The 144,179-nt window shown below is 46.5% G+C and overlaps 1 protein-coding gene across 7 annotated transcripts; it reads right to left on the minus strand.

The window, feature by feature from the left end:
• Positions 1–13,727: 13,727 nt before the first annotated feature.
• On the minus strand, positions 13,728–86,297 carry pcdh7b (protocadherin 7b). Of its 7 annotated transcripts, none has more exons than XM_037263162.1 (4): positions 82,568–86,297; positions 48,342–48,537; positions 17,429–17,447; positions 16,344–16,481 (listed from the first exon to the last, which is right to left on the minus strand). In XM_037263162.1, exons 1-3 carry the CDS (start codon positions 85,637–85,639, stop codon positions 17,431–17,433), a joined length of 3,285 nt encoding a protein of 1,094 aa, XP_037119057.1. In that variant the 5' UTR covers positions 85,640–86,297; the 3' UTR covers positions 16,344–16,481; positions 17,429–17,430. The 7 variants fall into 7 exon arrangements, with proteins under 7 accessions (XP_037119054.1, XP_037119053.1, XP_037119052.1 ...); XM_037263161.1 differs by having other exon boundaries at positions 48,318–48,537; XM_037263159.1 differs by lacking the exon at positions 48,342–48,537 and having other exon boundaries at positions 13,728–16,481.
• Positions 86,298–144,179: the final 57,882 nt, after the last annotated feature.

Here is a 144,179-nt window from a genome sequence, read left to right on the forward strand (position 1 = left end):
ACTGTGTGATGTTGGCTCTGGACCAAAGCGCTTCTTTGGGTGATGTTAGATGTGGGAGGAGGTTGACAACAAAGCTATCAAAGCAATTGGTTGTCTGGACCCAGTCCAAAGTCCAAAGGAAGGACAGCGGGATTTTTTTCGTAGCGTAGGTGTGGATAGCCGTCAGAATTTACCTGTCTGCCTCTCAATTTTGTCCTCGTCATTAGACACGGAGGCCACGCGTACCTTTAAGTACGCTGCGGTGCGTCCGGGCCTCGCAAAGGTCGTTGCGGATAACACTTGTCGGGTGCCGTCTCAATTATGCCATTGAAATTATGAAGAGTAGCAGAACTATTTTCTCTCGCCACTCTGCTGGTCCACTTCACCTGGCCAAATGGATGTCGAGTCGCCGGACGTCACATGACCTTCACTGACTTTTTTTTCCCCCATCTAGAAAATAACATGTAAACAACCTCTCAGCTGACAAGCAAAATATGTGAGGAAAACGTCAACTTGGTTAATTTTCTATTCAAACTAAAGACAAACGTGTAAGTCCGCTAGCTCAATGCAAACGCTAGCACTTAATTGGAATTTACATCGAAAGCTAACAAATAGCATCAATGTAGCAGTCAGTCAATTCTTTACATTTAATTTTTTTTAAATTTATTTATCTATCTATCTATCTATCTATCTATCTATCTATCTATCTATCTATCTATCTATCTATCTATCTATCTATCTATCTATCTATCTATCTGACATGTTTTTGAAATAAACTACAATATTACAGAGAGCTAATTAAAATCCACGCGATAAATGGCATTTCCATTGGCCTGTTGACATTCTAAGTCGGCGACGACCAAATGAGGCAAAACTCCACACAAGCCGGACGTTTGCCTTGACAAAACTCCAGCGAGCGAATGACACAACTTGCCGACTGTGAGCCCAACCTCGGAGATGAAGCATATTGTTGGTGAACATTTCAAACAGAGGCCAGCCTGCCCACACAAGTCACTTGAGCGCTTTACAAACGTGAATCATATCGTACAGCGATCTGTTTTTGAAGAGCGGTGGTCACATGTGCCACCTTCACCTTCCATCTTCTGCTCCTTCTGTTTGTCCTTCTGCCAGTCTGGCACGGAATGAATTCCCGTTCAGCAGTGCTGCCTTCCTTTGATTTTCTCCGCTTTCTTGGCTGCTAAAGACTCTCCTGGTAGCTACACGCCACCGTTTTGCTGGATGGACTTACGTTTTTCTGCTCGAATCGCAATCGCCCAGCTAGGGCCAAGCTCGAAAATCTATTTTTTGAACCCTCTCGAGGGTAGGGAGGGGGGCGATGAAGGCAAAGTGAGACAGAGGGAGCAGATCGACACCACAGCTTGGCGACCAGCGTGGGGCCACTCGCGCTTGTTGCGCTTCCTTCCCGGCATCCTTTCCATCGCGGCCGCTTACCACACCTGCGGGCCACGGCCGGGTGACAACCGCGAGCCTCAGCGCCTCTTTAGCGGCCAAGCAATCTGCTCGCTGAGATCCGCCCGCTCTGGGGGGGACCAAGATCACCTACGGTGAAACATGGTGGCCCACCAGCAAAGGTAGTCAGAGCAAACCCATGGCGGTTTGGTCCTTGGGAACAATTGGCAATCGTTGGCTAACTAGCTGCTGAAGCTAGCTGCTAAAGCTAGCCCCCTGACTTTTAGTTTGTCGACTGCAGCTCTAGTATCCATCTGCCCGGGAGGATCCGGAGACGCTCACGTCTACTGGCCGTTACACATCAAAAAATGCTCAAGGCGCATAGCGTGGAGATGAACAGCTGTTTGAATCAAATCTGCAAGAGTGAGCCAAGGCGAGGGCAGTTCTATCGAAGCAATGCCGACGAGCAGATTGACGGCGAGCCCGCATTGGGTTCTCCTATCCGGGATTTTTTTTTCGGTTCGAGCGGCTCGAATGAAATGAAAACTCGAAGTGGAAACCATCTGTCGTTCAATATATATATATTTTTTAGCAAATTCTGATACAGAGGAGAGCCTGGATGGACGGACGGACGGACGGATACTTTATTGATCCCCTTTGGGAAATTCAGTAATGAAATTATTGCTACACTGGCACGAACGATTCTCAATTTCAATTCTCACCAACAAAGTAGGCTTTATTTTTGGACAAATTGGTTGTACTTTTGCAAATGTAGAAAAGAATGATTTTGCGGTTGCTCATCGAGTCTAAAAAGCACAGCTTCCAAGCGTGCAAGATGTTTGCACTGCTTTGTTCTGGTAGCATCTGCGCCATTGCATAAAAGCAAGTGTGTGCGCGTGCGTGTGTGTTTGTGTACCGCTTGTGCCTTGCCAACACTTTTTTTTTTTTTTCTTTTTCCCAAAGTGACTGTGGCAGTTTGGATTACAGTTATAACCTGTTCGCTTCGCCTTCAGATGGCGAGGGCTCGTGTGACGCGGTGTCAGGGGCCAGCTTATAATTAAGTCGCCTGCCTGCCAAATGCTATTATATATTATCAAGGTCCTGACAAAGTCTAAGGAAGTGGCAGCGCTCTTGTCACTTGCCTAATAAGGTCACCATATGGCATGCTAAATAACAGTTATTTCCACCATTCAAACACAACATTTAGTTGCGCTGTCATCTTGTACCGCGTGGGACGATGTCGTTTATTGAGAACATACACACACGGACAAACCTGGAAAATAAAAAAAAGACACAAATAACAAAAAATTATTTCGATGGTCCAAAAGATTGATTAAAAAAAGCAATAGAATACTTGCATGGGATTTCAGGTAGAAATCCTCCTCAGACTGCAAACAGTCCAAATATTTTGCTTGTGACTCGCGAATGACTTGAAATATTATGATATAATATAATAATACAAAAAAAAATACCGTAATTTTCGGACTACAAGTCGCGGTTTTTTTTCATAGTTTGGGTGGGGGGGCGACTTATACTCAGGAGCGATTTATATACATATATATGGGGTTTTTTCACTTTTTTGGGCATTTTATGGCTGGTGCGACTTATACTCCGGTGCGACTTATAGTCCGAAAATTACGGTAGTTATAATGTAAAAAATACGTATAGCATAAAAAAAAAAATATAATATAATATAATCTTCACACGGGCAACTTGTTTTGCTCAAAGAAGGTCTTGGCAATCTTGATGTTGCATTGCACAGACAACAGTCAGGGAAAAAGAAATCCTCTATCAGGTTCAACTTTTTAGGAACTGCAGCATAACCGTTTTTTTGAGCTTTCTTCGACCGATAGTCTGCAACAAAAAGCGGCCATCTCCGCAAGCATCTTGGAGATTTCGCCTAAGCTCTCCCTCGACGGTTTCAATATTTTAAGCGTGTCGCACGGTCATAAACACATTAGCGAGCGCTACGTCTACAAAGTCACATTGACGGCGCTCCCGAAGGACGCCCTCGACAACATGAATCGCTTTGCTTGTGTGCGTGTGTGTGTGTGTGTGTGTGTGTGTGTGTGTGCGCAGCCTTTGATTTCATCCAGATGGACACTTTATTCCATACGGAGCTCTTAACTTGCACTAATCTTGGAAATTTGGATATTATACGTAATCGAGCTGGAAATTGCATTCTTCTAATATTACCTTAAAGGACTGCTTAGCACCGGGAGCTCATTGAATGTCACCTCCACGCGTCTGTGACGTTGTGGCCCTCACTCAACCAATTTGATATTCAAGTTCGAACGATTTGGACACACTCAATGGGTCGTCTCGGTAAATTGCGAGAGGAAACGGAGGCGTTATTTCCCGCACGCTTTTGTGCCATCCGTTGCACGTGCACCGTCATTATTCTCTTGCACAATTACCACTTCTGAATATTTTGCTCGGCCGGTAAATGATGAAAGTGATTTAAAAAAAAAAAAAAAAAATTAGAGAGAGAGAGGTTCTTTTGTGCACGCTATTTTGTTGTGCTTGATTAGCCGGTGTAATTATACTTTCCCCCTGCAAGCTTCCCCTCCTCAATTTACATAAGCGCCCTATAGAATGCCTTCCACTTTGCAATATAATCACAACGTCTGTTGAAAGGGCTTTCTTTTCTTTTGTTTTGGGCACAGGCCATTTGGTTAAGTGCAAATTTCTTCCTCCTTATCATGATTATAATAGTAACAAAAATAAATTGCATTGCTCAACAGAGACGTTTTCATTCCGAGTCCTTGCACCGCTAGTTACGTCATTTGGTTTATTGTTTTTAGCCAAGTACGCAAGACTTTTGTTTCGGAGGTGGGAAAGAATACTATGAGAAAAAAATATCTAAAGTCTAACTTTAGATAATGGTGTAAAAAAAGAGTATTGATTTTACTCATTGTAAAAGTCATTCAGTGGCTGGGCTGGCTGACTCCAAAACGGAATGAAATAAGATGAATCGAATAAAAATCAAATACACAAGGAAAAAAAAACCCTGAAAAATAATCTTCAATAAATACTCAAAACTAAAATAAAATGAATCAAATGAAAATCATAATGAAAGTCATTTAGTGGCTGGGCTGGCTGACTCCAAAACGGAATGAAATAAGATGAATCGAATAAAAATCAAATACACAAGGAAAAAAAACCCTGAAAAATAATCTTCAATAAATACTAAAAACTAAAATAAGATCAATCAAATGAAAATCATAATAAAAGTCATTTAGTGGGTGGGCTGGCTGACTCCAAAATGGAATAAGATGAATCAAGTAGAAATCAAATACTCAAGGAAAAAAAGCCCTGAATAATATTAACAATGATAATAATAATAAATACTTAATAATAAAATCAGATGAATCAAATAAAAATCAAATACGAGTCAAGGAAAAAAAATCCCGGGAAAATAATCTTAAAAAAATGAACAGTCTTTGTATGATGTTACTTCCCACCTCCGCTTTCAAATGACTCTACAATGTCCTAATGAATCCCAGCGTGGGACCGACCCCCTCACCCCTTCGAAAAGCAGAACATAGTGATTAGAAGCTTGCGCAAACACAGCAAAAGACGCAAATAGTGATTAGTGCCTATTGGCAACTCTCAAAAGAAAGACGATGCCGATTTAAAAGCTCAGCGTGTCACTTGTTGGAACGTTTGACCCTTCTGATGAAATTATAAACAACAAATTACTTTCCCATGACAATATCCTGCTATTAAATGCTGTTACGATCAAAGACACGCAAATAAAAATAAAATATGCACCATTGGGGTTCACTCTCGGATTCTATTTGGATCGGGGTGGGCAATGTTTGGCACGTTTTAGATCGTCACCACCTCCAGCAGGAAAACTGCCCATTTCCCGGCGGGCTCCTAATGAGAACTTCCTGTGAGGATCATTAGGGAATTTCATCTGAAGGAGATTCCCTTACAAGCGGAGAAAAGACGCCGTCTGCATGTACAAGCAGCCGCTGCCGCCGCTCAGCGGGATTAGGGGCCAATTTGCTGAGTACGAAGAAGTTACCAGCCCTCCAAATCCTCCCAATCATCACCCACTTGCGTCTTGGGGTCTTCATTTTCCTTTGACTTGACTTGTTTTTTTTTTAATTTGACACAAGTACAAAAAGTGAGTACCAGAATTGCTGTCGGTTGAAATTGTGAGTCACTTACTTTTGTCACCTCTGGCTAAGATGACTCGGACGTCCCTCGAGTCCAACTTTTTTTCTGTAGTCGTTAGCTTGCTGGTTTCCCCGCCGTCTTCCATCACGACCCCTCAGGGGACCTCGGATAGCGGCCACTCGGTGGGGAGGTGTCATTTTGGAGAAGGCCACCCACGACGGTAATACAATTAGGCAAATGGCTCTCTTTGCCGCCAGAGGGGAAGGTTAAGGCCCCCGGATTAATCCAAGCCTTAACTTGACTCGTAAACATGACAGTGGATCGACACGGAAGTGAGATAAAGATCAGACCTCCGATTTTAGACATGTAAAATGATATCAAATGTACAATCCGCATAGCAGCAAAAGCTATTATAAAATAAAATAGATTACCGTTTTTTTCCGTGTATAATACGCAAAATGTAACTAATTTATTGTCCTAAAATCTGGGGTGCGCATTATACATGGGTACAAATTTTTTTTAATTTGTTTTTTTTTAAATTTTTTTTTTGTTTTTTTTTAAGAAAATCATGGTACAACAAAACCAACAACAGGACTGACCGACAAAGACGTGGAACAAAAAGACAGGGTGACATTACCAAAGACAGGAACAGAAACCAAACAGACATCATGACAGTAACACATGCAATGATCCGACGGTGAGCGAGGGGCAGACAGGACTTAAATACAAAACACGTTACAAGAACAATAGTGTGTTTGTACTGTGCTCTGGTCATTTCGTCAAAGAAGGGATAATAGTCCTCTTCTCTTCTTGACTGACAATGAATGTGATAGTTTAATACAATCAGCAAATAACAAAATGCGTATTACAGGTAATATTTTATTTCACAACACTTTGCCTTGTTCCTTTCGTCTCTGCTGTTCACTTCAAACACGCTCCATACGAACGCAATGCTCTCGTATCAGACGCTTGCCCGATCACCTGCTCGTTTGCTGTCACAATGTACCCTACACAAATCCGAAACATTTGTTGCGGCTCCGAGTCACGACGAGGGGCAAGTTTTGGTTTCCAAGGGTGTTTTTATTCCTCTTCAACGTCTCTCCCATACAGAGCCGCCTTTTTCACATGTCCGCACGTCACTTTCCTCTCTTTTCATCTGATCGCGGTGGTGCCTTTACGGGCAGTCGGAGAAATCAACGCCAACAAAAAAAAATACATCCAGCCTAGTTAAGACCATACCAAAGACTATAAAAATGGGACCCATTGCCTCCCTGCGTGTGTGACGATCATTGGGACTTAAAAAAATAAATAAATAAATAAATAAATAAATAAAAAATTGGGTGCGTATTATACATGGGTACATGCTTTTTTCCAGCATCAACATGCCATTTTTAGGGTGCGTATTATACATGGGGGCGCATTATACACGGAAAAAAACGGTAAATTAAATTCAATTGAATTAGTAAGAGTTGGACGGTGCTTTGAGGAAAAACACACACACATGAAAAACAAATTTGTTAGCCGGAGACGTACAGGGAAAAACAGCATGGGAAGAACAGCCATGGAATGGTCTAGCTCTGGTCCAAAAAGGCTGCGCACTGCAACACGTGTGTCTTTGGGAACCAGACTCAAACGATTCCAACGGTTCCATGAACCAGAGGAGTTTGTGGAGGAATGCTCTCATACTTGAGCGTCTTGATATCCTTTGAGTTTGTAATTGGGCAGCGCTCCAGACGGAAAAACAAAGCCATCGGCTCGTGATGAGTCCCCGCAAGGCTTTGTTGCGTACAAGGCTTCTTTCACTTTTCATTTTCTTTAATCCAGCTTAACACGTTTAGGTAAACACAGTTCAGTTGCATCAGGTGGAAAAATAATGTTCAAGACAATAAATTCAAATAAATTGATAACAAACACAAACAAATAAATCAAAATTATAATATAATAATAATAATAATAATAACAACAATAACAATAATAAATATAATCTACCGTTTTTTTCCGTGTATAATGCGCAAAATTTAACTAATTTATTGTCCTAAAATCTGGGGTGCGCATTATACATGGGTACAAATTTTTTTTAATTTTTTTTTTTAAAAATCTTTTTTTTTTTTTTTTTTTTTTTTTTTAAGAAAATCATGGTACAACAAAACCAACAACAGGACTGACCGACAATAGTGTGTTTGTACTGTGCTCTGGTCATTTCGTCAAAGAAGGGATAATAGTCCTCTTCTCTTCTTGACTGACAATGAATGTGATAGTTTAATACAATCAGCAAATAACAAAATGCGTATTACAGGTAATATTTTATTTCACAACACTTTGCCATGTTCCTTTCGTCTCTGCTGTTCACTTCAAACACGCTCCATACGAACGCAATGCTCTCGTATCAGACGCTTGCTCGATCACCTGCTCGTTTGCTGTCACAATGTACCCTACACAAATCCGAAACATTTGTTGCGGCTCCGAGTCACGACGAGGGGCAAGTTTTGGTTTCCAAGGGTGTTTTTATTCCTCTTCAACGTCTCTCCCATACAGAGCCGCCTTTTTCACATGTCCGCACGTCACTTTCCTCTCTTTTCATCTGATCGCGGTGGTGCCTTTACGGGCAGTCGGAGAAATCAACGCCAACAAAAAAAAAATACATCCAGCCTAGTTAAGACCATACCAAAGACTATAAAAATGGGACCCATTGCCTCCCTGCGTGTGTGACGATCATTGGGACTTAAAAAGAAAAAAAAAAAAAAAATTGGGTGCGTATTATACATGGGTACAGGCTTTTTTCCAGCATCAACATGCCATTTTTAGGGTGCGTATTATACATGGGGGCGCATTATACACGGAAAAAAACGGTAATAATAATAAATAAATAAATAATCATGAACACGCATTCCACTGTTCGAAAGACTTTTGAAGACAGCTCGAGCAGCGTCGAACGTTTGATCAGCGAATCCTCGGGAGGCAAGTCGAAGCGTACCAGGGGGAGGAGAGAACAAACCCAAGCAGTAGCTGTTTAACTCCATCCGGAACTTGTCGGCTGCTTCCCTTCCAAGCCGGCCCGCCTGGTTGTGTGGTGAGAAGAAGAGCGCCATAACGTTCTCGCAAAGTCAAATCTGCCTTTTGTGAAATGCCAAGCCAATTAGCACCTTTGCATCGTGTTCCCAAATTTTGAGGCTTTTGCATCTTCTGGCGCCTTTCAGAGCCCATGCAAGGGGGTTCCACCCTCCCGTGAGACCCGCCAAGCAAGGTGGCTCTGAAACGGAATCCAACAGGGCTTGACAGACAGATTTTCCTGGGACGGTAATGTCCACTTCTGGGATCCAACGTGCAATTTTTTTTTTTTTGTTATGCTACGCAGAATCCATTGTCTTGTGTAAAATCCAACTACTCTTGATCATCTTTTACTTTTGAAAACCTCAACTGGCTTTTCTTGATCTCCCTTTGGGTTACTTTTCTTGCCAGGACATTTTACTCATGTCAATATCAGTTCCTCTGCCGGTTTCTTGCCAAACCTGCGCTCGGAGAATCTCGCCAGAAACGTTCAAACATTTCTCCCTTTGACAATTATTTTTGATGTGGCTTTTTTTTTCTTCTTTTTTCATTCTGGATGATTTATCTAAAGAGCGCATTGCGCGAGTGTGCGCGCTCTGTGGCGGCCCGCAGCTATTTTCCACACGGGCAACCGTGAAGTCATATTGACACTCAACATATGGTCGGCCCCGTTTGGAGATACACTCGGAGCCTCCCCACGTTTCACTTGTCTTCATGAATAATACCGCGGTGGGTTAAGGCATCTGGAATCTGGAAAATGTTTCACCGGCACCAACAATGCCTTCACGCCTGAATTTGCATGTTACCAAAAATATGTTCTCTTCATTTTATAGCATTTCTCAAGGCTTTGCTGCTTTCAGTATGCGAGATTTTTGAATAATACGCATCGTCACAAGAGCCGCTATTTATTGCGCTTTCACAACCACCGAACTGCTTCTCAAGTTTGAAGACGTTCATAAAATGCACAGTGTAACGTAAAATTGGGCAGACACGTCTATGAAAGCTGAGAGGACGTACATTTGAGCAAAGTATTATTTTATATTATATTACATGATATAGAATTATGACAAAAATCAAACCCCGCTAACTGCTAAGCTAATGTTTTGAAACAAATTCTTCCCAATGCTAAGTGAGGCTTCCAAGGCGTCAAATTGCCTTGCCCTCCAAAAGTCAAACGTGACTTCAGGATGCCGCGCTCGCCATATGCTCGTCGCCGACTGGTCATTTAGGAACCCGTCGACCTGATGACATCGACAATAAGTCCGTCTCGATGCGTACGTCTGCTGATCAATGGCGGGAAGCGAGAGTTGTGCCCGGGAAACTTTGGATGGACGTGAAGGTGTGGCAAGCCAGATGGTCTGAAGCCAAAGTCACTTTCCTTCCTTGGAGTTTTGTCACCTTCCACTTAAGTGCTGAATAGGCAGACTTGCCAGAGGGTCACCTTGCACTGGGATTTGGTGTGAGCGGGATTTATTTTTGCCTGCACTAAGTTTAACATTGGATATTGAAATGGCAGCAAACACGGAGACTCAAAGGTCATATTTGCACTCAAGTGTTCCCTGTCATGTATTTGATTTGTTGGCTCTGAGTCAGAAAGATTCATGCCCCCCCCACCCCGTATTAGCCTTCCTATCAGCTCAGGTTTCCAGAAATATACTCTTGCAGATTCTCTCCATCCTGACATTTCTCTCCACTATATTTTGATTGACAGATTGGGAGTGTGTTTTTGGAGTTAAGCTCAATTTGATAATAGTTTGTCGAGAGATAACAACTTGGATGCTCTGTTGTCCTTCACACTTGCCAATAATGTAAACGTTTGAATAGTCACCAATCAGGACATTTGTGATCATGATGTGAAATAAAACAGCCAGTCAAGAAAATGAGCAAATAGATATTAATGACAGTCGGGTGTAATTAATGCCCGGGTTCTACAAGAAGGACGTTGACAGTAACATGGGTCATTTATCACCAGCGGGCTGGCTCATTCTCCAGCCATTGCAGGAGCGGGCCGGCCGTGCAGAATCTTAATTGCCGGCTCAACCCGGCGTGCCTGGAGACGAGACCGGAAAGCCAAACAGTCAGGCCGGGGCTCCTCTTTCTATTCCATTTTCGCCACTGTACATGTGTAATGCTGGTGGGGGGGTGAGATAAGTGAGCCAATGTGGCGTTCGGGTAGTCCGTCTCATCCGCTGCGAGACTCGGGAGTAGATTACAGAGCTCCCGAGGAAATATTTCCTCTCCTCGGAAGAAGATTGAGTAGCCCAAGACAAACAGACTCCGCCTTCTGCACACAACGTTATGTCCGTCAAAAAAAAAACGCCGATTCAGCCAAAAGGAGAGTCAACGCAAAGATGTAAGGGATTTTCAAGAAACACGTTTCAACGTTGTAATACCGTCTTTTCTATATTTTTTATATCCTTTTTTTTTTTCTTTACATTTTTCTTTTATTTAGCGCTCAGATTTCCATGTAGTGTACAACGACGATTCGGATTCTGATGTGTCCTGGAGGTCGTCTGTCTAAAGTCTCGGAGAGAACTCGTAGCGCAACGTGACATCGCCGCGCCGGCGTATCTTGCCACTTACAAGTTGCGCAATTATGTCGGACATGGTAAAAGACTGCCACGTTACTGCTTTGACCAGCAAAGCGGACATGTGTTAGATGGACTTGGCATCCAGTGCAGTCCCAAACTTTCTCCCCCTCCAGGCCACGTCTGTGTGTGTCACCCGCACTCCGGTCGCCGGCGACAGTTGCGAGATTGGCCCCGGCTTTGCACGCAAATTGGCGGGTGGGCTGCCACGCACGGCCTGCGTGGAGCCGATCGGCGTGGCAGCGGCGGCGGCAGACGCTAATCTCTTGTGCCAGGTTGGAGGTCTCTCACGGGCTGCCGTCGCTTCCGCGGATAAACCCGCTTCTTTCTGGAGCTGACGCGAGTCAGCATTTGTTAAGCGCTCGCCAAAGTTCCGTCGCAAAAATCACACGGGGGATCAATATAAACTTCAGTTTAACATGTCTGGAGGAGAAAAAGATTCTGGCAAAAGTACCTCTGGAAATGTACTGAGCAATTTTTTCTGAACAACTTCCAGGGACCTGATGAAAATCGAAGTCGAGTAACAAAGTATTTGATTTGCTTGGTAACATGACGCAGCTGAAAGGTGTTTTGTTGCGTGAAGACAGGCTGCCCGCTGGGATTGGGAACAGTTCGGCGTGCCCAATCCCTGCGGGCTCCTCGCGCGTACGTTAGCGCATCAGCGCCGTCGCGCGCCCGTGTTTGTGTGCGAGGCGCTCATTAGCGCGACGCACTTCCTCACCGAGGGAGGAAGGCAATCCGCCGCGGAGGTTTTCGCGGAGGGTCAGGAAGCGCCGCCGTTTGCCGGATGCAAGTAAACAACTCTGCTGTACTTTTCACCCTTCGAGTGTACGACGGGATGAAAGGCGATGGATCCAACGATAGACTGAGACGATGACGTGATTCGGTCACATGCAGTACGCGCGATTTCTTGCCCTACAATTTGTCACTAATGCTAATTTTGAGGTTGTGGTGTGCGGCGCTAACCCCAAGTTCCCTCACACGGAACTTTCTGTCTCTGTGCCTCATGCAAAATAGCCGTTGATGAATGTTTCATGAGCAAAGAGTCACCTGCGGTGTAGGGTTGCCTTGCAAATTCAGTGGCCGCATGTGCTCGGTTTGAAAGATCACAGAAGGATCAATAGCCGCACAGTGTGGATGGAACGCGGCTATTTGTTTATGCATGAACACATGTTCATGACAGATACGCCGGCGTAAGGCCCGATACGTGAAATCACGGCGGAGGCACCGCGTCCATTCAGATCGGTTCCCTGACACGTTAAAGACGTGATTGACTGAAAAGACGTTTAAAATTGCGGTTGGTCTGTATTGCAGAAATGGGATTGTCGTTCAAACACGGACGATTTTTGCGAAGAAATCTTTGATTTATTGATGCTTTCGACATTTGGTTTTGATTTGTTTTTCCTAGAATAGGTTTTCTTCGTAAAATTCGTGACGTCATCAAACACCTTTGCCGCCCCAAACCATGGCTCAGGTGAAGTGAATTCACGAGGAGACCGCAGGAAAGGAATAATAGTGGAAGAGTTAGCGCAGGTTTGCAAATGATAGGCGAGACAAGATGCTCAAGGTGACCCAGGTTGAACAGCTTTCAGCCTCGGCATTTGATGCAACTTGGTTATTTATCTGAGCTCTCAGTTTTGGACCTCTCTGGTGCGCCCCCTACAGTTGATTAGTGTCATTACAGTTGGCCGACATCATGTATTATGCAGTTTTTCTGCGACTGACGAGCTTTTTCTTGCATTTTAATTGTGTTTATCTGATTCAGTCACTGTTTAATTCATTATGAAAACAAAATTTGTATTCATTGCCCCAAAATTAATACCATTCAAATTCATTGTAATTTGCCTTAATTCCCCCCCTATTTGTCTGCTTGAAAATCCGCTACCCCGCCGCTTATTTTGGCGATTCACAATGCTTCACAAGACAGGAAAATGAGCGACATTTGCATAACAACAACAGATTTCTTTGAAGTTGCGTCTTGACTCGGCAAATGGTTAAAAATGGTCTTGAACAGAATTCTCTCTTAGGTTTGGAAAGCCTCAGCGGGTGTGTGCGGAGCAAACTTATTGTTGAAGCAATTTCCGCAAACAAATTTTCAGGATTTTTATCAATTAATTAGAACATTTCTCCATACTCTCCACATTTTTCAGTCATTATTTAAACACTTTGCGGATAGGTAAAGCTCCCTGCAGCAATTATTATATATTATATTATATTATATTATATTATATTATATTATATTAGGGTTATATTATATTATCATTACCCTGATGAATTATTCTGAAAAGGGTCATCCAACTCAAATCAAATCAAAGCAAAATGGCTGACTTTCTGTTTGGCGTTTTCATGGCTCCATCAGACTTTTTTTCTTGTAATAGAGCCCGGCGGGCCAGCCAATTTGGGCTCCAGCCATGAGACTTTTCCATGTGTCCTGTTAAGACAGACAGGTCCACCAAAATTGGTGAAATTATTTCGGGAGCAGTTTTTTTTCTCCTGAAGTAGCCCATAATGTGTGTTTTAGCCTAAAAAAATTCCAATGACAGAAAGATAACATGGACAGAGGCGTGGACACGGTCAAGATTTACCATGTTATATTTTAATTTTTGCAGGGACAAAATTGACAAGCGATTTATTTACACAAAGCTGTACAAAAGCAAATTAACTTACATAAAATATCTCATAAATAGAAGTGGACTTGCGTTCAATACACGTTGCCATGTTCAGCTAAATTGCGTGCATAGTGATTTATATTTAACGATGATAAGTCAGGTTTCCTCGATTTCTATATCAACATCTAAGTCGCAGGACAAATAGCAATGGTTAATATTACAAATCTGGATACACGTGGTGGATAGTGGAGGACGCACCTCAGGCAGCGCTGGAGTGGAATCCGCACGTTCAGCGTTTTCATCTGGAGGACCCCCCTCACATGTAAGCAGTTGAATGTCTCCAGGCATTTGTTGGGGGCGGGGCAAACTACAACTTGAACATTCTACGCCTCCATATTCAACCCTAGAGCTCGTTTCATGCAAAAAAACCTCTGATGTCTTACTTGTCCATTTATCTGGAGGCAGCACAGATTCCAACGAGAATCTCAACCGTCTCATCCCCGATCGACGGGATTGATCACTTTCACAAATATATTTCGAGATGCGGCTGATAAATTGCCGAGCGGACGAATGATCATCGTTCCGCTCGATACCGACAAGCAAGTCTTGGACCGTACCGGGAAATGCACCGCACTTGGAATGGATCGTTGAAGCCCAGTTCAAGTTTGGCTCGCTGACACCCGACCGGCCGATTCTCCAGGAAGCAAGAAACGTGTGCCCCATGTCGACTCTTACCGATTGGTAGAAAAAGGCACAATTGCAATTTTGCATTCACTCTCAGCATTTGTGTGTGTGTGTATAGGTGTGTGTGTGTGTGTCTTTGTTCAGAAGCACTGAAGATACAAAGTGGCACCAGAAAAAAGAACAGCAGTTCAAATAGCGAGTACAATTTCATGATCATCTCTACAATTTCAGCTGTCGTTAACAAAGTGATGACGATGACGTAGATCCCTTGTTAAAAATTTGCCATACCCGAATGAGGAACCGGCGTACCGAGTCGGAGTACACGGCTAACGTTTTCATTAGTTATAAAGTAAGCAAGCAACAAGGTGGAATCCAATGTTACAATAGGGGATTTGTCTACATTATAATTTTTCTTCTTCCTTCTCACTAAACCAAGTAAGTTCCATAAAGCGTGCAGTAGAAAAGTAAATATTCACGTACACACTTGCTAAGTATAGGAGCAATGTCGTACACACTCGAGAGAGAGCCGGAATGGCGAAAATTGCAACTCCGTTCCAAACGTAGCGAACAGAAACACAGCAACAAAGAAAAACAGATGATCCCCTTTTGATTGACAATCGAAAAAACACGGCGTGGAATGTTTCAAGTTCAGCGTCTGGCGTGAAACACAAAGGATCCAAATCTAAAGTCTGCGTTTGATTGTTTTTGCGTTTGCTCGAGCTGATTTCTACATTCGTGCTCAAAGGATGCCGCGGCGACATCTCGTGCCCTTCCTTCCTTGTGCGTCGCTTTTCGATGCTTTGAGGGGGAATCGTTCCAAAATCGTAACGACGGATGATTGATGGCAAATGTTTACTCGATGATTTTTATTGCTCAGTCTGTCCCACGATGAAGTCAAAGCTGTTTTTTAAAAAAAAACAAAAAAACAGGACGCTGTTTTCAGGGCGGCGCGCCGTCATGAACCGTTGATACGCTAGCTAGCTAGGCTAGCTATAGCGCATCCTGTACACTTGTACCGAGTGTCTCTGTACAATTTTTCCATGTCGCCGGTGACATCACCGGTGCCAAAGAGTCTTGGCAGAAGAATATTTGAAATCATTGCCGACATCTCCTTGTTTTCGGTATTTGAGTCCACGGATGCTCGAAATGTTGCGGACCGATAGCCGCTATGTTGCAGTACCCAGTTCCAGACAAAACGTTGAAGTTGGCCACTCTTTTAAAATAAGTCTTTTTTTTTTTGTTTTGTTTTTTTCGTTTTTCTCAATGTGTATGTGACGGATGTGGATGCATGCATGTCGTGTCGCATCAGTGTGTCAAATACGTTGCTTAATCTACAGGCGGACTCTCGGGCAGCAGAGCACGTTGCAAGAGCCCAAGTCGCCAGATTGACATCTCAGTGGTAGCGCTTATTTTTCTTCTTCTTTTTTTTTTTTTTTTTAAAAAGGCCACCTTCTTGACATTTTGAGTCTTTGGAGTCCGACCTCATTGAATGCAAGGGGGGGTTTGGGGATATTAACGTAGTGGGCTTTTCCTTCCCGCGCGTAGTCTTACAGGTAGACCTCCCGTCGAGTTAGGGTGCCGCAGGAGGTGGGCTTGTACTCCCCGGTGGCCACCATGGGGATCTCCTCGGTGGGGTGGCTCAGCGTCTCCTCCCCGCCCCCGGGCGAGCCGTAAGACGGCGAGCCAAAGGCCTCGTAGGAGGACGAGGAAGAAGCCATTTTCTTACTAAGGAGGTTGCGGTTGCGGTCGCCCAGCACGTGGCCGGCGGCGGGGTCTCCGTTAGCCATGGCGGCCATGGCGAGGGTCTCTTGGCTGCCGGACTGCTCTTGGCTGCTGCTGCTGCCGCCGTTGTTGCCGCCGCCGCCGCCGCTCATGAAAGTGGAAAGCTTTGGTTGTTGGGGGGTGGTGGTGGACCTGGATAGCCGCCGCTCGGGCGGGGTGCGGACGGGCATCCAGCAGGAGTCCGAGTGGCCGTACTCGTCGCATTCCCGGGTGCACTTGCCGGTCATGGCTACGTCAGGCAAAGGCCGTGAATCTGCGGGGGGGGGGGGGGAGGAGAAGACAAATGCGTCAGCGCCTTCTGTTTTTTTTCCACCAACTTTGGAGATTCATTGATGAGTGGCTCGTGTTGATATCTAACACTTGATTGTGTGAAGTGTTGGCAGATGGCAGAATTTGCGGTTGCGCTACTCGTGTCGACTTGCGCAGTGATTGGCAGCGCGGCACGTGACGTCCATCAGTGACCAGTCGACTTGCCTTTCACCAAATTACTGTCATTAAAAAAATAAAAGGAAACTATCCAACTCCGTCGAGCTGTGTCGCTAAATGTAACCTGTGAAGGTCGCTACTGACTTTTTTTTTTTTTCTCGCAGCACTAAACGGGCATAAGTAAAAGCAATGTTTTGTTTTCATGCATGCCACCACAGCGAGTGGAACAAGACAATGAAAAACTGCGGCTTGCCGGCTCGGACGGACGGCACAACTCCGACTCGAGACAGGTGGAGGCGTGAAGAAGCCTTTGAAATCATGTCATGCTTCAAAAACGTGTTTGTGCTGAGGCGGCGGCGAGCAACAATGAGCAACTCGAGAATCAATTGCTTGCTTATCTGTCGATTGACAGCCGGCAATCACGTCCCCCTGACCTAAGTAGCTTTTCAGATTTGGATGGCTCAAGCGTCCTGCTAGTCTCTTTAATCCACAAATTAGGCCTTGAAGCAATTACCTGTTTTTAGCCACGGCCGCAGATTAGCGATTGTATTACGAGACGCTTCAAAAGGACTTGCCGGTGTCACTGAAAATGCGTCGCTGGACAAGTAAGAGACGTTGTTGTTGTTTTTTCTCCGGAGATGTTTGATGTAGTTTGGACATGAAAGGATGCATGGGAAATCAAAACCAAGCAGCGACGGGGAGTGCAAACCAAGCCAAGCATGCCTTTGCCCATAAAAAAACAACAAGAACAAAAGAGTTGGTATGGCGCCTTACTTTTAATGCTCTTTTTCTCCTGTAAAAGAAAGAAGACAGAACAGAAATCATTTGTTCTGTTTGTCACATTGAATACACGGACGGCGGGCATTTTCGAAACAAAGGAAGGAGGCGGGGCATGGGAAAAGCTAAAGAGTGCCATTCATAATCCGTTTCCGATGGAATGGAGGCGAGGCTCGAGTGTCAAGCCCTCGGGGAACCGCTTTCACTTTTATCATTAGCCGATCCGACGCAGCTCTTAATGAATTCTAAGTAGCCGAGTGATGGAAAGGAAAGGCGAGAGAAGTTGACAAAATTGGGAGATGTAATGCGATGACATGATGGATGGTGGCGTGAGCTCTCACATACACACACAACTTCAGAAAGAGAGACAAGCGGGCACTGATTGTCCCGCCCACAACGCCAGGCGGGATTCTTGAGAGCACTGATTGCTCCTTCAATTGACTCTTCGAAACAACTGAGGTTCCGATTTTTGTTGTTGTCAGCTCCCCCTGGAGATGACATTTCGGTTTCCCGAATTGTAAGAATACAGATGTGAGGCACTTTTGGGCTATGGGAATTAATTTGAGTTGTTTTAGCTCAGTGGTCTCAAACATGCGGCTCGCGGGCCAATTGCGGCCCGTGGGATGATAGTTTGTGGCCCTCTCCTTAATATGAAAGCTTGTTAGCGTAGCCTGTGATTTTGATATGAATGGTCGTGTTCGAATGTGTCTTTTTGGGAGCACATAGTACTTGTGCGAAAAGCTCTTTTCTACCTTGAACTTCAATAAGTCCAAGTATAGGTCTGGACTTCCTGATGAGCAACATAAAATTTAGATTTTCTGACAACTTCTGGATGTTGCAGGCCATTTGTAACCTCGGATTTGATCACGAACGTTGCTTCCATTCCATAATCAGGACGTGGCAAAGAAAAGTTGTCAAGTTTCCGAGTGGGGTTGCAAGCCTCGATGCACCTCTAAGTGGCCCGGCAAAGGAGGCCTTTCTTTCGCAGGTTTTGCCCCCGGGGCGGCGGAGACCTTATTGGCTAGCCAGAGACGGTCTGTATCGCTCGGGGGAGAAGCGCTTTCAGCCGCGGGAAGGTTGTAAATTCATAATGACCCACAACACAGCCCATTTGCCCTCCTTGAGTTCAGAAATAGGAAGCGGGAGGGGTCGATGTCACTAGAGTGACAATGTTTCGCCGTCTTTCGGCCGCAGCCAAGCGAAGTTTGTGAATGATCCAATTGAATTCATACGAAAGCTTTGCTCGTGCTGAGCGTCTGGCATCGCGTCAGTTCAGGGTACGTAAGAAACAGAGGGCGACACTGCGAGGACAGAGCCGAGGAGAATTAAAGGAGAGTGACAATGCTCCGAGTGTAGCGGGGGTCAAAGCCCGGGCGAGGCGAAGCGAAGCAGTCCGTCAGATTGAACAGAGAAGACAGCACGGCCGCCTCTGGGCCGTCATCGGCCAAACACACTGCCAAAAGACGGCGAGTGGTCCAGACGGGATTCCTGGAGGATGCATCCTGGAGGAAGCACTTTGACAGGAACTGGCACTCTGCGTCCAGTACATCTTCTCAGACGTGATCTTATGACATGATCCCGTTTGCTCCTCGTCGACAGCTTGAGCTTTCGCTTTATGACAAACACTGCCATTTTGATGGTGAATCCATTGCAGAACCAAATCATTTAAAAAGTCTGAGAACAAACAGAAAGCTCTGTTTTTTTTTTTTAAATTAATTATTATTTTTGGTTTAATCAATTGTAATACTTTTTTTAAATATTTTTTCAATTATTTGTAATATTTCGAATATTCGGAATTAGAAAATAAAACAAAAAAAGAAGCGACTTTACAACGCTGAATATTGCTTCCTTCAAAAGGCGCACACAGAAGCGTGACGATCGGACTTTTTCAGATCAGATTAGATTCCACAGAAAAACCCGGGTAAGTGTCTTTGGGACTAACGCTCAATCCCTCACTCAGTGCCGTGTTTTGGGCCGGATCATTCGATTGACTCCCACTCCACCCAATTCCCAAGGAAGTTTAGAAACACTTGAACCTCCAAATGTATTTACTCCCCTTGCACACGTTTTGGATTTCAGGGCAAAGAGTCATAACGGGCCGGGTGGAGCGGAAAAGTCACAAGAGGCGGGCGGCCTTGTAGAGAACAAAGCTCGGGAAATGGGCTGGCAATTGCCTCCAACCCCTCATCAAAAGGTGCTCAGATGGAGGCGGCGGACGGAGCAATCCCGGATGACAGTGTACATTGCCGCCTGTCGTACAGATTACTTCAAGCCGCCGGCAGAGCCCGATGAAATATTTATCCGGCAAAAAAAAAACAACTGCCACAAATCGGAGGGAGCGTCGCGAGAGATAGGAGGAGACGGGCGACGCTTCATCTTCACACTCACGTCCAAAAGTGGCTAAAGTACTCTGCAAATGACAAAAGCCATCCAAAATCCCACACGATAATACAGACGGAAAATTTTGAGAAATAGAATGTGAGTCCTGAGGGTGGTGTGTCTTCCCTGTTCCAGTGAGCAAAGAGAAGAGAAAGGAAAAAAAAAAAGTGGCTTCTAATTTCATAATCGCATGACAGCGGGTTGACACAATCCGCAAAATTTGTCTTCCCCCACGCCGAGACGTTTGCCAGACAATTAAAGGAGTGACGGTGGCCGGGCGGCGGGACGGCAACGGCGCTGCGGGGAGACGTGAACTAAAAGCCAATCTCGGGGAGTGCTGACCTTTTTGAAAGCGCACCCCGAGCAACGGTATTAATTGACGGCGTTAACGTCGGCGTAGGTGAATATTGTCGTCTATTTGATGGCGGAATGTTGTCCTACTCCCCGGGAGGAGCGGGTGCTTGCATACCGAGTTAACATCTTAACTCAGACCTCACACAGCGTGAGGAAGAAAAGAAAAGAATGCCGAGATGAGAGCTGACTGCCGCGGTACCAAAACCGACCCGTGAGAGGCAGCCTGGTGCCACAGAGCCTCCAGACTGCCAGAAATTAAAAGTGAAGAAGAGGAAGTAATCAGCGAAGAAGAAATCCAAGGCTATAAGCTAACTTTTAGCGTGCCTGGTAACTACACTGAGGTTGCAAACTGAATACACTGAAGAGAAAGTAATCAGCAAAGAAGAAATTGAAGGCTATAAGCTAACCTATATGGTCTGCTAACTACACTGAAGAAATCCAAGGCTATAAGCTAACCTTGGGCGTGTTTGCTAACTGAGGTTGCAAACTGCAGTTGTGCCAGAAAATACAAAGAAGAAGAGAAAATAATTAGCTAATAAGAAATCCAAGGCTATAAGCTAACCTTTTGCGTGTCTGCTAACTACACTGAGATTTCAAACTGGAGTTTTAAGGATGTGCCATTGTTTCAGAGACACCTCGGTTGACCTTGCAGTGTGAAGGCTCAGATCTGGCTAATTGTTGCTATGCTGAGCTCATATGAGATTAGCATTGGCTAACTGGTTCTTTGCTTCAAGATGGCAAACTTGAATGCTTTTTTGTTTGTTTGTTTTTGCCAGCCCAGATAACAAGACACACTCTGATTTGAGAAGACAAACACAATAGGCATCCATTCATAAAGAGGACGTTGATTCTTTTTAAACCTGGTAAATGGCGCAGAGGTGGCCATAAACTGGTGCGCTTTACCCCTCAAATTGTTTTGGAGGGTAAAAATCGGTCGGGAAATGCGTCGAAGCTCGCTGCTTTTCTGTTTTGCTCGTTTGAGCTCAAACGGCTCGTCTGTCGAGATATTGTAATGAGATGACACTTGCCTCGGGTAACCTAAAAAATGATCACACAGGCTCCCTCAAGGACTGACGCCAACGGAGGAAGTTGAAAATCTAGCGCGGCGCTGATAAAAACGCTAAAGCGACGTGTCACTCAGCAAATAGGTTCGTCTTGAACGTGTCTTTGAGTCTGACCTAGGCGCCCTTGTTGTTTCAAGCCCGACAAAGGCTTCTGGGAAAAGGCTTCCCAAAGTCATCTGATCATCAGTTCAATTTGAAAACATGTCAAATATCAGCGCAGACCGGGCCGCGTGTAAAAATTGCACTCGCTGGAAACGGACGGAAGATCTTTGATTTCTCAAGAGCCTTAAAACATTATCCGGGCGTTCTCGCTGGCTGAGCGATGGGGGCTCGATAACGCCAAGGTGTCCTGGATTAAGGATAGATAGGCTCGCCAAAGTTTGTCCCCTCCAGGTACGCCGCATTACATTTCACCTTTGCTGTTCACTGGCTGTCTTTGAGACTTGCCGTGTAACTTTGACTCGACTCAATTTTTCAATCCACCCGAGACGAGAGGCAGAGGCTCCTCGGCTACAATCGGTCTTTGTGCTTCCTTTTCACCGCGGCGTATTGCCTTTTGTCTGTAGCGGTACCTTTATTTCCTTTCTTGCATTGGCTGAATATTTTAGTGACTCCTTGAGAATTGATACTTGTAGTTTCTACAACTTACTTTAGCAAAATGAATTCATTTCCTTCCAGCTTTGTATGATGATAACAATGTAAATAGGGAGAGAAGGACAATCGAGGTTTAGATCTTGATTGAATAAGGCAGGAAACGAAGCTAGCGCTAGTTAGCTAGCGAAACTGCTATTCTATTTTGACGGTAAAAAAATAATAACTCAAGTACTTTTTTTTAGCTGCTTACCAGTGATTCTGCTTAAGTATACTTTTGCTAGTTAGCAAAACTGCTACTCTTATTTAGTTGATGATAAAAAAAAATAACTCAAGTACTTTTTTTTAGCTGCTTATCAGTGATTCTGCTTAATTACACTTTTGCTAGCCAGCGCTAGCTAGCTAGCGAAACTGCAATTCTATTTCATTGACGGTAAAAAAATAATAATAATTCCAGTACTTTTTTTTTTTATTATCAGTGATTCTGCTTAAGTATACTTTTGCTTCTTCTTTGGAATATACTCTTCATTGGTTCCACTCCGGGCAAGTTATCCAGGCAATATCCAAGCCATGCCAGATCCATACTCAGTGTGTGCGGAGGCCCAATTTGTCACTCTGGTGGGCCCATCACGGGCGAATCTCCTTTGTGAAATGTATTTTCCACACCGTCTGTCGGTGAGATCAAAGCGGCAGCCGCCCGGCGAGTCCTCCCGTCTTTGTCTCTTTCCCCGAGCTGAGCTGATCCCCACTGACAAAAGCAGTCAATTCAAACTGAGCAGATCTGCTTTTGAAACAACAACAAAAAAGGGGAGCTTGGGAAATAGATTGGAAGAGGTGAATCTCACGGCTGGGTAAGCTCTGGACAGGTAGATGCGTCGTCACTAAAGAATCTTCTTCAATTTGTTGACTGTCCAAGATGTTCCAAATGTTATGATATGAATGATATGTCATTTAGCCTTTTCAGCAAATGCCTACTTTATTATTTATCCACTCTCGCCCCTTTTGAGCACCAATTGATTTTTTTTTTTTCCCCCTTTCTTGTGTCTACCCCACCCCAATCCAGCCTGGCTTTGATTCGAGTACTTCTGCCTTGTGAGTGTTTTTTTTTTCTTTCCCCCCCATTGATCCAACGATGGCGTTGGAAGTCAAACTGTTTTCAGAATATCTGCCATTGACGTTCAAGACCAGACGGTCGATGAGTAGAAATTGGGTAGCTCAGCTGGGCTAGTTCTTTGCCACCTTAGGACAACTTTTTTTTTCAAGCTGCCCGTCTCAAGTTGAAGCTGAAAAAAAGCGAGGCTTTTCAAGTTTATAGACAATGGGACTCCAGAAGTAATCGAAAGCCGGGCCAAATTTTGGCCTTTGTTGTCCCAGACAATTACACAACAGAGCTCTGCTTTGACTTTGACTTTGACATTTTTTTTGTTTCTTTGCAGTTCTTCTACTTGCTTCCTTTTCAAATTCATAAGAGCAGTAAGCACAAATGCCAATTTTTGCCCATATGAATTAAGTTGTCAAAACAGTATCTACGTATATGTGTACCCCGGACACAAACGTAGATTCCAAAAACTGACACGAGCCGTACGATCCATCGACAGTCAGCTAGTGACAAAATGTCTGCCCCCAAATTAGTAAACGGCTAATCCTCATGAATACCCGCACTCGCTGACTCAAGCGTTCCTTTCATATTTTCAACATTTAAAACAACTCGGAAACGATGACGGGCAATGTCTGAGAAATGCTTCGTCTTCTCCCCAAAAAAAAAAAAAAAAAAAGATATGAGAGAAGGCGAGCTGAGCTCCAGTTGAATGTGCTGCTACCAAATTAAGAGAGCGAGAGAGAGAAACATAATCAGCGAGCGTTTGAGCGGTTAGTCATATGCTTGGGAAATTGAATAAGGCTCAGCGCTCCTCAATAATATCAGCCGCTTCACAGAGTCCTCTGGGACACATGAACTGTACCGATAAGGGATGATGCTGTCCTCTGACAAACCAGAGCTAGCGCACATGCTAATGCGCTTCGTCGCACACTTTGGTCTCAACTTGTAGGGCTTTGCTGTTACAGATGACGGCAAAGAAGTTGCGATTGGAATCGATCGAAACGTTGACGTGGCTTTTTTGATGCCGTCCTTTGGCAGATGCTAACGCGCGCCTATCAAACAGAGACAAACAAAGCTAGCGCACACGCTAATGCGCTTCGTAGCACACTTGGGTCTGTACTTTAGGGTATCGCTGTTACAGATGACGGCAAATAGGTTGAGATTGAAATCGATCGAAACGTTGACATGGCTTTTTTGACTAGTATCAGTCAAAAACGAGTTTCGTGCTGTCACCGTGATAGCTTGTTCTGCATTTGCCCTGTGATTAACTAGGCTAAAAGCTGCCAGATAACCTTGACCAAACACTAAATGGGTCAGGAGCAGACATTTCCAGCCGGCTGCTTTTTTCTTGTGGGCAGCAGAGCTCCAGTTAGCAAGCCTGGCTCACATTTCTGACGTTCTCATCTACATTTCGTATTTTCTTCCTGGTTCAGCCCAAAAGAATGTTAGGTCCAAGAAGGTCTATATATTTCTACTCCGGAGATCCACTTCAGCCATCAGGACAAGAACCGTCCAGGTAGTCAAGTTCTTCCTCCTTCGCCCTACTTCGGGACTTTTAATAGTCTTAGCCTGAACCTGGTCTCCTTCAATTGACATACATCAGAAGTGTGCGTGTTCCCGCTGACAGCGACACAGCTGAGGAATGCACCTGGCCCGCAATGTCCTGTCAAAGCAACAGAGACAGGCAGCCTCTCGCTCCGTTGACTTCCATGACATTTACATACCACACTGCCTGCTAGTGTAGAAATCACCCTCGGGCTGTACCAGACCTCAAATTTAGGACAGGCTCCCCAATCAATCTCCCTTGTCGCTACCTTACCGGGATTCGCTCACCCTTGACTAAAAAAAAAAAAACCCAAACATGTACCTTGCTTCGCTGCAGCCAAGACGCGCCGTCGGCTTTCAGAAGCATAGCGTGAAAGGCAAAAAAGAAAAAAACATTGTCCATTTCTCCCCCCCCCCCCTCTCCCTGACTCGCTCGGCTCTTTTTTATCGAAGATGACATTGATGTTGGCGTTCCCTGGTTCTGTCTATCAAAGCTCACCTGCTCTTTTGTCTCCCCTAATCCGTCCTGGTGCTCGCTCAGCTCCCTTTGAAAATGTTCTCCTCACTCCGCACGCCCGTTTCTCTCATTATCCGCGTGTGTCTCTGCTGATCGGCCAACGACTCCCCATTGGCAAATTCATGAGATTGATCTTTTTTTTTTTTTTTTTTTACACGGGTGGGCGGGTGTACTAAAAGTGTCCCTCTCCGCTTTTCTCTGCTACCGGTGTGCTTATTTGGCTCCGGAAAGCCCCCGCCCGGCGTCGAGACTCCCGAAGGCCGAGCGCTTAACATGCACCGGGTTCAACCCCCCTCCCAAAGGAGGCTCCCGTGGTGAAAGGAAAACGAAAGGCGAGTCGTAGGCAGAATACTAATCAAGAGTGGCACTCCAGGAAAAAGCATTTCTGGAATTACATCTTAATTTGCCGCAGCACTCCAGCCTCTCCACTTGCTTTTATGTTGGTACTGTACGTCATTACATGCTGATATGGCTGCCGTTGCGCCCTTCCATCACAGCTATTACATCTTGCGTTGTTACTTATATTGCATGTTAGACTTTCTTATGTATTTATATGTACATATACATCTAAATATTTTCTTTCTTATGTATTGGCCTGCCTTGGGACACCAGCTATAATTAATATTAATTAGTTAATATTAGTTGTATGTGCCTTTTTATTTTGACTTTCTGTATCGTTTACTTGAATGTGTAATATGTCTTGTCACCGTGGGATAGTAGGAAATGAAATTTCGATCTCTTTGTATGTCTTGGCATGTGAAGAAATTGACAATCAAGCAGACTTTGACTTAATTAATATTAAAAGTCAAGTTTTCATACTGTTCATCAATGTGCATTGTCCCTAAATAAATTAAATAAATAAATAAATAAATAAATAAATGTCAGTGATGAGTTTGATAGCCTTTCAACAGTGTAAATTAATAAATAAATAAATAGATCAATGTATATCAGTGACGAGTTCGAGAGCATTTCAATAGCGGAAATAAATAAATGAAGAAATATACAAATAAATAAATAAAAATAAATGAATGTGGTGATGAGGTTGAAAGCGTTTAAATAGTGGAAATAAAGGAATGTCGGCGATGAGTTTGAGAGTGTTTCAATAGTGTGTGAAAAAGTTACAGGAGTGAAGTGTGAGAGGTAATTTGGAATGATGTCCTCTAATAAAAAAATAAAAAAGACCCTTTTGTTTTATTATTCCACTGGCGGCATTTGATGCCATGTGTGCTCAGGCAGAGGCGGCAGGAAAGTGGCCACCATTAGCGTGATCACAAGGACAGTCACAAACGGCCGCGATGTTTGCATTCTATCGGCCACGCGTATCAAGACGTTCGCCTCTCGAGGCCGGATCATCCCAAAGACTTTCCTCCACGGCCTGTTGTTGTTTTGTGGTTTTCCGAGCGTCGGCGCCGTCTGACTAGCCATCAAATTTTAATGGGCTCATGCTCGGTTCGGGTGCTCGGCTGCACACCGCAACCTTTCAGCGGCAGGCATTTATTGGTTCTGGTCACCGATGACCCAGTAATTGTCCATTTTTCCACCTGATGTGAGCATAAGAGCGGGAAAAATAAATTAATAAAAAAAATGTTGCATCGCTGGACGAAGGCGGTTCTATTTTTGCCAGCGTTCATTAATATTAGAGGCAGAGAAAGGCTTCTGCTTTCTTTTAGCGGACATTATTTTTGACATCTTTTGCAGCCCGTGCGCGGCAGGTGCTCTCGGCCGGACTAAGCGCCGGGCCGGCTTCCCGGGATGCGTTTGAAAAAGCGCAATGCTAGCACAACGTGTCAAGGTTGCTTTCAACCTTTTAATTTGACATCTTGTTGTGGCAGAGTGTCGCTTCTCATAGACAGCAAACGCAATGTGATGGGAAGGGCGAGGGGAGGGCCGAGCGGGGGGGGGTCGTCTCGTCTCGTCTGTTGGGCCTTTGGGCAAACACTGAAAGCCAAATTTGAATTATTGAAGCTTCTGTGTAAATTCTGGCTATATCTGGAATACCCTTTAAGGTCCTTACTGGATCTGCAGCAAAACTGTTATCCTTTAACCCAAGCATGTCCAACTAACAATTGGATCTGTTGTTCAACCTCATTACGAGACAACATCTGAAACCATTTTATTTTTTTCCCAATCAATACCATTTAATTGTCGCTCGGCCCCCGAGTGTGAGATTAGCAGGCGGCGACGTGATGTGAATCCAGCGCGGGGCCTAGCAGAGGGAAAAGTCGACTCTGAATTGGTCCCGGGGTACCAAAGTGTTGTCGTTTGACAAGCCCAAACGCTGCTGGCTTGTGTGACATATTGAAAAGAAGACAAAAAATAAATAAATGGGTGGGTTTGGACTTGTGAGCAGAATGAGAGGGATAAGCTTTGGCGAGGAAGAATCTATTCTTGGAGTGTGTTTGTCCTATTCTTTCAGAGTGCCGCCTTGCGTGAATACAAATGCCCTTCTGTGCTCGGGAGGGGCGGGGCGGCGGCGTTGGGGGGGTATTGTTTTACAAACGTAAAGATTCAATGGATGGAGTGACGCCTTGCAATGTGTACACCCCGTAAACACATAAGTAGGAGATCTTGTGTAATCATGAGGAAGAAAAATGAGAAGAGAAACTCTTAAGCAGATTGAAATGTGTATACATGAGAACCTTGCCATACATGTTCAATTGGTTCCGCTCGGCTCAACACTGCGCCACTCATATTGTCCGTTCCTCGCAGAGGATAAAGAATCTATGACCAAAGATCCGATAGCAAAGACTACTCGCAAATGTATTTATTTATTTATTATTATTTTATTTTTTTATCTGGTCCTGGTTTGGCAAATTTTCAAAGGGCGGCAGATAACTTGTTTCGGTTTTTTTTTTTTTTTTTTTTTAATCTGTTCCTGGTTTGTCAGATTTTTGAAGGGCGACAGATAACCTGTTTGTATTTTTTTATTTATTTTTTTAATCTGTTCCTGGATTGGCAGATTTTCGAAAGGCGCCAGATAACCTGTTTGCGTTTTTTTTTTTTTTTTTTTAACTGTTCCTGGTTTTTCCGAATTTCAAAAGGCGCCAGATAACATGTTTGCGTTTTTACTAGTTGACAATTTCTCTCGTTGGCTTTTTCTCATTGACTTTGGCCCCCGGCTGGTAAACAGGAACAAAAGCAAACTCTCTCTCTCCGAGCTGGTGGATGCATGTGCCCGCTGTTTTTCTCCCCATTGATTTTCTCAGCGGCTGAGGAGCTTGTGACAGGGAGTCTCCCCCCCCACACGCGGCTGCGTTATTGATTCGCCGAGTGTGGCAGCGGCGTGGGTGCATAAGAGGGTCAAGCGTGCCGGTGAAAAGAGTCGGAATGCGGCCCATTAGCCGCCATCTCTGACACCTCTCATTAACGTCCGCAATGCGGCCCCGTTCTCGTTAAAGGTAATAGGGCGCCTGCACACTCAACATTGTGTCCCAATGGGAGGGAGTCACTTAATAGCGTAAAGTTCCCAGCGTAAACCGCAACTTTTTTTTTTGTTTTGTTTTCCCCGCCACAGCTTCGACCCCTGCGGTCGGCTGAAACCATCAAACTGGTACTTAAGCACAACCACGGCAGTAAAAGTAACAAATAGAAGGTCCGAGATTGCTCACAGTATTGCGGCGGTACCCTAACCCGTGAGTTCGGTTCCGTGATGCTCGTTTGGTCATGTGTTTTGTTTTTGTCTCTGTAGAAACTGCTGGAGCTCATTTTTTGACGTCTCCATTTCTTGACGTCAACAATCAACCGGACGGGTCACGTTGACTGGATTTGACTCAAGTAGACTTGAGTTTTAGGAACTTTTCCGAATACGATTTCCTACGTCTTGTTGGAGGACACCAGAAAAGTGGCGCTAGGTGAGGCGGATGACATTTGGAACCCCCGCAAGGAGCCAATCATTAGAAGCAGCTCCCCGGTTGGAAGCGTTACGGCGTCAGCGATATTTCACACCGACGCTCGACAGCTCAGCTCCTCGTTCCAGCTTTTATTTATGAATATCTCGAGTTCTTTCTTCCCCGCTTGAGACGGCGGCGAATTGGAGGGTACTCGTCGAATGTGGAGCAAATTCGGAACAGTGGCGTGCTGGAAAAAGCGCAGCACTCCAGTTGGAGAGGTTTGATGAGAATCAGCTCCCCCCTCCCCTCCTCTTTTTGACATATTAGCAGCACTCACACAGACACACTGTTCCTCTCGGGTTTGTCCTTATTTGGGAAGATGTCTCTTTTGAGACCCTTGTGTACTGCATCATTCTCAAGGAGCCCCAAAAAAAAAAGTTTGGGAGGATTTCTCCTTACTTGGTGCGACCTTCTCCAAAGTTAAGCCAAAGTCCCCCGTTTAAACAAGTTGGAAATAACAGCACGCTCTTTGGCAGGAACCAAGCCACGTGAATCTTCAAACAAGCGATGCATGTTAGCTTTGGACGCCGCTGATGCGGAAAGAGCATCGATCCCAACTCGTCTCCCGGGTGCACTCATTCTTTTTGCTTCCATCCCTCTTTGGGTGGCCCGTGTTGTCTTTTCGCATGCAAATGTACGTCCTTCGCTTTCTCGCCAATCTTTTTCTCGTCCGTTTAGTCCGGGAGAGCTTCGAGATTTATGATGATTGTTTGTCCTTGCTGACTTTTTGGCAAATTCGGTTGAAGAAATGAAGGGTAGTTTTACATCTTATCCCAAAAACTACGCAGCGTAATTTGATACTATTTAAAGTTATTTAAATCCAAGATTTGGGCCTTTGCTAGCTTTGATAGCATGAATGTGAAAATGCTCCACTGTCAACCAAATAGCAGTACGTGTGTGTGTGTGCGTGCATTCGTGTTTTACCACTGACCGTTATGCAAACAAAATTGAACTCCAAATCACGTGTTACTTTGCGTCGACCCTCACTTACTACTTTCCTAAGTTGAGGTCTCACCTCGACATGAACGGCGTCACGAGCAGTGACTAATACTTGGATCGATTTGCCGGATTGGCTTCGGCTCGGCCAGCCCGGCGGGGGCGGCGGTTGCACACAACTTGTCCGGTGAAGTCAATGCGAGCGCTTGTCAATAATGGCTGAATAATGGGCCTCCGAGGGGGGGGGGGGGCGATTCATTCAGGTGGCGATGAGTTTTGGCCAAACGATAGACTTCTTATTCCCTCGCCTCTCTTTACTTGCCATCTCGATCAATATACCGGCTTTGGTGAGGACAAAAAAAAAGCGCAATTGTCTGACTCTCTGTGTCTCGGCCGCGTTCCCCGTCCAAACCCGACGGGTCGCTCGGCCTCACATCTAAACAGCTGTAATCGAATACGCCGCGGTAACGTTGTCGTCCGCCTGATGACAAGCGTGGGAGATGGCACAAAAAGACCATTTGAAATGAAGACGAGCAGAAGAGCTCCTGCTATCTTTTTCCCGCCTTGTGTTATCTCGCTCGCTGCCCGCATTTTCCACCAAAATGGGCTGATGCAAAAGCCCTCATTCGGATCACGCCGGGAAAGTTACCAGTGATTTTTTTTGGTCCCCCTGTTGCCTTTGTCGCGACCGTAATTTGGCTTCTTTGCTGCATTTGAGTGCAGCGCATCATTCGTGATGTTCAAAGCCCCCCTCTGTCATTCAAGTGCGGTCTTGACAAAAGGCAACACATTTCAAGAGTCTGCGAAGCACCATGGGCAACATTACGCTTCATTTATTTGTCCTCTTTTTGCCTCCTTCTCCCAGAGATGTCTAAAGATGAGAAACTTGGTTAGCTAGAACATATTTATTTTTTTGTGTGGTTTGCACTAACCTGGCAGCTTTAAAATTGGATTTGGTAATTTACGTTTTTGATTAAAAGTGTGTACAAGCGAACGGCAACGCGGCAAAGGAACGATAAGAACCGAAACAATGAGCACATCGGATTTCATCCGTCATTCGAAATCCCACAAAGAAAGCTACGCTACGTTAGCTTGATACTTTAGCTCACCGCTAGCTAAACAAACAATGCTTGACACAGTTGAATTAAGAAGAATATACAGAAAACAAGGAGAGACCATGAAATATGTTGACATGGTTATGAATGTGAGCAGCAATTCTAGATTCGGAGTGCAAAGTGGTGAGCAGCTAACGCGAGTCCACAGTGGCTGCTAATGTGCTAACGCATTTAGCGATTGAGCCGCGATTGTTCCACCGTGACAATCTTGAAACTTCAAAGAATCCAAACATACTCATTTGCGACTTACTCACACCGCTTTTCCTCTCCGCCTGATAAATAGTTTCAAAAGACCCCTCGCTGTTTTATTTAAAAGACGAGCAAACGGACAACAAGGGAGCGAGCCGTCGACAGCTGCGCTTACGAGGCGGGGAGCAATTTGGTGCGGAGAGGCTCAATGGCCTCATGAATCAAGCCAATATGGACAATGCCGGAGCGATTAAGAGAGCGGGACAAGGCGCCTGGAGGTTTCCCTCGCTGTCGCCAACTGTCTGCGCAATCATTCTATGTCCTCAACAAGTCAAGGAAGGTCGATTGTCCCGCTTCCTCGCTCTCCCGCAAAAATATACTGTTGGTTTGTTTCAAACACCCAGCAGACAAACAGCTGACCTCTTGTTGGCTACTTAAGCTGCTCACGCTAATGACGGCAATCAAAACACGGGCGCTAATGCCGCTAATAGTGACGATAGCGCTAATGAGGAGGCTACCTGGGAGGCTGTTTGCTTAAGCTGTTTTTCTGGCTCACCCGCGGGGGAGCGCAGATAAGAAGCCCTGATATCCTGTCGTAGCCATCCCCAGGTGGGCCCCCTCGAATGTCATCGACGCTCATCTGCACCGGAGGACCGCTAATACACGGCGCTAATTAAAGGCAGGGGGAATGAGCTAACGCTAACAGTCCCTCGAGGGGGAGCGGTGAAAGCAGCCTGATTGTTCTCTCCTTGCGACAACGGAGGTCATGGAACATTTTGCTTTCCAAGCGGCCCCACCTCCAAAGAACGACTCGGAATTTTCTTCTGCAAAGTGTCAGAACGAAGAGTGCTTAAGTTCGTCTCTGCTATTTACAGTACGTGCTGTATTTGGTGTCTTGTTTTCGTAATCTGCCACTATTGATTGGCCGTCATAAAATCGGGTTATGAAACAGAGGAATCTGAGATTTGAAGTGAACTAGACGGCCACAGCAGAAGTACAACCATCTTTGGTCAATAACGTACGCTCGGAATTTGTCTCTGGTCATTGGAGCCACTTCGGTGAGACGGCAAAACGGCCGCAAGAGCAAAATAGAAGGAGTCTCTTTTTACTGTCTTACTGTATGTGACTACTTGACATGTGACTTTCTTAATCGTCACTAATAAGACCAATTACGGTTGCGGTTGGAAGGCTTCGCGTTTGATTACATCAGAGGACGACAACATTAAACAAAATATATATTCCCCGGGATCAAAGCAAGCGGCGACCGCCAGATAAAGCGGCGTCTCATGTTTAGTGATGATGAATGTATAAAAGAGAAGCTCAGAGAAGTATTCTTGGAATACTGTTCCGCCCCTCCCCCCTCCGCCTTCATTTTTTGTGTGGCTATCTGGCAGTTGGCCTTTAAGAGTGGGAGTCCGCAGGCTCCGTGCAGGAGCCCGATCCCCTGTTTGGTCATTAAAAGCGGATTGGAGAACGGCATCCATCTGCTGCTCCCTCATTACCGCCGTGAGTGATGGCGCTAATGTTCCTAAACACGGCAGCGGCGAATTGTCAGCGCGACCCTTGACTCGGAGAGCGGACGCGGGCGGGTTAATGATGCCAGCGCACGGACACCGGCGAGCGGCTTCTCTTCCAAGCTGGACTCGATGCAGCTTCGCGCATGCCGCTTGCATCATTAAGATAGCAAGAAAAAAAAAAAAAAAACAGCAGGAAGGCCAAAAGTCAAAGATTGCGGCATCGCTCGTCAATCAAAACCGGCCTGAGCAAAAGATTCCTCTCTTTGCCGTCTTAGGCGGATGGAAAACTCAAACGTGTGAAATGAGTAATAAAGCGTCGATAAAGCGCTAAGCCCGTGACTCAGCGAACGGCGCATTCACCGAGGATAAACGCCTTTTCCACAGCAGCCATTTTGATTTTGCACGCGCGGCATCAAGTAGAGGCTACGTCGCTCTTCTCCTTTTTTGGGGGGGAGGGAGGGGTTCGTTTTCCTCAGTCGCCTCTTCCTCCCCTCTTTCTTCGTGACCTGCTTTTTGCAACGAGGGCCTAACGACATCATCCCGTCTTTCGGCTACGTGCAAAAACCAACGGCACCGTTAAGCTAAAATTCGAAGACGCAAAAGCGAAGCGGATCGGCAGTCTCCATCACGCAACTCCGACTTCACGAGGTGTCTTCATAGAGTAGATAGTCGACTAAGCACTAATGAGCTCATTGTCTCCGCGGCCCGATCCCTCAAGCGTATCGCACGCGCACACGCCCAGTCACCCTCCACTCTGTTGCCGCCGCACATCCACATTTTGCTGTTCCTCCCTCCTCATCGCCATCTCTTTGTTTTTTCCTCGACCTTTTGAGGTGTCCGAACCGGCGGCTGTTTGTTTGCATTTTGGGTTGGGCCACGGGGTTACCTCGGGTCATCGGAGGGACAGGGAGACAGACATAATGGACGCCACTGTCATACACTGATGGCGGAAATAGCGCCGCCCTCTGCTGGACGTTGGAAAAACTTTACAAAGAAGACCGAACACCAACTTTCCTTCGCTAGGTTATATCCGTTTGCCTGAGACGGATTTTTCGCTTTGGAAACAAATATAAATGGCCGCCGAGTTGCGCCGGCATTAAAAGAGCCACTCTGATCCCATAAAAGGTGTCTTTGTGGTAAATGCAGCTGCTGCACTGCAGTCCGCTGCACTCGGGCTAGCTGGCAATTATCACCGCCTCGCCGGGGAGACGCAGAGACTAATGCCTCGTTCCATAAAAAGTCGAGGAAAAAAAAAAAGCTGATGGAATGAGTGTCGTATCTCCGTTGTTGCTCTCTAAACTTCGAGGCGAGTCCCGCGGGAACTGTCAGGGAGAACTGAACCGATTGTGACCGGAAAATGAACTCAAATTTGCTTCTCTGGTCCTTCAATTTTATTTCATTATTCCAACTTTAATTACTTAGCCATTGTGCGGCCGAAGCGCTCCTAGATTAAAATGGACACTCTTTTAATAACCGCCCCCCCCCAAAAAAGGAACACACCTCAAAGATGGAATAATTAAAGCAGCAGCAAGATAAGATTCATATCCTCTTCTCTTCTCTGCAAATTCGATTGGGCTCCAACCAGAACGCAGAATTGACCACTACAGTGATTTCCAGTCAATTTCACTATTGATACGTTTTGTAACATTTTAGTTTGGAGGTTTGCTGTGGATTATTTTATTTTTTTAATATGTGCCTCTGTTCAGTAAAGCTTGGGAAACCGCTGACATGAAAGTAGTGGAGAGGATAAAAAAGACATTTTATGGAAAGCTTTCAATGACGCGTCTCAAGGTGAACGTGGGCCGGGCGGGGTCGTGCCCCTCTGGGACCGAGTCTATTTAAAGGGAGGGACGGACAACAACACGAAAAGTGGGGCAGGACGTTTGCCGCGTCCTCCTCGCAAACTGGTGTACTCGATGCGATATTCCGATTTGTTTCCGCATGCTCGCTTTCTGTCAAAGTTCTGCTGTAGCCTGAATCTCCACGCGAAATCGGTAGAAGTCACAATAAAGAATCTTTTCCGAATGAAAATATAAAGCATGAAGATAAAAAAATGGTAACCGAGCCTGCCTGCAGAACTTGCGCCGCGTGACGATACCTTCTGACGCGGCGCCGTTGTCTTTCGCTAACTTACAGAAATATCTTAAATTCAACAATTTTTTGGTATAAAACAAACATCCAGGCCATAAATATCACACATAAATATAAAATAAAGCAATGTGTTTGGTGGTCGCTGAGTATACATTTTTTTTGCCAGCTTTATACTAACATGCTAACACATTAGCAACAACAGCAAGTGCAGTAGTAATTGGCTGTGACAATATATTCTGCTATCGCTGACTTCTACTAACACATTAGTACAGTCACGATGACAGTAAATATTTATATGAAATAAGTTTCTACGTCTTACGTAAATATATAACGCAAAGCAGTAGGTGCAGTGGTAACCCGACGTGCTCTTTTGCCGCGGCGCGAGCTAGTTAGCCGCACGTCGTTCTATCCCCCTGTGCTGGAATTTGTCACAATTTATTGATCATTTGGTTTCCAGTTACATGTGTATAGCGACATCGCTTCAATGTCTTCCCAAGCATTTTATTCCTGTCATCTGCCGGGATGTTTTAGAAGCCCCAAATGGGCGATAACCTTGGTAGCTACTATGTTAGCAGCTCGCTGTACCTCCCTATTATCCAGCTTTGATTTGTGGCCCATTTAACAAACACTCTGATTTTCAGTGCATCTCTCCATGTAGGCTAAGCGTGTTTGTCAGCGCTCCTAACCTGCGTACCCTCGTGGCCTCACCTAGTGAGAAAGCCACGGCCGGTTAGCTCGGCAAAGGCGATAGGGCTTGACACATATTTACCAAAGCCACGCAAACAAATGGGCCGCTTTTGCCAACAGCATCCCCTCCGGCCATTTTACGAGTCGCACGCGTCGACTCGTTTCCTTCCATTACGCGGCGGCCGCCCTCGCGTCTCTTTTTCATCCCTCGGTGCTGACACGCCAGTCTGAAGCGATTAGCGTCATACCTTGCTATGAGCTTAAAACATGGGGGAGGTGTCCTTTTCATTCTGCCATAATAGCTTCTATCTGAGAACACAGTCATCTTCACCTTCCACTCGGGTTTCAGACCAAAAAAAAAAAAAAGTCCCTTTCTTTGAATCCAGCTATAAAAGGTGAACGCTGTACAATATACACCTGAATGTTTGAAGCAGAGCCTTTCTCGGTTTGCACATTGGGGACTACCTCAAAAAAAATACTTGGCTATTCAAGTACCACCGTAGTGATAAAAAAACAAAGCAGAGGTTTTATTCTTCTATTTAATCTTTTTTTAAACTTCTGTATTGCCACTGTGGTTAACTACAGTCATGCCTTGAGATACAAATGCCCCAACTTACGAGTTTTTCCACATCAAGCCGATTTGCAGCTACGCCCATTTGAAGTTTACTGTCAAGCCAAACGTGAAACAAAAAGAACGGCACATTTTTCAACCAAACGACGTTGCCTTAAAAACCTCCCCCTACTAGCTCATTGCTAATATATAATGGAAATGCCATTGACATGCTATTGGCTAGCATCAATGCTAACTGTTTTACTCCTCTTGAAGTAGCAAATGTTCAGAAAAAACTGGCGGGATAGGCATATATTCTTTATCCTCTGTGTACATTGACTAAAATGACAGAATCCCGACTCAATAAACCTGCTCCAGAAACTATTCGTATGCAAGCAAGTCAAAAAGTCAAATTTTCCATCAGCTGTCCCCTTTAATCTACAATGTCGGTGCCACTTCAGTGTTTCGCAAAGTACACAGGCACGATTTGAGAAATATTTGTATATTACGCACGCTATTTAGCCCGCTTCAGCGTTTTATAAGGAGCGCTCGGGGAGTCGTCCGACTGAATGAAGTCGCGAGAGCGACTAATTCAAAACGACGGCTGCCGAGCACAGTGGGAACTCGCAGTGCGCCACCTTGGGCGCAAGCAGATCAGCTCCGTCGAGGTCAGCCATTCCAAGTTGAAGTGAGCTTTAAATTAGTCTTCACACGAGATGGGATGAAGCCGACGGACAGCTGTGACCTTTCTAAACGAGTGTCTGCGGCCAAAGTCGGCGTTGCTTTCTAATTGAAACCTTCAACGCTTCAATTGAGGAGCAGAGGAAGCAAAATGAGGCCGGAAAAGATGTCCGGTTGGCCCACGCTGATGCCCTTCATGTCTGCGAGCTCAAGACACTTCATAAGGTCGAGTTATTTCTTAATGCGTGACGCATCTTGGCTCGGAAACGCGTGTCAGGAAAGCAGGTGGGGCTGTCATCAGCCAAGACAAATAAACACCTCGGAGGCACTCAGCCAAAACTGCCCTCTGTCGCTCGTTTTTCTCCGCTTCACTTTGACTGATGGATGATGCCCGACTTAAAAAGTTGCCCATGTTTTAGCTTTCAGGTGCAACTTCTAGATTAACCTACAATGCACCGCAACCTTGATCGGGGGACTTTTCGGGTCTCTCGCTATCTCTGTCGCAACTTGCTGACGACAACCTTAGCCTACAAAATAAACGGCGTACAGATTTGACAGAAGGAAATAGAAACAAATCTGTTCAGATAAATAGTATAAATAGTATAAATACACCCTGTGATATGACCTCTGAAGTACCGCAAGGATCGATTCTTGAACCCCAAACAATTCATGATTTGGTAAATGCGTCGAAGCTACATGGAACCATCTTCTTTACTGATGACAGTTATTTTATTCTGGGACGATTAAACAACTCGTGAGGAGCGAATACAAAAATGGAAAGAGTATTTTTAATATCTAGAAATGAACGAAATTACACAAAAAACGTGTATCGTTCACCCAAACCCGCACTAAATGCACAATTGGAGAATGGTCAGGCATGGAAACTCAAAATTCCCGGAAGCTTAAGCCTGTTATTGTGTCAAATCTAATTGAAGGAATATTCTACGACAACAGAGAAAAAAAAAATAGCACTCATACATCCTCAAAGGAGGGATTACAGTTCTGAACTGGAGATGAGTAGGGGGAGAAAAAAATTGGTGTCAGAAATGGGGATGGACTTCCAGGCGGACTAATTATGCTCGTTGAAAAGTTCAAGCCTCATTTCCCGGGCTTACGTCGTTCAGTGGGCGACCTCATCCGTGATGTGATGAAAAGAAGCATTCTGTTCATAACAAGTCGAAATGACGTTAGCATACGGGGGAATGCGTACCGCTCGTTTCGGCTACGGGTATTGGTCGATGGAGATCTAATGCGAACGGCACTCGGCCGAGCTCTGGGACTCGAACGGGCCGGTGGCCGAGCCCTGAAGCGAAATGCGCTACCGCAAGGTCAAAGGCAGGACAGCGGCGCGATCGATGCTAACGCGATTAGCGACGCGCCGAGGCGGCTGGCGGTTAGAGGCCGTCGCGGAGGTGCGAGGGATCCCCGGAACAGACGTGTGCAGGTTAACGCACAGCTGCCCGTGGAGGCTAATCCATTTAGGACTGTAAACACAGACGAGTCGGGGGGACATTTATTGCTCGGGCCGCTATATCATCTTCTGCACGAGCTGAAGCTGAATACATAAGTTCAATTAAAAGCCACCGCGATGAAGGATCGCTGACCAATTACAGCCGGCGACCAGGAAAAACTGCGACTCCCGCCGGTCTTCAATGCTGTTCTGTTCCATATACAGTACGGGAATAAAAAGGGAAAAGTGTGCGTATTTGCCAATGAGCCTTTTTATGAACTGCGCTCAATCGGTTCGCTGAGACAAGACTCGCCACGCTGCACTTTTGTTAGCCACTGCGAATAAAAGCTAAGCGTCAGTGTAAAACACATGTAGATTGTGGTGGGAAAACGACATTTGGTGAGAAACTGTCATGACATTTCAAAACTAGACCATCTTAAGTATTGTTAATTAGTCTGATTTTTGCATAATGTGCTGCTCTCTCTCTCTTTCTCTCGCTCTCTCTCTCGCTCTCTCTCGCTCTCTCTCTTTTTCTTTTCTCGCTGTCTTTCTCTCTCTCGCTCACTCTCTCCCTCTCTTTCTCCTTCTCTCTTTCTCGCTCTCTCACTCTCTTTCTCTTTTTCTCTTTCTCTCACTCTCTCATTCTCTCTCTCTCGTTCTCTCTCTCGCTCTGTCTCTCTCTCTTTTTCTCTTCTCGCTGTCTTTCTCTCTCTCTCTCGCTCCCTCTCTCCCTCTTTCTTTCTCTCTCTCTCTCTCTCTCCTCTCTCCTCCCTCTCTCTCTCTCTCTCTCTCTCTCTCGCGCTGCAGAAGACTACCTTCTAATTGGCCGCACGCATGTTCCTCGCTCGGCGTGATGACAATCAGGCTTCGGCAAACGCCTTGACCGTAGCGTGGTGGCTGATTATGCGGGGGAGGTGTTGGACTTGGGCGGGGGACAGGTGGTGCTTGGACTCCAAGGGGGAGGGGGTGTTGGACGGAGTTGAAACAAGAAAAAACGCATTTGCAGAACACAAAAGGAGCCCTTGCTTCGCCGGTTGTCTGCGCTTCAAATAGTTGGCATCTCTTTTTTTTTTCTTTTCCGTCCTCCCCTTTTTCTGCTCGCAGATTGAGAGGGAAAATAAAATCTGCAATTGCACGCCCACACGCAGGGAGTGGGGAGAAAGAGAGGCAGCTGTAGAAACGCTTGCCTCTTCGTATCAGAATAGACAATGACATGTATTTATAGTCCCTAAAAAGATAAGTCACATTCAAAGACGGTGGACATTTGGCTCGTGCCTCAAGCAAGGAACACACGGGCATGCGCGCACATACACGCACGGTAACTTTGAAAATCTGAACAGAATTTTAAATCCCGCCGCCGCACGAGAGAGAGCCCACCCGATGACAAAACTTTGACGTGTGTCGTCTTTGAGATTATCGGGATGTGTCGGCTTCAAATTTACAATCGTTAATAATTACTCAGGATCATTTGTCAGTGACATCGGCCAATCGCGTCGTTGCATATGTTGATGACGAATTGGACCCGATTGTCAGTTTGATTGTTTTTTCGATGGCCGCCAAGTGAGTGTCCCGGTTCCAATTCAGACCGCAACCATTTCTCGCATTTCTCAAATTGATGCGCAATTGCCCCACCTTGATGGCTTACAACAGATTTCTTCTCTAGTAGCACCGCCAAGGAATTTCATTACCAAAATGTGCAGCCCAAAAAAAAATCATGTCGGACGTTCCATTTCATTAGGCCAAGTGCTCTCGCCTTATTTGTTTCTCATTATTTCCCTACCCTCTTATATTTGCATCAGCCGCTCCTCAGATTAAAACGGTGCTCGGATGGCGCACAATTAATCTTAGCAAGAAAAAGACCAGGTTGCAAAATCAAATAGCTTTCCTCGCTCGAGGAGCTGACTGCGTTTATGCTTCCGCCCGCATTCCTCCACCTTTGATACTTTTGTCCTCCATCGAGGTCGGCCAAAGAAAAGCATCCTAAACCGGGGGGGCGGGATTAGCGTCGGCATATATGTATTGACATGGATTAGGACTTTGATGCCGTTAAAAGTCAGGACAAGAGCATTTGGGGGAATTGGTCAGCGGGGTCTAAGCCTGGATAATGCTCCAAAGACTCTTGTAAAGTCGCCCCAAAGCGGAGGCAGTCATAAAAATAATCATAAAAGAGGGGAGGCCAGATCATAAACAATCAAGAAATGCCATTTTTATTCCCAAAACCATCTGCTCCCGTCCTAATCTGCGTTTGCTTTCGACGAAGATTAAGCCGAACTCCCGTCAGTTAAATCGGCCTCCGTTTTTTTTTTTCTTCTTCTTTCCACAACTTTGTATTTATGAATCGATGTGCGCGCACGTCCGAGCAATCCGTCACGGATTAAGACGATTGAGCTCTGATTCAAACGTGAGGTGATGGGCAGTTTTACTTTCGGAGAGCGTGGATAATGAATCAAACTTTTTTGGCACACAGCGCACACGTGAACCCAATCTGTCACTCGGACGGGATTTTCCCCCAGAACCCCGAGATAAAAAAAAGTTGACGTAGGCGGGCGGCTCCACTTAAATGCGCTCGTCACTTGCTTCAATCTGATCCCTCGTGGCCCTTTGAGAGGCTTTTGCGACCCGTCTGGCAAAGTGATGGCCTCGGGCGCAGATTAAGCCGCAGACAAAAAAACCAACGCGATTGGTTTAGCGTCGCAGGTGGGCCATTAGTTTGCGGGCCCGGTCACAAACAAAAAGACAGGAAGGCGCCGGTCCAAAAACTTTGCCAGGTGTGTTCCCAGCGTGTTTGTTCTAAGGGTTAATCTGTGTGTAAAGCTCACCCTAAAGTCACCTGGCTCGGGGCCAGAGTCACGTTACGCCGCTGCGCTCGACTCGTCTCGTCTCCGGGGGCAAACATTGGCCCGTTTATTTAAAAGACGACGCTGCGGGCTGTTTGACGCTTGCGCCACCAGGTCGACTTTACGGTCTACAGAAATAAACAATTGTGTTCTGTATCTGAAACAGCCACTTTGCCTTCTGTGAGCTTCATGCTAATGCTAATTAGCGAGCGATTGTGTCCTGTATCTGACAGCCACATAACGTTGCCTTCTGTGAGCTTCATGCTAATGCTAATTAGCGAGCGATTGTGTTCTTTATCTGGAACAGCCACATAACTTTGCCTTCTGTGAGGTTTATGCTCATGCTAATTAGCTTCTGTGTCGCAGTGTGCTGTAACTCATTAAGATTGAACACAAACGGTGCAGCAACACAATCCTTGCGGTCATATTCTTGATCATGTGCCTTTTATCAGTGCCGTACTGATGAGCCAAGAGGATTTGAAGATGTCTTGTTTTTAAGTTATTTTTGACGATATCATGTTTTTATTTAGTACATTATTATGTCATGCTATTTTTTTTCTCCAATATCTAATCTATTATATATATTAAGAAAGATGGGTCAGCTACTTCAATTGGAGTTGCTGACCCCAAAATTGTAGCCTTTGCGATTTGAAAATTCGCCATGCCAATATGAAATTGATTCATTATTCAGCCCTACAACAAAATAACAGCCAAAATGGCGGGGCTGCTGCTCCATTCCAGCTTTTGGATGCATATTCATAGCAGATGAAAATGGCAGCTGAGCACCCCCCCCCCCACTCCAATCCCCACCGTGATAATTCTGGAGCCGTCAGCGGGTTGTGTTCTGCGAGCGTCTTTGCATACTGCTGACAACGTTTTCACTGCGACTCCAAATCCGAGAAAGGAGGGCAAGGCGGCGGGAACAATGACGACGGCTGGGAGAGGCGTCTTGTGTACTGTACGTGCGACGCGCTTAACGCCGTCGCCTTTCAAATGGGTCACGCATGTGCACAATTTGCTTTGCCCTAACGGACGTGCGCTACCGTGCGCCACTGATACCGAGGCAGCGCTCGGCCTTCATAAAACACGCGTGATGGGCGTCGCTCGGCCACCGCAGCCGCCGCGGCCTTTGGTGTCAAAGTCTGTCGGACGCAGAAGACTCCGCGCCGCCACGGGAAGGAATTAACGCCATCCGCTCTCCCTCTTTGGGAGGGATAGGGGGGCGGGGGGGATGGCTCAGGGTTAGGAGATAATGAGCATCCTGCAATATTTAGATACTTGTGTAATCAGCCATCCTCTTGCAGAGGATTTCTTCACCGGAGTAATTGTCTCTGTGAGCAGGGACCCCTGGAATAAATCTGAAGGAAATAAAAAGGAGGGAGGAATCAAATCTTTGGCTTTTTGGCTGTTGTGAGAGAACAACTCGTGTTGTGGCCACTGTCATCATCCCCCTGACCTCAACCCAATGGAGAAGCTCCGGAACGTTGACTGATGGCATACGCCCGAAATCATCGTTTTCCAATTGAATGAATGGAAACGCCATTAATCCGATCTAGACTCCTACAATGAAACAACAAAATGGTTGAACGGTTTATTTTGATAAGGAAAAGTACCACTCTAAAAATATGACTCTTGAAGTGTGCCCACTTTGACCACCTGGGGGCAGTATAAGACAGACTGATGGTAGAGAAATTATGAATCACACTTGCGTTCTTGGCAGTCCTTGTCTCTTTGTCTTGCCTTGAACTTAACATTCATATCAGTTGCTCTGCGCCGAGGATAAAGAATATATGACCCTTCTTGACCTATTTGTGATCAATCAGCTGTCAAATGGGTTAAACCGGTGCGATGTAGATGCTAATTACCATTAGTATGCTAGCTAGCGGGGGCCTTTCTTTAGGTAGTGGTTTTGCAATTTCATCTTTAATTTAACCGAAAAGCTCAACAGGGTCACATGAAACAGATTGAAGTCTCATAACGCCAACGAGCCATCGGTTCACCGTCACAATAGGAACATCTGTCGCCGTCTCGGAAGCGTGAGGGCAGCGAGCTGTTCTCTCGGCCCAGAACTTCTTATTTATTTCAACAAGTATCTCAAATGTCAGAGGTTAAGCAGCCGGCGGGCCCGGCAGCCGCATACATAATACAAAGCGAGGGCTAGGACGAGAACATGCGCAAACATCGGCGAGGGCCGGCCAAAAAAAAAAAAAAAACGTGTCTACACATTTTGGTGATTCCTATCTTAAAAGGTCACAATGGCGAGGAAGGAGGTGTGTAATCTCCGTCCAGTGGGGAATGGACTCAATGTGATAAATGGCGTGTGTGTACACGGAAGATACGGCTGTTCATATTTTTCTTCGCCAAAACGAGGGATTCGTTTTCGCTACGTCCGCTCCGAGCTCCAATCAGACAAACGCGTGGTGTTTGACAATCATGGCAAATTCTAGTGTGTGGCCTCGTTGTCGTGGCGACGCGTGAGGCAAATGTAGCAGGAGAAACTTGTTCCCGGGAGTTATTATGCACCGAGCGTATGTGCCTCGCCATCCCTCTCCTCCGCTGTGAAATATGTTTGCCGGCGACATGAATGAATGCATGAGGCGCCGCCGTCCAAGTATCAAACCTACACAATGTGTGAACGCCTCAATGTGTGCGTGTGTGTGTTCTTATTGCAGCACATCCAACTTGAGTGAGAAAAGAATACCACACACACACACAGACTTAATTTGTGTGTGTGCACGTGAGTGTGTGTGAGTGTGTGTGTGCAGCAACATATGCGCAGTCTTGGCATAATTAGGTATTCAAAGGAATGACAACGATGTCGGTACAGCTTATTCACATTTCCTTACACAATGCATGACACGCCCCTTTCCACCCCCTCACACATGCAAAATAATGTTGGTGGGAGGGACCGCACAAAAACGCAACACCTGTTATTGCACGCTATAGCCGTGCTGTGCTAGCCGGAGAAAAAAAAAAGGGGGACGGCAATTGTTTGAATCTGAGCCAGACTTCTGCTTGACTGCACATAAACATGACTGCAGGCCCTCATTAAAAACACAATCATGTCTGTGCGGCGCCATGACAAACTGTGTTGTGTGTGTGTTTGAGTTGTGCGGCAACTCAAAAACCACTCGGCGATTGAACACATTTTAGCATGTATTCGCATTTTAAACAAAAGTAAGGGGCCATCAAGTTCAGAAATTGACTCTCTGGCTTGCTATTGCATTTGGATTTCTTGGCTCATATATATATATATATATATATATTATATATATATATATATTATATATATATAATATATATATATATATGTGTGTATATTTATATATGTGTGTGTGTATATATATATATATATGTGTGTCATATATATATATATATACTATATATATATATATATATATATATATATAATACTAATATAATAATACTAAAATATATATAAATAAATAAATATATATAATACACACACAGGTACATATATACACAAACTGTGTATGTCTGTCCAAATAGTCTGTTCCTGCGAGACGCATCTTTTCCTCCGGAATCCATGGGGAGGGATTTTGGGGGTGCACAACGGGGGCTTTATGGCTCATGTGTGTTTGCGTGCAGAGGCAGTGAGGAGGAAACCGGACCTTTGGATGCGCCACAAGGGTATGATTTGAATACCTGCCTGCTCCAGCTGAGCAGTGATCAATCACTTCTCTGTCAGCCGCCACTCCCCACTGGCGTCTTATCCCACGATGCCCCCCCCCCCCCCTCGCCCCGTCCTCTACGTCTTCCTCTCTCTCGCTCTCTCTTTTTTTCTTTTTTTTTTTTTACATTCATTAATTAATTTTCCTCCTCTATATCGCCCGGGCCTCTCCCGCCTCCCCGCTGTTCCATCTGCTTTCCGAGCTTCTGTTCTGCCGTGTTAGTCATTGGCTCGGCGGCCATCTCACGGCTGTCGGCTCCCTCGCTCGGCGTTATCTCGCCGGGTCCCCTTGTTCTGCCTATCTCGCTTACTGTCGCTTTGCCTGGGGGAATATCACCAAACGAAATAGGGACGCCAAGGAGCAGGTGATGGATAGGATGGGGGCACGCCGTAAAAAATCTACAGGAGGAAAAAAAAAAAAAACTGTTTACAATAGGACCTCCCTGACATCTTGTGTATTGAACCAAACCAGATTATCTTGTTTTCAGAACATTTAAGAGCTTTAGGCCACCACATAATGTGGAACGTCATAGACAGACATTGAGATAATGTTGAATTAGATGGAGATATATAGAGAGAGAGAGAGAGAGAGAGAGAGAGAGAGAGAGAGAGAGAGAGAGAGAGAGAGAGAGAGAGAGAGAGAGAGAGAGAGAGAGAGAGAGAGAGAGAGAGAGAGAGAGAGAGAGAGAGAGAGAGAGAGAGAGAGAGAGAGAGAGAGAGAGAGAGAGAGAGAGAGAGAGAGAGAGAGACTTTTCAGTACTTAAGTCGTACTTAAAATACAGATGTGTGAAAGGAGAGATATGAGAGAGAGAGAGACAGAGAGAGACAGAGAAAGAGAGAGAAACCTTTCAGTACTTAAGTCGTACTTAAAATACAGGTGGTGTAAAAGGAGAGATATGAAAGAGAGATAGGGAGAGAGTGAGAGAGAGCGAGATAGAGAGAGATATAGATATCTAGACAGATATATAGATGTATAGATATATAGATATAAATATATTGATATAGATGTGTTGATATAGAGGTCTATGCAGCTTGCCGTTTTTGCATGTGTGTGTTTTAATATGTGCGCACACATGGGCCGTGACCTTTGGGGAGGGGGATGGTTCATGCTTTGGTGCCTTCTGCTTTGCACAACCATGTATCCCTCCGCCACGTTTAGGGAAATCAAGCCTAAGACCAGCTCCGTTATTGCGGCCCTCGCTCTTGAAATATGAATGGTTTTAATTAAACAGACTTTCTTTGCCATCTGGCCCCACTATCGGGCCTACCTCGTTAACACACTCACGCACGCTCGTTATTAACTGGGCTTTAAAAATTACCAGACATAACAACAAGCGTGGAGTGGGGAAGCTCTCACTCCCCCCCCCCCCCAAAAAAAAAAACCTCAAGGCAAAGAAAAAGCGTTTAGAAACAAGCTCGCCCGATTCCCCACCTCTCTTTTGTCCTTTGCCTTACGAACAAGCGGTATATTCGTAATCTCCCAGTAAGGGAAACGTTTGCTCCCCCGTCTGGCAGCCATTGCCAAAGAGTGTGGGAGGCTTGCTCGGACCAGCTATTACTCTTTTTAGAGCCTGCAATATATTTGCACTCCTCATCCGTCTCGGCGGTCGACGCGAATGAACTCTCAGCGGTGTCCGGGCCAGTAAAAGGTTCTTCTATCTGCAAGTGATCATCCTCGAGGTGCCGCCTCGGCTTGCGGGGAGTGTTTTAACGATTTTCTGGCTCCCGGCGACTCGCTTTGCTTGCAAAGTTGTCAGTAAACATACAGATGGGCAAAACGCCTTCCCCGGGAACGGTAAATTCAGTCCAAACAAGCTAAGCTAAAAGGTAACGCCTGCGCGGACCTCGTCATGTGACCGCTGAACGGTTTCAGACAAAAGTGTCAAGTGGTTGAACTTTGCAGCTTCAAACAGGTCCCAGGGGACTGTGCTAAAATCAAGCTAGTAGCGATAGTAAGCGATCGCCACATTTACAGACATATATTAAGCGTACATGAAAAAACACACATCTAGCCATCATCCGATCGAGGTCGGCCATTTTTGACTCAAATGCGCCAGCGACTTTTCCGCTTCCGAGGTTTGACGTAGCGCTCCTAGCTTGCGACCATGCGGCGGCATGTTGTTCATTTTGCCGATCGAGTCCAAGAGGTCGGGAAAACGCCACCTCGGAGTGACGCGTTGATCAATAAGACGGCACAAGGCACGTCGCCGGAAGGATTTAATTGGTTGTTTGACGCCGAACTTTGTGAATATCTGATGGGGTGTGGGGGTGAGCTCATGAATAAGTGAAGGGGCCCAGCTGTGCAGCGTGATCAAGAAGGCAGCAATATTCCAGATGCCGTACTCTTGAGTCATATCCTGTAGTCAGCGCCCTTCCATTTTTAAGATCTGCTATCAACCGGAGAATTTTTCAACACTCCTGTCGCCCAATTCGATGAAAGCCCGACGTGGGAGGTCTGATGCAAAAGCTGTCTGGAAGGCGCTGACAGGCACAAACGGCCGAGTTCATGGCGGGACAACGACATAACGCCGTAGAAGTAAAACAATAGACGTCCCTCCCCCGTTAGAGGCTCGAGCAGTTGCCCTAACCTTTGATAATTGCATTTATTTTGCACTTAGGTGTTGAACTGACGCACTCGTTCGCTGTCTCTTTGACGTCTATAACCGTCAATGGCACTGAATGAGTTAAGGTGTGGCCATGTGTGAGTCGGTGAGCAAAGGTCTTCCTCAAGGACACTTTGGCTTCCTTTTAAGGGCTTGCATGACAAGAAATTATTTCCCGCCTAATTCGTGGCGGCAGGCAGTTAGGAACAGACTGCAAAAAAGTGCCGACTGTCCAAAGATTGTTTTTTTAATTTGACGCATCTCCAAGGTGGCTCTATCTGCCCCCGCCACAATCCACCCCCCCATCAGTCCATATTAAAGCCAGCTGCTCATCTGACGTCGGACATCTGTTTGCGCAAGTCCTTGTGCGTCAAGAGCCACGGCGAGGTCCTTAATCCGGTTATCTTGATTACTCATATTTGTCTTCAAATGGAAAACGATAGCATAGCGACGTCACGACGCAAAGACTCCGCTATGAAGAAACCCGAACTCTCGTGTGAAGATTGACTCCAAACTCGTGGACCTCGAGTTGTTAAGTATGAGTATCACATTCACCCCACGCAAAGACTGTAGTCTTTACACAGCAGGTCTATCCCACGTTTAGAAAAATATTAGCTCTTTCACGCAGGCCTCCAGGCAAATACACAGCAACTGCCAACACAGCTTCTTACCAATTCGAGTAGGGTATTAGCCTCCTGTGGTCACCCCCCCCCCCCTTCATTTTCTTTCCAAGACAAGGCGTGATACAATGCGGAGAGGACGTTCTTTGGGAATCATCCAAAGCGGCCTCCAGAAAAAAAGGGGAACGTTGGCCTGAAAAAGGTCTGATATTTGTCAGGCGGTACAGCGGACTATTGCGTGGTACGATTCACTGTATGTACCCTGGTCTCTCGGCTCCGACAGACTAGACAGTGGAATGGATGAATGGACGGTTCGAGTAGACGCCCAAGTGCCGCGTTGTACGCATGTCGTCCCTTATCCTGGTTTTGAACTACACGCTTGGACATCTGTCTACCTGCCATCCTGCTTGGAACGCTCTGGGCAGTATGTGGGGTGTATGTGTTCCCTGGATCTGATCTCCTTTCAGTGTTTGCCCCTACCATTTTCCATGTGCTCTGCCTCACCGACACTGCCATCCGGCGTGGTCCTCTCGTAGCTGTCCTCGGGCAGGGGCAGGGCGCCCAGTCGGGGCCCTGACGAACTCTTGCTGCTGGGCGTCTCGGACTCGTCCAGGCCGCTGTCGTAGCAGCTCTGCAGCGATCCCTGCTGGTGAGGATCCTGGGGCTGGCTCACCACCGAGAAGGTCACTCGGCGAAACGGCTACAAGAGAAACCAAATTGCCGGTGATCACTACAAAAGGGACGCTTAGAGGGGATTTCTGTCCTCAGAAGGCAGTTCGGGGCAGGAAACAAAAGCAGGAGAAAGATTCCTAAGAGAGGCTTTCTCGGTCGGACAGTGAAGCTAAAGCTAGCTACTACAAAGTCATTCCCCCAAATGGCCGTGGGGCACTCGTATCTTTGCTCATCTTTTCCGGAATGTGTCCTCTGTTATTCCCTGAATAACTCAGCCATTCATTCTTTTTGTACTCCGGCCAAAGCAATAGACTTATTACGTTGGGGCTAACTTTAGGAATGTCAGTTTTTTTTTTTTTTTGGTTTCATTTTTTGGGGGCCTGCCTTTGAAATGTCCTATTTGGTTGGCGGCCCTTGAAAGTTTGTGTTTGCTTCTCTTCCGAGCCCGTGTTGTCTGCTTTGCCTCTACTCCCTAACATTTGTGAGTTTATGCTCGCGTGCTATGTAGCCTAGCATGCGGGCTAATACTGTTGATGGTGGTTTGTTCGTGCTGACGACAACTGAAAAGAGTCTTTTTGTCCCGTGTTCACCATAATTGCAAGCAAGGAGCACGTCGAAACGTTCTCTCCGATACTTTCCGACAACTTTCATTACGTTCAACACCCACAAATGCATCAATAGGACCCTACGGAGCAGACCTGTAAACATGCCCCCCTCCCTCAGCCTTGGTGCGAGCCAGCAGAATGTTTTTCACTCATTTATTGACAAAAGGACGGTGAGTGAACGAGGGCCCGGCAAGTCTTAGCATCAGATAAGAGCGAGCATTCCGATCCGGCCGGCCGAGTCTCTGCCGGAGGAGCCGCTGTCGATACGCGTTGCTGGATCGAAGGCGTTATTGAGCAGTGTCAGTGAGTTAAGCAGTAAGAGCATTTCATTAAAGGAGAAGCCTCTTTCTTTGCCTCCCCCACCGTCTGGGTTGCTCTCCCTCACCGCCTCTGTAGCTCTGCTTCGCTATCGGAGTACGGCGCAGAGGTAAGGGCGGAAGGGAGCCGGTGAAAGCTTCGATTGGGCCCCGTCTTTGCCGTTATCACAACAAACGTCTCAACGACTGCTCTATGCGCTTCGTATGCTAATGCTAACATTGTCACGGCATTGTCGCCGGGCCATTCTTGCTTCTCGAAGTCATTATTTCATTTCTATTCTGATGCCATCCATTTTTTTTCTTTGCATGCTGCCGTGACGCATCCCAAAACAAAAGACAAAAAAATCCGACTCGTCGTTTCTGAACGTTGGCAACGCCGTTCGACTGCGAACGTGCATTTATTGAGTTACTTCCACCGAGTTGGCGTTGTCTGGCTGACTGACGCAGGCGGCAATTCTGGCAATAAATCATGTTTGCGTGTAATTACAAGCAACACTCAACAAACGAATCGGTATAAATATTCATATGCCGATCTCACTCGGATAGCCAAACATTTGTTGTGTAATTAAAACCGCGGACCCAGACGGGAAAACGACTCCGTGAGTGTAGCAACACTCGGGTCCATGTTAAGATGTTCCACGTTGTTTTGTTTACGCACCCAAACACTTTTTTTTTCTTTTTTTCTTTGGTTCGTGAGGTGTCGCTTGTGGATTTGTCTCGCCGCACTGTCCTTGGCAAAACTGTTTTCTCAGTGACACAAACGCAATGAATGCTGCCTAATGAATTGGAAACACTCGGGCGAGGAAAAAGAGAAAATTAGTTTGTGGAAATGAAGCTGGGGGAAATATTTTCTCCACCTGAATTTCCTTCTTTATTGGCTGCGTAGCGAGATGGCGGCAGAAAGCTAATGTGTTTGCAGACGGAGTTCACGCCAGGATTGCCGCCGGCTTTGGATGGGAATCTGCTGTAAGCACCATCTGCACCGTGACCTCTGCTCTTCTCAGCTCCTCTCAGCTCTCAAACTTTTCAATCTGAGAAGCCTTTCGTTCTCTCTTTCCCAGGTTCGCGTCGGCGAGCGAGCGCTTTAAATGAGACTTTGCTAATATGCCGCGCAGCTATCGAGTTTTAGTTTGTCTAAGGCCATTCTATTTTTATTTTAAATTGCCTTTCAAGATGATGACATGTCTGTTCTTGGTGTTGGATTTTGTCAAATACATTTCCCCCAAAAATGCGACTTATACTCCGGTGCGACTTATGTCTTTTTCTTCTTTATTATGCATTCTATGGCTGGTGCGACTTATAGTCCGGAAAATACGGTAACCAAAACCGACTTAGATGCTGACTCAGACGTTTTGCGTGCAATATAAAGCCAACAAAACAAGTCAAGCTATATCTGAATGGTCACTTGACTTGTAACTTTTTGCTGTTTGCAGTAGAGGATTACTGTACAAGCCAAAAAAGAATCTCTGCCAAAATGTGCATTTTTTTTTTTTTTTTGCTGTCTATCAGTGTTGAGGGAAATGGCGGCGGCGCAGACTTGACCCTTTCTCAGTACCCTTCCGGGCTTTGTGCATTTGTTAAGCCTTGAACGCCAACATACCCTCTCGCCACCTCCTGGCCTTAAAGTTCAGCCGTCTGCCAATCAAATCCAGCGAGGGAAGCACTCACACAACAAACACACGCAGCCTACGTCCATCTTGCAAAGCTTTTATTCCCGACCGTTACTTTAGATGGCGTTTTACTAGGCTGCCCTAGCGGAAAGCCAATAAAAGTCCTCGCGACAAATCTCTTTGAGAGACAACTTTGTTTATGTTAATGGGAACTCAGGAAAGAGGGGCAGTGTGGATATTTGCAGCCCCTGACTCCCATCCCGGATTTGGGGGGTTTGTCGTTCTTGAATTCAGAGATGAGAAAAAGATGTCAAACCCTTCCCGGAGTTGCTGCAAGGCACGCAAAGTGGCTTAACCCCCACGCTGAGCCCGGCCCGCCTTTTAATGGACCACTTTCATTACAAGTTAACACTCGTTTGCTTTATGCTTGCCAGATGCCGGGACCTCTCAGAGGGGGTCGAGGGGGGCGGAGGTTTTTTTTTCCGGGGAGGGGGTCGGCGCCTGTGATTGAAAGCCAGCTGCGACAGCCGCGGGTGATTGAGCAAAGCTGCCATCCTCGGAGATGAACAATGCAAAGCAAAGTCGCAGGTAGATTTGGAGGCTTAAGGCAGCCCATTTCCTGTCAGGGGGGGGGGACAACACACGGATTTCTGACTCAAGTACGGGTCAAGCCGGTCAAAACACAAAGCAACGTTTGCCACCTCTTGGATTTTCATTTTCTTCATCCCCATCACAAACGGTTAGAACACCGATGTCAAACTCAAGGCTCTGGGGCCCGATCCGGCCCGCCACATCATTTCATGTGGCCCGCTAAATCAAAATCAATGTTTCTTGTTAAAATGCCAAAACTTTCAATTGTATTTCCCTTTAATAACAGTGAGATATTGCTTTTTTTTTTGTTATCGTCTCAATTTCAAAATAAATTTGATTTTCTTTTTTTAACTTTACTGTTGAGTGTATGCGATAATAATATATATAATATAATATCCACACCCATTCCTTTCTATTTAAGTCATGGAAACCATAACAACGGATGTGGCCCGCAACAAAAAATTTGTTGGACACCTTTGGGTTAGCACGTTGTTTGGAATTGGACTTATTTGGAGTCAAGCACTCAGCGCTGGTCCAGCTGTAAATACGTTTGATAGATGGTAGCAAGGAGATAGAAAGAGCCTCTCGAAATTTCAGCTGAATGACTAAGCAAAAAATCGCCAATCGAGTTTGAAATGAAGCAGCTTTTCAAATTTTAATGGGCAAGCAGACGGAGCCCTGGGGGACGCCACCCGAGAACACAGTGCCAAGTATCAGCATTGTAGCGGTCCACGGTCACGACAGATAAAGACTGTAATTCTACTCGTGTGAATTCAAACAATCATCACTTGGCTGATAGATGAGACAAACGCCCTCAAGGTGAATGTCCACAGGGGTCATCAATTGCAACCTGATCAAGCGGCAGCTTTTTTTTTTTTTTTCTTCAGAACACAGTGGCGGTATTGTCCAAAAAGCACAAACAATCTATTGTGGGCGGTCTCTTAGGTGAGCGATCGGGGGGGGATTTGAACAAGGGTGAGTCTCTGGAATGTTGGCAATAAACGCGGCGGCTTCCTCAGAACGGACTCCCACCGAGTCAAAGGTTTCGGCCCGGCTGATAGCTCGGGGTCGAGCGCCGCTCCCCACCGCCCGCCCACCGTCGAGCTCCATCTCTCTTCTTCACTTCCTTCCCCCGTCAGTCATCCTCCGCCTGCACATTCCTCCCGTAAGGAAAGACAGGATGAGGAGATGAAACCAGGCGAGCGAGTTCCAAAAAAACACCCCAGACTCCCGTAGAAAGCGCTTTCCAGAGTTCATCGTTTGAATCCACCAAGAAAATCTGCTGTCCTGCTCTACTTGGGCTCAAACAATCCATCATTCAACGTCATTTTGAACACCCACAGCTTCGCTTCTTTTGCCTAAAATGTGCACACAGGCTGACGGAGAACACATTAGCTTGAGGTACGACCAGGACCAGGAACCATTTTGTCTTTTTTCCTCAAGTGGCTGTTATTGTTTCTCTATTCAATCTTGATAGATAGATAGATAGGTAGGTAGGTAGGTAGGTAGGTAGGTAGGTAGGTAGGTAGGTAGGTAGGTAGGTAGGTAGGTAGATAGATAGATAGATAGATAGATAGATAGATAGATAGATAGATAGATAGATAGATAGATAGATAGATAGATAGATAGATAGATAGATAGATAGATAGATAGATAGATAACCATTTCTCCACACTTGTTTACTTTCTGTGGTCAAAACTATGACTTTCAATGGCGTCTGTCGGGATCGGTTTTTGGTCTTCCCAGGACCCCCCTTTGGGAGGGTAAAGGGGGAAGCGGCTATTGAAGCCAGATTCTAAAGTTTAGAAGAAAAGGGATTTTTTTTTCCCATCCCCTCTTCATCCGCATCCCCCTCGGAGCCTTTTCTTTCCCTACTGTGTTTGGAATGTCTTTGGAAAATTGCCACGGTTGCACTTTGATATTAGCATGCGGCGGGCGGGCGGGCGGGCTGGCGCTCACAGCCGTGGAAGCGAGTGGGGTCATGGGGGGACAGAAACAGAAAAGATCATACGGCTACTTTCTTTAAGGCTGCGCTAAACTTTTAATTGCTCTTCAAGAGGCGGATTAAGTCGCTGGTGTAAGTGAGATACGATTCTTGGGGGGGATGCATGTACGCAGTGTTTATCGTTTTGCTTTGGACTCGAGTGGGCTCGCTTGGACGGGTGGAGGCATGCCAGTCCTCAAACTGACCCTGTTGCTTTGCCGTCAAGCAAATGACCTTCCTGCCTGGCAGCTTGCACAGTTGGGGGAGGGGGGGGGGGATCCAATCACCGCTTGACTCCACTCAGACTTCAATAGACAATTGGAGGACTTGCCAAGATTCTGCCTCACTTTGACCCGTTTCCGCTGCACTCCGTTTTGTTTGACTTGAAGGGCCTCGTGTATCTGTGTGTGTGTGATGCTTTTTTGTCGTTGTCATCTTAACGTGTCAGCCAGCCGTCAGGCGGGGGTTAGGTGTCATGTTGCGGGATCCGTCAGCGCGTCTGACCAGCGGCCCACTACTGTCAGGACGCAGCGAGCCCGCGGCCGCCGCCAACGTCAACATGTTGTGACACGAGTCCGGGTGTCAGCGGGGAGCCCCGCCATTGGCCTGGACTTGATGCAAAGTGGCCCGATGTGAATTTCCGCCTTTGCTGTGGCAGATATGAGAAGAAGACGCTAACTTGTTGTGCTACATTGAAAATCGCGAAGCCGGATGAACAATATCGCAGAAACATGGAGTGTCAGAGACAGAGGAGAAAACAAAACAAAATAAAACAAAACAGAGGGGCGGATGGGCTACAAAAAAAAGTCAAAAAAATATACGGGTGCATGGGTTTTGTGACCTCATCAATTACTAACAAAAAAATTCAAAACAAAAAAATGCAAACTTTATAAAGGCTGTATGTTTCACCTTTATTCAGTCATGTACAATAAATTAACTTAGCATATCTTGGTAATGTAAATGCTTTAAGAACCAGATAAAAGAACTCGGGGGGGACCATGTGGGCCGTGGGCCACCCCTGATATCACCTATAAACAACTTTATTTCCCATCCTTAGTCATCAGGAGCTCAGGGCTGCCATCCAATAGGAAACCGAGATGGACTGGCGTAGGATGGAGCGAGCGTTCAACTCATCTTAAAAAAAAAAAACGCCATTATTGCCCAACGCCATCATTTCCTTTGCCAAGCGTCCTTATCGTGGCTCGCACACGCTGGCGTAACAGCTTCCATCCACCGCATTTCTGATTATGATGCACACAATGAGGAAGAGACATGATTCAAATCGCCCTTTCCTCAGCCTTTAATAAGCCCGGCCGTATGTTGGACATAAGAAAAAAACAAAACAAAAACGGCAGTAAAAAAAGGGAGGATGTTCTCGTCTCAGTGCGGGACCAATTAAGTGAAATTAGAAAATATTGTTGAGGATAGAGCGAGAGAGAGAGAGAGAGAGAGAGACAGAGAGAGAGAGAGAGAGAGAGAGACAGAGAGAGAGAATGAGAGAGAGGAGAGAGTGCGCGAGAGAGAGAGAGTGAGCGAGATAAAGAGATACGAGAGAGAGAGAGAGTGAGTGAGAGAGAGTGAGCGAGACAGAGAGATATGAGAGAGAGCGAGAGAGTGAGAGAGAGAGAGAAGGAGAGAGAGAGATACTTTTCAGTAAATTGTACCTAAAATACAGGCGGGGTGGAAAAAGCCGGAGGGAGGCAAATGAAGGGAAGGAGAAATGATGATGACTTTGGCGGCTTATGCAAAGCACAATAACTCCTGCTTACACCTTTGACAGGCCACCAAAGTTTGTTTTCCTCGCTCGGCGTTCCTCGCCGTCGTGCCGTGTCCGCATTCATCATCACAACTCTTATCTGGCCATCGCCGTCACTCGCCCCAGCCGCGCTATCTCAGGCGGGATCGGGCGAGGTCAGACCTCCCCGTTGCTTGATGGATGAAAATGGAATTAGGATGAAAGCGCACTTTTTCATAATGAAGATATGCGGCGGAAGATTAAGAAGCAAAGGGGGAGGGGGGAGCTGCCGAGGCACCCGCCCGAGCAATGCTAAAATATCTCTGTCGTCACGACAGCGCTATCATTTTACAAGGTGTACGATGTAAGCGGCGACAAGCGATAGGCAGACGTCTTACAATGCAATCTCCTCCATCTCCAGCGGCTCCGAGGCGTCGGATCAGCGTGTTGGGCGAAAAAAAAGGATAAAGGGGCCCCCAGTGCCTCGCTTGCTCGCCGGGCATCAAAGACGCAGCGTCTATCGAGCCGTCACATCGGCACGCGATGATGGCGATACGGGCGCTAATCCGCATGTAAAACGGTCCACCCCGCCGAGGCGCTTAGCTAACACTTGGGCTCCATTTGTTGCCACCGACTTGTCAGAACCAAAACGGCGCTCTGAAGCTTTTCATTTTGCGCTTGTTAGATCTCATTACCGACTGGTCGGCCATTTTGGGAGGGTCATTTAACGGCAGTTTGGAGAAGGCCGCGTTGTCGCTCTCGCCACTTAGCAATTAGCTAAGTGTTTATTTAACATTCATTCAGTCATTCATTCATTTATTTACTTGTTTATTTACCGTAATTTTCGGACTATAAGTCGCACCGGAGTATAAGTCGCACCAGCCATAAAATGCCCAAAAAAGTGAAAAAAAACCATATATATGTATATAAATCGCTCCTGAGTATAAGTCGCCCCCCCACCCAAACTATGAAAAAAACCGCGACTTATAGTCCGAAAATTACGGTATTTATTTATTTATTCATTGTTTATTTATTATTTGTTTCTTCATTCACTTGTTTATCTCCGCCCGTCATTGTGCACAATGAGTAAAAATAATTTGGAATAACACTGTGGGGGGGGGGGATTAAAAAAACAAACTGAGGCGCCTTTGTTGCACACGGGACAATTTTAACTTTGATAAAAATTCAGATCCGTTTTATAAACTTGCTTGGTACACCCCGGATTGGTCGCCACCCAGGTCTGGGCAATTTCAAGCCTTGGGTGAGCGACGTGCAAGATGCTCATCCATCGCAGTGCCCAGAATAAAAAATGATTCCCCGCTAATACGAGGCTACAAGTCAAGCCCTGGTAATGAGCGTACGTGCACCTGTGCCTGCGCACCGGGAGCACTTTGTCCTCATGTGCATGCGCGGCCGTCACCCTAGCGGCAGCTGCTAGCCGCGGAATGCTCCATTCATCAGCGAAGGTTAGCGGGCCACCAGATGGAACTCCCCCACCCTCCCCCTAAAACCTCCCGCTCTGCGAAACAGGCGCCCTGCTACGTGCCGACGCGGGTGGCCGCTCCAGCCCATCTTGGCCTCGACCCCGTCAGCTGATATTTCCTACCGAATCTTCCAAACGAGTCCATATTTGTACCCAACTTCAGAACATAGAGGAGCTTCTCGATGCTAAGCGGTGGAATGATGCCGGAGATATTGAATATGCTGGGAGTGAGCGCGAGATGGTTATTGATTTCAGGTGACATGTGCGGGGGGAGGGACTGACATATAATAGTGACGAGTACAGAGAAGTGAAGTATCTTTGATGTGGAATCGATATGAAGGCACAGAGTCCGCTTTGCCGCTCCGTCGTGTCCTTCACGGACAACTGACTCTGGCGTTTCCTTCTCAATCTCGCAATGACCAAAAAAAAAAGACAATCTCGGCGCAAGGCCGTCGAGGCTCACGCTCATCCGTTTCCTCTCAACTTGCTTTGTTGCAGATATTCCAGCCACTGGATTTGTACCTTTTCTTCTTGACGTTTTACTTTCTGCACTTTGTCAAAATGGGCTCTTTATTCTCTCAACCCGCCATGATGAAATCGAGTCCTTCCGCCGAAGCACTCCCCCCCCCCCCCCCCCCCCCCCCGCGGGATTTTGATTCATTTTTTTTCTGTCTGCAGTATGTCCTCGTTGGTCTTCCCCCGTCGGTGAGCGGATGAAAGCCAAGCAAATTGCGCGACGTGATTCCGCACACACGGTCGGATTGCCCCCGGGTGTAAATTGAGGGGTCACGCCGGGGAAGCCTCCGCTGCAGTTGATACGGCGCTAAGCCGAAAAGCGCTCATTAGATCAGGGGTGTCAGTTATTTTCGTCACGGGCCACATTGTTGTCATAGTTTCCTTCGGAGGGCCATGATGACTGTCGACCCAAATAAATGTTTGAAATGTTTAAATGCCTCATATTATAACAAACTGACAAATACCGTTTTTTTCCGTGTATAATACGCCCCCATGTATAATACGCACCCTAACAATGGCATGTTGATGCTGGAAAAAAGCCTGTACCCATGTATAATACGCACCCAATTTTTTTCTTTTTTTCTTTTTTTTCTTTTTTTTTTTTAAGTCCCAATGATCGTCACACACGCAGGGAGGCAATGGGTCCCATTTTTATAGTCTTTGGTATGGTCTTAACTAGGCTGGATGTATTTTTTTTGTTGGCGTTGATTTGTCCGACTGCCCCTAAAGGCACCACCGCGATCAGATGAAAAGAGAGGAAAGTGACGTGCGGACATGTGAAAAAGGCGGCTCTGTATGGGAGAGACGTTGAAGAGGAATAAAAACACCCTTGGAAACCAAAACTTGCCCCTCGTCGTGACTCGGAGCCGCAACAAATGTTTCGGATTTGTGTAGGGTACATTGTGACGGCAAACGAGCAGGTGATCGAGCAAGCGTCTGATACGAGAGCATTGCGTTCGTATGGAGCGTGTTTGAAGTGAACAGCAGAGACGAAAGGAACAAGGCAAAGTGTTGTGAAATTAAATATTACCTGTAATACGCATTTTGTTATTTGCTGATTGTATTAAACTATCACATTCATTGTCAGTCAAGAAGAGGAGAGGACTATTATCCCTTCTTTGACGAAATGACCAGAGCACAGTACAAACACACTATTGTTCTTTCGGTATTTATTCAACCCACATTCTTTCACAACATGACAAGAAGAGAACAATACATAAATCAATACTCGTACCAGTACCATGATTTTCTTAAAAAAAAAAAAAAAAAAAAAAAAAAAAAATTTAAAAAAAAAATTAAAAAAAAAATTGTACCCATGTATAATGCGCACCCCAGATTTTAGGACAATAAATTAGTTAAATTTTGCGTATTATACACGGAAAAAAACGGTAACTCTTTTTCAAATCAGACTACTAAAAACTGCTATATATGCACAATCTTTATATTATATATATAATATAAACATATACATATAATATAATAAATACATAAAAATATGTATAATATATAATGTATTCCTCGTTTGGCACGCTCAAACATGGCGAATAAAAAACTCTTGAATCTCTTGAATCTTGAATCTCTAATATTTTATAAAAGATTATTTTAAAAGTGAAGACAATTTGCAATTTGAGTAATTTGTCTTTGCAGGCCACCTAAAATGATGTGGCAGGCCGTATCTGGCCCCCGGGCCTTGGGTTTGTCAACGGTGCATTAGATCATTCAGACGTTGGAGTGGCTTCCTCCCAAGCCTATCCGGATGTCAACATTAGCGACTTTCTTTTCTGTCAGGAATATTAGACGCCGCCGCACGCGACTCATCCATCACGCCCTAATTCTGCCGTCTCCGCTTATCTCAATACTTTAGCGCTAAAGCGTAATGCTAACAAGGTAGCCAAAGAGATGAATGTCCCGTCGCCTCGTAAATCCACGCGATAACATTCCACGTTGGCTTTTTATGCCACAAAAGACCTTGGAGGAGGCGAGCGAATGCTCCCGTCGCTCTTCCCCCGGCGCCGCTAATGAGGTCTATTTAATTCCCGCATTCCTTTACACGACCCCGTCAACCCGAGGCGTGTCGGGTTGCAGCCGTCGCTCGCTCGCTTCCATTACGGCCCGTGTCGAGTGGAGTGTCGCAATCTTGTTCGAATTTGATCAGGTTCGCTCGTGTGTAGGTCGCGGCGGCAAATAGCAAATCAAACGGGCGACCTGGGTCGCCTTCTTCGCTTCTCCTGCTATTTATTTATTTTTTTTCAAAGAGAATTAACAAGTTGAAAATTAATTTGCGCGCTCGCCGCAGAGAGCAGCAGGCGGAGGAGGTCCAAGATGGGATGGGGGGGGGGGGGGGGGGGGGGGAGAGATAGCGAGAGACCGCCGGAATCCACATGAATAAAATAGGATTTCCGTTTGAACATATTGCAGTGCAAAATGGAGATATGCTGGCTCGAGGTTCTCTTTGGTCTTGGACAAATTCCCCCATTTAGGAAACTGACACTGCTGCGGAGTGAAAATAAAAAATAAAAAAAGAGCTCCAAATGTGTATTTTTTGCACGATGACTCGCGGCTGCTTCTTTTTTCTTTGTACTCTGGAAGGGACATCTGGGCACGCGTGGGTCTTAAGTCCACGCACGGATTCCGAGGGTTTACCCTAGATACGGAATCTGAACTGGATTAAGAATGCAAGATCTTTGCAAGTGACCCCCCCGCCCGCTGGTCACGGCTTAGCAGTTGCTTTGCTGCGAGTTGCAAAGTGAAAACAAAGGAAAAAAATTAGGCCAGCTCACAAAACAAAACAATTTCTCTAATTTGCCGTGATTACCTTTCGCTGGTCGTTCAGCTCAATTTTTTTGCAGGGATTCACTAGGACTGTTTTTGTGCACCAGCCCCTCCCCCTTCTGAATTTGTTGAAGTTTCTTTCTATTAAAATCATTCATCGGAATCTGTTGACGACGTCGCTACGCTTGGGTCGTATATGTCAGCGCGCCGGCCTTCCTTTTGGGCGAGCGCGGCTTTACCATCACCGCTGTGTGATTTATTGCCGGATGTCGGCACGGCAGCTTTGGGATTGCTTTGGAACGCTTTCAAGGCATCTCTGTCCCTTTATCGGCTTAGGCGAGCTGATACATAAACAGACATTTTTTGGCCGGCTGGCACAACAATGCGCGCTGGTGCCATCCTGGGAATGTTAGCGCTTTCAACCGCGAGCCTGGTAGGGTCAAAACCGGTTCGGGTCCGGCGAGCCCCCCCCCCCCCCCCTCCCCAGCTGATGTGTTGTAAGACAAATAAGATGTAGAGTGAAATATTGCTAAAAATTAAAATAAACAAATAAATCAATAAAATAAAAATTCTCTTTGGGAAATATTACTGAAATTTGAAAAAAAAAAAATCTCTTCGGCACAGGCACTGGTCTAATTTGAGCAGGCGACCAACCCTGTATTCCTGAAGAATAAGATCAATATGCAACGTTTGCCAACACTGCCCACGCCACCACATGCTTTAGCCTCAATCATCTCATGGGACTCAAACCCAAAGTGCGACAGGTGTCCAGAAGATGAGCGGCTGATGATAGGCTCGGTGCATCGGAGGGCGCTTTCACTCGAGCCCAATCGAGCAAAAAAAAGAAAATAAAAAAAGCGCCTCGGCTTGTCAGTCACGCATTAGCCTGCGAGGCGAAGGAGGAGGAGACCGATGCTGAATGCTCATTAGCGGCTGTGAAATCAGATCCCCCAAAGCTCCTCTCGCGGGCGTTCAGGCGAAGATGCTTTTCATTCTCTTTTCCCTAAAAAAAAAGGAATATTTGCTCTTGCAACTGCGGTAAAATAGTTCAACTCTTTCCAAAAATATGCAAATGCATCGCATCTCGTGCTCCCCCCCCCCCCCCCCCCCTTGTTCATTTTAAAAGGATAATCTTACAAACACACACTCTCACACATTCATTTTGGCACACAATCGCACGGCGCCCACACAGCGAGGACAAAAAAAAAAAAACATGACGCAAGCTCACGTTGCCGTGTTCTGCGGCCGACTGACGCGGCGCCTAAACGGATGTGACACGCAAAAGCGGGCGGCCGCGCTTTTGGATTGCTGCTGGTTTCCGAATCCGTCCGCGTCAATGTTGAAATGAGAACGTCACAGCGCATTTGTCAAGCCATTTGAAAGATTTGAAAAGCAGATTTTTTTTCGACGCGCGTTTGGAATGGTTTCATTTATCCTCATTGGGAATCACATTTTCAGGCGGCTCAAAAATGAAGCAATATTTGCAAGAGTGTTTCTACGGTTTCTATGATCAACACGAATTTCTCCTCTTCGGCGGCCATTTTGCGGCCAAATTCCATCTCCTCTTATCTGTTCTGTTGGTTGGTCGCTGTTTCTTTTTTCTGCCTTCTTTGTATTCCACTTGGGCGGCGAAGCTGTCAGTCAGAGCTTGACCGCTTTTTTCAAAACGTCCTCCCACTCGTGGGTCCGCTTGATGGCGTCGGTGCGTCACCCGCCGGCTCGAAGGAAATCCCGGAGTGATCCGAGAGGAACAAATTGAACTGCAAATACCAATTTGTTCTGTGAGCGTTTGTCACTTAGATCACCTGAAACGGGCTTTCACTCTTAAAACGATAGGAAAATTGTTAGCCAATCGTTAACAATTATTTCACTAGTGCAACGTCAACGCTAACCTTTTGCTAGCATTAAGCTAGCGAAGCTTTGTTCGACCAAAGTGACCAAGTAAGATGCGATTATCTGTTTTCAGCGGGGGAGTAGAGCTCTGGTCGCGATCCGCATGCTAGCCTTGTCAACGGCATTTTGCTAGCATTACGCTAGCAGAGCTTTGTTTTCTGTTTTCAGCCAGGGAATAGAGCTTTGTTCGCGATCCGCTAATGTGTAGGCAGCATCATTTGCTTCTCTGCGCTAACTTTCTTCGAACCTGTGGTTTGAAAAAAAGTTCTCCACTAAGTCCGCTATTTACGGGACCGAGCGAGAAAAATCTGAGCCGGGGCCCGCTCGCAACTCGCAATTTGGGGAACTCGCGAATCAAGCGCCGGGGGTATATTTTGGATTCCGAGGGGCTTTTGGGGATTAGATTGGCGGCGTAACCCGGCTCGCTGCGCTATTCCTTCCTCCCTCCCGCTTCCTGTTGTGCGTCGACTCGAGGGTTGACCGCGGATGGCGCCTCAATCTGCTCGCTGTTTGATCTCAGCACGGCGGCGCCAAAAGAACAAACAACAAAATCGCGCAAGGATTTTGCATACAAGAGCGACGGCAAAGAGATACAAAGCAAACAAATGCGCGTGCCAACCCCGTGTGAAGCATTCCAGGCTGCGTAATTAGGCAACATTCATAATACATGACCGGAGGGAGCTTGAGTGGGGGAGGGAGGGGGGGCTTGATGATCCGCTGTCATTGATGGTGTGTTTTCACGGCTCGACCCGGCGAGTGTGTGTGATGGAAGGCAGGTAGGAAAATGGCCCGGGCCTTTTCATTTGACACCGCCGCGCCTTCAAGCAAACTACCCCGGGCCCACATAATCCATTCAAGGTAGCCGGCAATTTTCATTATTGACTGGTGAGAAACACAAGCGGGGGAGGCGAGGGGGGTGCAGGACGGGAAAACAAAACGAGAGTAGCGTGGCGGAGTGAAGAGAGATTGAAAAGAGTGGAGGAGATAGCCACGGCAGCTCTTGGCAAGAGCAGAGGAGGGAAAATAGATTGCAAATCAAGAGGGGAGGGGGGGAGGAGCTCCAGGAGGAGGCAAGCGAGATGCGGGTGGATTTGGACGTTCAATCACAGGAGCTCCTGGTGGACGGCAGCAAAGATGAGAATATCGCCCGACGTGAAATTTGGTGGAAAGAACTAAGCGTGACAAAAGAAGACGCAGCAAACTGTATCACGCTGGAAAATAAATAGAAAAGCAGCCATTTTGGTTCCAAGCGGCCATTTCTGCTTCCATGAGAACAGAAGAAATAACTTTCACGCCACTCATTCAAAAACTGGACGGCGGCCATTTTAAATGGAAGTGGCTATTTTGGCGCTGAATTTCCAATTTTTTTTTTTGTATCTCTTTGTATTCAACGCGGTGGGAAGAAAGGAGACGCAAGATGACGGAGCAAATGCTCACAAAGTGAAAAAAGCGTTGGAACTCCACCGCCGCGTCCTGCGATATCACGCTTTGGAGATTTGTCAGGAATATTGACAGCGCGTTTCGGGGCAAGCTCATTGAAATGCAGCTCAGCAAAGCGCGGAGGAAGAAGCCCAGCGAGGCGCAGACAGATAAATAGAGAGAGAGAGAGAGGGAGGGGAGGGCGGCCAAACTTGCTGATGTTCCAAAGAAATCCCTCCGCCCAGTTACAAGGAAATCACACCAATTTGCGCCATTTAACGGCCTACCGACCGCATCTGACCTTTTTTTTTTTTTTCGACAATGATGACTACAATGCTGTGAATCTCTCACGCCATCGTTTATATGCAACCATTCATTAAGTTAGCAACAGTTGCTGAAAAACATTTTTTTTTTTTCCAGAAAGCCTCCTTTCAAACAAGACTTGCCTTGACTTTTGCTAGGCGGAGGTCGTGTGAATCTTTTGTGTCTTAGCGTTAAGCCTGCCGCCGCCGCCGCATTACCTTCTGCCTACACAGTCACGTGAAGAAAAAGACCAGATTCGATTTACATGCAGAAGCAATCAATGCTCCGAGTTCTTCCTCGTTCACCCTCTTTGCTTCCAAAGCCATCACGTCATCTCGCTTGACACACTCACACATACAGGTAGCGAATCTCTTATTTATTTATTTTATTCCTTTTTCTTAATGGCCACGACCGGGATCAGAAGCTGCCGCTGTCAGCACAATAAGACCCCGCTATAATGGAAGCTAATCATTCAGCGCGCATGACGGCCAGAAGAGAGTGCGAGAGAGAGAGAGATGGGGGGAAGAGAGAGGGGAGAGCGAGAAAGAGAAGGAGAGAGAGGGAGGATGGGACAGAGAGAGAGAGAGAGATGGAGGGAGAGAGAAGGAGAGTGAGGGAGCGAGAGCGGGGGAAGAAAGAAAGAGAGGGGGGGAGACTGGGAGAGAGACCGAGACAGAGGGAGAGAGAGAGGGAGGGAGGCCGGGGTTCTTCCTCTGCTAATCTTAGCTAATGGCTTCTGCAGAGGCAGGAGAGCGCAATGCACGCTAATAATGCGGCCCGGGAAGGAAGTGAGTGTTCGGCCCCGTGGGGGGGGGGGAAGATGGAAGACAGAGAATGGGGAGGGAGGGGGTGAGCAAAGTCAGCTTAAGCTAAAGATTTAATAGCGTCATTATCATAGGGGTCACACACACATAACCAATGTGCAAAAGTCCATTTAAAGACTGCGTGATCAGTCTCGGCTAATCACGTAGCTTTTCCTCCACCGGCTATTCCCGATTCATGTTCGATGAATCGGATTTTATCGCAAGGAGCGTTTGGACATATTTTGCATGTAGTACCGGACAAGCTGTCAACATTTCTTTGCTTCATTTTCCAAATGCATTTAGTCTTTGATCCGCTCCTCATCATTGTACAGGCTCGATTAGTAGCAACAAACGGGTCCGGGGGCTTGCGGGTCAGGAGGCCGAGACCCAAATCACGGCTCTCCAGACTTTTTGTTGATGGGAGGAGAATTTCATTTTATTTCAACGGCCGCGGAGGCAGCGAGGGATCAAATTGTTGCGTTCATGAAGGGAGGTGACTGTCCAAGGTGGCAAAGAATGAAAAAATGGTTTCAAACTCGAGGCCCGTGGTCCAGTTCCGGACATCCACCTCAATTTGTATGGCCCGTGTAAGCGTGCCGTGATGAAGTCGATAAATCTGAACTTTGACATCCCTGGTCTTCTCGAATCAGAATGACCGCGGCACTCTCGGCCAACTTGTTCAAAAATGAGGAGGGAGGATTTTCTTTTCCTCATGATTTGCTTTGCTTGGTAAAATCGGGGCAAAAGAGGGGGAAGAAAAGATGCCTCCCGGTCTGGCTGGCAAAATAGGTCAGATTTCAGCATCCGGCACGGGGACAAAGCAGGCGTCTTCTTTTGCCGCGAACAAAAATCCATCCCTCGACCAAACGGGGAGGGGGGTCGGCTTAAAAATGGTACACCAAAGTAGATGAAAGTCGATGAAAAGAATGAGATGGAAAAGATGAAGAAAAAGGCACGGAAGAGGATCACAAAGAAGCTTAGGCAGCATGCGTGCGAGCGAGCGACTCAATGTGTGTGTCCAGTGTGAGTGATCTTAACGATTTGGCGACCACTTTTGATCCGCCATAAAAAACGGCCAGAGTTTCTATTTCCTTCTTGATGGCAATCTTTTAATTAATCTCTAAGATGAGAAAGTCAGTAAATCCTAATCATTGTCTTTCCTGTCTTAATTCACTGACGAATAATATCCTTGATATTTGTGATGATGTTCCAAACTGTACTTTGGTCTGTCAAGTTTACGCAACACGCGAGACGTTCTTCCGCCGTCGTTTCGATTGTCGGCTCTGTGAAGAAAGGGCACATGCCTCTTCAGGAGGCGGCGCAAAAAGAACATCCATCAACAAAACGCCGCCGACGTGCGCAAATGTGACTACAGTCAGAGGCTGGCCCTGAACTTGGCGTCTACCTGCCGCCATTGACTGGAGGCACTGCGTCAAGACGCTCGCTCCATCTTTCTTCTTGACACTGAAACGGCTGAGTCGGTTTTGATTTTTTTTTGTGTGTTGTTGTTGCTGCGAGTCAGGCGCCAGAGGTGGAATGTACGCGGCTTGGTGAAGGAATGTGGAGGAGTCGATACGACAAAAAGTGCCACATTTTTCCCGGGCGCTTCTGGGAGGTCTTGGCCAGCAAGGAGTGCTAGCGTGCTAACGTGCTAGAATAGTAAAGAGGAAATGGTGGCTGATCAACTACAGTCAAACCTATTTAGTTTTTTTATATTCTGCTGTCTTTTCTTAAATCAATAAATGTTGAGTTGAAATCCAGCAAAGTGAAATGTGTCCGCATTGTGCTAGCGTGCTAGCGTGCTAGCGTGCTAGAATAGTAAAGAGGAAATGGTGGCAGATCAACTCCAGTCAAACCGATTTAGTTTTTTATATTCTGCTGTCTGATGCTCAATCTTTTCTCAAATCAATAAATGTTGACTTGAAATCCAGCAAAAGGAAATGTGTCCGCGTTAACGGCTTTCGCCTTCATCCCTTGTAGGCGTTATCAGGTGTTTGCCGTGCGTTCCGTTTGATGGGTCCGGTGACGTGGCTCGGCCGCTAACGAGGCCCGGCTCTCAAGGAAGGAGAACCAACCCGAGGTCAAAGAGACGGTTGCCGTTACGCAAAGGCCTTTCATCTAAAGCTCGGCTCCAACCTCTGTTTGAAGAACCAGATTAAAGGCCATCGAAACAGAGAGGAGGGTTCAATGTCATTCCAGAAAAAATGCTAGCTGTCAAAAAACACGACGTCGTCGTGACTGTAAAGGGAATCGCTAATTGGTCGGGAGGAGGTGGCACAGCGTCGTCTTTCAACCTGCAGCCACCGCTAGATTGCTAAATAGTCTTGCTGGAGATGTTCCAGCACCAGTCAACTGGGGGAGGGTCTGAAAGACAGCTGCCTTGTTCCTACTCTATATTTTCTTGAAACATTGTGAGTGTCACATCAGCTAACAGATTCAGAGATCATTCAGGCAAAATATCCACTAGTTCCCCTCCAGACCTGCAGGGGGCAGAGAAAAAACAGCCATGTGACTAGTCACCAAACTTCCTGTCAGATGCCAGGGGCGGCCATGTTGCCTACAGACCAGTGTGGAGCTGGGGAACAAAGTAGGGAAAGCCGAAACAAACAAAAATTAAGGGAAAGCCTGAAGTTACTGAAAGAAAGAAAACTTAAACAGAGAAAAAAACCCAAAGAGACTCCTCAGTTCCTGCTCACATGCAATTGGTAGGAAATTGACTTGAATGCTTTGTTTGTTTGAAAAGTTTGGTTTGCTTGAAATATTTGTTTTGAGCTACAAACTGTGTTCATCTTAACTTTGAGTGACTCAATCAATTTCTAATTACTTATGCTTCATATTTTTGGAGTATATGCATGCAATTAGTGAATTTAGTTCAACTTAAAATAATACAATGTTCTGTTTGTTTAGGGTTATCAACCTGACTAATCACCCTCTAATTAATTGCGCAATAAACTCGTCTGATCCCAGACTAAAGCGCTTTTTGTTTTTCAATTACGCAGGAATTGGAGCGGCATCATTTGAAAGTCCAGTTCTTGCCGATTCATGTTGGACGAATAAAGCCACTGCCAGCGACCAGGTAAGGTCAAAGTTTCCGTTTTTCATCCGTAGCGTCCCGAGTGGCTTCGTACAAAAGCCAAGCGTCTCTCGCCGTCTGATTAACTATTAAAAGCGTTGACATAAAACACACTGTCATCTGGCCGGGGCTTGAGCTCTCACTCAAGCAAAACAAAACAGCCTGTCATATAAAACATTTTATGATGAATATTTTAGTGGCCAACGCCAGCAGGTTGAAAGCTCCGTTTTGCTTGGGAGCGGCAGATTGTTTGGCTTAAGCCCTCCGCTCACTCGCTCGTCTGACCTCATGCTTAATACTTCAGTGGCAGATTTACTTTCTTTTTGCCATTTTGGATATATGACTAAATCCTGCGGGCTTTATCCAGATGGTCACTCTCCACCAGAATTTTTATTTTTTTTCAAAAGCAATAAAAGGCAAAGCGAGGATTCACCCAGATATGGTTGCAGACTTTAATATTCCAAGGTTTTCAAGCCTAATGCGTTAGACTTCTAAAGACCCGAGTGTTTAAGCTCAAAAATAGCAATTGAGCAAAACGGAGGCTTTCAAAGTGTGATTAAGAGCGCAGCCACAGCCAACTGTCAAATGATGCACGCTCAGGCCAGTGGCATAATTTCCCGTGCAAAGAAAAAATTTAAAAACATTTTTATGGGGGTGGGCAACCTAGCTTATTATTATTATTATTAAGACAATATCACTCGGATTCGTTCAGATATTTTTGTTTTTAGCTCATTGAATAACTGCTTACTTGATTTTACACCATAGAGAAATGGCGACATACAAAATTTTACATCATATAAATAATTCATTTGTTCAAATAACTGTGATTAGTGAACGTATATGATTTTGACTGTGTGTGTGTCCAAATATTCAATCTATAAATGTTTACTGCATATCAATTTGAGATTTTGTCTGTGGCGTTTTGCATTGTGTCTTGTTAGCATTAAGCTAGCTAAAATTAGCGTAAGGGCAAAGTTACAGTTTGAAATGCGCAATGTGTAAAGTTTCTTTTGTGTTTAGTTTGACATGAAACTTCAGCCCTTGAGCCATCTGCCGCTTTCCAATCAAATGTAGCCCAAGAATGCGTCTTCCCGTTTGTTAGCGTGCGCGTCAGCGTGCCCGTTAGCGTGCACAGCTTCCTCCTTCTGTGCCTCTGACATGCCGGTACACTCCGGCCTCTTCTTTCTCCATGCCGCCATGTCACGATCAATTTGCCACTTGGCACATGACGGCCCCCGCCCCCCGCCTCCGAGGATTTCAAAGACTTTGAGCGCAATCCCAGCTCGCTTCACTCTCCCACGTCCAAAAAGGATGATATTTGTATGCCGATCCCGTAAGACGACCCGTCGTTTTGCCTTTTTGATTCCATGTTATTGTTTGTCTTTGGCTTGCACTGTAGCTTGAGGAATAAACACCAACTGGCGACTGCGCTTCGGGCCAATTTTGTGAGCTCGCTATGCATTTTAGATTAGTCGGCCATTTTTCCTATAGCGGTCGTTTTTAGTCGGGTCGCAGTTGAGCTGGACCCGCCAATCGCCGGTCTGAAACGGATCAACGAGCGCCATCAGTTCCGAGCGTGTCTCGTGACCTCGCCGACCGAAGCGTAGATTGGCAATGCGGTGCCGCCGCACCGATTTTTTTTTAGTCGTGGAGTCTACTAAAACAGCGTTGGCCTTTGCCTTTTGAGCGCGAGGCTTTCCGACTCGGGAAAATGAAGCAAATGCTAAAAAGTTGCTCTAATAACGCGCTGAAGCAAGAACGCATTTGCAATTCAACAACTGTCATCAGCGCTAATGTGTGCCGTGCCGGTCCAGTAGAAATATTACTATGTTTCTGCTTTCATATGCAGGTTGATGGCGCCGTGCGTAGGCGGCTGCGCATTATTAAGACGCCCGCTGCCGAACGTACGCGCCGTTCCGTTGCATTGTCCTTTTTCGACAATACCCTTCCCCCGCCCACCTTCCTCAGCGTTTGTGTCAATACCACCCATCTTGGATGACTTTTCCCATCCTGCAGCCGCCACGGGAGCAGACTTGACTTTTTTCTCTGCCGCCTAATTGAATAATGCAGCGTAGTATAAAATCTCCCCCCTCATTAAAAGGGCCCCACTCTGGATGAAAATGCTGATGTGGGCACATTTTCCACATGCAGGCGTGACTTAATGTATCTGTCTACCTCCTGGCTAATGAAGTTGAAAGTGCCATTTGGGCTCTGATTCATGTATTTGCCAGGTACATGGGCGCGTTGTTCGGACGGCAATTAGCGGCCTACACATGGAACGACCATGCAAGACGTTTAAACGTAGAATTTTTTTCCCCCTTGTAATCCCACCATATTTCCGCAGGCATTTAAAAAAGATAACTAAATGTAAGTCAGTAGTTAGACAACAAAAATATGCAGTCTTAACAAGAATTTTTTTTTAACTAATTTTTAATTTTTTAAACTGCGTCGAAAGAATTTGTCCAGCACATTAAATAGTATATAGTATAAAATAACAAATGTTTAATTTAATTGTTACTTTTTGAATTTTTTCTTTAAAAGCTGCGTCGAAAGAATCTGTCCAGCTGATTAAATAGGTGACGCAAGCCTAAAGATGAACAAATCAGGGAATACATGCTAACATGGCCTTTCATTTCTGCCGCCTGCAAACCCTGCGGTGCGCTTTCAAATGAGCTCGGCTCGTTCCGGCCCCGGACACGAGTTTTCTCATTATGCCGAGCTAATGAAAGCGCAACAAAAAAAGGTACGAGATGTCGAGCCAAATGTATGTTTAATTTATGAAATCAAATGAATACACCCCCACCCCCGCTCACAGCTTTGTTTGCCGGTGTTTTCAAGTGCTCACATTTTTTCAAACAAGAGAAGTACAAGTGCTGGACAAGCAGAACCTTATTTGGATTTTTCTCAGGTGATGTAACATTGCGTTGCCAAGAAGATGTCAGGGGGAGGGGTGGGGGTACGCGTAAAATGAGAAATAACCTACATGAGCTTTGCCAGAGGTATTTTAATGATGTCTGGATTTAAAAAAAAAAAAGACAAGGTGATATATAGTTGCTAGCCCACTTTAGCTTTTTGCAAAACAAAAAAATCAACAGACCATCCGGCAGGCATCATGAAATGCTTTGTGGGCTTAATTTATTTATTTATTTGATTATTTCAGTGAGCTGTAGAATGGGAACATTTGGAACCAAATTCCAATTTTCATGCCAATGTTTGAGCCGGCTCGCTGGGCTTTTCCGGTGAAGTCATCAATTGAGCACATCACATTCAAGCTAGCAAACGCAGTCAACTCTGTTATTTGGGTTGGAGGGCTACAATTCCATCATTGGCCAAGTCACACTTAATATAGAAAAAGACCAGGTTGCTTGCTAAAATAACTTCAAATATGATTGAGGCAACTGTGCTACGACTCGAACAAATTTCACTCTTTGAGTTAATCCCTTTGTTGTATTCTTTTGAAATGTTTGCGCAAGCTCCACAGTAGTAAACAAAAACTAGAATGTGTCCAGAGAAAATATCAAAGTATTCTTTTTATTAAAAAAAGACAACTCATCTACGCGTTGCCAACTAATGTCAGAGAGGAAAAGAGCTGATGTTTGCCATGCTACTTAGCCAGCTAGCCAGCTAGTTCTTTTTTTTAAAAAAAGCCAGTAATTTATTTATTTAACAGTTGTAGATGTTGTATTCTTTTGAAATGTTTGAGCAAGCTCCACGGTAGTAAACAAAAAAATACAATGTGTCCGCGTGAAAATGTAGAAGTATTTTCCAATAATTACGACTATGCTTTGCGAAAGAACGTCAGAGAAGAAAAGCTCTGATGTTAGCCATGCTACTTAGATAGCTAGCCAGCTAGTTATTTTAAGTAGCCTGTTATTTATTTCAACAGTTGTAGACGTGCTAACGGGTGGCGCTCTCATCAATGTGATATTGAGCCAGCTCATCTCAAATGTGTAAAGCACTTATCCTTCACTTCATTTACCCAATGTTTTGAGAAGATAAAAGCTGTGGTATGCGTAAACCTCCTCGTGCATTCTTCCTCTTTGCCATTCAACCCGTAGCGTAGCGTAGCAGAGAGCTTTGTCCTTGTTGGAAAAGCTCACATAAAGACACACTCGAGTGTGGGAAATGTTGCCTTCGTCGACATTGACGGCATAAACAGCGGCGTATCGTCGCGCGGCGTGGCAATTTGACACCAAGCACGTCCTGCCCGCAGGCCGCAGTCCGTCGTTACGCTAATGATCCAAATTGCGCCGCGGCGGAGGTGAAGCTTTTGTGTCGCTGGCCTCAGAGGAAACACGTCCTCACGCTGACAAGTTGTCAACACTTGTCGCCTGTCGGGTAACAAAGTTTGCTTGCTATTTCTGAGCCAATGGACAAAATAGCTGTCACCTTGATTTAGTTGACGGGGAAAGTTGAGCAGTGGCACCACGACAAGATTTCAAGTGTGACTGAGGTCTATAATCTTTAAAAAAAAAAATAAAATAGGGATCGAAAATTGATTCCATGAGCAGTTGTGCTTCGTACTCGTTGCAAGTTGAGATCAGGAGTCGTGTGTAGGTTGAGAAAGCACGGCTGTGTGCCTCACGGGCACCAGTCAGTCTGCGGGAGCCAAATTTCACGCTCGGTTGTCGAGAGGGAATCAAATACATTTCATAGTGTGTGGCTTCTATGCCTTTCAGATTGTCGCCTCATCAATCAACAAGCATAGACGAGGATAAGGTCAATTTCACGCGAGTACACAAAGACGTCTTTGTCGAGCTCCATCCCAAAACTTTTGGATCGCATTCGACTGCGTGCGTGCTCATCACAAAAGATCTGTCATGACAAACAGGCCCCGCCCCCACCCCCCCAAGCGTGTTTTGTTCCCTTTTGTGCTTCTTTTTAACACCGAGCCCGGTAATTAGCCGTCACTGAGAGCAATCAAAAAGCGAGAAGAGCGTGTTTTTGTTTTCCCCCCCTTTTGTCGAGGCGCCTCACGTCCTCCGTTGGCAATTTGATTCCGAGCGTCAAATTCGCTCGTTCCTTCACAAAACCGGCTGGATGAGTTTCCGGTGGGTGTCGTTGGCATTTAAGCGCCGCCTCTTTCCTCTTAAACAGACCCGAGTGAAGTGCTCAAAGGTCACAGTCGGCGACGAGACTTTGTGCCACCAGGCACAACTTTGCCGTTTTCCCGCCGCCTGTCACGTAAAAGCGAAACGAAAAAAAAGTTTGATTGCTCCAGCTCAGACAGATGGTGCTCCCGAGGTGCTTCTGCTGCGAGTTATTGTCAATCCTCTTGTAAATGTAACGAAAACAACACGACAGAAGCCGTTTTTTTGCCGATTCAAAAGCCGATAAAATGTCGTCCATCGCATCCACAGGCAAAGGCGTGCTCGGCGGCGTGATGCGAATGAAGTCGCACCATCTCCAGCTCGGAGGCCGTATATCGAAAGCCGTTAGGTATACGAGAGCTCCTCTTTATGTCTGATAAAAGGCCGGCGATGCCGGGAACAGCCGTCTAGACGGGGCCCGGAGAGCGAGGCTGCGCCGGAGAGCCAGGTGCTCTATCTAAACGCTCCCATCAGAGATTGGACTTGGCGCTTGTTTGAATAACATTCAAACACGAAGGCCTGCTGTTTATCCAACATCGATTCCCCGCCCCCAACATCCATTATGGCTTGATGGGAGCAGCGAGCGTTGTCAGTAACGGCCATTACTGGAAATCCATAGCTGATGCCTTCCCCTGTATGAATGCTCGTTGTAAAACTTCAATATGGGAGGAGCGCGGCTGGTCATTGTAGCCTCAAGAATGGATGAGCTGTTATTTATTCCGGAAGATTGATGGACGGACAGACGGAGGCCTTTGTCCATGGCCAGGACGGGGACAGAGGGACGATGATATTATGAATGAGGACAGCTTGACGATGACCCCAAGGATGAAAATATTGATAAATTGCCCAACTCTGCGTCTGTGATTAGCTCATTTAGCTGATTTGAGCTAACGCTAGCTAGGAGCAGCCCTAAATTAGCAACAAGCGTCGTCGTCTCCCGGGACGTATCTCCATTTGGGCCGGAATGGCAAGCGTGACCCTCATCTCGACGCTCCTCACCTCAAACTAATTAAATCAGGCAGCTGCTTGAGATAGGAAGGGAAGATGTGCTCATGTGCGTTTTCAACCAGGAGTTTCAAATCTTTCCATGCGGGATAAAATTGACGTATTTACTGCACAATTTGATTTGTGCTTAATTCTCAGTCCACAGCTTGCTATCAATGCGCCACTGTGCTCTTCTCCAGAAACAATATCTAAAAAAAAAAAAAAAAATGTCACAAGGTGACCTCTGTCCAGGATAAATGCTTCCTATTAGGGCTCATTGGAAAATGTAGTTCGCCACCCACGTTGGTGCTTCAAACCAAAATGGCCGACTTCCTGTTCATTCCTTGAGACTTTTTTTGCGCATCCTTTCAACTAACTGATGCTCGAAGCCCTTTGTTCCCAACTTTGCCGAACTTTTAGGGACAATTTCAGTTTTGAGGTTGTTCAAATTGCGACGGCTCGATGCCCTGATGCAATCGTCACCTTCCGGGTGGAGGTTACGAGCCGTCTCTGTCAATACAAAACCTACTTGGAATTCATTGTAGTGAAGGCTGTTTGCCAAAGTGTCAGTTGACTGTGAAAGTATTTGACTAAGTCTGGATTGTAGGCCCTTCAAGTAGTTAAGTCAACACCTCTGCAGGGTGTGTCCTTGACAGTTTTCCTTTTGGGGAAGGCATCCGGGGAATGTGTTTTTTAGTCAATGCATATGTCACGAAAGGGCGGGGCTTTGTGTGATGTCATCACTTCCAGGAACCGCATCAAAAAGGTATTTTTTTAAAAATTTCAATTCCATACCCAGAAGGTGCAAGGAGCCGAGAGCGGCGCAGGGAAATGTGATTAGCAAGCAGGTCGGCTTCAATCTGATGAAGCGTAGAAGCTCGGCGTCCTTGGATTTCGAAAGCCGTCGACGTTTTATTCACACGAGTCGTATTTCCGGGCATCCTTCAAACGCGCTGTCGAAAAAGCACGGGCGCCGCCGGAAACAACGCGCCTCGGCGTGACTGCTACATAAAGGTGCGAGTGATGCATTGTGGCGACGGGAAAGGGGAGGGGGCGGGCGACACGGTGTTTACCTTGCATCAGCACAATGACAACAAGAAAGGCGGCGGGAAGAGGGAGGAGGGAGGAGGGCCGCCTTTGTGCGGCAGCGCACGCCTAGACACGAAAAGGGAGTGACAAGTTTGAAAAATTGGCAAGCGGGCAGCCGCTCCTCGGGGCTCGGCACTCTTTGAAAAGGCCCCGTGAAAAATGGCCGTGCGATTCTAGCGCGTCGTGTGTTGTCGGTCCACACCCCCTCCCCGCACACCGCTAGCTTCCTCGTATCCTCATCATCTCGCTCGGGGAAGACCGACGGCGGTCCCACCTGCGAATAGTGCAGATTTATCCCGGCTAATTGGCCAAGACATGCATTGTGGTGTAAATATGTCGAGTCGACCACAAAAAAGCTTCAGGCTATCTTTAGCTGCAGCTTCAGATTTTTAATGTCTCTCCTTTCCGCTACTGCTCTTCCTTTTTTTTTTTTTTTTTTTTTTAAATCTTTGACGCCTTTCAATTCAACTTCACATTGATCAAATCGGTTACTATTTTTTCTGAAGAGTAAGAATCACTTGCAGCGCATCGCATCAACAGTCAGCCTTGACCCACCATCTTGATGCAAGTTTAATCATATCAAGCTCAATATGATGCGTTCAAAGGCGGCGCTCAGAAATTTTCAGGAGCGGCTGAGCTACGCTGGAAGGATGGCCTTGAGTTGGAAAGATGATTTTTAACTGACTTTCCAGCCTCCTTTTAATGGAATTTAGTACCTGTAAAAAACAAAACGGCACTTTCAAAACAAAATGGCCGACTTCCTGTTTACGTTCCGACCTCTCGGCTCAAGTTCGCCCTTTTCCACGCTCTCGCCATTGTTTTCATTCGGTATAGACGTCTTTGGCCGCTTATCTCTTTCCACGCCTCGGCGGCTGTTGAAGATATTTTCAGCGGGGTGCTTAGGACTTTTCAGAGATGTCGAAGCCAGATGGAAAAATAGTCCGAGAGGCCCTCACGAAAACATCAGTTCCTCTGCGGCGGTAACCGGCCGCCTCTGTCATAACAGACAAAGGATGCCAGCGAACGATCCGGACTGGATCCCGTGGAGACGCTCATTGATGTTCCGTCATTGTCTAATTTGATCTCGGGGAGCCGGAAGTCTAAAAGAAGGGAGGGTAGTGAATTAGGACTCGCGACGGGAGCTTCGACACGGCGACGAGATGAGCCCCCGTCGTGGCCGAACGAGCGGCGCCAATTTAGTGTCGAGGGACTTGGGCGTTTGAAATGTTCCCGCTTCCCCAGGTGGCTTTATAACAAGATTTGAGCGGAACGCCGTGTTCCTGCGACTCATCCAAGCCAAGGCCAACTTGTTAGTGTGCTGAGGGGGGGGGGGTGCGTCTCTGAGCGATGCTTTGGGCATTGATGGGAGCTGTTAAATTGCTTCACCCCCCCCCCCCCCCAAAAGAAAATCCAGGCATACTGCCATGGGAGAAGTAAACGGTGGGTGGATTGGTGGGTGGGGGATATGTCGCGCTAGATTGCCATAGTAACAATGGATCGCCCACTAAGGATTCCTGGGCAAACACGGGCATGCGACTGAGGACCATCGCCAGAATCCCCCCCCCCCCCCGCTTCTTCAAACAAAACCATGTTGGCACTGATAATGCTCACGATTTAAACATAAACGACAAGGGCTCTGATTGTCGTGTCGCGATTCTCGACGAGAGGAGTTAAGAAAAGCTCATTCAAAGGAGTCTGCGCACACATGCGCGCACGCCCTGACATAAATCTGAGGCCCAAAAAAAAAAAAGGAAGCCGAGGGAGGTGGCCAGATTTGCGTGTTAAGCACATTTGCGCCGACATCAAACAATCAGCCGCCGATCGGCTCGGCGGGGCCAAAGTAATCGGAGCTGCTCAAACATTTGCCGCGGAATCCCGATGACGGCAAACGTCTGACCGAGCGACCGGGGAGCTCCAATATACACAGTGAAATGTCACCCGGGCTGCCGCTTAGCCGTCCGTCAAAGTTGCCCCAAAAGCAGAAGGGCGCCGCCTCTTGCTACTGCTATTGCTTGTTTATTTATTTGATCTATTTAATTTATGTAATGAATTTAATTGATTCAATTCATTTATTTATTCGTTTATTTATTTATTTACATCTATCTATCTGTCTGTTTATTTCTATCCATCTATCCATCCATCCATCCATCTGCATTTTGAATGGCAACTGTTGATGTTGGCCATTTTTTAATGGTACCTGGCACAAAAAGTCAAATCTGCTCGAGTCATTCTTATCATCGCCGACCCGCACCAGGCGCGCTAATTTGACGGACGGCGTCGTTAACCCTGCCCGCGACAACAGTCTGGATTTCCACAAACGAGGCGGTTCCCACCGCCGCATCCAGACTCATTTACAAGCGAGTGTTGCACACGACCAATCGAGGCTAAATGAAGCGTGGCAAAGAGCAATATTTCTGCCGGGATTAGAACAGGCCACCCGCCCACCAACAATTGTCTTTTCTTCCCATCCAAAATGGCCGCCGTGCTCCATCCCGGCGGTCGGGTTGATTTACCGCTTGTTGCTAAGGACTTTGTTGCCGGGGAGAGCGAGCGCGACTCTCTTGAGATGGCGCAAAGAGTAAAAGGTGATATCAAAGCTAAATCCCAAACTAGTGGGCAAGATGCCGCAAATCCCACGCCTGGAGCCAAACTTCACGTCTGGAGTCATTCGATCCATTTGTCTGACGAGAGGCGGAATTAGAGAAGCTTCCGCTTGCCAAAAAGAATACACGTGACCTTTTTGAGCCTTTCGACAACTTTTTGTGCCCACTTTCGGTTCAAAACTTGGATCTCTTTTATTGGACACAAACCAGCCAAAAGCAATTCAAGCCTGAGCTTTTTCAACTCATATCATGTTCTGTTTTTTTTCTTGGTTTTGTCCTAGCGCAAATTAGCATTTATGAGGCATATTTTGGAGCAACAACAAAATGGCCTATCCTACTTCTGGCAGACTTAAGCCCCGCCTCCGACTACCTACTTGTCAGGGCCAGATAGTCATTCAGACCTGACCAACGGCGTTTCTTGGGCAGACACCTGACGCACACACGCCTGCCTTCTCATATTCATGCAGGATATTAAAAGGCTCTCAGGCGTGTCGCGGGATGGATGATGGAGCGGCGGCACGGCACGGGGCCGTTCCCTCGCACGATACGCTCCCACTGTACTGTACAACCCTAGCGCGGATATTTCTGCTCGGGCCCGCCTCCAGGCTTTGATGGATGGCGCCTCCTGCTTCATACACGCGTAATTTCATTTGGGGGGCGGGGCACCAAAACCAAGGGCGGGGAGGGGGGTGATACAAGTGGTCTTGTCGTGGCTGTTGGTTTTCTGCCGCTTAGCTAATATTCGGAGTGTGTTCATGAAAGGCGCTGCAAATGTAAAGCTTGTGAATGCATTATTTATCTCCAGCCAGACATGAATGTGTCTCATAAAGTGGCTGGATTTCAGGAATTGTTAATATTTCAGATCTGTTGCATTACAAAGGAGGAAGGTCAAAGTCGGGCGGGGGCTGCTATTGCGTAGGAACAGGTGCTGTCACAGATGTAAGGAAATCAATGTGAACCTGAACCCAGGGTGAAGGTTGCAGTTTTTTTTTTCTCAGCCAGTACCCACGGCATTACGTTTTTCTCCTGTTCAAAGTCACTTTGCTAACATACGGCGGCGTTTGATTTGTGAAAGCCAAAAGTTTGCCCAATCGCGACCCAACTCGCTAGCGTCCTTCCCCAAAAGCGAACAATGACATCGTCTTCACCTCTCCTCCCACGTTAGCTCAAGCGACTGACAGAATCCAGAAGAGCGACATTTTCAGACAGCAGACCGCCCGAGGCCTTTTTGTACAAAATCGTCAGACTACAATCAGGCCCGAGTCGGCCAGACATGTTTTTTTTTTTTGCAATTTTGATGAGGTACACACAAAAGCGCCGGGTGCCCATTAGTCACACAAACAAGCCCGACGTCTGATCCGTGTTGCAACGCGCCGGGTCGACAGGCAACAATTCCCCCGAGTCGGAGACGCGGCGCAGCTTAAGTGATGTTCCCATCCAGCCGGCTTGAACTCCTGAAGTCGATACGGGACGACAGCGCCGGGAAAGGGCCTAGATGGGCGTAAGCGCATGGTAAAAACCCCGAGAGCCTTGTAGAAGTCAATTTGCCGTACAAATTCCCGGCTAACAATGGCCGCGGATAAACAAAGCGTGCCATACGGCGGATGGACGGCGACGTGAAATCAAATTCCACGTTTGATGGCGACAAATTGAAAGGAGCGTCGGCGCCGAGGTGGCATCCCCCACGCTCCGAAGTGGCTTCCCGTTTCAAAGCTCTTCTCTCGGTATCGTTCTTATCTTGACAGGTGTCGAGAGAGCGAGCAGCTCCTTCAATCACGAGTGGAATTTTTTGTCGTCATTCTGAGAGGAATCTCGAGCTCGCCGGCGCATTTATCTTAGGCGGGGAAGAAGGCTGAAAGGAAAGACAACGCTTTGTTTTTCATCATGAGAAAAAAAATGGGCCGTTTGGCTCCAGCCGTCAAGCTCAAGGTCCGCAGGCAACAGCTACAATTTTTCCAAACCAAACGCAGAGGCATTTTTGTAACATGACTTTGGAACTTCATTTGTTTGGTCATCTGGATGTTCTGCACCGCAGTATCAAGCATTGATTGAATTGATCGCTGATAGATCCATTTGGCTTCAGCGGGCCAAGGATGACAAAAAATGGGCCAATCCAAACTTCTTGTCTCCTCTTTTCCTTTGCCGACCAGCGGTTGGCGGAACTCAGCCGACCCGACACGACGCCGGCGAGGAGAATGAAACTCGAGAGCTCCTGTGGAATCTCTTGTTTAGCAACTAATTGGACTTGATGAGTGACTGACTGCCCCAGCTGAGCCTGTGAGCCAGCCTGGGAATCTTAAAAGTCACTAATGGTTTTTCTTTTGCAACAACTTGAGCCTCTCTGGAATGTCTCCACATCCACAGATTGGATGGGAACCAAGTCAAGGTTTTATCCAGCGCTTTCTCAAAATCTCTGTGAGAGTGCCATTCCTTCTCTCTCTCTCATTTTATTTTATTTATTTATTTATTTTTACTTAATTTTTTTTCTTTTTTTTATAGACAGATGCACAGTATGCTGTCAAGTGGCTCTGGATACGGTTCAAGCAAAATAACGACGACACGCGGTCTTGCTGTTAGCACCGTCGCGTTGCTCAGTTGTGGCTTGTGGTCATTAGCTTCGCCTTTCCGTTAGCTGAGTGAACGGCATTTTTACAAAGATTTTTGCCTTATTCTAACAGTTTATACCACCAACATTCAAACTCATGGAATTGATTCATTCAGGAGGAAAATATCCATTTGTTTTTGGGTGCAATTAAACACCCTTCCACTAGATGGCAGACATCCGTTTACACGTTTTTTTTAACGATCATTGTTGAGAAAGTGCGTCAAAGTGAGACTTTGTTTGGTAGACCACCACAGATGACCACCGCAGGCAAAGGCGCACATTTCCATCTTGGCCTCCTGCGAATGTTTACATGGCTACAAATGCAATTCAGATGGTTGAGCTTATGTCGCAGCAGGGAAGGAAGGCCCGAGCGTTGGGAAAGTGACCGACCGCAAGGTTAAAAGTCCAGTCGGGCTCACCGCGTTGGCCCTGAGGCGAGAAATCCTGCGTGTGTCTGTGTTTGTCTGTCTGTCTGTCTGTCTGTGTGTGTCTGTTTTTCTGTGTGTGTGTCTGTCTGTGTGTGTGAGTGATAGCTTGCGCGCACGCGCGCGTGTGTGTGCCTATTACAAACTGCTGAGGATTAAGAGATCCTCGCGAGGTGCGACGATAAAAGCGAATCCGATGACCTTTGATAATTTGACGCTTAAGCGATTTAAAACCCTCGCCACATTACGGCTCGCCCTGCATTGTTTTCACAACGGAGAAAAAAAAAAAAGAAAGAAGCTCCGCCAAGAATAGTAAAGTTAAAAGTCCGGCAAGGTACACACAATGAAGACGAGGAGGCGGCTAAGTGTGAAGACGCTGTGTTAATATTTTATCATCCGGAGTGGCGGGAAGTGTCCGGATGGCTTGCTTTGGAACGAAGAGGCTAAAAAGAGATGATAAACCCGCACGGTTGCCTGGTTACCCACTTGGCCAGGTTGCCTGTACAATTATGGAAAGATCAGCAGGACTAGGGGGACAGAGAAAAGAAACCCCATACCAAGAGGTTACAGTGAATGGTTGGTATTATACCACCTACCCCCCCCTCCTCCCCCGTCTCCCTCCCCGAGGGCCTTTGTCGGAACAGTAGGGGCCTTTCTCTCTACCTTCTAACAGGGGCGTCTTTCTTGCGCCGCTTTCTATCTCTTCCCAATGACAAGCCGGTGGGGGGGGGGAGTGATGGCTGGAAAAGCCATCAACTGCAAAATGGTTCTATACACGGTAAATACTTCAAATAGTCATGACCTCGCCACTTCAAACAATTCACCTGAAATGTAAAATACAAAGATAGCCTGCCATCATACAGGCGGTGGCTATTAGGGACGCTGTGGCGACAAATGCGGAGAGAGAGAGAGAGCGAGCGAGGCGGTAAATAATTATATAAGTGGAGCACAGTGACACGCAATACAATGCGGAGGATAGAGTGCCCTTTTAATTATGCAAGAGACATCCAAAAGCAACAGCGCTCGACATCCTCCGGGGAAGTAGCTGGCCAAATAGACACGCCGGGAGTGTTGAGATGACAATTACTAGTGAAGGGGGAGATATATGCATATATATAAATGTATATACATGGGAAAAAAATATATAAAATATATATAAAATATTTATATATATATATATATATATATATATATATATATATATGTGTGTATATCTATATATATATATATGTGTATATATATATATATATATATATATATATGTATATATATATATATATATATATATATATATATTTTATACGCACACACAGCATTAGAGATACCCCGCACAGGGCTGAAAAAAGATATACTCGATGTCAAGTAAAAGCAGCAGAAAAGGATCAATAATTCATTTCTCTGCCTAATCAAGCCCAACGAAGCACCTCAGCAAATCACCCGACTCTTTTTCTCTTGTCGTACCTCCTCGTTTTCATGCTGGTCCAAAAGATTTTTTTTTTCCCTCCTTTTTTTTTGTGAGGAAGCAAACAGAAGGGAGTTAAGCCTCGCCGGAGGGCAGAGGAGACAAGAAAAGAGGTTCGGGAAAGAGATAAAGTAAGACACAGCATGGACGGTGATGGAAAGGAAAACGTACAAATGGAATCTGGGCGGAACGGAAGACGCGGCGGGACGTTGACGTGACCCGATGACCAGATTCTGCCTCTTGTTGGACGGTAACAAAGCATGTTTGCTCTTCTACCTGCCTTCGCTTTCTACGAGAAGAAAAGGCCGCCTTGTCAGAAGCGGCGAGTCGACACCCCCACTCGCCCCGCCCCCCACCCTCTGGGATGAATTAACCCCTAACCAAAGGCTTACGCGAGCTGTCTGCAGTCCTCCCGACACATTAGCGGCGAGTGAAAAAAAAAGTTCAAGCTGGGGCCTCGAGTGGTCACAAGGAATGAGCTCATCGGAACCATTACGGCCCCTTTCAATATTGCATGTGAATGGCACTCCAAACCAAAACAGATCAATACCGCTAACTTGACACACATTAGCACGCTAAAGGCAACACGACTACTGAGACTCGCCCTGTCAGAAGGCATTACGCCGCACAAAACAGCGAGAGGAGGAAAGAGAATACGTTGAAGAGCGAGCGGAACACGCAGACGCGTGTCCTCACCTGTTTGTTGTACTTGTTGATGGTCTGACTGCTGTAGTCGGAGCAGTGGTCCGATCCCAGCGAAATGTTATCTCCGGTGCCGACGAAGGTATTGGCCGGGGGCAGGTCCTGAACCGCCTGGTGCTTTTTGCCGGCGGTGGGCGACTGAGGGTGCAGCTGGACGGTGGGCAGCGGCGAGCTGGATTTGTAGTGGCGGGCCAGATCCGGGCTACCCGGGCCTCCGTTGACCGAGCGGTAGCGGCCCATGCCGGGGCTGTCCGACAGCTTCTCGTTGACGCCGTCGTAGCGCTGGCCGTTGGGTTTGGAGGCTTCCACCGTGACGATGCTGCTGTAGAGCGGCTGCTTGGACTTCTGCTTGCGCTTGTCTTTCTTGGGTTTCTTGGACTTGTCGTGCGGCTGCGGCGTGAAGAAGTCCTCGTGGTCCTTCTTGCCGGCCTCGTAGCCGTTCTTGTTCTTGGGGCGGCAGTAGCGGGCCGTGACCACCACCAGGATGATGAGGATGACCGTGACGATTCCCGAGACCACGCCGATGACGATGCTCAGGCGTTGTTTGCTCAGGTCGTAGTTGGGGTCGCCGGCGATGTTGGTGTTGAGGGAGGTGCTCAAGCTCCTGGCCACCTGCGCCTCCACCACGGTGGAGTTGGAAAGCGTCTCGTTGACGTAGACGTGGACCAGCGCCGTGCTGCTCTGGGAGGGCTGCCCGCTGTCGTTGACCCGGACCACCAAGCGGTGCAGTCCGTAGTGCTTCTGCTCCAGCTTCGCCACCAGCGAGATCACGCCGGTGCCGCCGTCGATCTCAAAGAGACGGAAGGGGTTCCCGCCCACGATGCTGTAGTTGAGGTCGGCGTTGATGCCCGTGTCGCTGTCGGTGGCGATGACCGTCCTCACCACCGTTCGGATGTTGCTGGAAGGCGGGAGGAGGGTGTAGGAGCTGTTGATTGGGAAGGTGACGCCGGGCGCATTGTCGTTATCGTCCATGACGAACAGAGAGACGGTGGCGGTGGCCGAGCGGGGCGGGTCGCCCCCGTCCACCGCCTTCACGCGGAACGTGTACGTGGTCTTCTGCTCCCTGTCGAACGACAGTGTGGAGAAAATGGTGCCCGTGTCGTTCTCGATGGAAAAGATCTCCTCCTCCTCCTCGACGTACAGGCTCATTTCGGCGTTCTGCCCTTTATCCGCATCGATGACCGTAACCATGCCGACCGGGCTGTTCGGCTCGAGGTTCTCCTTGACGTAGAAGGTAAACACGTCCTGCATGAACTTGGGCTCGTTGTCATTTTTGTCCGCCACCAGGACGACCACGGTGGCCGAGCCTTGCAAGGTGTTGACGCCCTTGTCTCTCGCTATCACCTTGAATTCGTAGCGCTCGCTTTGCTCCCGGTCCAAGATGGCGTTGACCCGGATGTCGCCGCTGTCTGCGTCGACGGAGAAAATCCCGTTGACGGACGGGTCCAGGGAATAGCTGATTTCGGCATTCTTGCCGCTGTCGGCGTCACTGGCGCTCACCGTGGTCACCCGCTCGCCGGGGGCGTTGTTTTCCGAAAACGACACCTCCACCACGTTCAGGCCGAAGACGGGGGCGTTGTCGTTGGTGTCGGCCACCTTGACCACCAGCGAGTTGTTGCTCGCCAGGCTGGGGCTGCCCGAGTCCACCGCCACAATGACCACGTTGTACTCCTGCACGGCCTCGTAGTCCAGCAGCGCCGAGGTGTGGAGGAAGTATTTCTTTTTGTTTTGCTCGCCTTCCATCTCGCTGGCCGGCTTGAGCTGGAAGGGCACATCGCCCACCACCGTGCAGGTCACGATGCCGTTCTCGCCCTGGTCGCGGTCCGACACCTGCACCAGGGCGATGGGCGTGTCCACCACCACGTCCTCGGCCACGTTGGCCACGCCGTCCTTGAGGAAAATGCGTCCGATCTTGCGGATCTCGATGGCGGGAACGTTGTCGTTCTCGTCCTTGATGTTCAGCACCACGGTGGCCTTGTCCATTTTGGGCGGCTGGCCTCGGTCGCGGGCCATCACCGTGAACCTCAGCTGGCTCACCTCTTCGCGGTCGATGCGGTGCAGCACGCTCAGCCACCCGGTGCTCTCGTCCAACCTCAGCAGCCTCCGCACGGACTCGGTGGCCGCCCCGAACACGTACTCGATTTGACCGTTGACCCCCACGTCGGCGTCGGCCGCCTTGAGCTGCAGAATGGGGGCGCCGGGGGAGCTGTTCTCCAGCAAGTCGGCCTCGTACACGCTCTTCTCGAAGCGGGGGCTGTTGTCGTTCACGTCGGTGATCATCACTCTCAGGATGGCCTGGGAGGAACGCGGGGGATCGCCCCCGTCCCTCACCCGCAGCGTCAGCTCGTAGGAGTCCCTCTGCTCCCGATCCAGCGCCCCTTTGATGATGAGCTGGGGCTGCTTCTCGCCGTCAGTGGTGTCAGCGACTTGCAGCTCAAAAACACCGCCGCCCCTGCCGGCGCCCTCGTCGAATCGCCTCTTCCCCGAGTACGGGTCTCCCGAGGCGCGCCTGGAGCTCTCGCCGGCGTCCTGAATGAGCTCGTACCTCTCGATCCCGTTCCTGCCGAAATCCCGATCGGTGGCCGTGGGCAGCAGGTAAAGGGTTCCGATGGGTCTGTTTTCCTCCACCGACAGCGTCAGCACCGGCGAGGGGAAAGAAGGAGTGTTGTCGTTGATGTCTGAGATGATGACCTTTCCCTCAAAGAGGTCAACCCAGCTCTGGGCCGGTCCGATGACGGACACCTCGAAATCGATGAAGCACTCGTTCTCGTCGAAAATCATCTGGCACTGCTGTAATTTCTCCCGGTCGATCCGTCTCTCGTTGGTGGCCAGCTCGCCCGTGATGTTGTCGATCTTGAAAAAATCCGAGCCGGACTCCAGCGTGAACGTCACCTCGCCGGAGCCCGCCACGATGCCCAGGTCGGCGGCCACGTTGCCCACCCGCACGTCCGGCTGTCCCTCCTCTGCCAGGCGGTAGCGGAACACCTGCTTGGCGGCGGGCTGGTGCACAAACTGCAGGATGAGCATGCAGTAGTATAAATAGTCCACTGCGCCAGTAGTCCTCATTGCTCCCTTGTCAAAGTGTCCGACAAAATGACCACCAAAAAAAAAATAAAAAATCACTGTAGTCGACTGGATGTTGGAATCAAACGACTTCTTCTACATCACTCCTGCTGCAGTGGAAGGCAGCAAGTTTCCCCTCTCTCTCTCTCTCGCTCTCCGTCTTTATGAATTTAAATGACGCCTCAGCTGTGCTTGTAGGAAAGGGGAGAAGAAAAAAAAAAAACCTCGATGCACCACTGAATTTTCACGCGCGTAAAAAGCGCCAGCAGTAAGTGCAAGCTGTTCGCATTGTCACTCACGTTCTTCTGCGCGGGATCGCTCCTCTCAGTATTCCTCTGCGCCGCGATATGTCCACGCGAGTCAGTGAAAAGTGTGGAAGGAGGCAAAAGGGGGGGACGGACGGGCGACAAAAGAAACCAACCACCTTGCTCAGGCTGCTCTCATCCTGCAAGTCACTTAGTTGTGTTTCCTGGCGCGACGCGGCTCCACGCGCATAAAAAAGAAAAACGACTGGAGTGGTACAAAAAAGAAAAGCGGCAAAATAGATGTAAATCCGTTTTTTGTTTTTTATTGGATTCCTTAGCGAATGCCGGGACCTGTCCACTTGCCTGCAGACGTGTGTCGGCTGCAGCCTCTCTCTGCAGCACCCGGAGAGAGACGCGCAAATGATATTCTCTCTTTCTCGCTCGCTCGCTCGCTCGCTCTCACTCTCTCTACCTCACTCACTAACTCACCCCCACCTCTCCAGTAACGTAAGCAGGCGCGCGCTTGGGCCAGGCGTTCTGGTTCGGGGGTTGCGATTTTGTTACGCTGGGCAGCGGAACATACTTGAATGCATTTAATTTCTTTTTTTCTTCTTCAAGTGGAGGCTTTTTAATTATGACGCTGTCAAGTGGCGGGACAGGCACCAGACTGCGTGCACATAAAAAGACACAAAAAGGAGGGGGTCGGGGCAGGGGGGTGTTCAGGGTGACGCTCCACTTGCGGCACTGTAGCGACTTGAAGTGAGTTGAAATTCCCGTTGTGCGCAAAACTGATGCGAGGACAGGAGATGCAGAGCAAACGGGATTGTGCCTGGATTCCAGCAGTGCTTGTTCCTTACTAACTTGCGCCCTCTATCGTCCGATCGTAAAATAACACGAGGGGCTTGAACAGCAGCAAGCATCATAAGGGCTTGAGACGACTTGGTGTTATTTTTATATTTCTTATAAATCCATTGTTGTTAATTTTGGAACAATTCATGTCCCAGCTAGTGTTGTCACACGTTTCAGCTCCATTACGCCCAATATTTCAAAACATATAATAAGCCTGTGAGGTTTTTTTTTTTCTTTTAAATATTTTCCCTTGATGAGGCAGCACTTGATTTGTCTGGCCAAAGTTTGAAAATGGCCTCAGCCTAAAAACATCAGGAGATTTGGAAAAGCCTCCTAGTTTGAAGACGAGAAAAAGCCCGATCCAAAACCCCTGACCGGGTTGACGGGATCTCCGAAAATCCCCGCCTTTTGACTTTTACTTTTTAGTCTGTGGGAAATTATTAAGTGTCAACATTAGGTGTATGACATTGAGTAACTTGCAAAGCGAGGCAGGAGACATTTCTTATTAGAGCATGCAGGTGTACCTAATGAAGCGTCCGCCAAGCATCGGCCAGTGATCAATGCCATTGCGTTCGCTTCAGAAACATCCCGGATGATTTACGAGCAATAGAGTGGCGGGGGGAAAAAAATAAATAAATGAAACCCCGCCGTGCCGTCAGTCGCCTCCTGCAGGAAATCAATCAGTCTAATCAATCCAAAAAAAAAAAACATTCAACTCGTGTTGCCTTGTAGTCAGCGTGGGTATTGATTGATTGTTTGATTATTAATTATTATTTGTTTTAAGATATAACTTGACCTGCTCCACGTTCACCGCACGGCTTCCCCATTGTCCGTCACCGTCCCCGCACAAAGTCTGAGTCGTCACAAGAGACTAGCAAAATCGTCCGTCATGTCAAAAGTTGCCCAACAGCACGCGGCGTAAACGGGGCAGCCGGACAGACCGCTCTTGGGCGAGTCTTTGCGGGAGGCAATCTGTCACGGCACGGCCCTCTCTTTTCCAAACAACAGCGAGCAAACATCACAACACAGCGTGACTCAGAGAAGCAGCGTCCGCTTCCATTCCGACTCCCTCCGGCTATTTTGGTACCGTGGCTCTCTCCGGCTCCCTCTGAGCCAAGGACCCGGTTCAAGTCCTTGTTGCAGTTCTGCCGACCGGAAGTCCCGTGTTGGGATTTTGCGCGTACACGACGGGGTCACCATTATTGGACTCATGACAGTAACAGAAAAGCCAACAGGGCAACTTGTCTCGACGAGAAAACAAAAATGATCTCGCAGCAGTGTCTCTGAACGACCCGCCCCATTTGCATATTATAACGTCTTGTTCTGTTGATGCAATTTTGACAAGCGGTCCCATCAGAAGGAGGGGGCTGTCAGCTTTGGTCCCCCGTCCCGTCGGAGCGGCCTCGGTGACACCAGAGGCAGCGGCTCCTTTCAAAATCCCCTCCGACATCAAAAGGGGAAGCGCTCAAAGAAGCCATTGACGGGCTGCTTTTCAATGAGACGAGCCCAGAGGGGGGTTCTTCTCAATGGGTCCGACGTGCTCGCATTGTGATGCCTTTCAGGGTCGCCGCTCCACCCGCGGCCCGTGGAGCCGGCCACTTGGCACGGAGAAAAGAGACGCTCCGCACAATGCCCGGCTAATTCCCCACCATCCGGACAAAAAAAAAACCAACAAGACAACACTGGCGCCATTATGAAGATCTTCCGAAGGCGATTTGGACCGAGCCCCTCTCTCTCGTCTCTTTTGCATGCGTGAAAATAGCGGCGGTGTTCGATGACGTCTTCTTTTAACTTTAGCGACGTGACGAGCGTGTGAAGAAGCGCCTTTACCATTCAAAGTTACTTTTTTCCCGTTCTGCTCGAGAGTCTGCTGGCGGGTTCTGCCTCCACGGCCGCTACTCGGTTGATCTGTTTATGGAGTGTTTGTGTGCCACGGTCCCGCTGTTTCACCGGAAAATAAGAAGACACCTGCTCGGCTATTCGGAGCCGGCTGTCAAAAACAGGAAAGAAAGTGTTGGTAGAAGATGGCAGGGGGGGGAGAAAAAAAAAAGTCAGCCAGCCCGGAGATGTATCTATTCTGGCTCCCCGCTTCCCTCCAGCTGCAGGTAGGAGACTTGAAAATGGCCCCGCTGCCTGCCACGGAACCGCTCTGGCCTGTCAAAATGTCTTTGAGTGGAAAACACTGACTGAAAGTTTCTCTCTCTCGCTTGCCCTTCTCCTCTCGCTCTGGCCGTCCATCCTTCATCGCACAGCCAAAAGGGCAGCGGCCATCTCGATGGATGGCGCTTTGGGGGAAAACGCCCACTGCCAGTCAATGGGACGTCCAAAGATCCGCCGTGCTGGCTCACAATCGTGTCTTAGACACCAGCATGGCAAAATTGAAAACATTCAACTGAAAAATCGTTTGATTTTCGATGACGCTTTGTCTTCTTGGAGGACGCAGAAGTGCAGTCGCAACATATTGCGATGGTTTTATCTCCGGAGAGGAGCACTTGGAAGATCCATCGAGCGGAATGACCTCCCAAAGGCCGTTTTGTGTTTCAGCTTTTTCACCGCCAGCCCAGTTACAAATTGACGGCTATAGCCGTCATTGGGAGTGAATGGCTTGAGATTCCAATATCTCCAATTATGATGTCTCGAATCCCGTTCCGCCGCCGCTTTGGCTTTTATTCCAGGTGGCTTCATCACCTGTAGCCAGAGGGAATTCTGCCTAATGGCCACTTTGGTCTGATCATCGCTTATCGTAACATTCCGGATGTAATTAGGGTGGGGGAGGGGCGGCTGTTTAATTAGCGCGCCTTTTCTTCGCTCATCGTATTTGCACGCTCGATGTTCTTGGGGTGTTTTATCATCTTTCAAAACCGTTCCCTGATTCTCAGACGTTCTTCCACCAACATACACAAATAATGATAAAAAAAATGGCTGAAATTTGTCAAGGGCTGAGTGATGTTTTCTGTTTCAACCGTTTGGCTAGTTAGTGACTATTTTGTGTCGTTAACGAGACTTCTCAAAATGTGCTGCATGAGAAAGACGACACCGGCTCGTTTAACCGAATCCACCTGCGCGCTTTCGGAAAGAGGCAGCAAAAAAAAAATAGTTTGTTTAACGCCCGCCTCGACAACTCGACAGGCACTCCGCGTAGACCCGACTATTTGCTCGCAATTAAAAAGTCAATTTTGCTCATACAGTGCCAAGTACGATTTGAAACTCAGCACACAGGAAGGTGAGCCGCGTCCGGCGGCGGCGGTGTGAAACGCCGGCCGTGTGTTTGCCGCGTTAACACCGAGTCCATGTCCTTGCCAAAGACAAAAGATGAGCGATGCCTCAGACCAAGCCTTCAATCTCTTCACAATGCTCATCCCGCTAATAATTCATTCGGTAGCCGAAGAAATGGAAAATATTGATTTTCAATGAATAACACCCTCAAACCAGAGCCCGAGAACACGAAGAAGACGAAGGAGTCTATGCCCTCTCTGGAAGGCAGCCAACAAAATGTGTGAATGAAAGCCAACGGACGGGGTCGGTAGCGGTGCCATCGAGCCGCGTCTTGACACGTATGTTAGCGCGGCTTTAATCACAAGCGACGAGTCGCTGAATGCCATCCATCCGCTGTAATTAGCCACATTAGTCTTCATTCTCCACCTCGCCAGTCGTTCATCACATGGCCGTGCTAACAAGATCGCCATTGATGGATATTTCAGATCCTTTCGTATGATTTCCTGTATATTAGCTTAGCTTAGTTTAGCCTTTTTTTAGTTCAGTTTATCTTATTTTATCCTACATTATCTTATTTTAGCTTAGTTTAGCTTGTCTTATTTTAGCTTAGTTTAGCTTAGTTTATCTTACTTAGTTTAGCTTCGCTTCGTTCAGCTTGTCTTTTTTTTAGCTTAGTTTAGCTTATTTTATCCTACTTAGTTTAGTTTAGCTTCATTTCGCTTACCTTATTTTATATGACCTTAGTTTATCTTATCTTAGTTTATCTTAGATTAGCTTTGTTTAGAAATGTCGCCCTCCTCACCTGTTGATACCGCTGGCTGGTATCAATCGTGATACCGCCACGATCCCGAGGATCAAAATCTCCCATTTGGCTGATGGGATTAAAACAACAGCGCGAGGCTTTCAAATTCCTCGCCGAAAGGATTCAAATCAACACGTCGATGATTAAAAGCCGTTTCTCATGAATACGTTAATGAGAGCAAATCCTTCATTAGATGATGACAATTCTGACAGATTATCGTTTGTCGTGTCGGCAACGAGAACGCCCGTCCCCGTCGCGGCCCAGTCGGCCGGGTTTTGAGTCGCCCCTCCCCATCCGACCTTCTGCGTTGAAATCACTTAAGCGCTCCCCCCGTCCTGGGCTCTCTTATCTGTCCCCGTCGACGCCTCTAACCTCCGCCCGCTCTCCCCAGGAGTGCAATCTGTTGTCGGCAAGTATTGATCAGGCGCACGAGGTTTTGATTAGCACAAGATTGGGCTCCTCCAGCCCACTGTCTTTCTCCTCTATCGGCTGGGGACTACTTGACTTCATTGAAGTCGGCGAATGGCTACGCCGCACACCGCCCATCCTGCGGGGAAAAAGATCCGACAATGCCTTCTCACTCGACTGAGTGTTTTTCTATGGCTTCTGTCGCATAGGGGAGCGAGTGCAATCAAGTAAAAATGCGAAAAGCCCCAGCGAAAGGTTCAACCCAAAGTAGCAAAATTTCGGAACAAAACGTGCGACCGAGAAGCCGATAGGGCGCTTCAATCAACGGGGAAACTTTTTCTCATTTGCGACGGCAGAAAGGACGACTTGTCGGGCCTTCTGACATTGCAGCCTAAAAGCCAATCGCCCCCGTTGGCCTATTCACTGGTCAGCCAATTAGGTCTCGGCGGTCAGGGATTAATAGCCCCGGTTAAGGCCGCCATTGTGCGCCAACCAAAGCAATTTCAGACTTTTGCTCGCCCGGAGAGCTTTCATTAAAGCCGCATGAATGCTTTCGGTTATTCACACGGGGGGCTCTTGCATTTCTTTAAAAAGTCACCGCTTAGTGGATATCAAAAAAAAAAAATGACTTTGCCGTTCTCAAAGCGTGCGACAGGTTAGGCCGTTTCAATAGCGACGCTTCTTATGTTCAATTCCCAACGTGCCATGCGAGTCGTCGTGAGTTTTGGGTAGCATCGCCGTCCGTTCCGGGTGGATGGATTGTAAACAGGGTCCGCCCGCTGAGCGCAAAAGCCGTCAGATGGAACCGGGTTGAGTTCATTAGTTGCACGCTCGCTGCGACGCATGCTGGGCGATGTCGGGCCGGGCTGGAACGAGCGTGGCGGCGGATGCTGATCCAAACTCGCCCTGTGAGTTTGGAGGAAGGGAGGTGAGAGACCAGGCGGGGAGGGGAAGGGAATGGTCCCCCAGGGGTACCACTTGCTGTCTCACTCCACTGGTCCTTTTAATGTGTGTCATTCAGGAAATTGACAGGCTGTGTAAAAACCACAAGTTAGATTCATCCAAACGGCGAGAATGGTGCTGGTGTGGTAGTCGCAGGTTTTTGCTGGGGTCAATTTCGACTTAAATGTGGCAGCCGAGTGATGTTACGTTTTGGGCTGCTATAATTGGACGCCAGATGATCAACGAAGGTAGTGATTCTGAAAGTGTAGTACGAGAGTACGAGAGTGGGTAGTTGACATTAAAATGAGAGTTTCAATAATGCTGTCTTTGAAGCTTGCAAACGAGCTCCGTTTTCGAAGGTAACTAAGGCCAGTCGTATGTACTAGTTAGCCCCAAGGACAACATGAGTAGCCCGCGTTTGTTCTGAAAATAGCTCACCCAGTGATGGGACACTGTGACTTACTAAGAAGAATTAAAATAGAAATTATTTTTTTTTAAAAAAGCCAAAATTACGAATTTAGAAATAATAATTGAAATAATAGAAAATGTTTTTTAAAAAGTAAATATTACACATTTAAAAATAATTAATTGATTAATTAATTAATTAAAGCGAGAATTACACATTTAGAAATAATAAATGAATAAAAATTATTTCTTGGTTGGTTGCCAGCCAATTACAGAAAACAGCAAATGATTAGTAACATTTTTTCACTGTTGTCAAAGGGTCCAGCATGATGCTGATTAGCAATGTTTTTCCCCACTGTTGTCAAAGGGTCCAGTATGATGTTTGATGAATTAATCATGGAGCCCTCTTTAAGGTCGTTAAGCACGCTCTCCAGCTGCCCATCGAGTTTTAATGATGGTGCGTGACGCTTGTGTGCCGAGTCGTTTGGCTTTGCCTGGCGAGATAATGGAGCGCCCCGTCGGCCACACGCAATTTGCTCATCCCAATTTAAGAGCGGCGGCCATCACGGCCGCCGTCACGCGCGCTCTCGGATCGAACAATCAAAGCGCGGCGGGACGTCGACTCAGTTGCGTGTCATTAGCATGCTGGAGTGGCTACGCTAACAGCGTGCGGTGGAAATGCAAAGCAAACATTGTCGGAGCTTATCGGGATTTACTTGGCTTCTTTTGCAGCCTAATGCAAACAATTGGTCAGCCCACTAAACTATTTGTGTTTTCTTACAACCAAAAACAACGCGCGAGACGAGCCAGCGGATTTTACCTCCCAAAAACATTCATTTGTATGTAAATTTATATTTAGTTGCCTTTGCATTGTTCATTTTGGTAGAGCTGTTATTTAACTTTTAAGTGCTATGCATTTCTTTTTGTACCGAATGATTGTTTTTTACATGTAGTTGATTGATTCAAGACAATCTTTATTTTTTGAAGACCTTAAAGTGCTTGCCGCATATGCAGCAAAGACTCGCCATACCCAGGCTAAAGTTAGCTCCTTCCAACAGTCAATGATCGTCTTGCAAATGTATTTCCTCATCCCTCCTTGACACCGAAGGAAATAAAAAATTAAAAACAGGCTCAGGTGGCATCTTTTGAATTTTCTGTGGTGGTGGGGGCAACTCTGGGAATTTGTGTGGCTATGTGGTGATTATGCTGCAATTATTTCAGAAAGCCAGTAGTGGCTTTTTGGGGTTTAACTGTGGTTTGAATCCGAGGCGAAAATATCGAATACAACATTCATGGCGGCTTCCGACGGTACGTGGTGACCCATAACATTCTTACATCATAAATTATGCATTCATGTGGCGTCAGCTCGACTCCTTTTCATGCACGGCCATTGTTGCCACTAAAGCGCATACCTTATTTATGTTTGCATCCCACTTTTCGCTCGCCTCGTCACAAGGAGTTAAAGAGGCCAATTACATCGCCCGGATTAAACGTCAAATCCCGAGCATGATGAGAACCAAAGGCAATATCCGCCGCGGGGTATCCTAGCAACCGCCGCTTCGCCGATACTTGTTTGGGCATAAGACAGGATGTTGTTATTGTTGCGATGGCAGCCGCAAATATGGGAAAAAAAAGATGCCGGGAGGCTGCGCGGGGGCTGAAGTAGGGGGGGGGGGGCAAGACGTATAAAGTGAGAGGCTTGAAGTGGAGACGTACTGATTAAGTGCCAGAGTGGTGGAAGCATGGAAGGCTCTGCAAGGAATTAGGCAGCTTAGGGGGCATTATGTCAGTGTACACAGGATTTTGTGTCCAAATGGGGATTATGGCCTTTCTCTTTGAGAAGGAAAATGCCACCTTATAGGCAAAGGGGGAGGCGCCATTTGTTCTTTAGGCACCTATCAAAGACCCCCCCCCCCCCCCCCCCCCCAATGTTTTTGGGAGAAGGCGGCAACTTGATCCGCTCGCCCGGAAACTCAAATGGGATTTGCCACAGCCGAAATGCCTTCTCGTTGCGTACGTGGGGGCGAACCGGACCGGTGCGTAGACGCCGAGAGCCACAAATGCAGCGTGTGACGCTGACGAGGTCTGACTGGGAGGAAATGTCTGTGTGTGTGTGGGGGGTGGGTTCTCCAATAACCTTGACACTCACTCAAATGTACGCACTCCAATATTGCAGTACAGTGGCTTTTTTTTTTTTTTTTTCCCCCGGTGAGGTAAAATAAGCTTTGACGCTGTAAAAGTTGGGAAATGTGCCCAAGTCATATTTCATCATGCTATCTGCATGTGAGGAACGGCAAGTAATTCATCATCCCAAAAGGTGTTAGGTTTTTTTTGTTTGTCTAAAAATGGCACTGGATGTGATCTGTAACAACGCAAATAATACTAATACTATAACATATATGAATAATTATATATATAATATAATAATATAAATAATATCATTAATTTAATATATTTAATATAAATTAATATAATGTAATATGGATCCAGCATGTACACAGTCGCGAGTGAGCCCATGTTACATAAACGACCGTCTAATGTACTTGAGTACGTCAGCCACCTTCAGCAAACAAATCGGTGCCCCGCTCGGAGAAATACGGCGCCGTTGCCAGTGCTGAGCTGTTGAAATTCCCATTTGGCGCCGCTTTCCATTCAAAGCACCGACTGAGAACTTCTCAGCCATCCCCTTCACGAGTTCATGTCCTTCAAGTTGTGTGAAGCGTTGGCGTCGGTGTCTAATCTGACTTTGTCACTTTTTTCGCTTTTGGATCTGACGCCATTCGCTACTCCCGAAGGGCCGGGCCACGGGAAAGTCACATCGGCTCCAACTCAGCCGAGCAAATGAAGGTTTGGAGGACGACGTGACTCGCCCCCGTCCCGGCCGTGACTCACATGAACGGAGCCCCCGGCGGGTATGTTGTGACGTCTCCGCTATCCTCCGCCGTCCTTCCCCGCCCGTGTCAAATAAAGTCACGCCGCTGGCCTGCGGGAACGCAGACAAGTCTCCCTTTCTTCATCGCAATAATCCCCCCCCCCCCAACTGATCATAATAGATCGCATCCAGTTGAAATTCTATTTGCCGCCAAGAGAAACCTGTGTGCGAGGACGCCATCAAAGAGAAACTGTTAAATAGCCCAATTTTTGTACGGACGTGATGGAATGGACAGGTCAGATGTTTTTCTGACCTCGGTTAGCGTTGCTTGCCAACTTCTGCAAAGTTCTGGCATTGCAAAGTCGGCCATGATAGTTAATCGTGATTAATCGTGGTACCACTGGTCACGTTCTAATTAGCAGGCTTTCATATCTTGACGAAATCATTCACCGCAACCATATCAGGACAGGACAGTATGGTGGAGCCAATCCGACTTGCGGGCCTGCTAATAATGCTAAATTCATGGCACGTCTTGAGATGAATGACTCATCAATTTTGCACGGCCGATCATTAGCGCACGCTTCATTAGAGCCCGCCAGCTGTTCTGTGAAAGCCTGATTCCTAATTGATGGCGGCGCGATCAGGCGTATTCTCTGACACTCCGTCCTCATTTCACCCAAATTACGAGCTCGCTCTCGGAATGACGCCGGGCCGGCGCGCGGCATATGTCCGCGCCGCTCGTCCGCCCGCTGATCCGGGCGAGTCGACTTGTTGACGCCTGGCGCCAAGCGACAGCCGGCCCGGTGTTTGTAGCGACAGCCAGGAGGGATTATAGCGAGTAGGCTTTAATATCAGATTTTAATTAGCAGTTTAACACAGTCATTAGAGAAGCGGGGGATGCTCAGGATGCGCATAAATATGCCGGCGAGGCCGAGGGAGAGCAGAGAAAAGGCGGCGGCCGAGCCGACGGCTATAAATATGCAAGATGATTTTTTTTTTTTTTTGTCCTCTCAGGAAGTTGCTGTGCGACGTGGAGCCACCTCGCAGCTTTTCTCCCCCCCAACCTCATTTTTCCGGAAGGAAAGTGCCGTGATGCAGATTCTAATCCTTAAACTGCACGTGGCTGCATCTTCACGCGGTCCCACCCAGGCATGCCACTTAAGGATTTAGCCCGAGTGGATCCAATGTGTGAATAGCGCGGGATAAAAAGATGATGGCATTTTAACCCCCCGAGGGAACCCCTGCACTTTTGCTCGAGGAAGTCGATTTTTTTGCTAAGCGTTGACGGTGTCGCCAGGTGGCTCGGAACTGGAATTAGCAAATCGGACCCTCGGTGGAGTGGCCGGGTGGTCGGCCGCTAACGCGCCAATGCTGTTTTTGTCTCCGTTTCTTCATTCTCCTCGGAAACACACACACGCACATGCACACACACACACATAGACAGACAGACAGACAGACACAAACACACACATACACATCGACACACACAGACACACACACAAAGACACACAGACACACACACAGACACAGATGCACACAGACACAGACACACACACACACAGACAGACACACAGACACACACACACACACACAGACATACAGACACACACAGACACAAACACACACACATACACACCGACACACACAGACACACACAGACAGACACACACAGACAGACACACACAGACAGACACACAGAGACACACACACAGACAGACACACACAGACACAAACACACACAATACACACCGACACACACAGACATAGACACACAGACAGACACACCCAGACAGACACACCCAGACAGACACACAGAGACACACACACACATAGATACATAGACACACACACACACACAGACACATGGGCACACAGATGCACACACACACAGACATAAACACAAATGCACACACACAGACACAGATGAGCACACACAGACATAGACACACAGACACGCACGCACACACACACACACACACACACACACACACACACACACACCTCGTCAGAACTGCCAAGCTGTCTGCATCGAGAAAATGCATTCAATCCACTTTCAATCCCCTCGATTTAGTTCAGGGGCAGCTCTCACTTTTGTCGGAGAGAGTTTGAAGCACCTCTCGAAGCACTCTGGCGCTTTCCAACGCCACAAAAAAACATTTATGTCTTTGCAATTGCGATTGATAATGCGCCTCGCTGCTAAAAATACAGTTGATGACCCTTTTGGTGCATTCTTATTTGTTTGGTCACATAGGCGTTCTTTCCCTAAACAGCAACTCCAAGGATGAGTCATTTTGTCTGAAAAGTAACAGCCAAAGCGCTTTGTGAAAATCCCTCGTAAAGCTACTTAGCGCATAACCGGAGAGCATATGCTCGCCACTTAAAGGAGAAACATTAACGTGCACTATTAATAAGTAGAGGAAAGTGAGAACAAAAAAAATATATTAGACCGCTGGCTGGCGGATGCGTAGGAATTGGGGCTGAGATTAGCAGCGCGAGCCGAGTCGTTTGTGTCGCAAGTCAAAGGAATGAGTGACGGCCAGATGACGAGAGCCGTCGCGCCAGATGTCGCCCGTCTCTCGTCGTATGTTGTGTCGCAACACGGCCGCCCGATGTTACGTATGCGTTCTTCGGCATTGTAGATGACTTTGGATGGGGGTCAGAGGGCGACCCCTCAAAGGCTTTCACGCGGACGCATTAATCAAAGGCGGCATCGTGGACCTCGACTTTAGTAACATTGCCGCGTTGTTTATTTTTTTGCTCGCATATTTTTTGTCAGAATGTTTGAAAAGCCACGGCCTGCCCGCAGGCTGGCTTGAAAGGGGAAACGTTCGTCAAGGTGAGGCATTTTCATTTGCGCAGCCCCTTTCAGACGGAAGGCCACGGTGCTTTTCAAAGGCACGCAATTAAGGAGTTTTACAACATTAAATCAAAAGATTAAGGTAACATCAAAAGAGACTCAATAAAATTTGCAAAGAAAAATGACCAAACACATCAAATCAAGGGCAGGATGGTGAAAATAAGAATAAATCCTAATATATATATATAATTGATTTATTTATTTTGACTTCCCCTAATATTACCGTCTGCAAATAAACATGTTTGTCTAACTTGTTGTCTAACACCATACCGCTCCAACAACAAGTGTGTAATTTGGTGGCTTGGTGCTAAAATGCCGCCGGCTCTGTAAGTGATAATCACTTTCGGGATAGTTGATGGTAGATCTGCTTCAATTAGCTACTTTGCGCCTGCTCATACGTTGCAAGTCTGGTGAAATGGTGGAAAAGAAATGCACGTCTCCCTTAGAGATGAGTCCCCAGTGTTTTTTTTGTTGTTTTTTTTTGGCCTTCAATCCAAAATGGCAGCCACCCTCCTCACTGAGCTCGCCTTTTAACAGCGCTATAATTAGTTTTAGCCCCAGGTGTCTGCTTTTGTGGGCCACGTCTTCCCGAGAATCGAACCTGTCTAGCAAACAGAAACAAACTGCGCCGCGTGAGTCGGCTCGTTTGTACCCGGCCGCCCCCACCTCGCGATTGCTTATCGAACATCCGAGAGGGGAGGGGGGAGTGACAGGTCAGCGGCGGGGGGATTCAATTCGCACCAGACGCAATGTTTCAAGACAAGTCGGTTTTTTTTCTTCATCATTTAAGTTGTCTGGCCGCTAATGTGCCCGCGCGTTCAATTAAAAAGAAAAGTTGAGGGAGTAATTGAAGGCAAAGCCTGCCCGCACGAGAACAATGCGAGCGCTAATGCGTCTTGGCAGCGGGGATACATCCCATTAGTTCATCGCAAGTTGACCTCGGAGCAGGACAAGTCGGAGAGCGGACACCAGAGACTACGACAAAGCTCCGCACTTGCCGCTAATTGTGGAAAAGAATCGACCACCTGATTGATACTCGCTTCAGAGTGACGTCTGTAAAAACGGCCATTTTATATCCTCCCTTCAAAATGGCTTCTCTGTGAAGTAGAAGCTGTCAGAAGAACGAGGCAGAAATGTCTGGATGGAGAAAGTCAACAGACACCGTCAGCAATGGCTGCTAATGGTGCGCCACGCCAAAACTTGGCATGGAGCCATTTTGGAGGCGCGGAAAAAAACAACATCTGTGACATGTCTGCAAGGTAACAGAAACAAAGCAATTCCGCAAGTCGTTTGAGACCGGTCGGTGACGCTCCGATGATAATCGCCAGAGAGAGAGAGAGACATGAAGAGAGAAAGAAAGATGGAGAGAGGGAGCTAAATTCCAAATCAGAATTTTCATCCCAACTCTGATCAGAAGAAAAACATTTTGTCCAGGCCTGCTTCAAATTACGGGCCGCCCATTCCACAGATAAATATCCCGGTGATATTTACCGTTATTTAATTGAGATGGTGGATGGCTGGCTTTAATTAACCCCGTTTGGCGATAAATGTAAATGTCAAACGTCTGCCACAGCAATCCAGCTTTTTTTGGGGGAGGCGGAAAGCAGCATGTGGGCCGACCCGGTACCGGAAGGGGGGAAGGACACGCGCCTTTTCCGATTCTTCAGCCTGTTGTGAGACGGCGGGATCGACACGCTAAACGTGACCCAAACCACAAGGCCGACGTTTATCACAGCAGGTGAAGCTTGAAGGCAGCGCCGCCACGGGTTAAGAGCCCGATCGGCGGCTTGTAGACAGACACGGTTTTAGTTTCAAGTGGTCCCTTTTGTTACTCACACGGCGTGAGAAGATAATGGGTCCCCGCTGTAATTGTTGCAGGAGCCGTGACACGTCCTGACCCATCCTGAGACCGATTGGTAGACATCTGCTGATCCAATCCAGTCTTTTGTTGTGAAGGCGTACCATTGGCGTTCTCTGTGTTCCCGCCGGCGCCTCTGGAAAAGCATCTCAGCATCTCTCAGGGCCTTTTTTCACACCCACGCTCGGATCGGATCGGCGCCGTTACCTCAAATGGGGAGTTTCAGACAGTCAACTTACCCGAGGCCATTTTTATGCTAGCCACCGCGAGACTGTTTTCCCGCCGTCCTCCTCCTTCCCCGCCGCCATTGTTTGAGCAAGGTTTTTTCTTTCTGTCATGTTTTATCGGTAGACGTTCCGAATCCGAGTGAGGCCCGCGAAAAGGTCAAGAGTCAAATGAGAACTGTGAATATCGCTCGCTTCTGTTTGCTGAAATGAGTTGGCGTGGTATTTGCAAGGTTTTTTTTTTTTTAACCTGAATGTTTCACCAACAGGTAGATATATATATATTTTTTACCTGAATGATTCACGAACGACGAACAAGGAGACCGTTTTTTTTTTTTACCTGAATGATTCAAACGACGAACAGGCAGACATTTTTTTTTACCTGAATGATTCACGAACAGAGGCGGCTCGGTGGCGCACTGGGTAGCACGTCCGCCTCACAGTTAGGAGGGTGCGGGTTCGATTCCACCTCCGGCCCTCCCTGTGTGGAGTTTGCATGTTCTCCCCGGGCCCGCGTGGGTTTTCTCCGGGCACTCCGGTTTCCTCCCACATCCCAAAAACATGCTTGGTAGGCCGATTGAAGACTCCAAATTGTCCCTAGGTGTGGGTGCGAGTGCAAATGGTTGTTTGTCTCTGTGTGCCCTGCGATTGGCTGGCAACCGGTTCAGGGTGTCCCCCGCCTACTGCCCGATGACGGCTGGGATAGGCTCCAGCACTCCCGCGACCCCCGTGGCGACTAAGCGGTTCGGAAAATGGATGGATGGATGGATTCACGAACAACGAACAGGTCGACAGTTATTTTTTTATTTACTTTGTTTTACCTGAATGATTAAGAAGCGACGAACAGGCAGACGTTTTTTTTTTTTACCTGCATGATTCACAAACGACGAGCAGGCAGACGTTTTTGTTTTTTTTACCTGAATGATTCACGAACGACGAACAGGTAGACAGGTCTGTTTTTTCACCAAGGTAAAACTTCCAATAGCTCCTCTCACAAAGAGCCACATTAATGAACAGTAAGCCAAGGACAAGTTTTATTGTTTCACGCTAAGGCCAGCAGCCTTTCTAGCAGATGGGGGGGGGGGCAACGTCTACATCCTGTATGAGTAAAAGCACTTAAGCGTCAGAGCACTTTAGTCAGTCTTTAACGCAAGGAAATTGACTGTGATGTCATCATAAATCTAAAAAGGGCCCAGTTTATGATTTGAAACAAACAGGTCTGACTTTGTCATAGCTTTCTTTCGAGTCAATTCACAACAGAAGTGATGTGGAGGCGCTTTAGACATGGAGCAGGTCAAGGACCACATTTGGCAACTGACTCAAGGAAAAACCTTATTTGGGTAAATTCTTTGGACCTTGAACAGAGCCTCGGCTCTGTGGAGCGACTTTCTGTCTCGTGATTGCGGATCCACTGCAACTGGAGTTTGGGAATTCAGTTCAAACTGATTGCTGAGTCAGCTTTAGCAAACACAATATTATCATTCTCTGGTTTGATCTTTTACGAAGCAACATGTCACGGAGTGGGCGCTCGCTCGCCTCCCTCTTCCGCGTTAACGGGCAAAAGCATCCCGATCGATGCGTCTTCTAATGGGGCCTGCTAGCAGAAAGCGGGGCAGGGCGCTAGCTTTTCATTACGCACGGCAGATTGCTACGTTCAGTCAGCGCACTCGGGCCTTTCCCGAAATGAGAGCCACGGAGCATAAAAAGCCTGGGCGAGACGCACCCCGTCCTTGGATTGGCCCGTGACGGCTGTCAACTAAGTCGCATGGCGGTAAAACAAACGTCTTTCCGCCACCCAAACTAGTAGCTAGCCTTGGCTACCAGCCGTCATGACTGCCAACAGCAGCGTGCTGAAAGTTTGATTTGAGCTGGTGCTAACGTATCTGGACTGGAATAAAAAAAAAATATTAGCACTAGCAATGACATTATCGCGCATGAAGGACTCCAAAAGGTGTTATGAAGAAGCAACGGGCCATGAGAAGCTGGCAGATGTAAGATTTATTTTAACGTCTTGACAAGAATAAAGCAGGTGGTGTTTAATTACGCAGGGCGAGGGCGGTGTGAAACATCTTGATAACAACGCAGAGTGATAACTGAGTTCCTCATCTCGCCGTCGGGTTACGTCGCGTCTTGCTGTTCTATTCTCATCGTGGAACGTGAAGTGTGTCTCACCTTGATTGGCTTAAAGTTGGGATTTCACGGCTTCTCGCGGGCTAATGTGAAAACACGCTTTGACATTTTTAATAAACCATGTATCATCCGCGTTCACATTGTGACAACTACAGAACTTCATTAACAACCCCAAAATGGTATCTTGTCATCAGTATGTGAGTGCTATACAGGTGCCCCCTAGTGGCATATAAAAGGATCACAACCCATGTCATTATTTAACCTATGATTTGATGGCTTTTCAGAAATTGACCCAAAATACACATAGCATAAAAATTTTTCATCATGTCATTCTTTTGTGCCAATATCTTTTGGAACAGTTCACAAATATTTGTCTTATTGCTTGACAAAAACTTTAGTTCTGAAATAGCCAAATCATTTTAAAAGCAATAAGGTTGGCCGGCCTTGCCACCCGATGACCATTTTTTTTCTGAAAATGACTTTTTGATCATGTCTGACATTTGACCCCCTCTGTAAATAAACTTTTGGTGCACATTGCTTGCTATTGAGTTCAACCAATCCGAAGGTAGTTCATCGTTTGGTGACTTGTTTGGTTTCATTGACATTCACATGTAGCTGTGTTTGATTATATTTCGATTTTATTGAAATTGTGTAAACATTCTCGACACCTACATTCTGTGTAAAATGATTTAAGAGCTATTTTTTGCGAGGAATCCATTTTGATGAATTTGTAAATTCGTTTGTCGGTTCCACCTTACCTGTTGTAGTAAGAGGGGCACATATTAACGTGACACATACCGGAGTGGTAAAAGTGAACCCGAACTATGTTAATTGGATTTCGCCCCATTTGTGTATTGTTACACTCGCTGCAGGGGAGTGATCGCTCCGTTCGTTGCCGGTGTGAACGTGACGCTCTTGCTGCATTACAGGGGGCGTTATGACTCATTGTTGCTAATTCAATGTTCTCTGTTGCACTTCAGTACATTAGCTGGTAACAATGTCGAATGTACTTTTTGATTCAAAACATTTCTGTGGATACAAATTTATTTGAGATATTTTGGGCCAGTGTTATTCCCTTCAATTACAGCAATACGTTGTATTTAATCTATTTTTGTATTAGATGCACAAAGAGTAAAAAAAATATGGGGGAAAAAATACAGGGACAGATTCTGAGGGCAAATAAAACAGCCATCCCTGACCTCAACCCCACCGAGAACTCTAAAATGAGGATAGTTGCTTGTCAACTCTATAGGACCTTGTTTCATTTCATCTCCATCATGTGATATTTCCCAATTCCGGCATCTGACGTCCAACATCATTTCCAGTAGGCTAAAAAGAACAGTGCCCCCCCCACCCCCACCGTCCCTCCTTCCCAGCCTGTAAGGAAGAAAAGATTGTCTCTGGAAAGAAAGAAAAAAAACGTAACTATGGCTATATTTCCGTGTGTGTGCGTGAGCAGGCTTCCCGTGAAGATAACAAGCGTGTGAACATTTCAGCGCCAAGTGACTCTCCGTCGGGGAGACGACATGGCGTTCGCGTTTCTGATCCGTCACGTACGCTCGCGGCAAACGCAAACTTGCGCTCCGAGTTCCATATTGAGCCGACAGGAATTAGAATTCAGAAGAGATTAGCTACGGAAGTAGACGACACACACACACACACAGCCCGGAGCTGTGTTTTGAGGCCCCGCCCCCGCCCCTCCATTTAACATTATTTTTCCATTGTAGCCTTTTAAGCTTGCCCTTTTGTTTTTCTTTGGCCGTGCACCAACCAAAACAAAAATCCATTCACACGCTAGTTGCTGACAAATACACAAATGCACATTGTTTGATGCACTTTAGCGCATTCATTGAGCGGCACCGGTCAATATTTTCCTGAGCTGTAAGTCACGTGAGTGCGTACGCGACTTAATGAGGACGGGTGGGGCGCAGGGCCTTCTCTGCTTCAGACAGCTCGCATCACTTCTTGAACAACCGACATGATAAATTTGCCCCATAAAAAAAAAATATCAGCCAGGTCCACTTTGTATGTGCGTGTGTGTGTGTTGCAGGGTTGTTATCGTTATGGATTGTTCATGCTATTTTGTTTTCAATTTTCTTTTGTAAGTTCATTTTGTTTAAATGAGTTTTTAGAGCGGGGTTGAAATTGTTTTGAAAATGTTTTTTCAGGTTTGATATCAGTTGAATTTTTTTTAATGTATGTTGAGTGCCGAAAAGAGTCGCACTTCTTTCTTTGGTACAGACTCATTTATTTATTCTATTAACACAAATGTGTTTTTAATTTTGGTTTTAGTTATTTCAATTGTTTCCATTAACTATAATAACCTTGGCGAGTGAGTGCACTTGTTTTGTAGTGTGTGTGTGTTCGTATATGATTGGTAAATTGTGTTTAAAGGAGCAAAGTTAATAGCCTCACGTTTAAAAGCCACAAGCCTTATAAAATAGCGAAACAGAGAAGGGAAAAAAATAACACACCCACAATTCTAAATAGCTCATCAATAATTAGAAGCGAAAATTAGATTGCCATTCAAATCCCCAAGCGGGCTAATCACATCTAATGTTGATGTTTTGCTCTTTCCACTTTTGTTCACTTACAGAGTCATCAAGAGTCCAAAAAGCGAGCCGAGTACAAAACCTCTGCTTATTGTCTCGTTCGATAGCGGCGCATTAAGTCGGCGCTTGCTAATTAATTTCCATCAAGACAGCCGCTCGCACGCTCGATAGTCAATTTTTAAAAGCTATAGACTGGATAGCATGTGGCCTTGTGCAACGCTAAGTGCTCCGCTTAATAAGCCAAGCTGGCTAAATGCGAGATGCAAATGTCTGCATTGGCAGCGGCAACATTATTTGAGATACTCGAGTACAACTGGGCTTTGACTACGAAGTGCTGCTTCCACAAGTGAAATTGCCGTCATTGCCCCAGGGGTGCTGCGCCCACGGTCGTCATAGCAACAAACTTTGCTTTCGTGGCGTCGCAGACAACAAACAAAAAGCTCCTTTTCATAAAGTGTCTCTGGCGATTTAAGATTTTTGCATTTGGATCTTATTTACAGAAAATGACAAACTAGAAGGTCTTCATTGTAGAGTCAGACATGGAGGGATGACCTTTTTTTTTTTGGACGTTTTTTGCTGTCGTTTTGATATTTCCAAGCAAAACGACAAGAACCAAAACACCTTTGGGACACCACCGAGAAGATGGGCCGGGCCGCCCGCGGCACTAATGATGACATGCGGTTGATAAGCGGCGGGGCGGCGGCGGGCCGCTCCCTTCCTCTCGGCCGGCTCACCAGGTGACAGGCCCGCCGGCTAACGAGCGTCGAATACGCGGGGACCTCGAAACCGCACCGCGCTGCGAGGGAGATCATCTTTTCCGTGTAACAACAACAACAAAAAAAAGCCGGGCTTATTATTCCGCAGACGGGTCCCTGGAGTGGAAAATTAGCTCCGGCGACAATTTGCTACGTGGAGAATGAGCGTGTAAATGAAAGTATGGGAAAAGCAATCGTCGGCCGCGTTGACGGACGGCGTCGCCGAAGCGGGATGGTTCGCTCGCTTGTGAAGTGACATAATTGTGTTTGTCATTCCTGCTCGTATTCATCCGTTCAATTGCAGCGAAGGTCTCTGTTGCACTGCGGGAAGAAAAGAATAATTGTGGCCACGATGAAGACGTACACGTGCACTCTTGTGAAATGATCATTTATGGGCCACGGGGAAAAAAATGTAACGTGCACAACATGTACAAATGAGACGGACGCAATTTTCTTTTTTTTTTGTCCTTGATGTTGAGCGCAACAACAAACACGAGGGATGTCCTCCTAAAATCACAAAGTGACTTTTAATGCGGCCAATTATTTATTGTGATAATAGGCGTGCAAATGTTTTTGCGATGACTAAGTATTGATTAGTTCGCCCGTTTTTTTTTTTTTCCCCCTCCAATGAATCGTTTCTCCCTGCTGGAGCGGGTCCAACTATCGGCGCTGTGCGGGATGTCTGACTCCCCCCCCCCCCGACCAATGACAAGTCAGCTCCCAAGCTTGAGTCTGAAGAAGCTGTTAACTCATTCATTGCCATTATAGACGTCAAAGATATTAACTGGGTTGGCAGTGAATGAGTTGACGAGCGTCGTCAATGACCCCACGAGAAGTCTCGCTGTGATATTTCCTCCCATCATTTGAAGTGGGAAGCTGCGCATAAGATGCAAAGAAGCCAAAGTTGTGTGCACCCTTACTGTGCCAAAAAAAGTTCTTCGTCCATCACGCCTTCTCTCCGTTTCCAACAAGCACACCGTGACCTCATGGCTTTGTAATGCAGCCATTGCGTCCCTCCCCGCCCGTCTTTTATGCAGTTCCCCAACAAATTCAATTGTACATTGTGATTGCTTTCATTGATTCCTACATTGCAGCCCCGTCCCGCCGGACCCTCGTCGACTCCGGATCGCTTTATTCCCCCTTCACACACCTCACTGCTCTCTAATAACACCTACCCCCCCCTTTGGCGAGAAACACCGGGTTACCTGCGAGCTCTACCGGGACGGGAGTAATATCAGAAATGCAAACCAGGTGAAATCTCAGGACGAGCCTCCCGCTAATTAATGGGACGTTCGTCGTGTAGCGGCGGAGAAGACGAGCCTCGCGGAGACGGACGGGTTAGCATGGAGGAGATGAGTGCTGAGCAACCAGCTCGTGGGGATTGAAGGCATCCTTTTCTTGGCAACTGATCTTCAGTCCATGTAATTAGACGGGGCCGCTGTGGTGGGTTGGGGGGCAGATCTTCTAATCCAATCTGTAATGGCCGTCCGGAATGTATGTCGGAGGGAACGCAACATTCACCGCAGAGAACGAGTTGAAAGGATCCACACAGCGGTTGCTATGGAACCCTGTTGTTACTCTGTGCAGGATGGGGTGGCCGGTTCGTCAAAGGATATCAATCAATCAATATATATATAAGAAAATGAGTAGAGAGAGCTCTCTATTGATGAGCGGCGGCTGGGAGAGAAAAACAAATAGGGGAGGGGGAGGGGTCGTCTCCGCCACTGTGATGAAAGGAAGCAAGATGTGCAAGACGTCTCTGAAAGAACGCAGAAAGGCACACGCTCCTTGTATCCATTCAGCGCTCCGCTTGAGATTCAGCCTGTAAGGCAGAACGGGGGCAAGGGAGCGCCCATCCCCGTTTCCTTCACATGGCCAGTCGTCTCAGACGGCTGCAAATTGAACACCGCATCAAGGCTGACCGTTCAAAAATGCGCCCCCACCCCACCCTACATATGCTGCTGATGGGCTGCGATGTAATGGAAGTCTTTGTGGTCCTCTGATGCTGCGAGCTGTAGCTCGGGGGTCAGCGGAATCATTTGCATTATGGTGCTTTTGCCTTTAGTGATCCTTCCCAGGCAGACGAATGCAAGACAGCAAAAAGGCTAAAGTTGAGATAGATAGATAGATAGATAGATAGATAGATAGATAGATAGATAGATAGATAGATAGATAGATAGATAGATAGATAGATAGATAGATAGATAGATAGATAGATAGATAGATAGATAGATAGCGTAGCACTGTGATTCTTAATGTGCAGTAAGAATCGAAATTAAGTCAGTAAGTGCAGCAAAGTTACGTTAAAGTTTCATCAAAAGTAACAGAAGTGTACTTCTGGACTGGATTTTGAAAGGTCTAATTCTGTGTTTCTTTCATTTACCACTGGAGGGCGCTTGACTCGGCACCTGCTTTAGCCTAGCGTGCGCTCAACAGGCGCGGCCCAGCTAATGACAAAGACCTTGTCGCTTCAAGCGTTGAACGGAGCCGCCTTGTACCGGACACCCGAGCGTCCACGTCTCGGTTCGGGTGACATCTCCGGTTCAAAGCACTCAGATAGCAGGGGGGGGGTGTCGGGAAGTGGGCGGACTTCATCTGTCAGGCACGCTCCAAAGGCGACCTTGAGCAGAGGGTTTGATTGAGGTGTTCAAAACCCGGGCGTGAAAAAGAGGATTGATAGAATCAAGCGCGCGGGATTACTTGGCATTCGGCAGCGCAGGCTGGCCTCTGGCCTGCCGATGGTGTTGCAAATGAAGTGTCGACGCAACTTTGCGAGGAAAGACGAATGGAAATGAGAGAGCAACGGCGAGCCGCCCAAAGAGGAATAGGACGAGAAGGAAAGGTAGAAATCTTTCAAAGGTGTGCTCACTGAAGCACCGTGCAGACAATGAATACTGATGACGGACGGAGCTCTGTTGGCTTCCCCTCAAACTTTGGACTGTAAAAGTTTCTGATGAGTACGGCGCGGCCGTCTAGCGGTTAGCTCAAGCTAACCAATGACAACTGTTTGACGATATTTATCATCCAAAATCGGACCAGTGGAATAGAATGCGTGGTTGGGTATTTGCCAAAATGGCGACCAGTCCGGGTTGTAACCTTCAAAGTCAGATTTCATTTTACGGGCTTATTATGCAAAAAAAACAAAACATCGTATGTCTTCTTTAAAGTAACAAGACAAGTGGAAGGGTTGCGAAAATAATGCCGCCATACATCATTCCCGTTACGTTCTGGCAAAATATAGCTTTAGCCAATGATCCGTCGACGCCGCGTTAGCGTCGGTAATTGAACCGTTCGTCACGCGCCGCACCTCATCCAATCTCCATTAGCCGTCTTTCACTCGGCGTTCACGCCGCTCAAAGGCGCCGAGCCGAGCGAGAGGACGGAGCGGCGCCCCCCGTTCGTGCCCGTGACCCGATTGAAAGGCGAGCGAGATGATGAGACACGACTCGGAGAGCCAAGTTGACGCTCATGTGGGTTCGGTGACAACCCCCTCCCGGAAAAAATAGCAAAGGCTGCAAAAATACTCCATCACGATACTTGTGGAAGAAAAAGCTACGGTTCAAGTGGTGTACTTCAGAAAAACATACACTTCATAAGATTATTTTTGAAGTAAGCATGGCACACAACTCATGATGTACTATGTGATGACTTGCCCTTCATTGCAAAAAAAAAAACAAAGAGCAAAAATAGCCGCGGAGAGCCGTAGCATGTCTCCATGGCGGCTCTTAGAAATAAGTGGCTAGAATATGACACCGGGGGCAACATTGTCAGGAGGAATTGACTCGGCCAAACACAAATAAAGCAGCGACTTGAAAGAGCCTTGAAGATGATGATTTCCAGATATTGCGCCCGATGCGCTTCGCGTCCCCATCCGTCACGCCGCAATCTCCTCGCCGCACTCTCCGTTCCTTTCATCCGCCGCTCGCAAGATGAATCCCGCTCAGCGTCATTGTGCGCGTGACTCCCCTCACTTTGCCGTTTCGCCCTCCGCCGCTAACGTCAGCCTTCATCTAGCCGGGAAACGTACGATGGGAGGATTCCATTTTGCCGGTCGAGAGGAAAAGGATAGCGGGAAGAAAAGCAACGGTAATTTAAGCAGCGGGATGCGATGAACGTGGCCTCGTCAGCCCTTTTTTTGTGACAAATCCTCAAAAGCAACCTTTGGAGTTGGAGGACATTTTCTGTCCGGACCCGTGAAATGTCAACGTTATCCACGGCTGAATACTGATAACCACCGTCGTGCTGAGTCCAAGTTGCTGTGAGTCCAAAATAAAATTTCAAATCGCTTAAAGTTCGACACTGGCTTGGGAGATAGGGAAAATGCTATCGATTCTCTTAAGCTAGCACGCGGACATGATCAAAGTCCGTTCAATTTTTGTGGACCGAAGATTTGATCATTCTTCCGGTATCCAAATTTCTGTGAGTCCAAAATAAAATCTTAAATTGCCAAAAGTTTGATACTGGCTAGGGTAGTTAGCGCTGGCGGAACTGTCGGAAAATGCTCTTAAGTTAGCGCGCGGACATCTTCAAAGTCCATTCAATTTTTGTGGACCGAAGATTTGATCATTCTTCCGGTACCCAAGTTGCTGTGAGTCCGAAATAAAAATTTAAAATGTTTGACACTCGCTTGGGTAGATAGCGCTAACGTAACTGTGGGAAAATGCTATTGATTCGCTTGAGCTAGCACGCGGATATCTTCAAAGCCCATGTGAACTTTGTCGCAGCGTGGACCGAAGATTTGATCATTCTTAAGGTATCCAAGTTGCTGTGAGTCCAAAATAAAATTCTTCCGGTATCCTTCGCATAATGTCGTCTCGAAATTGACCAGAAACTTCCCAAGGAAATATCCCAAACTGACGTCAGAGGCTAATTTTTTTTTTCTATTTTGCAATTTCATTCCAAAATTTGGTGCATCCAGACTGCTATCAATGTTGCTTGCTGTTTAAAAGTGGCAATGTTTTGCTGAAGCCTCAATTATTGTCGTGTTGAAATAGTCGCATGTTGTTTATGTCTGCTGGACAAGCGTCACTCTTGGCAGGCACAGGGGGGGGGGAGGATGAGATGATTCTAAACGAATGTTCTTTTGCCTCATTTTCCAGCAAGCCAGCCCGAAGATGAAGGCACCGCCGCGCGCCGAAGGCCTCTCGTTAGCGGCCCAGATTGAAGCGCCGCCGAGGCGGTGGACGTTGACCCCGCCGCACGACCTGACGCATGGACTTGCGATACGAAAGCCCGCAAAAGCCAGTTGAGATGTGATATTTTCAACATGAGAGCCTTTCATCACAAAAAAGTATTTGTTCTTGAAGGTGAGAAGTATTTATTTATTTTTTGACGTCTGTATTGTCACAGCTCGACATTCCCGCCGTTCCTAATGAGCACTTGGAGATGTTGCTGCTGTCTTCAACCCCCAAAAAAGCAAATTAGCCACACGCCGTCTTGTGGGAAGGACGGAACATGTGTTCTCAAACGCAGGATCTGTCACCTCCCGTCAATTATTCCGCATTTGACGATGAGATGTTTCGCCGAGTTCTTCGTATTTGAGACAAACGATGCAGCAAGCCCGACACGGATCCTTTCAAGAAGTTTCGAGTCGGCCGCAGTCGGGCACAAGCAACGACTTTGAATATCTGAAACAATCGTTAAAATGTGAGCTTGGTTTTTACTGCTTTTTAATTTTCGATAGAGATAGAAAACGGACATTTGGACAGCGCTGCACTCGTTGGCTGTCGTTGTAGAAGCGCGGTTGCGGTATTAGGCCTGCGGGGGCGCTGCTGCATCAGAAACAAGTTGCACTTAAACCCATCAAAGAAGAACAGAAGAGATAAAATCCTCTGAATAATCAGGTCGATTATTGGCGCTAAGACATTGGTGTCAAACCCAAGGCCCTATATGGCCATATCCTTTTATGCGGCCCGCAAAGACAAATTTTGCATCGACTTTGTGTCATTATTAAAATGATAAATTGTTTTCACTTTTAAAGAAATAGAGATATCGCTTGCAAATTTTTTTACCATTCATTTTTAAGAAATTTGAACCGTTTTTACTCGTCTCTAATTTCAAAAGTCCCTCCGAAGGAAACCATGTCTACGATGCGGCCCGTGACAAGAATGAGTTTGACACCCCTTCTTGACAAAGATTGAACGGATTCATTTTCTTCCTCCAACGTTTTCAGTCGTCGGCGGAGTTTGGCAACTTTCAAGCAGTTGCCGTGGAATTGTCCCAAACGGCAAAATAGCATCAAAAGAGGCTGCCGAGCCGCTCAATCTATGGCGCCTACTCACTCGACTTGAAAAATGTCAAAAGTTGGCAGCGCGCGTGACAGCGCCGCAGTGCACAGCCACCTGCATGAATTCGCATCATCTGTCAGTACTGCCTACGCGCTCCCCCCGGCCCCAGCCCGACCCCGCCCGCCCCGGGAAGCGCGCCGGGCGCTCCCTCCTTTCCGCCCCTTCGACTTCATCCGTCATGGACTCGGCGGCGGCGGTGGCGGCTTCTCCCTCGCCCGAGGCGCGCCTTCGCCTTCGTCGACGGCAAAACGGGCTAAGCGTGACTATTTAATCAGTCACGCTTTGGAGCGCAAGCTCGCACTTTGCTGACTATCTGACTGACAAGCGTGACGACGTCAGAGTGTATTTCTCACGGCTGCCGTCAAGGCGGAGAAAACACGACTCTCCTCCGCAAATCACAGGTTCCGCCGGTGTGAGATCAGGACACGTCGCGACCGTCACTTCTGCTTTAATTGTGCGAATGCAGGAAGCGATCACACATAGGTTGATTTTTTTTTTTTTTTAGGATATTTTCAAGGATGAGAATTTTCCGCGGAGCCGCGGATTTCCGTGTTGTTTTCCGTCTAAAGTATTTTCGTGAATGGTGTAAATCCCTTGAGAAAATTATTTTTTTATATATGGGGGGGGGGGGGCGGCTCGTTGGCGCACTGGCTAGCACGTCCGCCTCACAGTAAGGAGGGTGCGGGTTCGATTCCACCTCCGGCCCTCCCTGTGTGGAGTTTGCATGTTCTCCCCGTGTCCGCGTGGGTTTTCTCCGGGCACTCCGGTTTCCTCCCACATCCCCAAAAACATGCTTGGTAGGCCGATTGAGCGCTCCAAATTGCCCCTCGGTGTGAGTGCGAGTGCGGATGGTTGTTCGTCTCTGTGTGCCCTGCGATTGGCTGGCAACCGGTTCAGGGTGTCCCCCGCCTACTGCCCGATGACAGCTGGGATAGGCTCCAGCAAGCCCGCGACCCCCGTGGGGATACAGCGGTACAGAAAATGGATGGATATATGGGGGGGAGCGGCCGGCTAGCTGGCCGGGCAACGTTAGCCTCGGCGACTCCCGCCCGCCGCGACAGCGTGTATCGCCCCCCCTCCCGCTACTTTTCCCTGCTTTTTCACATTTGCCATTCTCATCCCTGTATTTTACTCTCCTCAATTCTTTGCCGCGCTTCTTGAAAATTCCCGCACATTTTTCCAAGTGACATCCATCCGTCCGTCCACCCATTCCCATCATATGTCCAATTTAACTCTGAAGTGACTCTAACTTGTACCTCACCTTGTTACTTTGAAACTTTGCAAAAATGACTTGGCACTCTTCCTTCCTAGCGCCTTCCCTTGGCGAGCGTCTTTCCTCGCCACGGCCGCCTCCTGCGTGCCTGTGGAGGCCGGGTAGAAGGCCGACGTTTGGATTCAGATTCTCTCTACCTCGCTCTCCCACCTGCTGGGCCGCGACTTCCTTAAGGTAGGGTGTGGTTTTCTTTTTTTTGGTTAGCTTCAGCAGTAGGTCTTTATAGCCGATAAAACTGCAGCCGTGTGGAGGAATGTGCAGTTTGCGCACGTGTGTGTGTGGGGGGGGGGGTTGGGTCAATCATAGCTGTGTGTATCATATGTTATTAATTTGTCTAGCTGTCAGTGGAAACACACTCATGGCTGTATTTATTTCAGCGCCCTCTCAGGCTCCACTAGTGAGTGGGGTTATTGCTTTTTGATTGTATTTATTCCCCTTCTGCCTTTCATATCCGCAACAATATTAGCTGCATCTACCCCCCCTCCCCCTTTCTGCCATTGTCAACATTTGACTGATTGATCTTTCAATAAATCTATCTATTAGTTTATTGCTTTTCTGTGGTGGAATGCTGTTTCCATCCCGGGAAAGGAGAGATCGACAGCGAGATCAAGTTAGGTCTGTCGGCGGATATCGCGTTGCGCAATACTCGGTTTGCTTTCGGAGCTACAGTTAGACCAGTTGACTGTTTTGATCCAGTTTTTATTTATTTAAAATGTATTTTTGTATTAATTTAATTATTTTGTGAGTTCCACCCAAACTTTTCAGGAAATATTGACCTGCCACCCAGGGAAGAACATTTTGCTTTTCAATCCCTTTCAAGAATCACATTTGGAAAGCGTCTGTAATCTTGCACTTAGCTGCCTATTGAAGTTTTTGCAAGTTACAGTTTTGTGACTTTTTCTGACCCCCAAATCCAGACTCGGCGATTGAGTGTGGTTAGTCACATCAAGCGGATTTCCGAGGGCGGGGCAATCAAATCAAAACACGTCTTCTTTTGAAAAAGCCGCTGAAGTTCGAATGACTCGATGTCTTTCTGGTCATTTAACGCCGAATGAAACAAACGAAACTCTCTCGTGGGCGCCATTTTTTTTCTTTTCTGCCAATGACTTTTAGTCAGAGCAGGTTTGAATCAGTTCTCAGCAACTAACAAAGGTGGCTCCTTCGGTTTTCAAATCCAGTCTGGCGCTCGGAACGAAGTCGCATTTGTCCAAGTCCCGACGCTGAATTTTACGACATCTCCCTCCAGGTTGTCCTCAAGCGCAAGCACAAGCCGCTCAGACGTTAATACCCGCAGAGTGTCGGCTTTGATTGACATTGCAGACTTAACCGGAGGCGTAAATCCAAAGCGGCGCCAATGACTATAGGCTGTAAACAGCAATAAATAAACAGCGATAAACTCATCATTGTAGCGGGAGGCTTGTCGCGTCGCGGTAGTCCTTGCAAGTGGGGAACATCTCTGGAGCCCTTGATAAAACGCACTTCAATAAAGTGTTGCCATGAGATTCACGGGCGTGCGTGTTCTTACTCAGCGTGTCGTCGACTCCATCGGAAACGGCGACGTGCCAGCAAGGCGCGTGAAACCTTTTGTCATTTGTTTCGTATGCACTTAAGAGCCAGCAGCCAAGAATTGCGGGAATTCCTGGAAAGTATGTGAGCGATTCATCGCTGAGAGTAGAATTGTTTGTCATTTGCAAAGGAGAAGCAAAGGGGTGAAAAATAATAGCACCAGGTTGTTTTTTTTTCGCAGCTATTTTCAACAGTTTCACCAAAATCTCAGGAAGTTGAATTGAAAGAGACAACGCTACTGATTTGTTCAAGGTCAGATGAGCTGGATCAAGGGTTGGCTGCTAGTCAATATCACCACCTGGCTGAATGGATATGAAATACAAAAAAAATATTTTTAGCATATTTTATTATAAGAATTTATTTAACAATTATTGAAAGTCATAAAATGAATCGATTTATTAAAAATGTATTAAATTAATTAATGTATTAAATAAATATTACATTAATTCATTTATTTTAAAAAATATAAAAAATATATTAACACGTGGGGAGATAGTGAATTACAGATTTAAAAAAAAAAAAAAAAAAAAATCAATCCAATGGTGTTTTCTGCATCGACAAGCCAGCACATTATATCATCAAGCACCTCGGGCTAATAATTGTCAATGCAAAGCTGACTTTTTCATTGCGAATCTCCAATTATTGATTTTCCCCCCCTGAGCTTTGATGAATGATATTTAAATCCTCACATGGCAATTCTGTTGAAAAAGGCCACAGATGGTTCTGAAGCTTGTCGACCGGTTCTGAAGCAGTGCAACCATATTTGCGAATGTTTCACATCCCCGCCAGCGTCATATTTCCTCTTCGCCTATTCAACTGACTTAAATGGTGTTTGCTGTTCATGAATTTTTCAACTCCACATGCTTTCCAATCCAAACTGACTGGAGAAATGTGAATCGACATCTAAAAAATTTTCTTTCGCCACATATTTGAGCAGCGTTTGTCCTTCACTTTGAGCTCTTTCCAATGTTTATTAAAGATTTGAGCTCTTTACTTCTGGCAGATAGCTCACCAACAGTGCATAGCGAACATTAGCTAGCCGTGTTAGCTAGCCGGCGTTTTCTTATTTACCACATAGAGGAGCAGCAATCAGGCTCTCTTTATCAGTCGACGGCGCCCTCCTTTATCTTCTGATCGATAGCTCAGTGTAATCCTATCAATGCGTCGGGCATTGCCTTGATGCCTGCTGTGCCAAAAATACACTCGCAGGCAAATGGGGTCAGATAGCAATTTGAAAGCTTCCCGGAATGGCAGCGCTTGATGAATGGCAGCCGCAAACATGCGTTAATGATCCATTTGTCTTGGACTCGTCGGCTGGTTTTTGTACTTGTTTTTGTTTTTTTTGCCTTTTGTTGATTTGACTCGGTCGCTCCCTCGAGTGCGTGCCATCGGTGCAAGGTGCAATTGCTTCCGCATGGCCGAGTCAATATCTACCTGGCGCTCGCTTCAAGACGAGGTGACCCGAGATCAGGGCGGAGATGTCAATCTCCCAAAAAAAATCTGTCTCCACCAGATCGATAACTTTGTGAAATACAATTATAAGTGCGCAGAGGTATGGCAAAATAAGTCAATTGCTCAGCGCCTTGTTTATTGACGCGCCTAACTCGACTACGGGACTAATTAGAACTTGATCCCCTGACAATAGAAACGCATGACTGAGTCTGGCTTTGAATTATCCTGACAACAGAATCGACCCAAGTAAAATGTTTTAAAAAAAAATGATGTGAATAAAAGTGCCTTCCTGGCTCATTTGTTATGCAAGGTTAAAAAAATAAAAAATAGAAACGACGCTACATGATTCATACGCGCGGATGGATAATTATCACCATCCCAATTATAAAAGGGATGCAAACAAGAGGTCTTGTAGCGAGCCAATATTTCTTGTCTGATTCGGTGTTCAAATAATTAATGAGCGTACTTTTAATCTCCCGATGGAGAACCAACGCTCCACCAGAGGAGAGAAGATTGCTAAAGCCCTGGATGGCTGCGTAGTAGGTGGCTATAAAAAAAAAAAGCTAATGATGATCCAGGGCAGGCCAGTGCATGTTCCCATGTAGTTGACACGTTTTTGCTCACGTGGCCCTCATGTTTTCGCCCGAAAACTTTAGTCAGCCCGCGGTGCACTGGGAATACGCCAGTGTGTCAGGTGAATCGGTGCGAGCAGTTGTTTTCCTCCGAGGGGCGGGAAGAGCCTGCCAGGCCGGCTCGTTGACTACTTAGCATGCGCACCGCTGTGTGTCTATGCGTGCGGTCTGGCCGGCCGCCGTTCTCTTGTCGTGCTTTAAAGGAAACATTTTTGGTTTCACACTTTCAAAAGCGTCGTCTTACCAAATCGCCCCTGACTACAAGGGGTCCTCGGTTTACGACGTCCTCGAATTACGCTAATTCGTCTTTACGACACACGTCTCATATAAATAGTTATTTATATGTTTTTTTTGTATTTCTTCTCATGTATTTAAAGTCTTTTTGGAGCTAAGCGGTTATTTATTGATATTAAGCTATGTCTATCTGTTTATCTATCTATTTCCCCCCAGGGATCAATAAAGTATCTAGCTAGCTAGCTACAGCTAGCTAGTTAGCGCCCCCTCCTCTCTCTCTCTCTCTCAATCACAGGAATAAAGGTGGGGAATTTTCTCTTTTTTTTAACGCTGTACTGTTTCATTTTATGACTGTTCCGACTTACTTATTACTAAATTCAGTTCACGTCGCCGCCTAGGAACGGATCAACGTCATAAAATGAGGATATGCTCGATAATCAACGCAGGCCCGTATTTGTCACATTAAGATTTGGAACAGCTTGCTCAAAGACAGCCTTTCGCAAATATAAAGGCTTCACGACGTTGTTTAATTTCACACTTGGTGAGAAGGAAATCCAAAAGTAAATTTTCCTTACGTCCCCTTTAACACGTATACATAGACTATCATGTTCAGAGGTAGTCGATGCCAATAGAAAGAATCTCGCTGGCTTTGGCTGACAGTGTTCAAACATTTGTCCTGAATTGGATTAAAGTCTGTCAACGCTAAGTCCGATCTCACAAAAGAAAAACAAAGGGCCTCATTTGTGGCGACGTATCGTTGCTTCGGCGGCAGCATGGACTACCAGATAAATATCATCGCAATGTCAGGACAAGAAAACGAGTTGACTTTTTATCGTCACTTAACCTCTTGTAACTATCTTCCCATCACATCTAAAAAAAAAATGGAAGATTGGCGCTGGGTGCAAATAACCAAGGGCAAGGGGGTCTTCCTCACTCGATAAATAATAGACGTACTCGGGCCTCGGTTGGAATTCCGAGCACATGCCGCCGGTTCAAATGGTCTCAATTTTATTATCGTTGCCGTAGGAAGTTCATATCGGGTTCAGCATCTAATAGGTGTGATTGGATTCCTTCAGTCTGGCTGGAGGGAGCCACGGGTGTGAGAGGGCTGCCAGGCTATCGGGGGGTCGCTCAAACTCTTTTGGGTTGGCGCTCATCGAAAGATTCCGTCCTTGGATGTGAGGGCCACGCAATCCAGGAGAGTGTGTGTTTTGGGTCCCATAGTCGAGTCATTTCTAGATTGAGGTTGGGCTCGAACCGCTGATTGACATTGAAAGAGGCCGTAGTTGTGTACAAAAGACGTAGCAAGAACTCAAGACGAACCTTGAATCTTCAAGTGGCCGTTTTTTGTCCAAATGCAGATTTTTTTTCGATCTGGTGAGCCACTATCTTTAATTGCCTGGACATTCCATGCGCATCCGATTTAAATCAAAGATAAGACCAGGTTGTGCGTTCATGTGGTCCGACATCAATTTTTTTTTTCTGTTGTGTCGCAGTGAATCCGCCCGACGCATCATTTTGCCTCAGTTAGGAGTAGCTGGTGATGAGGCAGCGCTAAACGTGGCATTTGCGCTCGCTGATGAGCTTGCAAATCAGGTCTCGGTTGCCGGGCGGGGGCACGTATTCATTCATTTGTACTTTGAGACTGTGACCATCAATCAGAGCGCAATAAATCTCCTCGCTCTCATCAATAGGCAATCGGCTAATGTACGCCACAGATCAATTTCTGACTCGCAGGAATCTCATCTCTCTGGCCAGCCTGCTCCAATATATACAAAGAAGCAAACCTGTGCGACGGATTCACGGGACGTTCTGTCGGGTAAAGTCCCTTGATGACGTCTCGTGTCCATGTTCAGATCCGCACAACCAAAGAGACTTCTTCTTAGACCAAGGGTGTCAAACTCATTTTTGTCACAGGCCAAACTGATGAAAAACTACCGTAATTTTCGGACTATAAGTCGCACCGGAGTATAAGTCGCACCAGCCATAAAATGCCCAAAAAAGTGAAAAAAAACATATATATGTATATAAGTCGCTCCTGAGTATAAGTCGCCCCCCCACCCAAACTATGAAAAAAAACCGCGACTTATAGTCCGAAAATTACGGTAGTTTTAAAATCAGAGTAAACACTGTTCAAATTTCTTAAAAACTCGAATAAAAATTGCAAGCAATATCTATTTTTGTTTTTTTAAAGTGAAAAGAATTTGTCATAGTAATGACACAAAGTTGATGCAAAATTTGCCTTCGCGGGCTACATAAAATGATACGGCGGGCCGTATCTGGCCCCCGGGCCTTAAGTTTGAGACCAATGTCTTAGACTCGATGCCGTCATTCAAATTCAAGTTGCAAAAGTCTCTCGGTGGGTAACATCGACGGGTCACTTTAAAGACGTGTACTTGATGGAGAAACAAAAGAAGTGATGACGAGGCCCGAGCAAGTTTTGCAAAGTTAATAGCATCCAATGTCGTATGGAGGAACAAAATGAAAGACGATGGTGGAAAACCAAAACGTTCCACTCGTATTTTAAAGAGAGGTGACCCGATGGTGATGTTTAGCCGTACACAAAGCCACTTATCACTTCTCGCGGCCAGCAGACTGCTGATCAGCGCATCTGTAATAAGAAAAACCCAAATGATGTTTACAAGAAAAACACATCTCGTCTATGCCGCCGACGAGATAACGCGCAGCGGCCGGGCCGGGCCGGGCCGTCCTTGGACGTATTGACAGGTGGAGATTAAAAACACATAGTGTGCCCATTAAGCGCACGGCAAACACGGTTTGTGACTTTACAGGTCACGCCGTGGAGATACGCCTCAGTTGCCCTTGACTGCCTCGCCGTTTCCTCAAAGGCAATCATGGCGGCGGCGTCTTTGGTCTTTTAATATCGGCCGGCGCCCCGGAGCTCCATCGCAGGCGGATTAATTGTCATAACGACAGTCGCACGCGGTGCCAAACAACTCCCGCCGGCCGGACATTAGCTAAAGACATGACACCGTGTTGAGTTATTCACGCTGACATTAGCAAAGAGTGTCGACGTGACGCCCCCTCAAGCGCAGACGACTGCACCGCAGGTAGAGACAGGCGACAACAAGTACGCTTAGTTTTTCTTCTTTTTTGGAAGACAGCCAAGAGCAGATGTAGCGAAGATCCTCATGCGGTGCTTGGGAATGCCCCCACCCCCTTTCCCACCGTGCTTGAACGTGTTGTACAAAGTCTGCTAGCTAGCATGTGTGATACGGGAACAGGTGGGCGGGCGGGCGCACGAGCAGACACCGTGGTCTTCACGTTGGGTTGACTTCAGTCAAAGCCGCTCTTGTTGTGCTAGCTTGAGGTCTGAGGCCGGCTGTGGGCTATCTACTCGGCACAAACTCGCGTCAGATCTACAGATGGAGCAAATTTGGAGTAGTTTGTCCCGCTTGCGATCAAAAGGCGAAAGCTTCTGATGCTTCTCGGTTCTTTGTTGAAAACGCCGACAAACGTCTCGATGGCTCTTCACCTGACATCGTGCCGATTTAAGGGAACAACACAATTAAGGGTCATTTCTTATTAATCCGTGTCCACCAAGGAGCATGAAGGCACACACGCTTTAGTTATTAGCCTCTGCCTCGTAGCGGCCGGCCTAGCTTTTTTGCGGGAAAAAACAAAGCTTTTGTTCCTCTGTCATATTTATTTGGACGCCTGTTATTGCCGCGTCCCGACAAAACGCTGTTTGAAATTTATCCAGAGCTCTTAATTTGAGGCTTTTATAAGACGTTATGTGCCCACTCCGGGAGAACAATAGCTTATTAAAACCTCTCACTTTGCAAGATGATACATTTCCGAGCCCGAGCGAAAAAGCTAACGGGGCTCGTGAAGCGCAAAGTACGGAACCTGAATTTAATACGCTACTTTGTCACGGCACCCTTGAAGTAATAACCTGGTCAAAAGCATATTTATCAGGGTGCAAGATTGCTCTGTACATTACGTCTGTGTTTATAGTCTGAGCTAGCTTGCGTTCAAAGTTTGTTTTCAAAGGGAAACGACGCCGCGGCGGCTTTTTTGCCCTTGACTTTGCGCATTGGGATGGAGGCGTGCTTTTCAAAGCGGTTAACCTGCTGATGCACTTGCTAAAACTTCACCCCAAGTCATTCATTCTCCCCTAAATATGACACCATGATTAATTCAGCAGCTCACGCAGCCACCTCGGAGCCTCGGCTCGCTAAAGTCGAAGTTTCCTCGCCGCCCTCCCTGGGGCCGAATTTGCAAAAGCAGGTCATCCCAGAATTCATCTCCTCCCCCTGGTGGAGGGCTCTTATTCATCTATCATGAAGCTTCCCAGCGGATCTCCACGGCCATGTAAATGGAGGTTCTTAAAAAGTCGCACTTGAGGAAAATTGTGTTTCTGCCTCTGCTTTTCCGCTGCTTTCTGGATCTTTTGCTCTGACGCCCTTTCCCCCGGCTTATCAGTCTGACGCGCCAAGGTCAGCCGAGCCTGAGGCTATCAGTCTCGATAAAGACGGGATGTGGTGTCCTGCCCCGACAGGTCCCCGTCCAGCCCGTGAAGCCAAATCGAAAGACGACACAGATTGCGTTGGAGAAAATCCAAATACGCACAATTTTAGCTTTTCGTGTCGGGCATGGCTTTTGTTACTGTGCTTTGAGTATCGGGCTAAGTGCTAACGCTAGGCCAAAAACTCTGCTTCCCTTTTGGCTGTGATGTTTCATTGCCAGAAAATGCGGCTGTTAAATTTCTCAAGATGATGTTTAAGAAACGTCCGCGTGGCTAGCCGCTGCATTGACAACTTCGAGTATCGTGCTAATGCTAAGTGCTAACGCTAAGCCAACAACTCTCAATGCAACTCAGCTGCTGACCGCTAGCCGATCAACAATTTAGCTTGCACACAGAATGTTTCAATCATCTGACAGTAGTGCATAATAATAATAATCGGGTCATGGCCTGAGATGAGTTGAAAAATATAAGTTGGAGTGTATTTTTTGTCTTTAAAACAGTTAACATTGGCAATCCGCAAGCTTTTAAAAAGAAAGGATTGGTGTCTATTTTGTGCGTTTGGACCATGAAGGAGATTGAACGTGAGCGGGAGAGAATGGACGCTGGCCCCTCCACGCTCCCACTCCAGCTTCCGTGGCAGCCAAAGTAAGACTCATCACGACTTGTTTCCGCCTCCCGAGCGGCAGGAAATGGATCAGCCTCGGGCCCTAATCCCTTTCAATATCCTCGCCGCTCCCAATTGTGATCCCAGATTGAGACGTCGGCCTTGGGAATCGCAGAAAAAAAAAAAATTGACAGGTGCAATCACTGACCTTTTTTTAAGTCACCTGCCCCACTTACATTTAGAAGAATGTCACGAAACACCAAACAGCACAAATCCAAACCCCAACACACACATACACCACGAAGGCAATGGGAGTGCTATTAAATAATTCAAATGGCTGTCCTAGGACGCCAATCAGAAATACTACAGCCATAAAAGCCGTGTCTATACTTGGCGTGGAGCGGAGGCCCTGCAGCAAATGAAGGCATTATTCTTGTTATCCTCGGGAGGATGCGGCAGCGGGCGTATTTCTTCTTCTCGGGCTTGTCATCCACTTATTTCTTTATTTATTTTGCAAGAGGGGAAGAGATGTTTGGGTTTTGAAGGAGGACGTCTCTGCGGGGCCAAGAGACTGTCAGCCCGACTTTATCCCCATTTGAATAGCGCCTCTGCGCTCGCTCCGAGGTGAAACACACTGGAAAAAAAAAAAACAACGTTTTACAATTGACACATAGCTGCGAATAGCAAACAGCAAAACGTAATTAACCACCGCACTTTCAATATGTTTATTAACACCCTCACTTTCAATATGTTTATTTATGTTGAGTGAATAGTTCAAACTAAATATTTCACAAACTGTGAGACAAATTTTGAAATCCAATCGCTGCTGGTTCTGAAGGCCGGGCGGCTTGGACCTGTCAACACAAAGAGGCTGAAATCAGAATAGCTGACGTTCCGGAAGAATCGGAGTGTGACAAAAATAATGAATTAGGACAGTTTTCATGAAGCAAATGTGAAGCGTTACGCACGTTATGAACTAAAATGAGCAGCATCGCCATGGGCACGGCGGCTTTAGAATTCACCTCTGGTCCGAACGGTTGCGGTTCCCTCCCGACGCGCTTCCTTAATGGCTGCAAAACGTCCGCATTCTTTATTATTTCTCAACACGCGTGGAGCCAATTAGCCGGCCATTATGGCAAGGCAGGTGGTGCGCTAATACAAGATAATAACACACCTTGGGCATTGAGCGCCGGCGTGCCGCTGGAGGGGAGGATTTGTGCTCTCAGCAAAATAACCCAGCTCGCCTCGCCTCGCCAACCTAATTGGGATTGCTTAGAGATGAAAAAAAAATGAAGACCACTTCACAGCTTGGATGTTTTGGGACTCGCCGATGAGAAGGACAGTGGCTTTACCGCCAAAGACGAGCTTTAGGCGAGGCTCGGTGGACACCGCGCGTGACATCGAGCGAAAATCGAAGCCTCCTATGATTGGACGTGAGCCGCAGCGCTTACTTGGCATGACCATTTGAATTGAAGTGACATGGATGGATGGATGGATGGATGGATGGATGGATGGATGGATGGATGGATGGATGGATGGATGGATGGATGGATGGATGGATGGATGGATGGATGCGTTTCAAAATGGAGGCAAGGTAGCTATCAAAGTGGGAGTCCCGTCCGGCGTGCTTTATCGCAAGGTGACATGTTTGACAAGTGAGGGATGGAGTGTCCCCGCAACTGCGCTTTAGCTAAAGCTACCGGCAGCCGAGGATGTCAAAACTCGTTACCGTGCCGAAAGGCCCGAGTCACACGTTACGGTGTCACCGCCGCGTTGTTTGCGGCCGCCCCACCCGCCGCGTCTTTGACTACTGACACGGCGCTTATGAGCAATGATGGCTGCCCGGGCGCCATCACAGCAACTGATGCTGTAGGCGCTGTGAAGACGCCCGTGCCCGCTGACAACATCATTATACGACGACGGACTCTGTTGCGTGATGGAGCCCGGGGCGTCACGCCAGTGACACGCTTGGACAGTTGCTTTCTTTAGGTTTCGCCAGGAATTGGAAACACGTTTGTTATCGCGATAACTTTTGCGTTCTTTCCATGGATGAAATAATAATTTTTCGTGCCAATCTTGGGGAATGATACATTCAATGAATCCTGCCGTTTTTGTACGTAGAGCTTCCCTGGGCCCAGTCAAACATCTGTGCACAAAGAAGCAGCGCGATGCCACGGTTTCCCGCGTTTGGCCCGCCATATGGCCTCGCCAACTGTTGCTACGGCGAGCATCCGCAGTCAGAGGTAATAAAATAGGCTGCTTGCGTGAAAAAAAAGATGGCAAAACAAAGCTGCCGATAGCTGCCGGCGTGTGATTAGTTCATGGGTTTTATTTGTCAATCAGCTGCTCGCAAAAACAAAGTGTTAATAATGACAGAAATCTAATTAAGCAAACAGCTTAAGGATTGAAGGTTTTAAAGCGGATTTGGACTATAACACAAGTTAATACACGACTCCAATGGCGCTAGCAATTTTCCCGCACAGCACGTCATTCTTATCAAGCAATACTTAATTTTTTTTAGCACATTTAAGCTAAAACACTTTTTAAAGCATTCACTCACTCTCACAGTTCACCAAATCCGACGAAAAGCGTCCCAGCTTGAAGCCTTTTATTCATTACGCATCTTAAAACTGACAAACATCTGCTAGCTTAATGCTAACGTACAATGTGACATGCTAAATGAACCGACACATAGACACATATAATGAAATAGTATACTTTTGTTTAAATGTTTAACCAAACCATGTAGGCAAATTATTTTTTTTTTTTTTCTATATTTTATATAGGCTTAAATTGCTTCATGCTAACATAATGCTAAACGCTATCGACTGGCTAACAAAATTAGCATGCACGAAACAGTGGTTATAAATCTTAAAACAACTTGTTGTTTAACACATGACATTAAAGGCACACAATCGTAAATTTGAACTTGACTGTATCGTGTAAAAAATAACGACAAAAATCATCTTTTCAAAATGCGGATGTAGACACGAACGAAGAACCTCACCTGGCCTTACCTTCGTGTATATTTAAGAAGCGGCTGTGCTATTGCAGGCTACTGTCTCCGGCAAATCACCAGCCCGAGGCTACGTCCCATCCCTAGCGAGATCCCAGATGATAGAAGAGGATGATGTTGGAGGTTGCTGAGCAAAAACAAAAAACAGCTAATCATCAAAATGACTTCCCATTTAGTAGGAAATCTCCCGGCTGAGTAATGACTTTACTTCTTCGCTGATCACGGCTGCACTCTTCTCGATGGCTGCGAACGTGCCACGGAATCCATCGCGGCAATTAGGGAACGCCACAGCCGTTCACGTGTCAATCACGGAGGTGCGCTTGATCTCGCGCTGTCACCAAGGCAACGGCATTTCAATTGAAACGATGCGCTCGGATCACTAATGAGTCATGTTAATTAGAAAATGCAATTGTGTTGAAAGGCCGAGGCTCAACTGATCTGGACATTTTAACAAGGAGCTTCAATGTCTATTGTCACACAATTTTGAATTGGTCAAGAAATGTGGAACGATTTGTTCCATTTTTGAATTGGTGACAAAATGCTAAACGTTTGGAGAATAAGAACAGCCAGAAGACAAAATGGTTTGAATCGTTTGAATACAATGCGTTAAACTGGTCTCCGATCATTGCAGTGGATTATTTTTTTTTGTCAGGAAAAATGTGGACGGAAAACACACTGAAGCAACTCCGCAAAAGCGCGAGTCTAGAAATGTGAAGAAACCTCCAAAAATCCAACAAATAAAGCAATACATCTTCACAGTTACTTTTCACTTAGAAATTTAAAGTGAACTCGGCACAGGCAGTAAATCTGAAGCAGTGAAAAGTCTTTATATTGGGATTTATTGGGCAAGAAGTAGAATATAAAAGAGGCGGGCGGGAAGCACATAACAAGGCAGAAAGTAATGCCACTTGGCCCACTTCCAAATTCTGATGGAAGTCCGTTGCCGCAGTTTTGTCTCAGCGATGAGTTTGACAAAAGATGAACTCGTTAAGACCCGATACAATTAAACCTTCGGGTCTGCTCGCCGGGATATTTCTTCGGATGCGCCGCCGGGCTGTTTGAGGCTGTCGGTGGTTCAGGTGGCCCGATGCAATTTCTTACCCCGCCGTTGAAATGAAAATAACCACGGCTTGAAATTAAACAGTCGTCAGATGGGAGCAATGCGATGGCTCCAAAGTTAGCAAGAAATTGCCAGTGTGTGTTCTGCTCGGTCCGTTTGGGCATCCCGAGGGGGCATCGGCGCCGAGTTGTAGGCGGCCTTGCTGTTTTTATTTTTGACACGCTCGTTCATTGTCCGCCCGTGCTCAGACCTTGGCCAAATGTTTGATGGAGCTTTCCGAGCGGCCTTGGAGTGAGAAGGAAAAAAAAATGACTGAGTTTCCGGGAAAATACTGAGCTATATAATTCCAGATGACAAACATGTCACGGTGCAAAAGAGGCAGCTCGGGAGTAAATTTAGAGACACCACGAATCGGGAGGGTGGTCGCTGCCGTGGTGACGGCTTGTGTAAGCATCGGCCATGAAAACGCGGCGGCGCTCCCCCGTAAGGTGATTACCTGGCTAAATGAGATACGGCGGGGATTCTCGTAAGCGCTTAATCCGAGGATCTTCGAACGACATGCCAACAAAGATTCTCCTCAAGCTCCCCCCCCGCATGAGTATTTTGGGACACCATCTCTGCAGACGATTGCGGTAATTCTCTAATAAGTTGCGGTTTGGTCCGAATGTGCTATTTTTTGCATGAGGGATGGTCCGATTAAAGGTTCCGGAGGTGCCATGTTGAGGGTGGGTAGACCTGATTAGAGTCGCCAGGTAATTCCGCCCTTGAGGATTCATTTTGATGGTATCCAGGGTGTAGTCCGTCTTCCGCCCCAAGTCGATACAATTTAGGCTCCAGTGTCTCGTGACAACATGGCAACAACGGCAATGCGAGGTCCAGCCCCTTCATCAGCCAGTCCAGTGCCATTTTTTGGTACCATTCTAGTGATGGTTAAATGAAGCTTTAAATCGGCTTCATGGACTAGTTGCTATATTTTTTGAATCCTCTCCATGGCACTGTTGTTTTAAATAAAGGGGTTTACGAAGCCAATGTACTTTCAGACCAATGTTGAATCGGGTGCGCCATCTAGAGGAGTAAAAAAAAAATACAACTGGTTCATGAAGCTTCATTTTACCATCACTTTTAATCGTGTCTGGCTTTGGCATTTGGCATTGAAGACACTGCTTGAACTCGGTTAATTGCCAGTGATTTTTTTCCGCACTCGCCATCATTAGGCCGCTTAAATGTCCCCTTTCTTCCTTCCATGGGCGGTCACGCACCTCGGCGTCTGAAGGAAATGTTTTGAGGCAAGCAGGTGGCGTCTTCGCCGTGTCGAAACGAAAGCCCCGACCGGCCCTTTCTAGTTCCCTTCCCCTCGTCTTTCATCATTCTCTTTTTTTGATTTCCCTTTGCAGCTTTCAGAGCTTAATGCCCATGTTGGAGTTCTCTCTGGCTGACAGGTTGTCATAGATAATAAGTTTTAATTCCCCTTCTGGGACCGGAACTCACTCTCCTTGTAATTTCCTCCTAATTTTATTCCCCTTTGAATGTAGATTGGCGAGATGTCAGTTCGAAGCAGGGGAAAACTGGATGCAAATGTTGTCTTTGAGATTCACATTGGACTCTTTTGTTCAATTAAAGAAGATCAAGTGTGTTATTTATCCTATTTTAATGGCCGTGCTGTCGCAGGTGATTCATCACTTAACGTGTTCTGATCCGATCACTCCAGCTATGAAATAGTAACATTTTATGTTTGTGCCGGGTCGGTGCGTCTAAACGCCGCGTTTGGAAATGCAGCCTGCATTACCGGAATCGTAATCAGTCCTACCTGATTCTCGCGGTCACCGCTGGCACCCTTTCTCGTGGGCTCCACGGTGATTCCCGATTGATCCTGAGTGATGGATGCTCTTAATGACGGCTGTTGGTTGAAGTCACCCGCAGGCTATCGTCACGCCTGGCCAATGTTCACTCGGCTCGGCGCGGCGCAGGCCCCGGGGAGGGCCAAGGAGCCGGAATTGGATTTGAAGCTCTGAGGCAGGTAATAAAAAGCAACACTCCCACACACCGAGGAGTGGTGATTTCCCCAAGCACCCCTGGCAGACATGTTGAATTTCTCCACGCCGTGCATCGCCGTCCGAGCTATTCATAACGCGCGAGGTCTCGGAATGTTAGCTTAAGCTCGTAGTCGTCATCGGATCGGCAGCCAAGTACGGTCTGCCCGGTTTTTGCTTCGACGAGCCCGGTCGCGGGTGTCGGCCCGACCTTGCCTAACGGTTTCAATTGACCCTTCAGCGGTTCCAGCCCAGGAGAGCCTTAGGCTGGAACTAAGCCTCATGGCCATCCCTGACATCGTTTCACATCTCAGTCTGTGGCAGATGAAGAGTGAGCGAGTGGAGATCTTTTTTTGGGACATTTGCGTTTAACACAACATTACTGCTCTCCATTACGGGTGACAGCGGCGTAGGTACAGAAGAACCAGGCGAGCCGGTCCCCACAGGACATTTAGTGGCGAAATATCATTAGTTTATTTTAATGCGGCGCCATGGCACGCTGAGTGACACTAATGGTGGGCCGCGTAGAAAAACGCTGTCAATCTTAGCAGGAACACATTAGCGCTCAAAAGTATTTCAGGTCTCCAGGTATGCCTTTCTCTCTCCCGTGCCCGAGGAAGGCGAGCAACTGGAGCAATTCGGAACGCTCTTTCAATATTCATACGTCGGGAAAACGTCTCAGTCGCTGCTGTCAAGTCTAAAAGCTGGAGATGCTGAATAGGTTTTCTTCAGCTGGCTGCGAGGAGGCTTTGGATTGAAAACGTGACGATGGCTCGCTTCGACACGACGCCGCGAGTATGGTTTTTTTGGGCAGCGGAGAAGAGTACTTTCTGATTTGGGATGAAATGAGGATCGCAAGTCGTGCCAAGGCACTCTTGAGATTTCTTTACTTCTTCATTGTTAGCCGACAACCAAAAATATTTTGTGGACATCTGTCATAGCGGCACATTTAAAAAACTTTCAAAAATTGGAAATGAAATCGGTAGTCTGCCATTTTGGGCAAATTCCACATCTCGTGCTTTGACGACTCCCATTTGGGAATAGCTCCGATCAGAAGCGAAATGCTACATACGCTACATGGGCTACATATGCTACACGGTTGAGCTTTTGTTTAACACGCCATCGAACACGGCAATTTTTGCCGAATAATTCTATGAAGGATTGCTTCCCATTTAAATTTTCAACGACTTGCCCAATTTCTGTCGAGGTATTCCGACGACCATCTCCCCTTCCCGTTCTTCGAATGAACGCAAACGTTTAACTTTCCTTCTCGAGCGGCGCACTTTGATGCTAACGGTAGTAGTTCTGCATTGGACGAGTTGACTCTGCACATAATTTGATAAAAGTGACAAGCCGTACAAACCCAAGGCGGGGAGCGAATTAATAATTCACAGCCACAGAATTCTAAGCGCCGTAGACAGACGGGAAGAAAATATAGGAATAAGAAATATGATCCCTCGGTGTCAGCTGAATTCCCTTTTCTTTGCAGGCTTGGTGAAATATGGGCCGCGTGACTCGGAGGTTGGGGTGGGGTGTATGTTTATACATTCTGCATTTGCCAAGATGGATAAAGCCGGCGTAGCGGAATTCATCTAAACAACTGGGCTCGGAAATAACACTCGCCGTGGTTGAAAACGGCCACGGCGGTCGGGGTCGAGAGAAAATTACACTGCAAATTGTATCGGAGCAAACAAAAACTCCAGCTTGTATTTGCATCGCTTCGGTCGTCACGCTGATGTGATTCTCGCCACCGGGGTTAATAACCCGATCTCCTGCTAAGCGATTCACAAAACCTTCGCTATCTCCTTGTGGAAGAGAACCCGACCCACTTTAAAACCCCCTCCGTGTTGTTTACCTGTTATCTGTGCTTGTTTGGGATTTGTTTGGCCTCGGGAATTCTTTCGGGAGGTGCCCTTTTCGCACGTGGCCCCCGCAGGTTGCCTCTCGGGCATCAGCGTCAAACCCCGAGGCGGTGGTTGTCCTTTACCTTGGCAAATCTGCGTTCTTGTTGCCGACGCGCCAAAACGTTGCGAGAACACGTTGTATTCTTTGAAAGCCCCGGAACGAGCTGTCGGGGAGGCGCACGACAACACGCACGTCAACACGCTTGAGTGTTTGCCCGCCAAGCCCCCAGCCCCTCCCCTCCCCATGATGAATCTCGACGCTTTGGCGAGATGAGCTTCAACCTGGCACCGCAATGCGCCAGAAGCCTCCGAGACGTCCGCCGTCATTATTTATGAGCGTCGTTGGTTTTGTTTTTGTTCTCTCAATGAATCTGGCCCAAGCCCAAATGTGGGCGGCTTGTCGTTCCAGCACGGAACATTCTTTGTTTTTTCACTTCGCCAACTAAAAAATGCAGAGTATCCTCGGAGCATTTAGCCTTGTGTTAAAGGTGGCCGCTCACCTAGCCTCCTCTTAATTGATTTCATGTACAAAGACGTTGGGGCGGCTGTTGGCTCCGCCCCCCCAGGCTTGAACAAAAAAGAAGGCGGTAAGCTGAAAATCCCATCTGACATCTTTTTTTTTTTTTTTTTACCCTGAGAAGCTTAGCTAGCTGTTGACGCATCTGCTAGCAACATTTTCTTCTGATTGTGGCAAAACAAACACTCAGCACAACTGTAGCTCCTCCTCTTTTTGTTGCGAGCTTGGTGATTGGCTACTCATGAGTCATAATCCCGCCGACCGTGGATCAGCACAATCGCAAATATTGGACGGACACAATATTTACCAAACTTTTTCCGGAAAGGAAAAATCACTATCGACGTGAAAATGTGCTGACATTTGACCTTTGCTGACTTGAATTGCAAAGGAAATGTTCCCTTTAGGCCCGACTGTTATTCTCCCTTCATGAAAAGAATCACACTTCATTTTTTTTTTTTTGTCGGAATCCTAATTATACATCTTGGCAGCATCGTTAGGTCAATAATTTCCCTTTCGTGTCAGCGTGGCTCGATAAGAAAAACACCAATTAGTCTGACTTTAGTTCTTCAAGGCCCAAGCAGACACGGAGCGCTCTCGGAAGAGGCGCCCCGGGTTAAACTCCTTTCCCGAGACCCTCGCCGCACACGGCTAATTCCTGCCCTGTACCCTCTAAAGTGGGAAACGAGCGGGCCTGAGAGAGCCGCTGGCCTAAATAACCGTAATGAGCTGCGACTTTCACGTGGTCGCCAGCCTAACGTGGCGAGACGTGAAGACTTGAGAACGCTATGGAAATTTAACACAGGCAAGAGTGTGTGTGTGTGCGTAATGGGCATATTGATGGGTCTTTTGCTAATCTCATTTGAGAGGTCTGACGGCAAGAGAACGCGTTGGGATTGCACGGCTCCAGGGAACTTCCAAGGGCAGTAATGAGGCTCTTTGCACTCTCATAATTGCCGCACCTTTATTTGCTAGCGATAGCGACTAACTGCAGCGCCGTACCCAAGCCGATACGTAGCCAATCGACTCCAACGTGTTGTAAAAAGTATGTTTGGCCACTAATTACTTGTTACGTTTGGAAATAGACAGACATGGACCAACGTTTGTGCTCAAGGGCCACATTGGAGTTTGAAATTGGACAGATGGGTCGTGTCATTTGAAGTTTTAAAAACAGCATACTTTTTTGACGCTAAAATAAAGTGCTCTCGTTTTTGGATTAATATCAAATGCATATCAAACTTGCCCTTCCTCTCTCTAGCTAGCTAGCTAACTTAGTTTCCATAGTGAGCATCTCCGCATTATCCAATTGAATCGGTGTCACACGTGACTTTCTTTCGATGTAACACGACTCAAAATAGTTGTAGCTAGCTATCTAGCTAGCTACTTTTGTTAGCTTCCACAGTGAGCATCTCCGCATTATCCAATTTTGAATCCGTGTCACACGTGACTTTCTTTCAATGTGACAAGACTCAGTAATTGTAGCTAGCTATCTAGCTAGCTATCTTTGTTAGCTTCCACATGAGCATCTCTGCATTATCCAGTTTTGAATCGGTGTCACACATGATTTTCTTTCGATGTAACACGACTCAGAAAATAATTGTTCTGCTCTCAAGGTGAACATTGGTCTGTAATGGGAAGGGGAAAAAAATACAGCTCTTTATCTTTCAACTAATTAACCCGCTCTGGGGGTGATGACTGAACTTTCTTCTTTGTATCACTTAGCAAATCAAGACTCCTATAATATTTGCTGTAATAGATGTTTTTCTTCTTAAAAGTTTTCAACTCAAATACAACCAAATATATTCATTTCAGTTCATGTCAAGAGTGGATTTGGCGGAGGAAAAAAAATTCTTTATTGTCTAATTTTTATTGATAAGGCGGACCCGATCCGAGCCCCCGACCACTGTTGCGTCATAGCCTCCCGATGCCTCTCGCCTGTTTTGGATCGACATCGGGGACAACGATATACATTCAAAGCCTTTCTTATCTTCTTTGAGCAGTTGCTTTGGGTATTTCGGTGTGGTCGGCGTGTCGGCAATTATAAATCACCGGTGCACAAGATGGCAATCGGCGAGTATTGTTGCAAAAAGGTGGGCAACTGAAAACACACACACACTTGGGAATGTCCCGCAAATCCGCTGCAATATCGACCCCCCTACTGTCAGCAAGGTGCAATAACGGGGAATCCGTCACAAACGGTGCCGTTTGGGCCGAGCCGGGCCAGATAAGGCCAAAACAAATGCTCGCTACCTTGTTTGTTCCATTACGGCAATCGGCGGATTTCTTTGGAGAGGACTTGATCATTTCATCTGCGAGAGGAATACAAATGCGCGTGGCTCGGCTTTTCCCGGCGGTAATTCCCATTTAATTGTAAATATGTGCTACAACCTTTTCCTTTGGAATAAATTAGCATGTTTGCGATTGTTGCGCGGCGCTTCCAAGGACCTGGCAGTGATCAAAGCAAGGAGTTTGTTTGAAGAACGCAGCGTTCAGCATATTTCAAATTAACAAGTCTCGAGTTTTCCTCTCCGCGCTGCGCTGGTTGTCTCGGCGCCCTCGCTCTCCTCATCAAATATGGCACGCCGTCTCTTTTGTTTGTGTGAACGCCGACGAGCATTCACGCACGATTCGGCACCCAGAGAAAGAAAACGTTGATTCCTCTTCTTTGACCCACTTTGTTGACATTCTGTTCTTGCCACATTTCTTTCCTTTGCAATTTACCCCGATTTCAAATTTTTCATATTTAAGTACAAAAAGTTCCTCAAACACAATCACCTCATCTATCTTTCATCTTCAGGTTAAAAAAATAATTATGAACAGAAGAATATGAAGCCTATGTTGCTGCCGAGAAGACAACAACATGTTGGCTGTCTGGAACGGATTCTTTTCATTTACATTGTTTCCTTTGCGGAACCATTCTTTGGTTTCTGTACTTTCAGTTTTCAGACTTTTTGGAGCAGGTTCATCAGGTAACCCGAGGCTCCTCTGTACACATGGACAAACAAAGGCAACAAATGTCCTCCGTGATATGACGTTCCGCTTGAAGCCCCCCGTGGCGATGAGTCGTGTTAGTACTCACAAAAGACGAAGACTCTGAGATACGGGGGCAAGCATCAAGAGGCAAATGGAGAGGTTGGGCGGGGCGGGGTCTTTGAAGGGAGACAGTGATGGATTGTGAGAGAGGGGAACCAGACCTGGCGCCCCCGCGCTCACCACTTTCACTGACTGAGTACAACACCCAGGATGTCACGGGGTCTTAAATCACTCACTCTGGCTCCATTTACATTTCGGGGAAATCCCCACCCCCACCCCGACAAACACACACGAGCCAGAAAGGTTGTTTTACTTAACTGTCCCAGGATACAAATATCAATTACCATAATGCAGTTCCTCCAGAAGGATGTGAGACCGCTGAGTAATGGAGCACATGGAATTGCTTTTGCTAGTCAGCCGCATGTTCATCTTGGCATCACCTGACGTTCGCTGGGACCACCGAGTCAATCCGTAACCTTCAACGTACCTTCTCTGATACAGACGGATTCTGATGTGGGCATCTTTGATCGGACCAAAGCGCAGCGACTAATACGGCAACGATGGCCTCTGCCTATTAAAAAAACGCCGAGGAGGATCGGTCAAGGATGGACCCTCGGCTAATTACAGACGAGGCGTGTAATAGGCGGGCTTACACAGACACCTCTGACACCGTTAACGGGTTTTGCCCGTATTGCTGCTTCAGCTCAAGCTGGCGTCTGTTCCGTGCAAACCAAATCATCATGGAATCATTTCAATGGGGGAAAATTTTAATATTTACATATTTGATATTCAGGTGAAGTGAGTTACCATCTTTGTTGCAGCATAAATAAAACGTAATCATAAATTCCAGTTATATTGCAACCGTTAGAACCGAGGTGCTTTTTGTAACGTTCAAATCGCAACTTTTAATTTGTTTCCCGAGCAAGCCGAGGGCCGCCATTGAGGAAAAACGCGCTCGTCTTTGTTAACAACTTCATTTAGCCGACAAAAAAAAGCATAATAATAATAATACGTTTTGCACAGCTAAATTATTCAACATAAAGATAACTTAGACTTTCGGAATACCCGGCCCAGACAATAATCACGCTTTATCTCATCAGTGGGAAGAAAAAAACAAAAAACAGGGTGTTGTAACACCAACGTTATATGAGAGAGCCCCTGAAGTAGGAATGTTTGCTTATTTCTTGATTTCTTTTTCAAGCTAGCTACGTCTATAAAGCCCATCGTGTGCCTCGTTTCGACTTTGGTGCGTCCTCGGTGTCTCATTGAGACGTGCGCGCAACGCAGCGGCAAGAATCGACTGGCGCTACTGTTTTCGCTTTGGAAAATGCGCCGGTGAACTCCCGCTAACCTTTCTTAATGTCGAGCGGAGGAATTTTGACAAAAAAGGCGGCAATTTTACCCTGACTTCACCTTCGCCTTTCATCCCTTCAATTTGAGTATGTTTTGAATAACTTGTTCTTAAATCTTTCATTTGGTAGCAGACGCTGTCGACTCATTGTATTTCAAACCACTTGCACTACGGGCCATGCCGCTGTGTCTTTTCAACTCTAAATCATATAATCGAAACACAAAATATGTACTGTGCAATCTCAGACAAGTTGGCTTTGTTTTAGTGTACTGCAACTCCGTAATAACGTAACAAGTGCAGGATGTTTTTTAGCACGAAATTAGCAATTGTACGAAATAACGCCATATAGCATTTATGCTAGTAGCATGTTGACACTGTGGTTGAGCGAAGAACTATAATTAAAAAAAGTACTGCGCCATCTCAGACAAGTTGGCTTTGTTTTAGTGTACTGAAACTCCTTATTTGAGTAACGAGTGCAAGATCAAATCAGCAATTGAATGAAATAACGCCATATAGCATTTATGCTACTAGCATATTGACACTAAAAAAAGTACTGTGCCATCTCAGACAAGTTGGTTTTGTTTACTGAAACTGCTTTGAGTAACAAGTGCAGGATTTTTTTTTAACTTGAATTTAGCAATTGTATGAAATAACGCCATATAACATTTATGCTAGTAGCATGTTGAGACCTTGTTTGTATATGATTAAAAAAAAGAGCGACTATAAACAATGTAGGCATCAGAACAGTGATTTTAAGCCCATTGCAATTATTTCTCTGAAACATTCAGGCCTCTTATGAAAAATGCAGTTTCCCCGAACTATATGTATCTTATGCGTTTAAAAATCTCCCGTAATGGCACATGGAAAATATAACGGGGGCATCTAAAAAGACAATCTGCCATCCCCAGCACTCATTGTTCTTTATGTGGCTATAATCTATAATGACGTGCCTTAATATCCACGGCAAATTGACAGCAACGACATCAATAATAGAATCGCTCCCGTTAACTGATGTAAAATTAATCTTAATATGGAGACCCGGAATTCTTCCTGGCGTGACGTTTCGTGTTTGCCTACTTTTTCTTGAAGCTTTGTGGCGGGCGCGGCGGAAGCGTGCCTTCAACATTATCAAATTGAGATGAACAGACCTGCTTTGCACACTTGTGTTTCTCAAACTCTTGTCTGACATGATTGCCAAGGCTTCGGGTTTAGCAAACGGTCACCTGTCAGCTCTTCAACGTTTCGCCTCGACTAATCCGTGCGGTAGACAATCATCCGTCAGTGAACAGAGAGAAAGCGCGGCGGCGCTGGCTGAATGATGGCCCTGTTTTTGCCTGGGGGGAGGGGGGGAGCAGAGCGTTCATCTGCAACAAGGCCTGACTAATGAAGAGCGAGCTTAAACCCAAACACCGTCAAGCGCTTCTTCATCCGCAAATGTAAATGCACGGCGGGCGGAGTCATCAAGCATTCCGCTAGATTGTTGTTTGTCAGCGTGCACGGCAGAGAGCATTTGTTCAAAGTGCTCCTGCTTATCCAAACATCCTTTTTTTTTTTTTTTTTTATCTGATCGCTCGTGTTGTCGCAACAGGACCGTGAGCTATGTCGATGTCATCGCCATCACTTATGTCAAATTGTTTTGAACTTGTCCGCCAAAAATGACCGACAATAAAATACAGTAGTGTAGTCGGTGCAAGTGTTCAGACTAAGGGAGGCTATTTTGAAAGCAATCCTGTTTTTAAATTGATGTAAACATACAAAAACTCATAATTATAAGTGTTTGAAAATAAACAGACATGACAGTCACTCCTGGTACATAACGTTCTGCTCATCAGTTACAAAGTTTTGAAATAATTATATTATATTATATTATATTATAATAATCACACTAACCTGGTATTTGTGTGTGGACTTTAGATCATCTTGAGCTTGTAACATTGACTTGAAGTTGAAAGATTTAAGCCCGACACAAAGCTGTCATGTAACGATGACAGAATGGATTGGAGAAACGTTTAAGGCTTGGCGGTCAGTGTCCTTATCTCCGCATTGACATTTCCTCGACGGCGCTTTCCATCACCGCTCGACGACAACACTCGGTCGGGTTCGAGGTCTGACGGCCGGCCTGACAGCTGTTTCATGGGTTGGCCCGGAACGAAGCGGGACGTCGCCATTAACCTGCGTATCGTTCAATCGAAAATTCCCAAAATGAAAATATGACAAAGGGAAAGTCAGCCCCAAATGTTTGGATTTTTTTGTTTGTAAAATATGAACTCAACAGAATCCACTTGTTTTAATCCATCTCAGAGGGCGGCCATTTTTTTTTTTTCATAAATCAGCTGATTCATTGCTTACCAACATTTTACTCTGCTGAATAACGACACAAAACAAAGAATTTCACTTTAGTAATTATTTGCACCATCTTAATGATGAATAATTCTATGTTTTGGTGCTCCACTACAACTCTCAAAACAAAACTCGTCGACACAAAATATCATGGCACTCGAGCCATATGTTCTTTATCCTCTGCAAAGAGCGACTAATATTAGTGCTGCATTGATCAGCTGAAAGGAGCCTAGCTATCTCGATGAACAAACATCTGTTTTCATGTTTCATCAAAAATAAAACCTGCACAATTCCATCATGTTGGATTGCCAATATAGAAAATGAATCTTGTCCAACATTTACAGACCAAAAGCGCAATTTACCGTCATGATTCTGAGCGCCAAATCCAGCGTTCCAGACGCATCCAAAGCGGGGACCTCGCCTGAATGATATTAATTAAAGCTCCCTAACTAATTGTGTGTTACATTTTGCTGTCAACCAATTATATTTTACACTCTTGGGGAGATGTGCCCCCCCCTCCTCTCCCCCGCTCGCCGTGAAACTCCAGCTGTCATTGAATTTCAATAAGCACGTATTTAATTAACATAGCAGGCTGCCGAAGCATATCAATGTTTATTTCTCTCCCAGACAAGAAGGCAGGTTCGGTTCACTCTGTCGAGCTGACGCAGGGAAACGTTTGATCCAGGAGTCGTGTTGGTGTTCCGTGCGTCTACGGGCCCATCCAGTGACATCGGACTGCACCACGCAAAGTGGGCGGCGGCGTCCGGGTCAAAGGGGTTCATAGAAGGTTGATTGAATTCAAATCGGCATCAGGATGTGGCAGAATGCACTTTTATAATCACAAAGAATACTTTTCTTTGAAAAGTGACAGAATTTCTGAAGCCGAGCCGATACAAATGATGAACATTTGAGGACTCCCTCCCTCCTGCCTGCCATCCTTTTCCCTCACGCAGTTCTTTTATCAAGTACTGCCTTTGACAACGCAACAGAAATCATCCGTCATCTCGATTTGCCCCCGCGACCCGAATATCTTTCCCGCAGTCCTCTGCCATAACTCCTCGAATGCATTCTAGAAGTGAAAGTGGAGATGGAGGAGTATAGCCGCTACGCCAAAGGCAACATTTCCCCGAGATGTTTTTTTTTTTTTTTTGGCTCGCTTTCTCGCTGGGTCAGCGGGAAAAACTGCACCCTGGCAGCATCAATTGATTCATCCGCGAATTTCGGGAAAGGGAGGCATATCTCTGTCTAGCGCCTCCGCTCGCCTGCCTCCCTTTTATTGGGCGGCGCGCACCTGGCTCCTCGGAGCCCTGTCACACATAATGAGGCCCGAGTTGGAGAAGCGGCGGGTCAAGACAGCCCCAAACAACAGCCCACGGAGGCCCGGCGGGCCGCCGCGGAAATAGTCCATATTTTAGCATAATGCGCTAGCGCTTCAATCTTGTTTGAATGGCACGCGGCAAGCGAGCGCTGCACGCGGCACCCATGTGTCCGCTCATCTCGCCGTCCGGTTCACGGATGCAAATGGAGGCATAGATGCGGAGATCTTGGTTTTTTTTGCCCAATAAGAAGGTATAAAGTCGGTGGTGATGACACGAGAATGATTAATCCTACAGATGAATCGTTCAGTTTCCGGTCATATTGCATTCGGGCAAAATTTGAGTATTTTTCCGGCCAAGATTCTGCAAAAGATTTTCTCTTTCCAATTTCATGTCGAGTGGGATAAACAGCATTTTTTTTTTTTTTTAATTATCCAGATTAGGTCATTGAGAAAATATTCAGAAAATATTTATGTATATTATTTCATGTCAGGTGGGATAAACAGCATAAACTTTCTTTTTTTTATTATCCAAATTAGGTCATTGAGAAAATATTTAGAAAATATTTATATATCTATTATTTCATGTCGGGTGGGATAAACAGCATTTTTTTTTTTTTTTTTTAATTATCCAAATTAGGTCATTGAGGAAATATTTAAAAAATATTTATATATCTATTATTTCATGTCGGGTGGGATAAACAGCATAATTTTATTTTTTTTAATTATCCAGATTAGGTCATTGAGAAAATATTCAGAAAATATTTTTTATAAATTTATATTAGTAAATTTACATTAGTATTTAAAGTTCTGCTAGTGGTTGTGTTGCATGTTTTGATAACATCTTCCAAGTCGGTGACTTTCGCACGTTAACAGTTTGCCGAGCATCTTGGATTTCACACACAAGCACACGAGAAGTGCTGCAAGTAAGGTCGATCACATTTAAACATTGAATGTTCAAATTTCTTACGTGTGTTCCGCGCTCAACAAAAGCTAGAGAAACCGAAAAAACTCTCCCTAAGTGGTTGGCATACTTGCCATTGTCAAGACTTCCTAAGTAGCTCTCAATTTTATGCAGCGGAGATGATAAAATGATTTTTTTTTTTTTTTTTTTTTGGCTGCTCCTCCTTCACATGAGAGCGCCTCGGGGCTCGGAAGAAAAGGATGGAGGCTGTTTCTCCCCCTCCATTTTTACACGTCTCCCTGACAGCCATCGAGCCCTGAATGCACTCAGGTTCATTTTGGTGATGGGTGTCATCATGGCGTCACCCCGAAGATGTGCGAGAAGATCATATAAGTGAAGTAATTACCAGGAAGTCATGATTAGAATGTCATTGCGTTGACAAGGGCTAATTAGGGACGTCCTGGCGCTTCATCCCTTCTCCTGCTGACAGGCCATAATGGGAAGGGAGCAAAATGCGGGAATTATGAACTTTGCCAGCGTGATAACACGCCGATAATGCGGCTCTCTTCATAATTGCTGGCACTTTAGTCATCTTAACATTTTTTTTTACAGAAACCTTTCTCCACTCGCAACTCTGAACTTCCGCTACTTTAACAGGCTAAAAAAAAAAATTTTAAAAGCGGCAACCCACTAATGGATGCTGTCATTTAGCATCAATTCCTTATGAGCAACAACCCCCCCCCCCATCAGAGGGAATTAAAGAGAAGTCGATTCCAGATGGCAACACGTATCGCGGAACACGACCGCCACTGTCGTGGCACAAAGGAGTCGCTGAACTATTGTGTAGCAAACAGCGGAACAATTAATTACTGTGTTGGATCATGTGTAAATGAAATACATTTCCCTTCAAATTATCTTGGGAGCGATGAAACGAGCGAGGTGGCTAAGGAATAATTGCGCTATCCATCCGTTCGCATCGTTTCAGAAGCTGCCTCCCAAACGTAGCACCTTGAGATACAATTAAAACACCCTAGATGACACGGCGAGCAACTTTTATGAGTTGAAATGAATGGAAATGACGTTCATCCATTCCACCCCCTCAAAAAAAATAATCACGTTTGGAACATATCAAATAGGAAGAATAGCAGTGTGTTGCTGCGCCGTCTGTGTTCCGATATATCGTAAGTTGTTTAAGGGTTGATAACTGCCTACTTTTGTAAGCCCGTCCATAGGATTTGCATGATGTGTTAGCATCAAGCTAAGTGACGTTCATGAGACGGACATGTTTTGACAACGTGGTTAGCATGTGTTAGCATCAAGATAAGTGGCGTTCATGAGACAGTCATGTTTTGATATTGTGGTTAGCTAGTTTAATAACAATATGTATTTGCATCAAATAACTGGCTTTGCCAAGACAGTCATTTCTTGGTTAAAATCACGATTAAAAAAGCTTAACGGCATTGTGTTAGCATTAAGGTAACTAACTTTCATAAAATAAAGTCATCATGGTTACAAAAATAGCTTAAAAATATTGTGTTAGCATTAAGCTAACTGACTTTGATAAAACAAAGTCATCATGGTTACAAAAATAGCTTAATAGTCCAATTTATGAACACAAAGCAAAAAAGTGATGCCTCAGTATATTTTGATGTATGGCTTAAACTCCAAACTGGCTTGTGCCCGAGTCAACTCAAAACTTCTCAAATGCAACTGAGGCCAAAAAAAAAAAAGCCAAGCGGTGGTTTCCTCCAGCATGTAGAGGCCCCTTGGAGACTCGTCTCCCATCGGGCCTGTCCGGGTAGCGTTTGAGACGAGACGGGCTTGAATTCGTCCTGAGGGAAAACAGCAGCTGGCGGTTCGCTGGATCGACCATAGCAACAATCTCCCGCGAGGCCTTCGAGTGCATTTACACGCGCCGTGTGAATTGATTAACTCCCAACGTAGACTACATGCTGACATACAGATAGATGAGGCATGTTGAACATCATTCAATTTACATTTGGATCAGCATTTCTTGTATGCGCCCGGATTTTATACACCGATACACAACAATACATTCTGAAAATACAGAAATCTAGATTTAGTCAGTCAATTACAAACGCCGATAAGTGTCTGCGACTAAAGGCCATGTACAAAAAGTACCCTAATTGATTCTATAATTTAGCAATACTAGTGTGAAACCTTAACCCTAGTTTGAAACCCTAGTTTGAAACCCTAACCCTGGTTTAAAATCCTAGTTTAAAACCCTAACCCTAGTTTGAAACCCTAACCCTAGTTTGAAACCCTCGTTTGAAGCCCTAACCCTAGTTTAAAACCCTAACCCTAGTTTTAAACGCTAGTTTGAAACCTTAGTTTAAACCCTAACCCTAGTTTGAAACCCTAACTCTAGTATGAAACCCTAGTTAAAAGCCCTAACCCTGGTTTAAAATCCTAGTTTAAAACCCTAACCCTAGTTTGAAACCCTAACCCTAGTTTGAAACCCTCGTTTGAAGCCCTAACCCTAGTTTGAAAGCCTAACCCTAGTATGAAACCCTAACCCTAGTTTAAAACCCTAACCCTAGTTTTAAACGCTAGTTTGAAACCTTAGTTTAAACCCTAACCCTAGTTTGAAACCCTAACTCTAGTATGAAACCCTAGTTTAAAGCCCTAACCCTAGTATGAAACCCTAACCCTAGTTTAAAACCCTAACCCTAGTTTTAAACGCTGGTTTGAAACCTTAGTTTAAACCCTAACCCTAGTTTGAAACCCTAACTCTAGTATGAAACCCTAGTTAAAAGCCCTAACCCTGGTTTAAAATCCTAGTTTAAAACCCTAACCCTAGTTTGAAACCCTAACCCTAGTTTGAAACCCTCGTTTGAAGCCCTAACCCTAATTTGAAAGCCTAACCCTAGTATGAAACCCTAACCCTAGTTTAAAACCCTAACCCAAGTTTTAAACGCTAGTTTGAAACCTTAGTTTAAACCCTAACCCTAGTTTGAAACCCTAACTCTAGTATGAAACCCTAGTTTAAAGCCCTAACCCTAGTATGAAACCCTAACCCTAGTTTAAAACCCTAACCCTAGTTTTAAACGCTGGTTTGAAACCTTAGTTTAAACCCTAACCCTAGTTTGAAACCCTAACTCTAGTATGAAACCCTAGTTTAAAGCCCTAACCCTGGTTTAAAATCCTAGTTTAAAGCCCTAACCCGAGTTTGAAACCCTAACCCTAGTTTGAAACCCTCGTTTGAAGCCCTAACCCTAGTTTGAAAGCCTAACCCTAGTATGAAACCCTAACCCTAGTTTAAAACCCTAACCCTAGTTTTAAACGCTGGTTTGAAACCTTAGTTTAAACCCTAACCCTAGTTTGAAACCCTAACTCTAGTATGAAACCCTAGTTTAAAGCCCTAACCCTAGTTTGAAACCCTAACCCTAGTTTGAAACCCTCGTTTGAAGCCCTAACCCTAGTTTAAAACCCTAACCCTAGTTTTAAACGCTAGTTTGAAACCTTAGTTTAAACCCTAACCCTAGTTTGAAACCCTAACTCTAGTATGAAACCCTAGTTAAAAGCCCTAACCCTGGTTTAAAATCCTAGTTTAAAACCCTAACCCTAGTTTGAAACCCTAACCCTAGTTTGAAACCCTCGTTTGAAGCCCTAACCCTAGTTTGAAAGCCTAACCCTAGTATGAAACCCTAACCCTAGTTTAAAACCCTAACCCTAGTTTTAAACGCTAGTTTGAAACCTTAGTTTAAACCCTAACCCTAGTTTGAAACCCTAACTCTAGTATGAAACCCTAGTTTAAAGCCCTAACCCTAGTATGAAACCCTAACCCTAGTTTAAAACCCTAACCCTAGTTTTAAACGCTGGTTTGAAACCTTAGTTTAAACCCTAACCCTAGTTTGAAACCCTAACTCTAGTATGAAACCCTAGTTAAAAGCCCTAACCCTGGTTTAAAATCCTAGTTTAAAACCCTAACCCTAGTTTGAAACCCTAACCCTAGTTTGAAACCCTCGTTTGAAGCCCTAACCCTAATTTGAAAGCCTAACCCTAGTATGAAACCCTAACCCTAGTTTAAAACCCTAACCCAAGTTTTAAACGCTAGTTTGAAACCTTAGTTTAAACCCTAACCCTAGTTTGAAACCCTAACTCTAGTATGAAACCCTAGTTTAAAGCCCTAACCCTAGTATGAAACCCTAACCCTAGTTTAAAACCCTAACCCTAGTTTTAAACGCTGGTTTGAAACCTTAGTTTAAACCCTAACCCTAGTTTGAAACCCTAACTCTAGTATGAAACCCTAGTTTAAAGCCCTAACCCTGGTTTAAAATCCTAGTTTAAAGCCCTAACCCGAGTTTGAAACCCTAACCCTAGTTTGAAACCCTCGTTTGAAGCCCTAACCCTAGTTTGAAAGCCTAACCCTAGTATGAAACCCTAACCCTAGTTTAAAACCC

This window comes from Syngnathus acus, chromosome 10 (genome assembly GCF_901709675.1).
Source record: "Syngnathus acus chromosome 10, fSynAcu1.2, whole genome shotgun sequence".
Classification (NCBI taxonomy): Eukaryota; Metazoa; Chordata; class Actinopteri; order Syngnathiformes; family Syngnathidae; genus Syngnathus; species Syngnathus acus.

Bases quoted from the DNA above. Each gene is read 5' to 3' on its own strand.
- pcdh7b (XM_037263157.1), bottom strand. From the start codon at position 85,639: ATGAGGACTACTGGCGCAGTGGACTATTTATACTACTGCATGCTCATC. The intron at 48,538-82,567 runs GTGAGGACACGC...TTTCTCTTGTAG, and splicing joins TCAACAAGTACAACAAACAG to CCGTTTCGCCGAGTGACCTT. The intron at 16,482-48,317 runs GTAGGGGCAAAC...CCCCCCCCGCAG, and splicing joins GGCAGAGCACATGGAAAATG to ATTCACGGCCTTTGCCTGAC.